Genomic DNA, 144179 nt, shown 5'->3' with positions numbered 1-144179 from the left:
CATTGCAACATTTCCAGTGTGTGTTGATGTCCTTGACTGACAGACGCTGAGGAGAGTGAACACGCAAGTGACGCTTCCACATGCAGGGAAAGATGACATTGTGCTTGTGTAAACATCTTAAAGGTCAAATCCCTGGAATTTGGTAAGTGTGGCTGTGCTGAGAGTAGTCCTATAAGTAGATCTTTTAGTATAATGTGTTATATTTCAAGATATATTTTTAAATACTGTGAGAGACTCCAAGGGCTCCAGCTTCACGTGGTAGATGTGGTTTCTTACATGGCTGTTCTCTAGAGCCCAGAGGAGACGGAATATGGGCACAGTGACAGCCTTTGTTCTTGCACTTAAGCTTCAGACAAGAGTATAGCTTTTTGTTGTTTTTAAAATAGTGTTAAATAAAAACTCAATAATAAAAAATATGATGTGGTGACATGAGCATCATATTTGTTTCTGAGTTTCCTTAACGGAGAATTTTACTTTGGGAATGTCAGTTCTTTCTTATCCAACTTTCTCAGCTCTGCATGGTGAATTTAGATTTACCCAAGCCCATTTTACCCTCTACTTCCCTTCACAGTAAGAGCAACGCAGCGTACTGTGAGACTACCCATCCTCACACTTTGTCCTTTCATTTCTCAAGGTCATTTCAGCACATCATGTATCTATAACCCTGTCATATTATAACCATCCTGACAGAAGCGAATGTATTCTAAAGAGAAGTTTATGCATCTCCCTTTGGCTACCATAATATTGAAATAATGCATCCTAAGAAATTGGAATATCTTCAGGAGCATCATGATTCCATAACTGGTGAGTTTGTCTCCTGAACCTGCTTTCACATAGTTCTGATTAATTAATCACCTCAGAAGAGGAAAATGATGATGGGTGGGAGGATAACTTGATTGGAACTGCTTATCTAACTTTGCACCTCTTGCTTTCTATTTAATCCTGAACTTCCTATTTAGGATCATGAGAGTGAACTTGGGGTCACTGTACTTTGCTTCTCTTCCCAATTGGACTGCTGAGAACAAGAAGTGAGGCTGGCATATTTGGGGATTTACAGGATCCCGTAACAGACCCTAGTTTCAGTAATGTTGTCATTTTCTTTTTAAATCACTTGAAGTAAACCAATAGAATCAAGGCTGTCACAGAAACAAACACATAGTACATCTAGACTGCTTCAGGTACCACCTCCTAGCCCACAAATGTGCCAGTATTAAATATATTGCCTCTTAATAAGGTAGCAAGCCGATTCTGTCACAGTTGATAATTCGAGGGAGCACAGTAGTAGGACTGATGATTAAAATAGACAAAAATAAACACAAAGGACAGAAGAGAGGCTAGTTACTGCCTAGCACTGTGATGGAGTCTAAGATCTTTAATAAGCAACCACTGTCCAAGAGTGTGATATAGAAACATTAGTATAATAACAACAAAACAAACCCTCTAACCCAAAAGAGTATGAGAGAGGTTATTCTGGAGTTAAATATTAACAGTCATGGCTTAGGAACATAGATTCAGAATACCTCAAGTGACATGTCAGAATGTGGTTATAGTTTCATGAAATTTTTATAGTAAGAGAACAAAGAAATTTGCTCTTTGAATACATTTGTGAAAACACGAGACAGACAGGCTATGAGAGCAGGAAACCTCTGCTGTGGTCTTGGGTGCTGTCTGATGACATGCTTAGCCTCTGTGTTGGTAGAAGCTTGAATTCTGTTTGTGTCTTCTCAAATGATTTTGACAGATAACTACATAATTGTCAAAGACCACTTGGAGGAAGGCAGCAAATGGCTTCTTAGGCAGTGGCTAAAGATAAAAATGATTTATGTGAATTTCATGCTCTTTAATTTCACCACCAAAGAGCAAACATGTCTCTAATAGGTTCAGAGTGGAAAGCCTTCTCCACCAATGGTTAAATTCAGGGATGTGCCTAGCATTAGGTGGCGCTGAGGAGGTGAAGTGAGGTGGGGGAGCTACCAAATGGGTTGCAAGAACAGATTTAAAAACCTCCTGATCAGCTCTGCAAATCTGGGATTGTCTGAGCTCAGTTTACCAATTTCTCAAGTTCTGCCTCCCTGCTCTTTCCATTTAGTCTCTCTGCTCTCCCCACCCTGTCTCTCTGCCCTCCCCACCCTTGTCCTTCTCTCCACAATCTTGTCTCTCTGCTTTCCCCAGTCCTGTCTCTCTGCTTTCCCCAGTCCTGTCTCTCTGCTTTCCCTATCCATTCTCTCTGCTCTCTCAACCCTGTCTCTCTGCTCTCCCTAAGCCTGTCCCTCTGGTTTCTCTATACGTTGTCTCTTTGCTTTCCCTATCCTGTTCCTCTTCTTTCTCTATACCTTCTCTCTGATCTCCCCACCCCATCTCTCTGTTCTCCCTACCCCTTCTCTGAGTTCTTCATCCATGTCTCTCTGTCCTCTTCATCCATGACTCTCTGCTTGCCTCATCCCTGTCTTTCTGCTCTTCTGACCCCTGCCTCTCTTCTTTCCCCACCCCTGTCTTTCTTTCCGTAGAGAGTAAAACATGGCTTATGAAGTTCTTTCAAATGAATCCATCAGTGAGTGATATCTTCACACACCTGTTTCTGTCTGATTTACATGACTTCCTTTTGCCTATAATGCAGTCTCTGCTGTGAAGCTCTGTCTAATCTCTGCATTTGGTTGTTTGCTTTGTGGAAAGTTAGAATTGTAGAATTATTATTCATAAAGGATGTTAATCAATGATTGATCAAAGATGACTGATATTTATTTCACAGTACTCTCTACAAGTGTAGAATGGTTAGACGTCACATATTAAATATTTATTATCAAAGTTGACATCACTTATGCTTTGAATATGATCAGGATGTGTTATAGATGATGATACATGTATATCAGAGCTGTACCTGAACCTATGAAGGGTTCTGATGGGGGCGGACCACTGATTACTGATTATGTTAGACTCTCAGATCCAGTGCATATAGACTGTGCTCCTTAGCTTTTTCATTGCTAATACTCAGAAGTCTTAGTGCTTGAATTTGTAGTTTGGATCCTATAAAAGCATCCTTCTTTTAACCAGATTCAGATAATAAGAAAGCAGGACAGAAAATAGGAAATTAGCTAGCTCACATTTTCCTTGCCAAGAAACATTAAACCAAATTATCGTAAAGCATTAGTGAGTGCTAAACATGTATCATCTTCATGTTTCAGAGCATTGTTTTAAAATATAGAAAATTATTCTTAACAAAGATTCCATTGTCTAACACAAGAATATTTAAAATATTTTAGCAACAATATTTAAAAATATGAACAAAACATACATATAACAACTACATTTTAACTTTCAGACTTTAAGAAATGTTTAATTGGTTGGCAGCAGCCCTGCTCTTGGCAGGTTTGAGAACAAAATGCTTTAAAAGCTAAATATTTTGGTAGAACTCTCCTTATTCCTTCCTGACTGTGCAAATGTCCATTTCAGTCTGTCTTAGAGACCAGTTCCAGAAAGGATGCTATAACCAGGATGCACTGTTGACCTCTGTTAAGAGACCCTCATCGTGACTCCATCCTGCTGACATCCCTGCTAGACCAGTAACCACCCAGAACCTAGTACTTCTGGTTTATATCTCCTTCATCTGTGTGAAATGCTTTCTGCTGCTTGTCTGGCAGCTTTTCTGCAACCCTTCCACTACTAAGATGGTTTTGACAACCTCCTCCCTATCTTATTGTGTTGTCTAGTTCCTCTCTTGCCTGTTCAACTCAAACAGAAATCTATTTGGCTTAGCATAGTACTGTTTGGCACAATACAACTATAGTCTTCTAAGAGAAAAGTCACAGCTTACTCCTCTGTGTGCATTGTTGTTCTTGTTTTTCCTAATTTTTTTCTTGGAAGTTAATTCCATCACCTGCTACCTCATCATGATGATAAACATTACTTACTATTGTTTTATGTCCTAATATTATTTGTATTTTCTCTCTCTCCCTCATGTTCTTTTTCCTTCCACCTACCCTCTTGTTCTCTCAAGTGTCTCTGTGTACCCTGTGTGTGTGTTTGTGTGTGTGTGTTTATCTGAGAACATACCTAACATTGGCAATATGAGCTCAATTCTAACAGTCTTCATTTCCCCCCCTCCATGAGCTTAGAACAATACACTTGCTTAATAATTATTCACGGTTACAATTTATAACTATATGTACTCATAGGTAGGGCTCATAAATTCTACTATTATTAACCTTGTAGCTTCATTCCCAAGACCTTGTTATTTCATGTATTACTCTTCCTATTTCCAAAACCCCCAAGGGAAACTGACAAATTAGAAAAGAATTTCTGTGAAGTTATAATACCAACCATGCTTACGTGTCTTCTTAATAGTTTCATAAATTGAGTTTTCTCTTGAATTTGAATGTGCATTTTAAAGAAGAATGTCAGAGTCAGTCTTCACAGGGTTCTACAGTCCTCATTTTCCCGTCTATTCAAACTTCTGTACTGACAATGATTATACAGTGTATGTTATCATCAATTTACATGTCTATTTTTATATTACCATCAATATATGTAATAGTACAATTTACATGTCTATTTTGCATTATCATCAATGTATGTAACAGTACAATTTTTACTGAGTTTGTTTTTATTTTAACTCAGAGACATTTTTTCCAATACTGGAGCTTGAACCTGGGGTATTATGTATGCAGGCCAGGGCTCTAAACTGGGGTACATCACCAAATCTCTTCATACTCTCTGTGACGAAGTTTCTTTAGAAACCTTCCAGTAGAAACTTGAGCCTAAGTGTGTTGTTCTGGCTTAATAATTCACTCTATAAACAAAGTTAACCTTAAACTGTGAATCCTTCTGCTTTAGCCTATTGACTAGCTGGGATTATATTATACATCGACATCACCAAGTACAGACTATTTATTAATAAGTAAAATATTTTCAAATTTATTACTGGAATCCACTTAAACATGTAGCTAAAATAATCTTGTTCTGCTATTTGACTTTATGTTATTATTATTGTTGTTACAATTATTGGCATGTGTATGTGATATGTATTTGTGCATGCAAGAGTCCTAGGGCCATACTGTATGTGTTAAAGTCACAGGAAAATTTGAGGGAATCAAGTTTTTTTTCTACCATAGGTTATAGAGTTGGAACAGGCTTTCACAGGCCCTCTCTGCTCTTCTTCTTCCAAAATCTTTAGACAAATAATCCAAATATAAAATCTCTTTATCTCTGCTTCACTTGTCTTTAAACTCTTTCAATTCCATATAAGCTGCCTGTCTGAAGATTTATTAAATTCAGCACAAAGCAGTGGACCCTCTATGTTTCTAACTCAAACAACATCATCTGGAACCTCAGTTGCTATTGTTGATTCGTGACTGGTACTATAATTTTAATCTTCCATTCACCTGAGTGTTATTCAAACAGTGACCATTGTGATTGTTTTTCATTTGTCAAATAAAGCTGCAAAATCCTTCAAAAGTTTCTCATCTCACACACAATAAAATTCAACTTCTTCACCACTACACTAGTGTCTTATTACACACTTCTCAAAAGACAGACCAGCTAAACAGCAAAGGTCCCAGTCTACAAAAATATAAGGAACTGCTAACATTTTATTGCTGCTGTGTTCTGGACTTGCTGTGTGTGCACATATCTGCTGACAGGGCTGCAGACCAGTATTTGTGTGGTATAGACTTCACCTCTGCCAGAGAGGCAGTGACGGCCGTCTTTGTATGATAAGAGGATTCATTCCCTGATGTCATATAAACAACATATCCTGCTGTGGGACAATGGTCTGTATCCTGTCACTTGTATTTTAAATAAATTCTGATTAGCCAGTAGCTAGGCAGGAAGTATAGGCAGGATGGCCAGGCAGGGAGTAGAGGTGGGGCCACAAGAATTCTGGGAAGAAGGAAGTTTCAGTCTGCAGTTGTCACCCAGACAGAGAGGAAGCCATACACAGAGCAAGCAAGATGTGGCTGCCTTGCCGAAAAAGGTACCAAGCCACGTGACTAACACAGACAAGAATTATGCGCTAATATAGAGTTAATAAGAAGCCTGAGCTAATAGACCAATCAGTTTATAACTAATGTAGGCCTCTGTGTGTTTATTTGGGACTAAATGGATGTGGGACCTGATGGGACAGAAAACTTGGTCAACAATATCCACTTTTTATAAGGTCTCATCTGCAAACTGTAGTTCCACCACAGTTCATTCAGGGGAAATAATGGATTTATTAGGTTTTCTTACGGAGCTTTGGCGAGAAGTTATGACAGGTCTACAGGTGACCATAAAGGAACCACATGAGGAAGTCTCCATGATCCATGAAGACAGATCATTCATAGATCAATAAACAGAACTTTATTCAATAAAAACAAGGGGAAAATTGAGAAAGCTTTAATTATAGTTGCATCTCAGATGGGCTTTTAATAATACTTTTGTTAAGTATCTAAAGCAAAGATTTGCCATAAATTTATATTATTTAAAACAGAGATTCACTATAAATTTAACAACAATGGTTGTAGGGTATAGTGTAAGCCATACAGATTTTTCATTATATTAGTATTTCAGCAATATATTAATCATGTAGAAAAGTAGCCGTGTAAGGGTATCATTCTTTATATTTGAAAATTTCCTTTTGTGCTATAATTCTTTTTTAAAAATATTGTTGAAGATAGCCATGCAGAGAGAAAAGAAGGCAGACATAGAGAATAATGACTGTCAAGCACCTGTTATTGTCATCATTTGCTTCAGGAAAATTCTGGATATTTCCTTTATAAAGGTGCAAATGGTGTTTGTTTATTTTTATACATATTGAAAAAAATGTTAGAAAGACTCAGCCTCAAAGGTATAAGGATTTGTGGTCAATCTCCCTTAAACATACAGTGTGTACTCTTCATCGATGCATTGCTGTCTTTCCTAACAATTCTGATATTTTTAAATCACAGGTCAGACATGTTGAGAACCTCACATGGTACATCACGTATGACATTTTCTTCTGTCTGTTAGTAACCAGAGATGCTTTGTGTTTCTTCGCTACCCTACCAGTCATTATTTGCTTTTCTTCATTATCCTTTGGGTGATTGTTTAACCCAGAAGCAGGAACCTTTTTCATTGTATCAAAGGTGAAAGCCACTCAGCAGAGGTCAAATAGTCTTATTTGAAAGTACTAAACCTATGTTATCAATTAAACAATGAGTTTTGAAGCATGTGGATCTTTTTCAAATGTATGACCTAACTCTCTTTATGTGATGTTTCATTAAAGGGAAACTCTATAATGTCTGGTTTGGTTTCTAATACAGCATTGTGCATCTTATCTTCTGGCTTCTGCTTTACCCTCATGTGTCTTCATGCTCTTTGGAACTCAAAACTAGCATGCAAGCTGATCAATGCTAAAGTGAAAATACAGAGCACCAGCGCACAGACAGTTCCGGCCGGCGGAGGCACCGGCAGGCAGGCCTAGGCGGCGGAAGCAACGGCGCGCAGGCAGGCCCGGGCAGCGGAGGCACCAGCACGCAGGCAAGTCCTGGTGGCAGAGGCACCGGCGTGCAGGCAGGCCCGGGTGGCGGAGCCACCTGCAGTCAGGCCCGGCAGGCAGGCCTAGGCAGCGGAAGCACCGGCGCACAGACAGGCCCGGGCGGCGGAGGCACCAGCACGCAGGCAAGTCCGGGCGGCAGAGGCACCGGCGTGCAGGCAGGCCCGGGTGGCGGAGGCACCGACAGTCAGGCCCGGCAGGCAGGCCTAGGCGGCGGAAGCACCGGCGCACAGACAGTTCCGGGTGGCGGAGGCACCAGCAGGCAGGCCTAGGCGGCGGAAGCACCGGCGCGCAGGCAGGCCCGGGCGGCGGAGGCACCAGCAGGCAGGCAAGTCTGGGCGGCAGAGGCATCAGCGTGCAGGCAGGCCCGGGTGGCGGAGGCACCGGCAGTCAGGCCCGGCAGGCAGGCCTAGGCAGCGGAAGCACCGGCGCACAGACAGGCCCGGGCGGCGGAGGCACCAGCACGCAGGCAAGTCCGGGCGGCAGAGGCACCGGCGTGCAGGCAGGCCCGGGTGGCGGAGGCACCGACAGTCAGGCCCGGCAGGCAGGCCTAGGCGGCGGAAGCACTGCCGCGCAGGCAGGCCCAGGTGGCGGAGGCACCGGCAGGCAGGCCTAGGAGGCGGAAGCACCGGCGCACAGACAGTTCCGTGCGGCGGAGGCACCGGCAGGCAGGCCCGGGCGGCGGAGGCACTGGATACAGGATAGTGCGGGCAAGAAACAGTGAAGCCTGCACTGAGAACAGATTGCCCCGCTACAATTAAATCAAACCCAATAGATAGCATCGGTAAGAGGAGATGGGCAGACGCCAAGGCAAGAATTCACCCAACAATCTGAAAAACAACATGAAAACACCAGAACCCAATGATCTTACAACACAAGGACTTGAACACCCTATCACAGGAGAAGAGGAAAAAACTGACTTTTTGAAAGCAATAGAGTCCCTTAAACAACATGTAAAAAACGCCCTCATAGAAATGGATGAGAAGTATAACAAAAAGTTTGAAGAAATGAGTAAATACGTAAATGATACCCTGGGAAGCCAAGAAAAAACAATCAAACAGGTAATGGAAACAGTCCAAGAATTGAAAACTGAAATGGAAGCAAGGAAGAAAACACAAACTGAGGACCAGCTGGATATGGCAAATATAGGTCAACGAGCAGAGACTACAGAAACAAGCATAATCAATAGAATACAAGAGATAGAAGAAAGAATCTCAGATTCTGAAGACAACATAGAGAAAATAAACGGACTGATCAAAGAAAACACCAAAACCAACAAATTCTCATCACAAAACATTCAGGAAATATGGGACACAATAAAAAGACCAAACCTAAGAATAATAGGGATAGAAGAAGGAGAAGAGGCACAGCTCAAAGGTCCAGAAAACATTTTTAACAAAATTATGGAAGAAAACTTCCCCAACATAAAGAAAGATATTCCTTTGAATATTCAAGAAGCATACAGAACACCAAACAGACTGGATCAAAAAAAAACGTCCCCTCGCCATATAATAATCAAAACACAAAATATACAGATTAAAGAAAGAATATTAAGAGCTGCAAAGGAAAAAGGCCAAGTAACTTATAAAGGTAAACCGATCAGACTTACACCTGACTTCTCGATGGAAACCATGAAAGCCAGAAGGTCCTGGATAGAGGTACTACAGAAACTAAGAGACCATGGATGCAAACCCAAACTACTATACCCAGCCAAGCTATCGTTCACTATCAATGGAGAAAACAAGACATTCCAGGATAAGAACAAATTTAAACAATACGTTGCCACAAATCCAGCCCTACAGAAAGTAATAGAAGGAAAATCACAACCCAAGGAATCCAACATTGCCAACACTGCCTACAATATCCCAGGCATCTAGTGACCCTTCAACAGCACAACTCAAAGAAGGGAGACACACAAACTCTTCTACCAAAAGCAGTAAGAATAACCGGAGTTAACAACCACTGGTCATTAATATCACTTAATATTAATGGTCTCAATTCACCAATAAAAAGGCACAGGCTAAGAGATTGGATACGAAAACAGGATCCAACAGTCTGCTGTTTGCAAGAAACTCATCTCAACCACAAAGACAGGCATCTACTCAGAGTAAAGGGTTGGGAAAAGGTTTTTCAAGCAAATGGTCCTAAGAAAAAAGCAGGTGTGGCCATACTAATTTCTAACAAAACTGACTTCAAACTAAAATCAATCAGAAGAGATCGACAGGGACACTTTATACTCATAACAGGAACGATTCATCAGGATGAAGTCTCAATCCTGAATATCTATGCCCCTAATATAAAAGCACCCACTTATGTAAAAGAAATATTGCTAAAACTCAAGGCAGACATCAAATCACACACACTAGTAGTAGGAGACTTCAACACACCTCTCTCACCAATGGACAGGTCAATCAGACAGAAAACTAATAGAGAATTAAGAGAATTGTTGGAGGTAATGAATCAAATGGACTTAACAGACATCTATAGAACACTCCACCCAAATAGGAAAGAATACACCTTCTTCTCTGCAGCTCATGGAACCTTCTCGAAAATTGACCACATACTTGGAAACAAAGGAAACCTCCACAGATACAAAAACATATCAGTGTCCACCTGTGTCTTATCAGATCACCACGGATTAAAGTTAGAAGCCACCAACAAAGCTACCCCCAGAAAGCTGACAAACTCATGGAAACTGAACAGTCAACTACTGAACCACACCTGGGTCAAGGAAGAAATTAAGAAAGAAATTAAAGTCTTCCTTGAATTTAATGAAAACAAAGAGACAACGTACTCAAACCTATGGGACACGATGAAAGCAGTGCTAAGAGGAAAGTTCATAGCACTAAGTGCCCACTTAAAGAAAACGGAGAAAGCATACATTGGGGACTTAACAGCACACCTGAAAGCTCTAGAAAAAAAAGAAGCAGACGCGCCCAGGAGGAGTAGAAGACTGGAAATAATCAAACTGAGGGCAGAAATCAACAAAATAGAAACACAGAAAACAGTCCAAAGAATCAATGAAACAAAAAGTTGGTTCTTGGAGAAAATCAACAAGATTGACAAACCCCTATCCAAACTAATTAAACGACAGAGAGAGAACACGCAAATAAATAAGATCAGAAATGAAAAGGGGGACATAACCACAGACACAGAGGAAATTCAGAGAATCATTAGATCTTACTACAAAAGCCTGTATGCCACAAAACTGGAAAATGCAAAAGAAATGGACACTTTTTTAGATAAGTACCATATACCAAACCTAAACCAAGACCAGGTGAACGATCTAAATAGACCTGTTAGTCGCGAAGAATTAGAAACAGTTATCAAAAATCTCCCTTCCAAAAAAAACCCAGGGCCAGATGGTTTCAATGCAGAATTCTACCAGAACTTCCAAGAAGAGCTAATACCTATACTTCTTAATGTATTTCACAATATAGAAACAGAAGAGTCATTGCCAAATTCCTTTTATGAAGCTACAGTTACCCTGATACCAAAACCACACAAAGACCCAACCAAGAAAGAGAATTACAGGCCTATCTCACTCATGAACATCGACGCAAAAATTCTCAATAAAATACTGGCAAACCGAATCCAAGAACACATTAGAAAAGTTATCCATTATGATCAAGTAGGCTTCATTCCAGAGATGCAGGGCTGGTTCAACATACGCAAATCTATCAATGTAATCAACCATATAAATAAACTGAAAGAAAAAAACCATATGATCATTTCATTAGATGCTGAAAAAGCATTCGACAAAATTCAACACTCCTTTATGATAAAGGTCTTGGAGAGATTAGGGATACAAGGGGCATACCTAAATATAATAAAAGCTATTTACAGCAAGCCGACAGCTAACATTAAATTAAATGGAGAAAAACTCAAAGCCATCCCACTAAAATCAGGAACACGACAAGGATGTCCACTCTCTCCATACCTCTTCAATATAGTGCTTGAAGTTCTAGCAATAGCAATAAGACAACATAAGGGGATCAAGGGGATCCATATTGGAAAGGAAGAAGTTAAGCTTTCATTATTTGCAGATGATATGATAGTATACATAAGCGACCCCAAAAACTCTACCAAAGAACTCCTACAGCTGATAAACACCTTTGGTAATGTGGCAGGATACAAAATCAACTCCAAAAAATCAGTTGCCTTCCTATACACTAAGGATAAGGAAGCAGAGAGGGAAATCAGAGAAGCATCACCTTTCACGATAGCCACAAATAGCATAAAATACCTTGGGGTAACTGACCAAGGAAGTGAAAGATCTATTTGGCAAGAACTTTAAGTCTTTGAAGAAAGAAATTGAAGAGGACACCAGAAAATGGAAGGACCTCCCTTGCTCTTGGATTGGGAGGATCAACATAGTAAAAATGGCAATTCTACCAAAAGCAATCTATAAATTCAACGCAATCCCCATCAAAATCCCATCAAAATTCTTCACAAATCTGGAGAAGACAATAATCAACTTTATATGGAAAAACAAAAAACCCAGGATAGCCAAAACAATCTTATACAATAAAGGATTGTCTGGAGGCATTACCATCCCTGACTTCAAACTCTATTACAGAGCTACAGTACTGAAAACGGCTTGGTACTGGCATAAAAACAGAGAAGTCGACCAATGGAATAGAATAGAAGACCCTGACTTTAGCCCACAAACCTATGAACACCTGATTTTCGATAAAGGAGCTAAAAGTATACAATGGAAAAAAGAGAGCACCTTCAACAAATTGTGCTGGCAAAACTGGAAGTCAATCTGTAGAAGAATGAAAATAGATCCATATATATCACCATGCACAAAACTCAAGTCCAAATGGATTAAAGACCTCAATATCAGTCCAAACACACTGAACCTGATAGAAGAGAAAGTGGGAAGTACTCTACAACACATGGGCACAGGAGAACACTTCCTACGTATAACCCCAGCAGCACAAACACTAAGGACATCATTGAATAAATGGGACCTCCTGAGACTGAGAAGCTTCTGTAAAGCAAAGGACACTGTCACTAAGACAGAAAGGCAACCCACTGACTGGGAGAAGATCTTCACCAACCCCGCAACTGACAAAGGTCTGATATCCAAAATATACAAAGAACTCAAGAAATTAGACCGTAAAAGGTTAATCAATCCAATTATAAAATGGGGCACTGAGCTGAACAGAGACTTTTCAACAGAAGAAGTTCAAATGGCCAAAAGTCACTTAAGATCATGCTCAACTTCCTTAGCAATCAGGGAAATGCAAATCAAGACAACATTAAGATACCATCTTACACCGGTCAGAATGGCTAAAATCAAAAACACCAATGATAGCCTTTGCTGGAGAGGTTGTGGAGAAAGGGGCACTCTCATCCATTGCTGGTGGGAATGCAAACTTGTGCAACCACTTTGGAAAGCAGTGTGGCGGTTTCTCAGGAAAGTCGGGTTCAACCTACCTCTTGACCCAGCAATACCACTATTGGGAATATACCCAAGAGATGCCCAAACATACAACAAAAGTATATGCTCAACTATGTTCATAGCAGCATTGTTTGTAATTGCCAGAACCTGGAAACAACCTAGATGTCCTTCAATGGAAGAATGGATGAAGAAAGTATGGAATATATACATATTAGAGTACTACTCAGCAGTAAAGAACAATGACTTCTTGAATTTTGCATACAAATGGACGGAAATTGAAAACACTATCCTGAGTGAGGTAAGCCAGACCCAAAAAGAGGAACATGGGATGTACTCACTCATATTTGGTTTCTAGCCATAAATAAAGGACATTGAGACTATAATTCGTGACTCTAGAGAAGCTAAATAAGAAGGTGAACCCAAAGAAAAACATATAAGCATCCCCCTGAATATTAACCTTCATCAGGCGATGAAAGAAGACAGAGACAGAGACCAACATTGGAGCACTGGACTGAAGTCTCACGATCCAAAGGAGGAGCAGAAGGAGAGTGAGCACGAGCAAGGAACTCAGGACGGCGAGGGGTGCACCCACACACTGAGGCAATGGGGATGATCTATCGGGAACTCACCAAGGCCAGCTGGCCGGGGACTGAAAAAGCATGGGACAAAACCGGTCTCGCTGAACATAATGGACAATGAGGACTACTGAGAACTGAAGAACAATGGCAATGGGTTCTTGATCCTATTGCATGTAATGGCTTTGTGGGAGCCCAGGTAGTTTGGATGCTCACCTTAATAGACCTAGATGGAGGTGGGTGGTCCTTGGACCTCCCACAGGGCAGAGAAACCTGCTTGCTCTTTGGGCTGAGGAGGAAGAAAGACTTGATTGGGGGAGGGGGAGGGAATGGGAGGTGGTGGCGGGGAAGAGGCAGAAATCTTTAATAATTAAATTAATTAATAAAAAAAAGACTGAAAAAAAAATAAAGTGAAAATACAAAAATCTGAAATGCTCTAAAATCTAGAATATTCTGATTGATTTATTTAAAGATATGTACCTATGCAAAGCAATGATGTAGGTTATTACTGGGTAACACAGGATGGCCTTGGATTCAGAGAAATTTTCTTGACTTAACATTTAAATGCTAAGATTATAGATGTGTGTTGTTACATTAAATTCCAAACTATTTTTTGTGTAAAACGCGGAAAGTTCATACTATGAAAGGTTGTCTCATGTGAACAATCATTAAGATATAATATTCTTTATCAACAATAGAGGAAACACAAATCTGCAGCACCCACATGTAAATCTAATACTGATGGAGGAGGGTCATATGTCTATTGGTTAATAAAGAAACTGCCTTGGCCTTTAATAGGACAGAAAATTAGGTAGGCAGAGTAGACAGACAGAATGCTGGGAGAAAGAAGCCGAGTCACTCAGTTGCCATGATTCTCCCACTTGACACAGACGCAGGTTAAGAGCTTTCCTGGTAAGCCATACCTCGTGGGGCTACACAGATTATTAAAAATGGGTTAATCAAGATGTGAGAGCCAATAAGAGGCTGGAACTAATGGGCCATGCAGTGTTCAAAAGAATACAGTTTCCGTGCAATTATTTCGGGGCATAAGCTAGCCAGGTGGCCAGCAGCTGGGCAGGAATGCAACCCATTGCTCCTCATTCTACATAATACTAAATATTTTAGCAAGATATTTTATTATATGTATAAATACCTTGGTCCTACCACTTCAAACCTGCAGTAACTTTATAAGGATTTTCTCAGAAGTTCAAGAGAATCTTTAAAGCATTCTTTAAATTGAAAAATGTCATAGATCTGTTACAATGGGATATTCCATTTTAAGAGGCAGTATTTTCTCTGCTTGACTGGAGTTCTATTATTATAAAGTTTTACAGAACTGTGTGTGATCATACTGATCTTTACTTACAGGATCTGGGCAAAAGCATCTCCACGGGTAGACACTTAATTCCCGCTAACAGTTTCCCATCAAACTGTGGTAAAACACTTTTATCCGTCTCGTAAAGGCATACAGCAGCAGGAATACCAAATTTACAGTTAAACTTTGCATATTATGTTTAGTCCTCTAGTATAAACTTGTAAGCTTGGCCATCCTCAGCCTGTTATCATTACTAAAACTGGTCAAGAACACAAGCTTGCCGTTGCATTTTGAACATGCTATAGGCAGCAGAAATAAAGGCCTTGCATGGTAGCCACTCAGGATCACTTGTGGCTTTCATTGTCTTTAGTAATATTAAGATTCATTTATGGTACCTTAAGTATACAAACTGAATTTCTGAGTATTTCATGGGAATAATCTGTGCCTTCTCATGTTTTCTTATATTAATAACCACAAGAGCATTCTAAAAGTGCATGGTTGTATATTAATAGAAATATAATTTATTACTAGTTATAAATTAGAATGGTTTATGACTGATTTCTCAGTTCTACAAAAGATAGTTACCAAGAAACACATTTCTTGAGTCAAACCAGCCAAGCTTTCAAGACAAGAAAATTCCTGAACAGCTATATTTGATGACCAATAACTCTATGGATCAATGGGCTGTGAACTATGCTTCCTACTTGTCTGTTCGCTTCATTCCTCAGCCGAGTAAGTCACCAGAGAGAGCTGATCTGTTGCTGCAGTTAGGATGTGTTCTCCAACACTGTCTACTTCAAATGCCACACTCCACACATTCCCTCAACACCATCGATAGTTACTCAGATATACTTTAGATTTATTGTTCTAATCTTGTCTAAGCAGTAAGGGAGCAGTGAATTTTTTTATCCATTATTAATCCCCAGTAAAGACCTGAGTATTCCATTTATATCCACTAAATGAGTATGTAAAATGAAAATGATGAACTTCTTGTGTGCCCATATTTTCTGTCTCATTCAGTACAGGTGGAGATCGAGCTCATTTCCACCAATAAGAAAACAAGGAGAGCAGATGAAAATCCTCTGCTCGACCTGAGATAACAGGGATCACCTCAGTTTCATTTCCTTGCTCTCTGTGTCTCTAGCTGACTTGACAGTAGTAAAGTCATCACGCTGGTCAATTCCTTGTACAAAGGAATTCTTAACATGCATTTGCGGCTTTGGAATCAAACCAGTGTTTCATTTATGCAGTACCAGGGTTGTTCCATCAAGCTGCTTTCTGAGCTTCAGAGGAAAATTTTATTAACCAAATAGTTCCATTTCCCGTGGCATGAATAATAAAAGCCCAAAGATATATATTTGGGTTCAAGCAGAAGATCAAAGCAAAGTAGTCAACCACCAGAGAGACCTTTTTTTGTTTTTGTTTTTTTGTTTATTGCTTTTTGAGACAGAGTTTTTCTGTAGCTTTTGAGCCTGTCCTGGAACTAACTCTTTTGGATCAGGTTGGTCCCAAACTCACAGAGATCTGCCTGCTTCTGCGTCCCAAGTGCTGGAATTAAAGGTGTGTGCCACCACCACCCAGTGTAGAGAGACCTTTTACTTTAACCAAATCTTCAGACTGAAAGGGTGAGATCCTGTCTCCACTAATCCTCAAATTCCACACTTCAGTGAGTTCCTGTCCCTTTCCTTTTATTTTCCTTTCTTCACATAACTATAATGCTTCTGTCTCTACCTCAAAAGTGCTGAGATTAATGGCATGTAATCCCAAACTCTGGGATCACCTTTGTGTGAACTGTTTCTCTTTTAGACAGATTCAATCTTGTGTAGCCCAGAGTGGCATTGAACTCATAGAGATCTGTCTCCTGAGTCTTGGGATTAACGGTGTGTGCCACAACTCCCTGGCCTCTAGTTGTTTAGCTTTGCATTCTGATCTTTAGGCAAACTTTATTTATTAAAATACTAATAAAGATTCATTACAATTTCCTATTACGTTTATTTTGTAATTCAAATATTAATAAAAAGTTTTACTGTGAGGAATGGACAGTGACAGGAAATGCAGGCAGTGTTGGTGGTAGAATCCAAACTGGCTTTTAACAGAATTGTGTCAGCTGATGGCAGCAGCTTGTGTTACTTTATAAACACCCTGGAGATAAAGCGCTCTGATTCACTCTGTGGTCTGCAATCTCCAACAATCCATATTTTCTACTCTACCTTTAAAAAATGATATTGTTGTATATCTAACCTTTATGCATGAGCAAGAATGAGGAGCTGTAAAGATGTTTCAGTGGTAAACAGTACTTGCTCCTTTTGCACAGAACCAGGTTCTGGTTCCTAGAACGTTCATGTGGAGTCTGCAACCACATAAAACTCTAACTACATGGGGTCTAAAACATTCTTCTGTGGTTACTGACACAAGTACACACACACACACACACACACACACACACACAAGCTGTGGAGGGAGACAGAGAGACAGAGGCAGAGTGCCAGGCAAATTTAACAAGCCTGGGTTGACACTAAAATTTCAAAAAATCTAAACTCCAAGGATCTTACTTACCCTATACCTGCACACTGTATAGATCTTATTACTTATTGATGTATAAACTGAAAATGCCCTCAATAATCAGTAATTTGTACTCAGTGGTAAAGGAAAACTTCTTGGTTTAAAATTCTCATTCAAACTCAGTAGAAAAAAATAATGAAAATCCTTCAAGAAGAAATTGATAGTCCAAGCAAGCTAACCATATCTATCTGTCTTCCCAACTCACTTGTCCCTTTTTATTCATTACTGTTTGCTTATCTTTAAACTATCTGTCTATCTTCTAAACAATATAAATAAGTAAAATTTTTATGAAAAAATTTCCAGGACCAGATAAACTTGCCAAGTAACCAATTTTGAAAAAAAAAATGTTATACAAATTCCTAAGTACACAGGTGTGAATAATTTCCAAATTACTTTTGAGACTATATTTATTTTAAAGTGCAAACCAGAGAAAACTATCACAACAAAGAAAAGTTATAGACCCATGCCAAATCAAAACATAGGTACAAAACTATAAAAATTGCTAGAACAAGAATTTCAACCATATATAAGTGAATAATGCATTACAACAAATTTAAATATATCCATAGAAGTGATTGCTGAGGTGATATGTCCAATTTTATACCTTTTCAAAGTTCTTTAGAAAATTCTTGATGTTAAGTGTAAGATTGATGCTCTCAAAACTCTATGTTTGCATTATAAAATAATGAATTTAGAAATATCATGAATTCATCTATAAAATTTATGATACTGAAAGTTACATCTTTTTTTAAAAAACAGTGTTGAGTTTAGTGCATGCATAAAAGTGGATCCTAAGAGAGACATATTTGGATCTAATCTACATGGAAAGTAGGAAAAAACAAGATCTCCTGAGTAAATTGGGAGCATGGGGACCTTGGGGGAGTGTAGAAAGGGAGGGGTGGGGAGGAAGGGGAGCAGAAAAAATGTATAGCTCAATAAATATGTAGAAAACAAAAATAAAACAAATCAAAAAGTGGATCAATAGAATATATGGTAACCAGGAGCTCTTCTGTACAGTACTGTATATGCAAAGTAAATACTGACTGGTGTGTTATTATTCTGTTTTCCCTTTCACATTACTGTTTAGACCAATTTCCTTCCTTTTCTCTAACCTGTGCTTGCCCCTGCAACTTGATATCTTTTATCATGGCATTAAGAAAGAAACAAAACAGTCTTCCCCCTTCTTGCTGTGCTTCATAACTGGGCTACTTTTCGGCAAGTACCACTGTGATGATGTTAAGCAGCTTGGCATTCTATTTCCCGACTTTTCCTGTCATCCCTGAGGGCTGTGCTGCAAATAACAGTGTTAGCAGACTCATAAAGCGAACATCCAGGCCTAGGTGCTATGTGCAGAGAGGCATAACCATGGGGGTTCTGCCTTTAGTGGCCTAAGAGGGGCGGTAAGATAGTAATCAAATAATTCCACACAAACATGTACAATGATAATAGTAACAATTTTTAAAAAAAATGTTTCTGGTATAAGATCAAAGATATACTACTGCGAGCAAAGGCAAGGAAGGTTTCACTGAACAGGCAAAGACAATTAGATGTGTGAGGATGGGTTGGAAAATTCACAAAGTCTACATTCCTTTCTCATGACAGAGAAGCCTAGTCTAGATACATGAAAACCATACGCTTGCCTTTGTTTGGTTCTCTGTCTGGTTTATATTTTTACTGTTATTATCACATTTCTATAAAGCATGAACTAGTGACTTGGGTATGTTCTTTAGGGATATATGAAATGGATATAAGATAATTTAAAGACACATGTTTTGTACAGCCAGAAAAATACAGTTCAGATTATTTCTGGGGCTTTATGTTTATGCTTCATTAATGTTCTTGAAAATTTCCCACATGGAAAAGATCTCTCTCTCTCTCTTTCTACACACACACACAAACACATGCACACACATATAGATACACACACAGACTCACACACACACAGGCACACATACGGAGACACACAGACGCACACAGACACTCACAGAGACGTTCATACACATAGACAAATACACAGACACACACAGAGAGACACACAAACACAGACACACAGAGGCACAAACAGACACACACACAGACACACACACAGGCACACATACAGAGACACACAGTCGCACACAGACACTCACAGAGACATACACACACAATCACACACACAAAGACACACACACAGAGACACACACAAACATACACACAGAGACTCCCACACACACAGTCACACACAGACACATACACACACACAAACACAAACCCAGTCACCTCTTTTTTGAGTAAAACATGAGGAAAACTCCAGTATTCTAATAGAGGTGGAGCACCAGCACTTTCTCTCCTCTTTCTCTAAGATGTAGATCCCTAGTAATCCAGTCTTCAGGTCTTAACATGATTGCTTCAAAGGTAAGTTAATGATTGTTTTTATTTTTTTAAAAATTCATTTATTCCCTCCTCTTTTTGAAATAAGGTCACTGTGTATCTGTAGATTGCCTGAATCTCACTAAATCTGTAAGGTTGGCTTAAAACTCACAGAAACCTGCTTGCTTTTACCTTCAAAAAATTGTGATTAAAGTCATTCTCCTCCATGTCTGAGTAAAAACATTTATTTTCTTAACTTTATGAGTATGTATGTTTGTCCAAGCTTATACACACACACACACATTAAATTATTTGATATATAGCAAGAAAGAGGAGAAAATTTATTTTGCATAATGAAATAAACAAATACCAACCCAATAATTAAACACCTTAGATATTTCATCATTTTAAATCAAATGTTATACATTATTTATATCAGAGAGCCAGTTTATTTTCCCTATGCTAAAATAGGAAAAAAATCTTCCAGTCATAATTTCATTATTTGGAAATGCCCATATTATACATTTTTATTTGACATGGTAGCTTGTAGTAACTTGGAAAATATAAGTTACATTTAAAAATGTCAAGTTGAGTTCCCAGAAATAACAACTTGTAATCCCTATGCTGAGATTCATAAACACAAGAAGTCTTTTCTTGCCCTTGAGCTCATGTTTTTTTTTCAATGTTAAGAAGTTATGGGTTTTTGATCCTACTGCATGTACTGGCTTTGTGGGAGCCTAGGCAGTTTGGATGCTCACCTTACTAGACCTGGATGTAGCTGGGTGGTCCTTGGACTTCCCACAGGGCAGGGAACCGGGATTACTCTTAGGGATGATGAGGGAGGGGGACTTGATGGGGAAGGGGGAGGGAAATGGGAGGTGGTGGTGGGGAGAAGGCAGAAATCTTTAATAAATAAATAAATAAATAAAAAGAAAAAAAAAGAAGTTAACACCATCTGAACTTAAAGATCGTAAAGATCTTTGTAAAGATTTTGTAAAGATATGGCATGATTGAGTGAAAGCTCTGTGGAAAGTCACACACTCCCTCTTAATGGGTAGGAAAGTGTGTGTTTTTTTATAAGAGATTCAGTAAAAATTTGCATAAAGTAAACACGGTCTATTTAAATGTGATATTGCGGAGCTAACAGACATTTTTAGAAATATCATTGCTCAAATCCACTTAATGATTGATTTTGCACTGTGGCTTTTATTTTATAAGTAGCTGCTGGGCTCCCTCTTACCCCTGAGGAACTAAAATGCCATTCTCATAGTGCAGTGCATTAACAAGATGGACAACAACCATTATTATTGCAATCCCTGTTTTTACAACTTCCCTTGTATTTCACCCAATGGGCAAATTGCTACATGCTGGATAACCCAAAACAAGGAATAAAGTCTTCAGTGGTAGAGGAAGGTCATCATTTCTCACTCAAATATCTTCTGCAGGCCAATCATCATACCAAGATGTTCTGAGATCTCAGTTCATCACCAATGCTATGGATTGAATCTTCTTTGTCTCCTGAAACTGTTTGAAATTTGCTTTCCATTACAGTGTTGCTCAAAGGCAGGGCCTTCAATGATAAATTATATTTTTATAAAGGACACATGACTTTTCATTTCCAGAAGAGGATTGATTTTCACTGCAGTTGGTTCATTTTTATAAGGGGTTGTCAATATGAAATTAGTCCAGCCTTTGGTTCCTCTCCTCATTTCAAAATTCTTCGGCCATGACAGCCTGATCAATGATGTGATGCTCTTGCTTTTTTGATGTCCTTGGGCTTCACAGCCTCCAGAACACAGAGAACTACACCTCTACTCTGAATTAGATTTCAGAAAACAGGCTAAAATACAAATCTTGTGCCAAACTCAAGTGAATTCAAGTTTCAACTGCTTTTCTTAATGACATCAAAACCAGAAACACCTATGTGTTCAGCTGACAGGGTGTAATTTTGGAACCACATCTTTGCTCCTCATTGAGATGCCATTTCTTTATTTTCTCATTGTTTAGAAAAAGAAAAGTTGAGTTACTTTATAAAGCCACATACTGAGATTCATTTCTTCATTTAAGGAAAGGTGTTTTAAGGAGATGGTGTAGGTGAAGGACACGCACTGTCCTCTCATTTCTCATGGTCAATTTTAAGCATTTTTCTACAGAGTTATTTGTCTTCACCCTGGCCTTAGAGTCTTGTCAATGCATTGCAATAATTGCTTTCAGTTTCTGTTCTGAGCTGAGCTCTGTGAGGGTAAGGTATGGTATTCTTCTAAAGCAGGAATGAAAACCTCTGAGACCAGGCCAGCTCATGGTCTTCTAGCCCCAGAATGGTGAGAAGATAGAGTGGCATTGTTCCTTCTCCAGATTACTCTTGGGTTTCTAGTTTTTAATGTCATCCTTGGCACATTGAGGAAGCACAGCACAGCTGTCTTCCTGAAGAAGTCATTTTGTAACTTTGAACAAAGCTCCTTGTATGAAGAGTGCCTCAAAGCCAGGTTCAGAATTTTTACCTTACTGTAATGTCTAGCTCTGAACACTCTGGAGATTAAACATATGTAAAGATATCGTGCTCATTTATAAAACAGGTACCCATAAAGTCACATATTTATATAGTCTGTGTATATAGCTTAAAGTGTTTTTAAGTCATCAACATTAGCCATCAACAGGTTGATTGCTAAAGACCCACCAAGTCAATTCTACAAAGAAATTGCTAAGAGTTCATTTTCAGTGGGAGATATTCAGTGAGGTAAGCAGAATTTGCTCTCAGAAAGCTTAATTTGCAAAGTTAATTTCTAAATATGCAGATGATCTACATGAGGGAGGGAATAATTGAAGATGGTTTGAACTTTTGATTCTTAGGAAAAGCTCTGATGAACAAGTTCTCTCAAACAAGTTTCCCTGAATGCACATGCAGAACTCTCCAGCTGGATCTTGCTGTTTTGGAAAAGCAAATGAGTATCAACAAATACACACTTGTAACTATACTCACAAACAACAGTCTGTTCTAAATACAATACACATTCTGGTTAGCTTTAACTTTAGATGAAGCCTAAAGTTATCTGAGAAGGCCGTCTCGTTAGGTGAGAACGACTTTGATTTCTAATTGATGTATAATGTATCATCCTACTGTGGCTGGCTCCATCCCCTGAAAACGTGGACCTGAGGTTTACAAAATGGTATCAAGGCCTGAGCCGGAAAGATCGAAAGCACCATGAAGTCATGATTTCTGCTGTAATCCCTAGAGTGAGCTTGTTGGCCAGAGGTAATACGTGTGGAAGAAACAGCAAGTAGGTCTGGCTGCAAGTTCTTGCCCTGCCTTCCCTCAATGGCGGACTATAGTCTGTAAGCTGAAATAAATCTTTTCCTTTCCTAAATTGTTTTTGGAAAGAGTGTTTTATCTCAGCAATGGAAATAGAATGATAGGCTTTGAAAATGGACAGCACATGCCAACTTAAGAAAAACTGGGCACAGTGTGGGCTTTAAACAGTTGCTGCTGCTGAATATCTTCTGAAGCATTCAGATGTGTTCCATATACCAATATCATCCAATACACTAACGTCTTCCTACAGCAGTTATTCTGACATATTTGGTTCCACAAAGGAAGAATTCTTTTGCTGAATGGTGTTGAAAATTAGTTCATTTCAGTGATAATAAAAGTGATGGTCTGTAAGATTTAAAATATAGGAATAAAGGATAAATTATTCTTTCTATGTCTTTTTGAATATCACTGAACAAATAGAGCATAATTTGTGACATTTTGAAATACAAAATGTACTATATTAGCAAGGGCTGTGGTCATTCAATTTTGCTTTTCCTTTCAAATTTATTATCTTTTCTGAAATCTAACTTCATACGGTATGATTCTTGTCCCCTTTTAGTGCACCAGGAAATAATAAGTTACAAGTGTTTTTATATTTTTGTATCTCAGAAACTAAAAAGGGAGTAGTCCTGGTAGAGTCTTTTGGATTCAGTGCAATGACTCACACAAGTATTTTAAGAAGAGAGAAGAGAGAAAAGGTGAATGACAGTGAAGTACCAGGGGATTTATGAGCTCAGACACATTGGACATTTCATCATCTCCTGGAATATTATCCTGATAAAGGCACTGCAAGAAACAGGTTTCAAGTACATTTATTTCTCAAAAAGAGAAACTTTTAAAAATAGATTGTCATAGTAACTGTATTGCTACAAAAATGTATTTTAAAAGAGTAACATTTTAGTTAAAACCTGGTACAATTGCACTGCTATTGTAAATTTTAAAAATATTTCCAGTATATTAATATTTTGATTTTTCACCAAATTTCTGTACTGTCTTTGAAAGTAAAATAATTTAAGCATTTTACTCAGTTTTGTGAGCTAACAAAAGTGCTCCTAATAGATGGAAGATTTATTTCTTATTAATAATTCAATGTATTTATATGATATGTAAAAATCATTAAACTAAAAGGTTCATATGCTTTATTGAATTGAAAGTAATTATTCAGTGTATAAGTCTTTATTTTTTATTGTTTTCTAAGATTCACTGATTAAAGTTAATACACATGAGAATTTCTACCAACATGAAAATTTCATATAAATTTTACGGGAAACAGACTACTTAAAGGAAAGTTAAAGTTGTAAAAATAAAAAAAAAAACATATTATATGCTGTAACATGAAGGGGCCGGCTTGTTGGGGTTTCTGTCCTGCCCAGTTCCCCACAGCCGGCAAGCCCTAAAGAAAATCACACAGAGATCTCCATAAGATTATAAACTGGCCCATTAGCTCAGGTTACTTATTAGCTCTTGTAGCTTATATTAACCCATTGTTCTTATCCGTGTTAGCCAGATGGCTCGGGACCTTTCTCAGAGGGACAGCTCACATTCTGCTTCTTCAGTGGTCTGGGCAGGAGTGCGGGAAAAGCTCATTTCTCCCATGTAAACAATATTATCCTCGGATGTGAAAAATGAAGTATAGTGAGGACTCTGAAGGAGCTGAAGGCAGAAAGTGGGATGAATATTATCAAATACACTGTGTGTAACATATGAGGTTCACGTATGAGTAAAATATTCTATTAAAATGGGGAGCAATAATAAAAAGCCTGAAAAGCACTCAGAGAAGGACTAAATCAGGGAAATTCTTTTTATGTGTGTGTTTTCCTTGTTTTAGAACATTTGTGCAACTCACATATGCATTAGTATATTTCTGTAAAGAAGTTAATTTTTGATATATTGTAAAGTAGTGATATTTATATACCATATAAATTAAAAATGTTATTCTAATACCTAATATGATATCTATAAAACTTTATCTACTTAATTATTAATTTAAATATGTAAAATAATGAATTTTAGAGTGATGCCTCCATGTATGCTTGCTATGAATAATTTTTGAATGTATGTTACCTCTACAATCATAAGAAAAATATAAATAACAGAATAACAGAAAAAAAGGCATCATATGATGTCTCTATCTCTAAATAGAAACTGTCAACCACGGCCAAATCATGTTTCCTGACTACAGAGAAAGAAGTCAGTATAACTCCTATATCTATTCTCCTGCTTAGCTTTACTTTTCCACTCAACACAGCCCACAGCTACCTTATAAAGATCAATCAACAGAGGTATTGCTTAGATCAGGTTGGCCTACTTAATTATTAATTGAGGTCTGAGAGTCCAGGCCACTATTGATGACACCATTTCCCATGGAGATGGTTCTAGGCTGCATGAGAAAATCAAATAAGCATGAGGACATGAATGAGCCACCAAGCAGCACCATGGTTCTGATGTCTCTTAGCTATGGATAGGTTTCCTGGTTTAAGGTATTTCTGCATGGGATAGCAAGAACACCAGTCTTTAAGTCCCTGTACTGACTTCCCTAGGTGATCGCAGTGTAAGCCGAAGTGCTTTTCAACAGTGTTTTATCACATCAATAAGCATGAGACCATGCATTTATAATTCATGTAATCCTTTTTTAGAAAATGTCAATTAAGTAAATTTTACATTATAATATTTGACTCAACATTGAAAGTCTTTGAAACTAGTATTACAACGTTGTTATGAGCAGCAGGATAAGGGAGGAAGAAGAATCTTGAGACTAAAAGGGTAAATTTTACTTATCTGAGTGTCAGTGAATAAGCAACACTAATGTAAATGCCTGTTCAGAGCATCCAACTAGCCAGAGTCTTCACTCAGATGTCCAGGCTAAGCACTATGTGTTTCGTGGTGTTAAGAAGATGTGAACTATATTGGTTTGAGTAATTCTGCATGATGTACTAATGCAAGTTATACCTTTAGATTGGATTTGTGACTATTGATTTACAGAGCAGATTATCAGTGGATGTGTCATTTCATAAAATTTAATCTGATGCACGGTATATATCTCAACTTCAGTGCTGAGTAATTGCTTTTTCTGTATAACAGAACTTAAATTAGTAGAATTATTGCTTACCTAATAGAAAGGTTGCTTCAGTTTGTGCTACACTCAACGTGAAGTACATATTTCATATACAAGAAGTACATTGTTGGGGCTGGAGAGATGGCTCAGAGGTTAAGATCCCTGACTTCTCTTCTGAAGGTTCTGAGTTCAACTCCCAGCAATTGCATGGTGGCTCACAACCATCTGTAATGAGATCTGATGCCCTCTTCTGGCCTGCAGGTGTACATGCAGGCAGAATACTGCATACATAATAAATAATAAAGAAAACAAACAAAAAAAGAAGTGCATTGTTTACACCTGAGATGTTACAAACACAATAATTTAGATATAGGTAATGTTATTCTTTTCTCTGGAAAAAATCAAAATTATATTAAAATTTTATATAACGATCTGCAGAAAACTCAGGAAGAGAGCAGATAATAAAAGTACATTGGATCGCTGAGGCAGCAAATAAACTAGAAGTGAAGATGCTTTTCTACCACATCTCCTTTCTTCCTTCCCTTCTGGTGGTGGAGACTTAATGTACTTGTTTGTTCTTTCATTACATTGTTCACAGTATGGAAGCAAACATAGAACCTACCTCATTATGAATACTATGCACATAAAATGGGAGCAGGGAAGAAGATATCTTAATTAAGGGAGCCATTTTTAGGGTTGGCAAGAGACTTGATTCTAGAGGGGTTCCCAGGTATCAACGAAGATATCCCCAGCTAGTTCCTTGGGCAGCTGAAGAGAGGGAGCCTGAAATGGCCCTATCCTATAGCCATACTGATGAATACCTTGCATATCACCATAGAAGCTTCATCTGACGATGGATGGAGATAGAGACAAAGACCCACATTGGAGCACTGAACTGAGCTCCCAAGGCCCAAATGAGGAGCTGAAGGAGGGAGAACATGAGCAAGGAAGTCAGGACTGCGAGGGGTGTGCTCACCCACTGAGACAGTGGAGCTGATCTATTGGGAGCTCACCAAGGCCAGCTCTACTGGAACTGAAAAAGCATGAGATCAAATCGGACTCTGAACATGGCGGACAATGAGGGCTGACTGAGAAGCCAAGGACAATGGCACTGGGTTTTGATCCTACTGCATGTATTGGCTTTGAGGGAGCCTAGTCTGTTTGGATGCGCACCTTCCTGGACCTGGATGGAGGGAGGAGAACCTTGGACTTCCCACAGGGCAGGGAACCCTGACTGCTCTTTGGACTGGAGAGGGAAGGGGAGGGAAGTGGGGGAAGTGGGGGGGAAATGGGAGGTGGGGAGAAGGCGGAAATTTATACAAAGACCCACATTGGAGCACCAGACTGAAATCTCAAGGTCCAAATCAGGAGCAGAAGGAGAGAGAGCACGAGCAAGGAACTCAGGACCACAAGGGGGGCACCCACACACTGAGACAATGGGGATGTTCTATCGGGAACTCACCAAGGCCAGCTGGCCTGGGTCAGAAAAAGCATGGGATAAAACCGGACTCGCTGAACATAGCGGACAATGAGGACTACTGAGAACTCAAGAACAATGGCAATGGGTTTTTGATCCTACTGCACGTACTGGCTTTGTGGGAGCCTAGGCAGTTTGGATACTCCTCTTACTAGACCGGGATGGAGGTGGATGGTCTTTGGACTTCCCACAGGGCAGGGAACCCTGATTGCTCTTAGGGCTGAAGAGGGAGGGGGTCTTTATTGGGGGAGGGAAATGGGAGGTGGTGGTCGGGAGGAGGCAGAAATCTTTAATAAATAAATAAATAAAAGAAAATTGATTAACAAAAAAAAAGAAAAGAAAAGAAAAAAATAAATTCATCAAAAAGTCTACAAAGAACTTGGAATCAATAACTCACAAGTAAACTTACTTAGTAAAATTATTTCATGATAAATCATCAGATACATAGGAACCTATCAAACTCAAAGATGGGAAACATAGAAATTTAGTTGAGAAAAAATTATATCAATACAAACATATATCTCTAATCATAAGTAATTAGAGAAAGGAAAAATAATTTAATAGAAATTTATTAGCTGAATCATAATTTCCAATAAAATACTATAAATTTAGCATGTTTTTAGGAAGAGTTTATGCTGCAAAAAGGATACCTGTTTAAATCAGGAAAAAGTGATATATGATTGAAAATAAATGTTAAGCATTCTAATATTTTTATGTAGATCAAGGTCAATACAATCACATAACGTTTCATTTACTATGGCACAAATGTCATTATATGCTTTGCAATCCCTGATAAGACTTCTGCTCAATAGAAAGAGAACAGACACTTAGTGTAAGTAGAAGGTGACGTTTTGACAAATTATGTATTTTTTTAAGCAACTTAATAGAACATGAGGAAAGTTTTTTATTTTCTTTTCCTTACTCCTGCTCCTGATCTTTCTGTGGTAAAATGCTGCTAGAAACATTATTGTCAATGTTTTCATTTTGTAATTAAAATATAAAGCAAAGTAAAAAATATTTCCTTAAATAAAATTACTTATGAAAGTTTCTCCGGTGAAGTCCTTAAGACTTCACTGTATAAGAAATACTAACTTTCAGCATTTGTTACACCATCTTTAAGAAAGACTGCTGTTCTACCACACAACACATTTATAACCTTTTATTTCCCACTGGATTATTATGTGAAATTTTGAGAGGATGGCCCATCAGAAGCTGTACTCTGGATAGTAGCTCACTTCAAAGTCATAAGGCCTAGACTTTAATCTTCCATCAGAAATACTGAAAGATTTGAGTAAAGTCTTAAATACTGCTCAACATTATAACATCAGTCATCCTATTTTCCTTTTAATCAATCATCTTGAAAGGATTAAGTCATGTCCACCATCACCAGCATACATGAATACTCACACACTTACATGAAAGGTAGGAGTACCAGAGCAAAGTCATTACGATGTGATGGGGACCTTGTAGGCTTCCCTAGCCACACTGAGAATAGAGCAGCTTGGCTTTGCATCGCAGTGCTCTGTAGATTCTTACAGTAGGCTAGAATGGGAGTTGCAAATATCCACTTTAGATCCTTGCACACTGTTTATGAAGGATTAGATGATGTCCATTGATGTGGGGAAATTACAATATTGGAGGGAGGAAAAAACATGAGAAATAGGAATTTTACTGTTAGTCTCTGTCTGACTCTCTCTCTCTCTCTTTCTCTCCCTCTCTCTCTATCTGTCTCCATCTCTTTCCCTTCCTCCTTCCCTCCCTCCCTTGCTCTTAACATAGTTTATTCTTTTTTTTCTTCCTTTTTTTTTATTCTTTTTTAATTAAAATTTCCAACTGCTCCCCGTTTCCCATTTCCCTCCCCCTCCTCCCACACATTGCCCCCTCCCCCCACTCCCCTCCCCCATTCCCACTCCTCTTCTCCTCCCCCCAGTCCATTCCCCCTCCCTCTCGATACTGAAGAGCAGTCCAAATTCCCTGCCCTACAGGAAGACCAAGGTCCTCCCACTTCCCTCCAGGCCCAGGAAGGTGAGCATCAAAACAGGCTAAGCTCCCACAAAGCCAGTTCATGTATTAGAATCGAAACCTAGTGCCATTGTCCTTGGCTTCTCATCAGCCTTCATTGTCCGCCATGTCAGAGAATCCAGTTTCAACACATGCTTATTCAGTCCCAGTCCAGCTGGCCTTGGAGAGCTCCCACTAGATCAGTTCCACTGTCACAGTGGGTGGGTGCACGCCTCGTGGTCCTGATTTCCTTGCTCATGTTCTCCCTCCTTCTGCTCCTCATTTGGACCTTAAGAGCTCAGACCGTTGCTCCAATTTGGGTCTCTGTCTCTCTCTCGATCTATCGCGAGATGAAAGTTCCTGTGCCATTCTCCTTGGCCTCTCGTCAGCTCTCATTGTCCGCCACATTCAGAGAGTCCGATTTTATCCAATGTTTTTTCAGTAGCAGTCCAGCTGGCCTTGGTGAGCACCCAATAGATCGGCCCCACTGTCTCAGTGGTTGGGTGCACCCCTCATGATCCTGACTTCCTTGTTCATGTTCTCTCTCCTTCTGCTCCTCATTATAACCTTGGGAGCTCAGTCCGGTGCTCCAGTGTGGGTCTCTGGCTCTATCTCCATCCATCGCTAGATGAAGGTTCTATGGCGATATGCAAGATATTCATCAGTATGATTATAGGATAGGTTCATTTCAGGTTCCCTATCCTCAGGTGCCCCAGTGAACTAACTGGGGACATTGCTCTGGGCATCTGGTAGCCATTCCAAGTTCAAGTCTCTTGCCAACCCTTAGGTGGCTCCCTTACCTAAGGTATGAGTTTCCCTGCTCCCCTATCCAACCTTCCTTTATCCCCAATCACCCCGACTCCCCCAGTTCCCCTCATCCTCTCCTACACACTCTTCTCTCCCCATCACCCCTCATCCCCATCCCACCCCACCCCCAAGATTCCAATTTTTTGCCCATCAGTCATGTCTATTTCCCATAGCTGGGAGGATATCTATATGTTTTTCCTAGGGTTTACCCTCTTGTTTAGCTTCTTTAGGATCACAAATTGTAGACTCAGTGGCCCCTATCCATGGCTAGAAACCAATTATGAGTGAGTACATCCCATGTTCTTCTTTTTGGGTCTGGGTTACCTCACTCAGGATCGTATTTTCTATTTCCATCCATTTGCATGCAAAATTCGAGAAGTCATTGTTTTTTACCGCAGAGTAGTACTCTAATGTGTATATATTCCACACTTTCTTCATCCATTCTTCCATTGAAGGGCATCTAGGTTGCTTCCAGGTTGTGGCTATTACAAATAATGCTGCTATGAACATAGTTGGACAAATGCTTTTGTCATATGATAGGGCATCTCTTGGGTATATTCCCAAGAGTGCTATTGCTGGGTCCAGGGGTAGGTTGATCCAAATTTTTCTGAGAAACCGCCACACTGATTTCCAAAGTGGTTGCACAAGTTTGCAGTCCCACCAGCAATGGATGAGGGTACCCCTTTGTCCACAACCTCTTCAGCAAAGGCTATCCTTGGTGTTTTTGATTTTAGCCATTCTGACAGGTGTAAGATGATATCTCAAAGTTGTTTTGATTTGCATTTCTCTGATCGCTAAGGAGGTTGAGCATGACCTTAAGTATCTTTTGGCCATTTTAACTTCTTCAGTTGAGAATTCTCTATTCAGTTCAGTGCCCCATTTTTTAATTGGGTTAATTATCCTTTTAAAGCCTAGTTTCTTGAGTTCTTTATATATTTTGGAGATCAGACCTTTGTCTGTTGCGGGGTTGGTGAAGATCTTCTCCCAGTCAGTAGGCTGCCTTTTTGTCTTAATGACAGTGTCCTTTGCTTTACAGAAGCTTCTCAGTTTCAGGAGGTCCCATTTATTCAATGTTGCCCTTAATGTCTGTGCTGCTGGGGTTATACATAGGAAGCGATCTCCTGTGCCCATATGTTGTAGGGTACTTCCCATTTTCTCTTCTATCAGGTTCAGTGTGTTCAGATTGATATTGAGGTCTTTGATCCATTTGGACTTGAGTTTTGTGCATGGTGATAGATATGGGTCTATTTTCATTCTTCTACAGGTTGACATCCAATTGTGCCAGCACCATTTGTTGAAGATGCTTTCTTTCTTCCATTGTATACTTTTAGCTCCTTTATCGAAAATCAGTTGTTCATAGGTTTGTGGGTTAAAATCCGGGTCTTCTATACGATTCCATTGGTCGACTTCTCTGTTTTTATGCCAGTACCACGCTGTTTTCATTACTGTAGCTCTGTAATAGAGTTTGCAGTCAGGGATGGTAATGCCTCCAGAAGTTCCTTTATTGTATAAGATTATTTTGGCTATCCTGGGTTTTTTGTTTCTCCATATAAAGTTGATTATTGTCCTTTCAAGATCTGTGAAGAATTTTGATGGGATTTTAATGGGGATTGCATTGAATCTATAAATTGCCCTTGGTAGAATTGCCATTTTTACTATGTTGATTCTCCCAATCCAAGAGCAAGGGAGATCCTTCCATTTTCTGGTATCCTCTTCAATTTCTTTCTTCAATGCCTTAAAGTTTTTGTCAAATAGATCTTTCACTTCCTTGGTTAGAGTTACCCCAAGATATTTTATGCTGTTTGTGGCTATCGTGAAAGGTGATGATTCTCTTATTTCTCTCTCTGCTTCCATATCCTTTATGTATAAGAGGGCGACTGATTTTTTGGAGTTGATCTTGTATCCTGCCACATTACTAAAGGCGTTTATCAGCTGTAGGAGTTCTTTGGAGGAGTTTTTGGGGTCGCTCATGTACACTATCATATCATCTGCAAATAATGCAAGTTTAACTTCTTCCTTTCCTATTTGAATCCCCTTTATCCCCTTATGTTGTCTTATTGCTATTGCTAAAACTTCAAGAACTATATTGAAGAGGTATGGAGAGAGTGGACAGCCTTGGCGTGTTCCTGATTTTAGTGGGATGGCTTTAAGTTTCTCTCCATTTAATTTGATATTAGCTGTCGGCTTGCTGTATATAGCTTTAATTATATTTAGGTATGAGCCTTGTATCCCTAATCTCTCCAAGACTTTTATCATAAAGGGATGTTGAATTTTGTCAAATGCTTTTTCAGCATCTAATGAAACGATCATATGGTTTTTTTTTTTTCAGTGTATTTATATGATGGATTACATTGATAGATTTGCGTATGTTAAACCAGCCCTGCATCTCTGGTAAGAAGCCTACTTGATCATAATGGATAATTTTTCTAATGTGTTCTTGGATTCGGTTTGCCAGAATTTTGTTGAGGACTTTTGCGTCGATGTTCATGAGTGAGATTGGCCTGTAATTCTCTTTCTTGGTTGGGTCTTTGTGTGGTTTTGGTATCAGAGTTACTGTAGCTTCATAAAAGGAATTTGGCAATGACTCTTCTGTTTCTATATTGTGAAATACATTAAGGAGAATAGGTATTAGGTCTTCTTGGAAGTTCTGGTAGAATTCCGCATTGAAACCATCTGGTCCTGGACTTTTTTTGGAAGGGAGGTTTTTGATAACAGCTTCTAATTCTTCACGACTAATAGGTCTATTTAGGTTGTTCACCTGGTCCTGGTTTAACTTTGGAATATGGTATTTATCTAAAAAAGCGTCCATTTCTTTTACATTTTCCAGTTTTGTGGCATACAGGCTTTTGTAGTAAGATCTAATGATTCTCTGAATTTCCTCTGTGTCTGTGGTTATGTCCCCCTTTTCATTTCTGATCTTATTAATTTGCAAATTCTCTCTCTGCCGTTTGATTAGTTTGGATAGGGGTTTATCAATCTTGTTGATTTTCTCCAGGAACCAGCTTTTTGATTCATTGATTCTTTCAATTGTTTTCTGTGTTTCTATTTTGTTGATTTCAGCCCTCAGTTTGATTATTTCCAGTCTTATACCCCTTCTAGGTGAGTCTGCTTCTTTTTTTTCTAGAGCTTTCATGTGGGCTGTTAAGTCTCCAATGTGTGCTTTCTCTGTTTTCTTTAAGTGGGCAGTTAGTGCTATGAAATTTCCTCTCAGGACTGCTTTCATAGTGTCCCATAGGTTTGAGTATGTTGTTTCTTTATTTTCATTGTCTTCAAGGAAGAGTTTAATTTCTTTCTTTATTTCTTCCTTAATCCAGGTATGGTTCAGTAGTTGACTATTCAGTTTCCATGAGTTTGTAGGCTTTCTGGGGGTAGCATTGTTGCTGAATTTTAGCTTTAATCCATGGTGATCTGATAAGATACAGGTGGTTATTAATATTTTTTTGTAACTGTGGATGTTTGCTTTGTTACCGAGTATGTGGTCGATTTTTGAGAAGGTTCCATGAGCTGCAGAGAAGAAGGTATATTCTTTCCTATTTGGGTGGAATATTCTATAGATGTCTGTTAAGTCCATTTGATTCATTACCTCCATTAATTCTCTTATTTCTCTGTTAGGTTTCTGTCTAATTGACCTGTCCATTGGTGAGAGAGGAGTATTAAAGTCTCCTACTATTAATGTGTGCGGTTTGATGGCTGCCTTGAGTTTTAACAATGTTTCTTTTACGTATGTGGGTGCTTTTATATTAGGGGCATAGATATTCAGGATTGAGACTACATCCTGATGAATTGTTCCTGTTATGAGTAGAAAATGTCCCTCTCCATCTCTCCTGATTGATTTAAGTTTGAAGTCAACTTTGTTAGAAATTAGTATGGCCTCCCCTGCTTGTTTCTTAGGTCCATTTACTTGATAACCCTTATCCCAACCCTTTACTCTGAGTAGGTGTCTGTCTTTGTGGTTGAGGTGTGTTTCTTGTAAACAGCAGAATGTTGGATCCTGTTTTCGTATCCAATCTCTTAGTCTGTGCCTTTTTATAGGAGAGTTGAGTCCATTGACATTAAGTGATATTAATGACCAGTGGTTGTTAACTCCGGTCATTTTTTAAGTTGTAAATTTTGTGTGTTCCCCTTCTTTGTGTTGCACTGGTGAAGGGTCTCTAGTTGTCTGAGATATTGTGGTCATTGTTGGATTACTTGGTTAGTGATTTTCCTTCTATTACTTTCTGTAGGGCTGGATTTGTGGCTACGTATTGTTTAAATTTGTTTTTATCCTGGAAAATTTTGTTTTCTCCATTTATAGTGAACGAAAGCTTGGCTGGGTATAGTAGTCTGGGCTTGCATCCATGGTCTCTTAGTTTCTGCAGTACATCTATCCAGGACCTTCTGGCTTTCATGGTTTCCATAGAGAAGTCAGGTGTAAGTCTGATAGGTTTACCTTTATAAGTAACTTGGCCTTTTTCCTTTGCTGCTCTTAGTATTCTTTCTTTATTCTGTATGCTTTGTGTTTTGATTATTATATGGCGAGAGGATTTTTTTTTTTTGATCCAGCCTATTCGGTGTTCTGTATGCTTCTTGAACCTTCATAGGTATATCTTTCTTTAGGTTGGGAAAGTTTTCTTCTATAATTTTATTAAATATATTTTCTGGACCGTTGAGCTGCGCTTCTTCTCCTTCTTCTATTCCTATTATTCTTAGGTTTGGTCTTTTTATTGTGACCCATATTTCCTGAACGTTTTGTGATGAGAATTTGTTGGCCTTGCTGTTTTCTTTGGTCAGCGTGTTTATTTTATCTATGGTATCTTCAGAATCTGAGATTCTTTCTTCTATCTCTTTTATTCTGTTGGTTATGCTTGCTTCTGTAGTCTCTATTCATTTACCTAGAATTTCCCTGTCCAGCTGGCCTTCTGTTTGTGTTTTCTTCTTTGCCTCCATTTCAGTTTTTAAGTCTTGAACTGTTTCCATTATCTGTTTGATTGTTTTTCCTTGGTTTCCTAGGGTATCATTCACTGATTTACTCAATTCTTCAAACTTTCTGTTATACTTCTCATCCATTTCTATAAGGGCATTTTTTACATGCTGTTTAAGGGCGTCAATCACTTTCATAAAGTCAATTTTATCTACTTCTTCATGATTAAGGTGTTCATGTCCTCCTGTTGGGAGGTCGCTGGGTTCTGGTGGTTTCATATAGTTTTTCAGATTGTTAGGTGAATTCTTGCATTGGCGCCTGCCCATCTCTTTCTCTGAATGCTCCCCTATGGATCTTCTTTTACCGAATCAGGTCTCCTTGCCTACTGATGTACCTTCCCAGTGATGGCTCTCTGCAGTGGTAGCTCTCCTGGTGCTCTAGTGATGTCTCTCCTTGCTTGTTGCAGGCAGGCCAGTGAAACAAAGGAAGTCTCACCTGCCTACTTGCCCTGAGGATTTGCCCCCAGCACCAGACAGACTGAGCTGGATGGTGTTATGTGCCCAAAGAGCAACATATTTTATTCTTTACTAACTCTAGTGCTAGGAAAGTATATTGCTATGCTCAAGCCTGACTTAACCTTCCAATGCCAAAGGAATCTATAACAGATTCTTGCAGCTCTATTTCTGAAATAGAGATGCAATATAGAGTCTCTATGTCCAGTAAGGCCTGATGTTTTATGTAGGAAGAAAAGAAAAACTAGAATCAAAGGTCCTGAAAGTAATCAGACTAGTCCGGGAGCAAGATAAAACCACAGTTCAGCCCTCATCAGAAAAGCTTCTTCCTGTAGTAGATGTGAATTAAACATAGAGACTCATAACTAAACAATGGAGAGAGAGAGAGAGAGAGAGAGAGAGAGAGAGAGAGAGAGAGAGAGAGAGAGAGAAAAGGAGAGAGAGATTTTGAAGCGCCCAGTCCTAAATGGAAAGTTGTCATCAAACCCCTCTCTTCAGGACTCAAGAATATATGTGGAAGAGGATGCAGAAAGATTGTAAGAGCCACAGGTGATAGATGACTCCAAGGAAACTGTATTCCAGATACAGCAGCACTGATTCCCAAATGAACTCACAGAGACTTGGTAGCATTCAGAAGACCTATAAAATTTCTAGCCAAACAGGTTCTTAGTACTGATAAAGAGAAGTAGACACGATATTCTACCTCTAACAAAATTTTACTAGTAATTTATATCGATCAGGAAAGGGAACATTAGTTTTCTTCAAAAGAGTGTATTTTTTGTGTATTGTTCTGTTTGAATTATTTTTTCTTGTTGATTTTTTTCTTTTTTTTCAGATGGCTCATCTGTTTTGATTTTTTATGCTATATAATAGTTTTTTTTTCCCTTGGAAAAGTTGGTAAAGAGTGAGAAAGAAGATGAAGTATGTAGAAGGGGATGATCTGGGTGGAGTTGAGAAGTAGAAATAAAATTATCAAAATATATTGAATGAAATAGATTTTAGTAGATAATTTTAAGAGCAACCAGCCACAGCCTGGTCTATAAGAGTAGTTCTAGGTCAGGCTCCAAAGCTACAGAAAAACCCTGTCTCGAAAAAAAAAAAAAGAGAGAAAGAAACCAGCCATCTTTGTTGTAAAAATGAGAATGATTATAAGTTGGGCATTGGAAAGAGACCACATTGAAAAAAGTAACATTTCAATTTCGCTAATAGAAAAAGTAATGCTGTGGAGGAGAAGCTTGATAAGCATACTTCTTTTAAAACAGAGCTAGAGAGTCCCTGCTGCATGGAGCAGGCCCAGAAGAGGCAAGCATAGTGAAGGTTTGGAGACAGAGCTATAGACCCAGTAAGTAATGCATTCTGAGAAACAGAGTAACTGTGTGCTCTGTTTTACCATGGACACAAATTATTTGTGTCTACTTTACTTTTGTATTTATTAATAATGTCACGTGTTAGCCTTTCAGTTTTCTAACATGGAGAAAAATAGTGCAGATGCTTAATGTGTGGGTTTTATAAGATATGGGACATGTATTTGCTACTTAAAGTATCAACGTAACTTTTAAACAAGTTGTTCTAGGTCTTTTGTGTTTGATATTTGTTTTATTTTTATTGGTTTTGTTTTTGTGTGCATGTGTGTTTTCTTTATTTGATTATATTTATTTAAAAACAAAAGAAAACAAACTATAAATTTTTATTTTACATACCAATTCCAGTTCTCGTTCCATCCCCTCCTCTCATCCCCTCTAACTTTCCCCCAGCCCACTCTCCCATCTACTCCACATTGCTTTGAGGAAAGACCAAGGCCCTCTCTATTAATTTGGAGAAAGAGCCTCACAGAGGTCCAGGCTAGTCTTCTCCATGCATTCTATGTAGATTAAGACATGGATAATGCAATAAGAAAAAGGAGGTATTTATTGACCTTGTGAAGGAAGATGGTAACCTAGTCTAGAAAAAACAAGCGGTAAACTTAGAAGATAAATAAAACCTTTGAATTTCTAGAAACTGAATATAGGAAGTGAGACACCAAAGGCTTATTGCTAGTGTGTCTAGTGCAACCTTTAGGAATAGATATTTCCCTGTTAGGTCATGCAGATGTGTACTTGATGAATCCTGAAGTCTTAACCTCTGCATCCTGCACAGAGCACAGGGACGTACCAGCCACATGCTGTATAGGTCTTTAGTTGGGTGCTGAAGAATCAGCTTACTCCTAGTCTCTAGGGCAGGACACTAGAGACAAATACAAATGTAAGGAACATGGTGGCTGGAGAGATGGCTCAGAGGAATAGAGCACTGGCTGCTCTTCCAGAGATCCTGAGTTCAATTCCCAGCAACCACATGGTGGCTCACAACCATCTGTAATAAGATCTGGTGTCCTCTTCTGTACTGCAGGATACATGAAGGAAGAAACCTATGTACATAATAAATAAAAATCTTTTAAAAAAACAAAAAACAAATGTAAGGAACATTTATTGAACCGAAGGACACTACATTTCTTCCACAACAGAACAAGCAAAACATTTTAATTAAGACATCCATTCCACTCTGCACGCCTTGCCTTCCCAATCATCAGAGAAGCTCACCTATGCTACTTTCTCTACCAGCAATATTTTTGCACAAAGAGAAAGACAGCCATTCATATCTTAGTGGTATAAATGTTGGTGAATTCTCTACCCAGGGTATATATTTTATTTTTCCGTGCCCCAGACCCATTGTTCTTGTGTTGGGTTGGGTAAATCTTGGTGGAGTTTACCTGCTGCAGCATCTTTCTGTGTATCACTTCATATTTTATGAATCACTTTTTATTCATACTGCACATGCAAGAGAAACCTTTTGCTGAGCTGAATACTGAAGCTTTGTGCTCCATAAATATGAAAACCTTAATTTTCAAACAATGACAAATCACTAGTAATCAATTCAGAAGTCATTTATTTTTCAAAGCAGAAATGTTTAAGTTCTTTTGGGAGAAAATATTCATGCTCTTACCTTAGAGACCTTTTGAACATAGTGTGCTATATGGCTATTGTGACAGAAATTTCCACAGTGGATTTGGCAGTTTCCTGAGAATGTGCAGATGCTTATTGATGTCCACAGGTGATCCAGCAGTGAGCCTGATGCAGCTGAATGCCAAGTAGATCGAGCAGCAAGGAGGATTGGCACATAAGGTACAAACTGCTTCGTCCTCTGGACCTGCTTCACTGCACATTTAGAAAAAACAAGGATTTTAGTTCTTCATTACTCCTAAAGCAAAACGGATTCTTCAAGTAGTAATTCTGGTCAAGGCTTTGTTAATGTCTCACTCAGAATTAGGATAGACAAGAGAGTACCTTCAGTACAAGTTGGCCCAAGCATCAGCGAGTTCAGAGCACTTCAAGTAGAGCTGAGGTCTATAGTCAGCAGAGACTGTCACAACTCCTCTGTCTCTGAACATTGCCTGGGTGCCCCCTTGGAAGACAAAGATAACAGGGTGGATCAGATACCAAGGAGTTCTCACACATAAATCACAGTGATATTTTATTTCCTCATATAAAGCATTAATAATTTGTCACACTTTGATCTCATAATCCATAATTCTATCATAATTCTATTAAAGTACTTTTAGAAAGCTGCCTTTCCACCACATATCCTTATAGAAAAAATTCTAACACTAGGGAAATGAGCCAAATGTGTCATTATTTAAGAATACAAGCAGCCTGTCTGAAGAAACCTTAACCCAATCAAATAAAACAAAAACAAAACAGAAATACAAGACAAAAGGAGTAAGAAATTAAAAAATAATGCAATTTAAATATTCCTTTCATTGGGAATTAATTATTTCTGTGCTTCTTTTCATTATTTTATTTTGTGTTACTGTATGTGTGTCTGTGTGTACATGATGTATGTGGTATGGTGGCACAGGACAAGTATGTGGAGTTTTTTCTTCCCCTTGAAGTGGGTTCTGGGTTTAAACTCAGGTCCCCAAGCATGTTTCCCGAGAGTCTGTGGACACTGACTTTCACCTTGTTACCCTGAAAAGTGTGAAATGGCTGTGCTCCTTCTTTTTCCTGTTTTTTTTTTCCTTATTGCACGTTTTATTTCAGAATTCCCTACCTTGCTTTTGCTATTATCCATGGAAATGTTATTAAAATACTGCCTCCTCAGTTTTCTTTGAAATAAAAAGGACAATTGTATAATCCCATTTTCAGTATTAAATAAATTGTCTTCAAAATGGGTTTATTCACATTTAAATGAAATACTTCTTTTGTGAGAGAATGTTTCAAGAGGACTACACGGATTCAGAGAGGAAATGATGTTATCACATTGGGTGACAAGGAAAGTGGGGAACAGGACAATCTATGAGAAGAATTCTGTGATTCACCGTAAAAGATTATGGGCTTGATATACACAACGGAATCTTTTCTATGTGGAAAGAAAGTCATTTAAACCATGGAAACAGATGTCCTGATTAAGCCATGTGGGCTACACAACAAATCTCAGTGTCACAAATCTGAGAAGGGGAGGACTTGAGGGTTGCCTTATAGTTGTGGGAGGAAGAGAAGAAAGGATGAGAGAAGTGAGTACACAGACAAATTATACACATGTATAAAATTGTCAAAGAAATACACATTTTTAAGGGAGGAGGGATCAAGTAAAAGCTCTATTCACATCCAGGACAGCATTCCTCTAGGCACTGCCAGAAGATATGTCTTCCCAACTGTTTCATTAAAGAAGTAACTCCTACTATCTTATACTGGGATACAGTGGGGAAAAGGGTCTTCACTGTATCAATTAAATGAAAATGAAGTCGATACTGTGGCTCTAATCAAGTATGGGTGCTGAGGTTATAAGGTGAGCTGATGTGGTCAACAAACAATCAGAGAAAAGGTGAGAGGAAGACCCAGGGAAAAGACAGCTGTGTCCTTAAATCATGGAATTCAGACTCTCGTAGGAACCAAACAACTCTGTATCCTAGAATTGTAGGAACATAGATGTTTTATTGTTTAAGCACAAAGTTTATGGAAATTTGTTGGGATATAAAGTAATTCAAAGATATTAACAGAAGATTTCAAGTGGTACTGGATGATGTATTCCATTTAATATTTACTATTTTGATTAAATATATATCAGGAAATTTGATGGGCCATTGTTCCAAGCACCAAAAGACCATTTCTTTAGCACTGTTGCTGTGGTAGGCAAAGACCTGAAATACAAACAGATAAGAAATGGATTAACTATGATCATTGTAAATACAAACATTAGGAAAATAATAAGGGAGGTGAGACAAAAATGTGATACACAGGCACGGTGATGGGAGTGTGAAGAAGCACTGGTCTGTAGCTGGAAGTTTCTTTCCTGCTTACCAGGTCCCAAAGGCTTAGAATTAATTACAAATTGTTTGGCCTATCAGCTCTAGATTATCATTAACTAGCTCTTACAACTTAAATCAACTCATTTCTATTAATGCACATATCACCACATGGCCCAGGGCTTACTGGGGGTGCTCTGGAATGTTGCACCTTGGGTGACTACTGGAATCTCCCTGGACTCCACCTTCTTTCTCCCTATATCTCTGCTTGTATTTTTGCCTGGTTGTGTCCTGCCTGCCTATTGACCAAATCAGCTTCTTTATTAACCAGTGGTAATAAAACACATTCACAGCATATAGAGGGACATCCCCCATCACTGATCAGAAAAGAGGAAGCAAAGAGAGAGAGATGGAAGTTGGGAAATCTCCTGGATTCCCCCCTTCTCTATTTTTATTCAGTCTGAACTTAAGCATGTGGGACGTCTTTGATCTTCACAGTGGATCCTCTCTTCCCAGGTACATCTGAAGATGTCCTTACAGCCAGGCTGAGAAGTGTGTGTTCTGGGTGAGTCCCTACCTAGTTACACTGACAGTGATGAAACATCAAATTGTCTGTACTGGACTTATTATCATATTTAAACATTCCTATGAGGGAATCAGGAAACACTTAGATGAATATATACATTTTATATAATTAGACAATGTCAAAAGATCTAAACATTGGGAGTCATTCCACCATAAGTTATTTTTTTGCACATTTTATTGCATAGAGTATTGCATGACAATTTTCTTATTTGGGTAAGTGAATGGAAGAATTGTCTTTAAATATTACAAAATTGTACTTTTGATTTATTAAAAAATCAAAGTGTGTGGTGAGTGTAATTTATTAGGAACTTAAAATTTGGTGTAAGCTCTGTGGATTCTATTTGTGTTTTAAAAAAATAGAGGAGTTTCTTTAAGTAAAGGAAATATACATTTTTGGGGTAAAGAAAATCTGGTGTAATATGTAACAAATATTATAGGGAATGAAGCTCATTCAGATGACTGGGACAGCAGGGGTCAGACTGAGGTGAAACAATGAACATTAACTTGTGAGTGGGGCATTGCTGGTTGACCTCAGAGTATGGCTTATGCCTCCTTTGTCTTGGAGAATAAATGAGAAAACTGCAGGAGAAATCCTTTTGATGAATATAGCCCATAGGAAGCGACTAAGAAAGAAATTTATTTAAGGAATAAAAAAGTAGACAGTTCCCATGTTGTTTGACAAATTCTTTTGTCTATATCTCTTTCCAAAGGTATCTGACAGAGAAGAAAAACCTGGTTTGTTCTCTTTCAACAGATTTGCTGGAGAAAATTGTGTAATCTCAGGGACTCTGTGTTAAGTGACTGAACACTATGAAAAAAAAGTCCATCAGGATAAGTGTGATCATGTTGTCCCTTTTCTTGAGTTCTAGAAGGCACAGAACATGTACAGCAGACAGCTAGCTTCAATCCTCAGTTGTATGAGTATGATTCTAGACAATACTGTGCCAGCTCTTCAAACTCTCTTTGAAAAGGCAAAGCATATGTCCAATGCTCATTAAATAGATTATTAACAATCTCTCAAAAGTATCACAGAGATATGGTGGCAGATGCTCATCAGAATTGGAACTCCTATTTATCTTATGATACTAATAAGCAATGATAGTCTGAAAAAATCTCTGCATGACTCATTTTTTGCCTCATTTAATTATCATTGGAAATTACTAAAGATATTGCCACTGTAATGTTATTTGGTAGAAAAATGCCTTGGGGGATAGATACAAACATACTAAGGTAACATAGCTAATCTGTGACTAAGAGTATTGACATCCTTGCATGATTCCTGTCTCTTCACAGTAATAAAACACTACGTAACATAGCAATTGATTTAATTGACTACAAAATTGTTAGTTGATGGGTAATTTTGGCTCACATGCAATTTTTGAACCTTAAAATATACAAGTATGGCTTGGTAGCAGTATGATAAGAATAGACTTAGTAGGTAGAATCCCAATCTCCTCTGAATGTCCACAGTACTACTCATAGGATGATTTCAGTGATATAGGTAGGTCATAACTTCATTTCCCTAGGAACACTATGCCAGAGGTAGAAGGAATCAATAGCTCAGAGTCTCAGAGATGCTGGGTATAATCACATTAAGGGGAAAAAAACGTTTATTTTGGATCCTGGTTACAAAGATTTACATTCCTGGTTTGCTGACATCATTATTTTGGATCTGAGGTGAGGCTCATCATGGGTGGCTGCTCAATGGTGGCAGAAGACAGAAGAGAAAGAGAAAGTGTGGGCTGGAAAAGTAGATAGAGAGGGTTGGGAGATGGGGGTAGAGAAGGCTGGTAGATGTGAGTAAAAGGACTGGGAGATGGGGGTACAGAAGGCTGGTAGATGTGAGTAAGAGGACTGGGTGATGGGGGTACAGAAGGCTGGTAGATGTGAGTAAGAGGACTGGGAGATGGGGGTACAGAAGGGCTGGTAGATGTGAGTAAGAGGGTTGGGAGATGGAGATAGAGAAGGCTGGTAGATGTGAATAAAAGGACTGGGAGATGGGGGTAGAGAAGGCTGGTAGATGTGAGTAAGAGGACTGGGAGATGGGGGTACAGAAGGGCTGGTAGATGAGAGTAAGAGGACTGGGAGATGGGGGTAGAGAAGGCTGGTAGATGTGAGTAAGAGGACTGGGAGATGGGGGTACAGAAGGGCTGGTAGATGAGAGTAAGAGGACTGGGAGATGGGGGTACAGAAGGGCTGGTAGATGAGAGTAAGAGGACTGGGAGATGGGGGTACAGAAGGCTGGTAGATGAGAGTAAGAGGACTGGGAGATGGGGGTAGAGGTGGGAGATGGAGACAGAGAGGACTCGGAGAAAGGGATAGATGGGGTGGAGAGATGGCTATAGTGGGATTGTGAAAATAAAGATACAGGAAGTGGGGAAATAAAGATAAAGAAGGTAGATGATTAAGACTGGTTAGGTTACAGAAATGGGGCTTTCAGGAGCAAACTAAACTTTACAGAATCTGTAATTTTATAGAAAAATTTTCAACATTGAAGAAACCTACATAGTACTGGCACTACACAGTAGTGGCACTAGTGTATTTGTGATGTAGTTATGGGGGTGTTAATATTTAATCACATTTATGGTTTTGAACAGAGTAGAATTAGACATTACCATCATGTGAGGGACAAAGTAAGACAAGATGCTTGTCTGATGGAGTGAAGATGAGGAAGTGGAGGTGTGTGCATGGGATTAAGGCAAACCTTTGGAACCTGTGCAGTGGTGTACTCAGAGTAACAAGGATAGAGAAAAGTATTAAGATTAGTGCTTGGGAATTCTTATTAGAAGCCTGTTAAATACAGTGACACTTACTGGAAAGATGAAAAAGATAATAGGCGTATAAATTAAAGTTGACTTTAACCCACCTCCTGTAATTAAATGCAGATATAATTAAATGGCATATCAGCCTTGAACTTTGATAATAAAAGATGCACAATTTTTGCCGGGCGGTGGTGGCGCACGCCTGGTCTACAGAGCTAGTTCCAGGACAGGCTCCAAAACCACAGAGAAACCCTGTCTCGAAAAACCAAAAAAAAAAGATGCACAATTTTAATAAACCTGAGTGATTTTGTGAAATCTTCTACACTTTATAGCACGCACTAAACTCGAATGAGATTCAACAAAAATAAGTAAGAGAAATAGTGAGCGCATTCCCATCAAAATAATCTTGAAAACTACAAAAACACTGAGAAGACACCAGCTGTTAAAAAATACCTTAAAAGGATAGTATACATTAACAAATGAGTAATAACAATGTGCAAAATGGAATATCAAAATCTCTCCAAAGTAATTATAAATAAATTAAATATATTACATAATAAAACTAAACTATTATCAAGCACGTGTATTAAATAATTCATGAAACATGAAAGATCATGTCGAAAATCATAGTTAAAATAATGAATGACCTAAAAAATATTCAGCAGCAAAGTATCAGGAAATGTTCAACAGTAAATATCTATGAATTGATCCCAAGAGCAAATTAACTACTGTACAGCATAAAACTCAAGTTCCAAGAACACTGAGGTTTGAAGATAATGATGAAGTAAAGCTTTCATTTTCTGTATAGATGCAGAAGAATGCTTGATGATACAGAGTGAGTAATAATACTTCACAAAATTAAAAATCCTTAATTAAAATTCAGGACAAACAATAAACTTGAGCTTACAGATAGTTACTTAACAAGTAGCTACTTGATAACAAATGAACCTGTTCTGAAAGGCAGAACTTTATTTAAATGAGAAACATCAAAGTGCTTCACTCCCAGCTCAGAAGGGAGACAACTAAGCCTACCATTCCCTCAGATTTCTGCTGTTGTGTTTGAACTTCTCTAGTACTAAAACACCTAGGCCAGATAGCAAATAGTGTGTGTTTTCACGCATGCGCACATGCATGCGCATATGCGTGTGTGCGCGCGCACACACACATACCACGAGAGACAGAGAGAGAGAGAGAGAGAGAAGCACACACATAAAGTATCAAATGAATTAGCTGCAAACCTAACAAATCAATGCATGAATCTCTATGCCTGTGGTGTTGCATATAAATCATCCCAGGACTCTGGAGTTTGTAATGGAGGATCATGAATTCAAAGTCAGTCTGAGAAACACAGAATTATTCTGCCTCAAAACATCAAGAAATGTAATATTCACAATGAAATAATTTGGTAATATAAAAAGAGAAAATTAACACAAAGGTAAAACTCAGAAAAAATAATCATAGATAACTTTTGATTTATCATTCAAAAGAAACTAGTACTCATATGGATAATTAATCAAGACATGTTCGAAGCACACTTATTAAAATCACACTGAACACCCTGGACACGATAAATGATTCTCATCAAACCCACATCTGACAGAGGATCCCCAGGCTCTCTCAGAAAAAAGAAAAAAAAAGCACAGTAACTAAAAATGTATCAAGTCCATAAACAGAAAAATGATACTTAACAGATTTGATCACTACACTGAGACTCAGCTGTAACAACAGAGATAAACATAATAAAACACTGATGGAAATTTCAAAAACTGATCCATACAATCCACCCCTAATTGTCTTGGAAACCTAGGAAAGGACAAAAGTTGGAAAACCAGAGAAGTTAGTATATAAAGTTCCTTATATTAGGGATTGCTACTGTGTAAAAGGAGCTTAAGTGGGCAGCATTCCCACTACCCAGCTAGCTTTACACATGAAATAATTACATAAAAACTATATTCATTTAAACACTGGCTGGTCCATTAGTTCCAGCCTCTTATTGGCTAATTCTCACATCTTGATTATCCCATTTCTAATAATCTGTGTAGCACCACAAAGTGGTGGCTTACTGGGAAGATTCTAACCTATATCCATCTCAGGCTGTCGCTTCATGGTGTCTGCCTGACTCTGCTTTTTATATCACAGAATTCTGTCTGTCTACTCCACCCACCTAAAGGCTGGCCTATAAAAAGGCCAAGGCAGTTTCTTTATTAATCAATGAAAGTAACAGATGGATAGAAGACCCTCCTACATCACTACTGTTTTAACGTAAATTGTTAGAAAAGTAATCTTACACAAATTCAAAATGAGAATAGATTGATAGAAACATAACATATATATATATATATATAGTATAAAATAATGATGCTATAGAAACCTAGGAGCAATAAAGAGGACTTATTTAATGAATGAATTTAGAACAAATAGAGAACCTTGTGGAAGGTAGATAAATAATGGAAACTATTCTTTAAACTGTGTGAAACAGATAAAAATGAATGCCTCTTAATTATATAGAAAGGCAGTCTAGGCTCCATCATTGAACATCATGTTACATTCCAGATAGTGAGCCTGTGATTTGCAGTGCTCCAGAAACATGGAGATTGCTCATGTCCATGATTTAGTCAGGTAAGATATAAAGTTTACATTCCTATCCTTCAGAGTTATTTAAGTTATTCTGGATATGCAAAAAAGTGAGAGAATTCTATATTAATGGAATTAATTTTGGTTTATCATAATTGAGGAACACTAATGGGAACTAATTAACATTCAATATTACTTTTCTATCTAGATAAACAACTCTGCTGCACAAATATTACTTTTGATGTCACCAAAAGCTTAAAGGACTTTCATGCTTTTCTGGGGTTTTTTAGACTGTGCCCCAGACTTCCAGGAGGGGCATCTCCACTCCCCTCTCCTGTCAGCAATCCTTCAAAGGGAGATACACAAGCAGCTGCCTGGAGGTCCTAGTCCCTTCCTTCATCTCGTCCTCTCTTCTGTTCCATTTCCAAATGGACCCTTGGGAAGACGAAGAAAGGGAGGCTACAGAAACTTCCTAAGATGCTTAGCTGAAAGGGTGGTCAGTGGAAGGAAAGGGTTGTGAGGGACAGATAGAAGAGATGAGGGAAAAAAGGAAAACAGACTACAAAATATTACCTCAGTTGTGATTTTATTTTAGCAAGTTATCTATGGATAGAAAATCAGAGTTAATTATGGATTTATTTAGTTTTATGCAACTACATATTAATGGTATATTTAAGACTTCTAAGGGGCTTTTTATTTATTTATTTACTTTTGCTCACCCTTTGGCTTCTAATTTTCTATGTGCCAGAGACTGATTTCAGGTTCTCACATATATCAGACAAGAACTCACCATGAGATGTATTCCCCTTTCTTTTACACTTTTATGTTTTGTTAGAGGATCCATTTTTTCTTAGTTGCACATACTAGTATTGAGCCCACTGTATTCTAAACTGACCTTGAACATGAAAGTCTCCTGCCTTAGTCTCCCTAGAGGAAGGGATTCTAGACCTTATGAGTTTGTCTTCTGTGACCTCTTAAAGTACACTCTCCATGTGCCCTATTGACACTTGGAGAGAAAATACTCATATAATTGGAATTCCCACTGTAAGTGTCACAGAGTGAAGAGGGTGAGATGTTTATGTTCATCTGTTTTGTAGATACGTAGCTACTTGTCTTGGTACTGTAACAATACTTGACAAAGAAACCTAGTGGTGAAGAAGTGTTCACACTGGCTAAAAGTTTGAAAATCCAGCCCATTTGGATTTGGAAGTCATAACAGCAGAACTTTAGGGTGGCTGATCACATTGCATCTATATTCAGGAGGCAGATAGTGGTGGATTCTGGTGTTCTGCTAGGTTTCTTTGGTTTGTACCACTCAGTATCCAAGCACAGAGAATGAGGAGGAACAGTTTTAGGATAGGTGTTCTCACATCAATGAACATAATCATTGTCCCTTATAGGCAAGAAAACAGGCTAAATCAATCTAGACAAGCATCATGGAGGCTTCATTCTAAGTCATTCCAGATCCAGACAAATTGTCAATCATTATCAACCTTAACAATATATCTCTTCATCCAGTTTCCCTTTCCAATGAACGTGGCTGCTCTCATCGACTCTCACTTGATTCATTGATTAGTGGGGGAGAGAGATGGAACACAGTGAAGCTCTGAGGGAGTGGTCAAGGAAGCCTGTGTTTGTTATGTTGCATGGATAGGAGGAACTTGGAAGAAAAAAGGTACTTTTAGTGCATTTACTTGGCTCCTTTGTGAGCTTGGATGAGGATTTCATCTATAAAGTTTGCATCCAATGTGAATACTGACATTTCACAAGGCTGTGCACCTACATTGTGAATGCATTGTGAATTAGAATGGTGATAAACTCACATTTCACAGTTATTCTGGAGACTGAGTTTTATGTTGACTAATTTACCCAGTTAAATTCACACTGCCATTATGTTAATTATTTTTTACAAACACATTATTTATGCAAACGTCCTTTCACAAATTTCTTAACACACTAAGCATATATGTTCCCTTTATTTCCATTAGAAAAATGGATTACTATTATTTCTCTAACTCTTAAAAAGTTAAAAGTAGTAAAGGGACTTTTGTTAGGAACCTCATAATTAAATACGTGTGATTGAAAGGTAGATATATAGTTACACTGGGAAGATTATCGAATGTTTGACTGATTTCACAAAAGGAATTTTGCCGTATTAGTTGTTGTTTCTCCAAATATTTCTAGGAACAACTTCGCAGTAAGTTTAATCTTTCTATTTTGATTATATAGTAATTATTAATAAACTAAATCAAACATGGCTTAAAGACAGTAGATCTGAAGTTATACACAGCTCTTAAAACTAGTTTATTATTTCCAACTATTCAGTCAGCACAAACATGTGTAATAACCCATCATGTTTTTGGCATTTTATTTTGTTTTAACTTGTACTTAAAGAAATACTTAATGGAAACCTACTTGCCCTCTGTAGTAAGGAGACCATTAGTTTGTTTCCTGGCCGACAAGCAGCTCAGACCCCAAATGATCACTCAGAAACCATATTATTTAAATCACTGCTTGGCCCATTAGCACTAGCTTCTTACTGGCTAACTCCTATATCTTAATTTAATTGATCTCCATTAATCTGTGCATCACCACAAGGCCATGGCCTACCAGCAAAGTTTCAGTGCATCTGTCTCTGACGGCAGCTCTAAGGCTTCTCTCTCATTTTGCCTTCTTCCTCCCAGCATTTAGTTTAATTTTGCCTGCCTAGCTAAGTTCTGCCCTGCTATAGGTCCAAGGTAATTTTCTTATTCTTTAATGATAATCACAGCATAAAGAGGGGAATCCTATATCATCTCCCCTTTTCTGTTTAAATAAAAAAGATATTTTTAACTTTAACATAGTAAAGTTACATATAACAAACCAGGTATCAGGAAAGAATTACAGTTATAACATTTATATATACTTTATTGTTTATCATAATTAAGGAAAACTATAAACTTTAACTCCATCAAAGACTCCAGAAGGATATAATATTAGCTAAGTAATCAGAAAGTGAATTGTAAGCAACTTTCAAAACTCTAGAATTGGCAGAGACATCTCACTGCCTGGACAGTCACCCAAAGTTCTTCTGTATCTTTGGGGCATACATCTTCAGCCTACAGGTTCATAGTATCCTGCAGACATTTTCATGAAGCAGGAAATTTCAAAGACTGTTTTTCCTATAATATGTGTGTGTGTGTGTGTGTATTAAGTTTGTCAGTTACTTTCTTCTGTGTCCTGCAGAATGTCTTGCAGACTCTTTTATGAAGCAGGAACCCTTTAGGCAAGTTCAACAGTCATTTCTCTGTGGGTACTGCACGTTCAGTTCACACAGCACACCATGAAGCAGGCCAGGAAAGAGCAGTTTCTTGTCCAAAAGGCTAACAAACTCTATGAGGATTCTCTTCGATGCCTATCTTCATCTTGAAATAATTGTTACTGTCAGGAGCAGATGAGTCTCACTGTCATGAAAAGTCCTAAGTTCTTAAACTTTTTAAATGTCATATTCTGTAGTCTTTGAAAAATATGAAGAATATCTATATAACTAAAATATATCTCAATATACTTAGAAAACCTAATTAACATGAGAAGCTTGACAATTATAGATTATTATCTATTAGCCTATATTTTTAATTATATATTACATTTTTAAATGAACCACACAAACACAATATCTTAATCAATAGCAAATATATACTTATAACAAAATTGACCTAAAATTTGTATCAATAGAGCAAGATTCATACCAAAGCAAATTATTCATATCTATAGCACATCCCCTTTTAAATGCAAATAAGCATTTACAAACAATATTTGGGAATATTAGCATAGTTCTCTCCAAATTGTTTTCTGCTTTTTGTGGGGTGAAGTATTTTTTGGGGGGGTGTTCACAGTGACCTTTCAGGGGTTTTTGTGCATCAAATCATGTTAGTCTGGAAGTATTCCACAGGTTGTCATCCTTTGTGGAAACAAAAGAAGAACATCTTTTCCAAAGCAACATATCCTTAGTCATAAATTTCGCAAACAAAATACCTTTAAAGTATATATCTTGGTTTAGCTTAGCAATCTGTGCAATGAAATATCCCTCTATACTTAGCTCTTTCTTAGTCAAAAAATTCAAAAACCCACAATAATACACATAATCCAGACTCTCTGTGTATATTCCATCTTACATGGTTTCATTTTTACTTCTTATAATCTATGACTCTCTGTACTCTGTCTCTTTAAAAATTTTACCTTTTTTAAAACCATTTACTTCTTTTTGTAACTCTCTATCCTCTTTTTCTTCTCTCTCCCAAACCTATGTATATATTTTTAAAGACCCCGTGTATTGTTTAGAGGTCTTTTAAAAAAAATCTGAATCTGTCTTTATTTTGTATCAATGTATGGTCAAAAAATTAATTTTTTGACCAGAAGTGATTAAAACATTAAGCCCTTCTTATGAACTTAAGTGGACCCTTGCTAGGGGAAATATGGCACTGACTGCTTGCCCCACCCAGTCCAGCATGGCAGAGCTGTTTGCTGCCTTTGGGAGCCATGCTCACAGCCCCATTTTTAGCTACACAGCTGGTCTATGTTGCCATTAAGCAAGTTGTAGCACTCTGCTCACAAAACCCCATTTAAATGCTTCATGGTCAGACCTCATGAATGAGACAGAGTTTTTGCTTGCTACATGGGCCAGGAAACCATAGTTTTAAAACCTTGTGACTTTTTACTGCTACTGCTATATCAGGAAAACCTCTCTTAAAGGAGCCATGGCATTAAACCATGCTTAACTCTGCTATTTTTTTTTGGGGGGGGGGCAAATTTTGTTTTTGTTTTGTTTGTTTGTTTTTGTTTTTTTTTCCCAAATGGCTAACAAATTCCATGAGGGCCCTCTTCAATGCCTATCATCCTCTTGAAGTAGATTGGTGCTGCCAGGGGCAGATGTGTCTCATTGTCATGAAAACTTCTAAGTTCTTAAAATGTTTTAAATGTTATATTCTGTTAGTCTTTGAAAGGTTTGCAGAATACCTACACATTTGAGAAATTTCTTTGCACATCTAAAAAAACCTAACAAACATGATCATTAGCTTGACTATTATAGATGACTATAAATTAACCTATATTTTAATTATTGATTAAATTTTTAAATGAGCTACAAAAGCATAATACCTTTATCAAGAGCATAAATATACATATAACAAAATTGACCTTAAATTTGTATCAATAGACCAAGATCCATACCAGTGCAATGTATTTATCTCTATATCATATCTCTTTTTAAATGAAAACAAACATTTATAAACAATATTCGGAAATTTGGGCATAGTTCTCTCCAAACTGCTTTCTGATTTTTATTGGATGAAATACTTTTGGGGGTTTTCAGAGACCTTTTGGAGGTTTTTGGTTCATCAAATCACATTAATCTGGAAGGAATCCCCAGGTTCTAATCCTCTGTGGAAACAAAAGCAGAACTTCTTTTCCAAAGAAACATATCCTTATATCTAAATTTTGAAGTCAAGATATACCTTTAAAATATATACATTGATTAACTTAGCAGTCCCCAGAATCAAATATCTCTCTGTAGTCAAACAATTCAAAGAAAACACAATAATATACACAATCAAGACTCTATGTTTGTATTATATCTTTACGTGGTTTAATTTTTTACTCTATTACCTTTTTCACCAGTTTATTTTTTCTTTTTTCTTTACCCCTTTAATGACTATGACTGTCTATATTTTTTCATATTATAAATGTCTATACTCTTTTTCCTCTCTCTCCCAAAAAGTCTACGTATCCAACACCACAATCCATTTATAGGTCTTCTTTTTTCTGAGTCTGTTTTTATCTGTGTGTGTATCTGTAATTACTTTTTGACCAGGAGCATTTATTTTATTTAAATGCTAAGACAGCATGGCTAGGACCATCACAGCCACCCTGCCTGTTGGCTCCACCCAGTCCAACATGGCAGAGGTATTTTCACTGCCTTTGAGAGCCACGCACACAACTCAAGCTCAGGAGTCACAGTAGGTCTATGTCACCATTAAGCAATTTGTAACATGCTGCTCACAGACCTTAGTAAAGTTCTTGGCCTCCTGAAGGAGCCAGAGCTGTTTGTGCAATTAGCATGAACCAGGAAGCCCTCTCCTAAAGAAGCTTTGCAGCCTTTGCTGCCAATGCTAAGTCAGGAAGATTTCTCTTAGAGGAGCCTTGGCAACCCTGCTTGCTTCAAGCAAACAGAGCCTATCTGAAAAAAATAATGTGGCTACCGAGAAATTGCACTAAACTTTGTCTTTTTTGTGTCTAGAATTTCTTTTTACACTTTCTCGGGTCTTATGTGGATGTTGTTGTCCCACTTTTCATGCCATTCTTTAGGCTGAGGCTCCCTGTTCATTTCCCAGTTGCCCAGATCCAAATGACACAGAGCTATATTATTTACAACACTGCTTGACCAATAGCTTACTCTTCTTTTGAGCTAATCCTTACATCTTAAATTAACCCATTTCTATTATTCTGTGTATTGCCACAAAGCTTATGCTTTACCAGTAAGGTTTCATCCAGGGTGTCTGTTTCCTTTGGCAGCTACATAGCATCTCCTTGATCCCACCTCCTTTTCTCTTCTATCACTGTTTGAAATTTCTGCTTTGTTATATTCTGCCCTACATATGCTCAAAGCTGCCTTTTTATTAACTAATGGTACTGAAACATATTCACAGCATATAGAGGGAAATCCCACATCAAGGCACATCAGTGTAATGGTGAGGAAGTCAGAGTGTTTCAAATAATGTGTATTCTCTCTTTAAATTAAAAATTACAAACAATTGCTTTCTGTCTCTCTGCTTCTTATTCTCTCTGTGTTTTTTCTCTTTTTTCCATTTACTTATTCTTTAAGAAAGTATTACTTTTACAATTAGTTTTTAACAATTAATTATTCACAACATGAAATCTGATATGTCAAGAGTGAGATGATAGCAATTTAGAAAAGATTATGTCTGTGGTATCAGATTAATGAGTATACAAGAAAGCAAGTGTAATAAAAGTAAAGATATTGACTAGTGTGTGAAAACATAATGTTCATGGAATGATTCTGCTGGGAATCAAATCCCAAATCTCCCCACGACAGCCAGCAGTGCAATAGTAAATACATAAATGTTGGTTGGCTTCTTAGGTGACTGCTTCCAGATTCTTCCATTCTTATTTAAGGAATTAAAGGCTAACACAGATATGAAAAGAAACAATGAAACTTTATTCAAAAGCAAAGCAGTGGTAGGGCTCAGAATGGAATACTGTCAAAATGTCAATGTCACATGAATGATGACACTCAAGCACCCAGATTCTTCCTGTCAGAACCCAAGGGAAGGAGAAGCTTGGTTGCTGTGTAGACATCTTGCATGAATTTCTATTTTGGGTGATGTATTTAAATTATACAAGCTTTTCATATTTTAAATGTTGATGTGGCCTTTGCTTTTAATCTTTTAGCATACTCAATTAAGCATAGACATACAAAGACAAACAAATGATTCTTATTTAAAGATCACAGTTTGGTTCATTGTAAATGTACTCACAACAAATTCAGGATAGATTTTCCTCTCTTCTGTTATACTAAGCTATAACTAGAATAATGTTGAATTGAAACTATGCTTGGTAATTGTTGGTGGTAGAAGAAACTTCTTCCATTATTTAGAGTAGTAATGTGTACACACATTGACAAGAAGACGGGCATCCATGATTGCCAACAAATTGCTAAGTGATCTGTTAGAAGACGGTATTTGTGCATAGTTCATGAAGGTACAGGGTCCTACACTGGCAAGTGCATTATTAGAAGATGGGTATGTGCATAGCCCAAGTCAAGTGGAGTCCCACATTGTTGAGATATTCCCCAAGATTTACTGCCTTAAAGAAAACATGTTGCCTCCCAATCAATACTGTACTTAATGAAGTGTATTATTAAAAGTGAAATAAATTCATTGTAATAATTTATTTTCCAGTACCAAAGTTTAAAGTGCCTATTTAGTAACCCCAAGTGCAGTATAACTTAGTTCAGCATGGGTTTCACTGTGTGTAAAGTATGTAAAAACAACACTAACAAAACAAACAAAAACTAGCTTCTATTTTGAAACATCTACTAGCTGTTCTGTTTACTTAATTATCATTAAATAGTTTTCAAAAACTAAACAAAATAAATTAAACAGAAAAAAATAATTTCTGACACATTTTTCATTTGCATTTAAGGATTGATTCTAAGCTAACTTTCAATTTACTATTATCAAAATATCTCAAACTGAATAGTATATTCATACTACACTGTAAATGTAATTCTCCCCTTATATTTAGAGGTAATAGAAAGACAGATGAGGAATAGATAGATGAATTGATACACAAATTTACATATAGAAGGATGATCTATTACATACAGATGATAGATGAACAACTTGATTGATAATTGATAGTTAATAGTTAATTGCTGGATAATAGATTATAGAGATATGGATTTATATGTACAAAAGAGAAATATGGAAGAGCAGCCTAAAAGGAAAAGAGGATAAAGGGAAACAGACTAGAGAAGGCAACGAACAGGAGAGGATAATAATGTAAAGTTAAAGAAGAGCATATCACAGAAAGTGTCATTTATGTATTTATTCCTGTTAAGACTCTGCTTGCAGTTTGCAATTGTTAGGGACGGATGAAAGTCTGGGTGTCCAGATAAGCTATACGATGTTAGTAGACTAGTAACCAGGACAAAGCAACCTTTCTTCTTTTTTGATGACTGTTCTCTATTCTTGGAAAACAAATCAACAATAATTTTGTTTCACTATTATTCTACCAGATCGAATTTTAGTTTTGGTTTTTGTTAGTCATTCAAAATGCTGTGGTTATGGCCGAATTTGCTCAAGTCTTTGAGTCAGATTAACTCTAATTATATGAAAAAGAATTGTTTTAATTTATATCAACACCTTTTAAAAGGCATGTCTAATAAATCTCAGAATTGAACTCCTGATCCCCCTGCATTGCTTTTTTTTTTGAGTCTATTTTCGTTTTATTTATTTATTTATTTATTTATTTATTTATTTTTATTATTTTTTTGTTGTTGTTGTTGTTGTTGAAAAAATTTCTGCCTCCTCCCCGCCTCCCATTTCCCTCCCCCTTCTCTCACTCCTCTCCCCCTCCCCCCACTCCTCTCCCCCTCCCCCCACTCCTCTCCTCCTCCCCTCACTCCATTCCCTCTCCCTCTCGAGTCTGAAGAGCAGTCCGGATTCCCTGCCCTGTGTGAAGTCCAAGGTCCTCCCCATCCATCCAGGTCCAGGAAGGTGAGCATACAAACAGGCTAGGTTCCCACAATGCCAGTTCATGCAGTAGGATCGAAACCTAGTGCTATTGTCCTTGGCTTCTCATCAGCCCTCATTGTCCACCATGTTCAGAGAGTCCAGTTTCATCCCATGCTTATTCAGTCCCAGTCCAGCTGGCCTGGGTGAGCTCCCAATAGATCAGCCCCACTTTCTTAAGTGATAAGATAAATTGTATCATTGGCCACTACATGGTGTTTTATAGCTAATTCAGAGCCTTCTAACAACTGAGGTATATTTCCAGTCCTTGTTTAATATTTTTTAAAGTGAGAAAATTTGGGGCTAAAAGTTAAATTTCTCCTAAGGAAAGTATTGCACAGACTGCAGCTTCACCGTACATTTCTTGGCAAGTTTATTATGACAACATAGGTTGCTTGGTTTTAAGTTTCCAACTCTGTTTCTATTATTCTAACACCATAATTAATTAATCTGAAATTTTGGCAGAAAATATATGGGGACATAATTGAAATTTTCATTCATCAAAACTATGTGTGGTTGTAATTTCATCAAAAATCAAATAACTCTTTATACATATGTACAACATGAAGAGAGCTAATCTGTAGAATATAAGCAGATTCAATGTTACCATTTACATTGAAGCTTCTTGTCTTATGGTTTTATAAAAGGGCCAATAAAACAAATAAGCAGAAAGAAATATGCCAGGTATAGCAAACTGATCGATACAGCCTACCTACCTATAAAAAATAAATTGCACAAAAAGAAAATAACACAAAAAAGTTTACCTGGATGGTGGTTTGCACACCTTTAATCCCAGAAATGGTAGGCAGAGGTAAGAGTATCACTGTGATTTTGAGGCTAGCCTGGTCTACAGAGCAAGTTCCAGGACAACCAAGGTTGTACAGATAATATATCTCTTAGAAAACCAACAAACAAATGAATAAAGTACAACACTTTTCTTCATAGAAAAAAATTGGAAAAGCCATGAAAACATACTTGACACAGAATTCAATTTTTTACCATAAAGGGATTTTTAGCTTGACTTTCAAATTGAGACTTACATAGCATTAGGAAGTCAGGCAACCCTTGAAATTGTGTATGAAAAAGTCCACATGCTAGTGTGAGCATAGTGTTATCTATAGCTAATATTGACAATGAGGTTTCATGAAATGTTATAGTCAATATGCAAACATGTACATTGTACCAGAAAGGGAAAGGTTCTTAGTGAGGTCAAAGATTTATAAAATAGAAATCCAATGTCTACATTTTTTGAGTTTGATGTAAAGATAGCCTTGTATGAAGCTATACTTTGTTTTCAGAAATAAAATTACTAGTTCTTTGTTCATGGGAGTTCCTCCCCTGTAGAGCCAATGTCAGTGCTTTCAGAGAGGGATAAGAATTAGGCTCAATAAATTAGCCTTGTCAGAACTTGAAGAATGGCTCAGGGATCTTTGTTATGTGACTAAATTAATTCAGCTTTCTCACTTGTCCAAGTTCTTTCAACATTGCTCTAAACCCATTGCTTCTTTGTACAGAAGAATTGCTAAAAGGATCTACTCTACCATTTGAAAACAGAATGCGGGAGAGGGGACTGGATTTCTGTTATATTACAGATATACCAATAGACAAATGCCTTGAATTACTTCTTGTCATCTATAATTAGTTTTTCTTTTTCTCAAAATGCATATGAAATTTCTTGTTTTAAAATTTCATCATCTCAATTTATCAGTTGAAAATTTCAGTTTTCAAACATTCTTATGAATATCTATGATTTACCTATGAGGAAGTTCTAGAAATATTGCTAGTGGTGAAGTTTGTATCTAGGCCCCAATCCATCCTCACCACTCCAAAATAAACAAAAGAAAAAAATGTTTGCTATCTTTAGGCTAGAAATAATAGCTTAGTATTCAAAGATGATTATCATAAAGCCTGATAATCAGTCTGGGATCCTGACAACATTCATGGGCCCAGGAAAATAACCACATTATCCAAGGTATTTTGACAGAACAAAAAAAATTACTTCTGCAAAACAGTACATATACAAGTTTAATAAATCAAGAAAGCACATGCAGTGGAGAGTCTGTTGAGTTTTTATTTCCTCACCCAAAAGGGCAAAGGAATATTATGCTTCAACATGTGTGGTCAACATTCATAATCACATAATGTGTATCAGGTTCCCAGCTGCAGTATCTGTATATTCTGAACATTCTGGTTTCTTTAAAGGACGGTGCAGTAGTCTGAAAGAAAATGGTCCCCAAAGGCAGTGACAATATTAGAACATGTGGCTTTGTTTGGGGGTAGGTGTGGGCTTGTTGGAAGAATTATATCACTGTGGGGGGTACGATTTGAAGTCATCTTTGCTAAAGCTTTACTTAGTGTGACACTCAGACAGCTTCAGATATCCATAAACCAAAATGTAGAATGAAGACAGATGCTAAAAAGAAATCCCACACTAGCTCAGAATTGAGTATAATAAAAGGTTATTTATTTAGGGGTAGACTCACAGATCATAGTCCTCTGCTCAAATTTGGTAGGAACAGCAACCAAATCCAGCAGCTGGAAAAGAGAGCAACCGTGCTTTACATTGGCATTTATAGTATAAGAGGCCATGCCCAAGTGGAGGTAGAAATTCCTATAGCACCAGGGCACTCAGCTTCTTCTCCAGCACCATGTCTGCTGGCATACCATCATGATATATCCTGATAATGGACTAAACCTCTGCAAATGTAGGCTACCCAATTAGATGTTTTCAATGAATGAGTTGCCATGGTCATGGTTGTCTCTTCACAGCAATAGAAACCCTAACTAGAGAGAGAGTGATATTTATTAGACCTCTTCTCGTTTCTGTGTGTTTGACTCCATGGTGGTGGGAATATGGGACACTTAGCAGTTACAGAGAATGTTTAATTTAGAAAAATAATTCATGATCCCAATAATGACAGAGATAAAAGGAATGAATGTAACAGCGTAAAATAATGACTGAATTTCTGTCTCACCTCAGCTGATTTCACCTAAAGCTTTAACAGGTCAAGCTGTCTGTAGCTCCACTCTCAGGTCCTTTGTGGAGAGAGCAGTGTTTACACAACCAAGAAATTGTAGATACAATTGTCACTCATATACAGAAAACAAACAATAATCCTGGCTAGTATCACACTACAATTCAATATGGCGGCTATGAACATCTGCTTTTCAGAGTGCAATTTAGGATAGATTAGAGAATTCTGTTGTTTTAGTTTTAACTACAAAGAAGAAAACCAAAATGCTGTCATTTCACCTGAAGATTCACTCCTTTCTTTTTGTGGTAGATGCATATGTGTCTAGGGATTAAAAACTGGGGTTTGCTGTTGGAGTTCACCAGTATTAAGCAGCAAACATACAGCTGACAGATCTATTAGACAAATCTATTAGAGTATGGACACACCACATGGAGAACCTGATTACAGAGCTTCGGGAACACATGTCTTTAGATAGTAGTTGTCAATTCTATAGAAGTCTTGTAAAATCATAATGTTCCTCCCTTTCCATAATATCCCAGCAGTGTATAAATAATTCATTGAGATAATCTGACTTTTCTTGTACTGGCAACTGGATACTTTTTTCCACATCATGAAGCCCTGGTGCAAAAGCATTCACTCAGCCAAACCTTTGTTCTTGGAGTCCAATCTGCATAAAATTCGTCCTCCACAACTATCTTTATTTACAGGACTCCTTGACAAGAAAGATGTCCCAGGCAAAAGGCATTGAACAAAGAGACAATAACTCTGCTCTAGCTGCAGACTCAGGAAGGTGTAGTCTACTGATCTTTTGCTCTAATCTAACAAGCTACTAATATTCTCTATTTACCCTTCACCTTGGTTTCAATTAACATAAGACTGTAGCTCAGGAAATTAACTGTTTATGTCCTTAACCCTAGAAATACAGGAAAAAGGCTTGGGCTGCTAAACTAGCTCTAGATAAAGAAATTCCTTTTGACCGGCTGTCAGCGGGAACCGCACTGGATTTGCAAAGAAGTTCAGTAGGTAGATACTGATATAAATGAAGCATTTAACCCGAGGGTTCCTATGGTTATCCATGCTGTGTCCCCAGCTGCTGGGGAGGAAGCAAAAGTGTTCAGAAAGTACAACATTGCTGTTGCATTTTTCTACAATTATCAATCACAAACTTCTAGCTCAGTTGTTACACTTAAGAAATGTAGACCCTAAGAGAGACATGCATGGAACTAATCTACGTGGGAAATAGAAGAAGACAAGATCTCCTGAGTAAATTGGGAGCATGGGGACCATGACTGAGGGTTGAAAGGGAGAGGAAGGGAGGGGAGCAGAGATAAATGTGGATCTCTATAAAATCAATAAAAATAATTTAAAAAGAAAAAGAACTGTAGTCAGGCTGCACAGTGGCACAAGCCTCCTCTGAGACGCAAGGTACTTCCTTGCCAGATCCACGAGCTTCTGTGATTCTGTGAAATGCATACTAGTTAACTGTCTGTATATGGAAAGCCTGTGGGATGGGGAGAATGATGAGAGAACAACATGTAACATCCAGAGAACATTAGAGAGGGCACAGGAAGAATGAACAAACATGATAAAAAGGACTTAGGTGATTTAATTTATTTTATTTACCTTCAGACCTAATTAGCCAGTTTTTGCCTACTGTAGTGTTCCTTTTAAACTCTGAGAAATTAGTGACTTTATCCCCAACATGTACCTTGATAGTCTGCAAAATCATAGTATGTGTTGAAGATAATGCTTTCTATTTTGTTTTGTAACCTCATCGTGGCTGGTAGTTGCATGGCTTGTGTTTCTTGAAAGAGGAAATTGCATACACTAAGTACTTTTTTCTGTGTGTCATTGAGTCTTATAACATTAGAGATCTTATCATGAAGCATTATCCTCTGAGTGTTAGCAGTCAATGATTTATTTTTTATTATATAGCCACAGATCTTTATATATTTGTAAGTTAACTTTATAACCTGTATGCATGCATACCTATCTATAATTACTTGTTTGCAATGTATATCTTGATTTCTTTCATAAGATACAATTATAAAAAGTACATGCTAATTTTATAATTCAAGTAAGAGTCTTAATAATGGTAAGATGGTGACATAAAAAAAGTCATACAAAACAGTATCAAACACAGCTTTTCCAAGTGTTCTGTGAGCAAAATACAAAGTATGTCAGCTTTAGGCATTAGATAAAATAAAGCATATATGAGCAGTTCAGGGTAGATGAGGTTAATTCAGTCTCATCCATTCTCAACAGCAGGATAAAGGGATACAGCTCCATCTCATGCACCTTTGATTGCCTTTGTTCGGTGTATCATGATACTAAAGTTGATCAAGGTTTGCTTTATAATTATTTCACATTATGGATTTCTCCTCATTCCTTAAGGTGATATACTGGGAAAACACTCTGAAATCCCTTTCACTATCACCTACTTTTCTTCAGTACTCTGCTATTCTGAGTTCTCATCTCTACAGTATCTTAACCTGCCCTACCTGTGGAGTACTTGGTGTGAATACATCTTCCTTAATAATGATGTCATGTCATCCATCCTGCACCATCAAGCCTTCTGTAGACACATATCAAGAGCTTACCACATTCAGATACTCTTCTGTCTTCTGCTTGTTTTCTCCTTCCTCATTTCCTTTTGACACACAATCAATGAGAGCATGTGAAAGCCATATGGAGCAAAACCTACTACAAGGCAAGGCGAGAAGAAAATTTACATTGCTATTTTGGAATTATTTTACATAGAAGGTAAAAGCAGGAAAAAAATGTAGGAAGTGATGATAGTGGATCTCACAGTCAGTCATTCCCTTTGCTAGAGAGGGTAACTTCATTGTTACAGAAGTTGAAGCTAAAATCTATTAGTACTCACATTGAATTAGAAAGCTCACTTGAATTCAACATTTCAAATATGTACTTTTCATAACTCTTTTTGCTGAAATGGCTCAAATTGATGTAGGAAGTTTTTCTTTCCATATGTTTCTTTCATTGGTTGAATAAGGAAACTGCCTTGGCCTTTGATAGGACAGCCCTTAGGTGGGTGGAGTAGACAGAACAGAATTCTGGGATGAAGGGCAGAATGGCAGACACCATGAATCTCTGGCCTGAGAAGGACGTAGGTTAGAATCTTGTAGGTAAGTTACAGTCACATGATGATACACAGGTTATTAGAAATGGGTTGAATCAAGATGTGAGAGTCAGCCAATAAGAGGCTAGAGCTTATGGGCCAGGCAGTAATTTAATTAATACAATTTCTATGTGGTTATTTGGGGGGTTAAGCTAGCCGGATGGTGGGATGCAGCCCGCTCCTCAGCCCGCTCCTCCTACAACACAAAATTGATGTTATTTGCATTGTATCAACACCCCAACCGAGTCACATTCTTAGTTCTCCTAATGTAGAGGGGGAATACATGGTCAAGGGTTGGATTTTAGGTTTTCTTCTTCCAACCATTCTATGGTAGAGGATCCCAAGTCTGCATGTTCAAATTCAGTTTTTCTTTGGTAAGCTCTTCAAAAGTGAAGTTTTGTCAATGATTTTTATGCCTCTAATTCCCTTCTTTTCATGTTTCTTCTGCTAAGAGATGCTACAGGTTTTGAGTTTTACTTTATCAAAAATCATGTTACTCAGTTAACAAACAGAATTTCTTTTATCTAAGCTTCCTAGTCCATAGCTTAGTGTAGATAATATTTCATTACAGCAATCTCAAAGGACTTTCACCTAGGCACATATGAGGTAGAAGACTGGGGCATTTTTTCCTAGACCACACTTGGGTATGATAACAGTTTATCAGAAAAAATAAACAAGTAAATAGTAATCTTGCAGGGTTATGAAAAATACTTGGAGTTGAACAGTTTTTTGAGACCTGAAGAAAGCAAATTCACACAGTTGTGGTGGAATACACATGCACTGTTGTCCTAGTTTTCAGGAGGATGAACTTCTTGAGCCCAGATGTTTAAGGCCATCCTGAGAGACAGAGAAATGCTTTCTCATCTGTCAAATGAAGACGACAGGAATTGGTGAGTAAGTTAGTGGAAAGTTGGGAAGGGAGGAAAAGGAGGAGGATAATGACAAAAAAGGAGGACAGAAAGAAATGTCTGCCCTCAGCTAATGTGTGTGTAGAGCATAGATTTCCTCAATCCTGAGCATGCTATTTTATATTTATTCTCAGTTCACTACGTTGGGTGGTAGAGGAAACTCAGATCTTCAATAATCTCTTAAGTTACTCAACTGATACCCTTGTCCATACTCTCTGTTCCAATCCTCTGCAAAAGTATGTGTGTGTGTTTGTATGTGTGTATGTGTGAGTGTGTGTGTGTGTGAGAGAGAGAGAGAGAGAGAGAACTTCATACAGAGCTTTAAAGAGTTTTCTAGATACATGAAATTTTTCTTTGATCTAGGATATACAGACTGATTTCTGTGTTTTATAAATGTTCTCTATAATAGCATAAACCCTTCCTCCATAGGCTTGAGCAAAGGCAAGGACATTTGTCAGTCAGACATCATTCTAGAAAACAGCTTGCTCTCGATTTTGAACTTAAGAGATTTTCAATATAACTTCATTTTCCTCCCTCTGGTGCCTGGCAGGAAACTACATATAACACCAGAGAATGAAACAGATAAATCAGCCATGATAAGGAAATAACATTCTATAAAAACTAACAAGAAATCTAATTATACTCATTTATCTTCATGTCAGATTCAGTATCGCAGCAAAGATCATCTGTGTGTAAAAGAGATCAAAGTGTCCATGTGAACAAAGAGTCCATGGTCCACATTATTGCTTAAGGATGAAAAATATGAATTTATTTTTTGCTAAAAAGATTCTGAAAATTATCCAAGCAAATGCACTACCCTCCTTGTTGCTATAGCAAAACTAAATGTATTCATCTTATCTGTTATGTATTTAAGTGAACTCCATGAGTAATTTCATCATTGTGTGGACCATTTCTATTTAAGGATTATTTAAACACTTATTATTAAATATGGCATTTCAGGAGAATTTAATGAATATGTCAGAATCAAGAATAAACTGTAATTCATAGACTTCATTTTATACCAGTTTCACATAAATTGGTGTGGGAGAATTGTCTGTATTCTGTCAATAATGTTTTAAATAAACACTGATTGGCCAGGCAGGAAGTATAGGTGGGTCAACCAGACAGGAAGTAGAGCTGGGGCGATGAGAACAGGAGAATGCTAGGAAGGAGGAAGCCCATTCCTCCCAGTCCTGCCCAGACCACCAAAGAAGCAGGATGTAATCTGCCTGGTTGGAAAAGGTACTGAGCCATGTGGCTAACATAGTTAAGGATAATGGGTTAATATAAGTTACAAGAGCTAATAAGTAGCCTGAGCTAATGGGCTCAGTTTTATAACTTATGGAGATCTCTGTGTGATTTTCTTTGGGACTTACTAGCTGTGGGGTACCAGATGAGACATTAACCCCAACAAGCCAGCCCTTCATGTTACATAAATTTTTAGGATTTTTTTCTATTTAGAGAACATTTCCCTAAAGATCAAATCATGATATTTTGGCAAATGAAATATTCTTTAATTTTTACATGGCTTATTGAATAAGAAATAATAAGTGACATTACAAATTATTGTATCTGTCATGAATCAAGATTGACACATGACAAAGATAAGATTTAAAGGAGCCTGATAATGCCCAATGCCAAGGACCTGATAACTATACACTTCAGGAACAAACAGAACATCTGAGTGCTTGCCAAAGAGCTGATGTCATATTGGAAAAGAATATGGGATAGACTGTTTAAAGAAAACACTAATGAAAAAAATCTAATGATGAAAATAATGATGAAAGCAATGAATAGCAGAGGTACATTTCCCCTATCTTGTCTAAAACAAAAAATGGTAAAATTAATGTAAGAAAAACTATATAAAGTAAGGACAATGACCATATACAATATATACATGCAATAAATACATCAACAATGTCTAGGCTATTTGCATTTGACAAATTCAGAGAAAATATTCCTTATCTATTCTATCTTGGTGAGTCCAAATTCTTTTTTTTTTTAATTTTATTTTTTTTATTCTTTTTTAATTAAAATTTCCCCCTGCTCCCCGTTTCCCATTTCCCTCCCCTCCTCCCAAATATTGCCCCATCCCCCCAGTCCCCTCCCCCTATCACCACTCCTCTTCTCCTCCCACCACACCGTTCCCCCTCCCTCTCGATACTGGAGAGCAGTCCAAATTCTCTGCCCTGCGGGAAGAACGAAGGTCTTCTATCTATGTCCAGGAAGGTGAGCGTCTAAACAGGCTAAGCACCCACAAAGCCAGTTCATGTATTAGGATCGAAACCTAATGCCATTGTCCTTGGCTTCTCATCAGCCTTCATTGTCTGCCATGCTCAGAGAGTCCAGTTTCAACCCATGCTTATTCAGTCCCAGACCAGCTGGCCTTGGTGGGCTCACAATAAATCAGTTCTACTGTCACAGTGGGTGGGTGCATCCCTCGTGGTCCTGATTTCCTTGCTCATGTTCTCCCTCCTTCTGCTCCTCATTTGGACCTTAAGAGCTCAGACCGTTGCTCCAAATTGAGTCTCTGTCTCTACCTCGATCCATCGCCAGATGAAGGTTCTAAGGTGATATGTAAGATATTTATCAGTATAGGATAGGGTCATTTCAGGTTCCCTCCCCTCAGTTGCCCAAGGTACCAGCTGGGGACATCTCCCTGGACACCTGCGAACCCCTCTAGAGTCAAGTTTCTTTCCAACCCTAAGATGGGTCCCTTAGTTAGGATATATACTTCGCTGCTCCCGTATCCTCCCTTCCTATATCCCAACCATCCCAATCCCCCGAGCTCCTCCCATCCTCCCCTTCTCATGTTTCTCATCCCATTTCCCCTTTGCCCCTTGCCACCTCACCCGCAAGTTCCCAGTTATTGCCCTGCAATCTTGTCTACTTCCCCTCTCCAGGCGGATGACTATATGATTTTCTTTGGGTTCACTTTCTTATTTAGCTTCTCTAGGATCACAAATTATAAGCTCAATGTCCTTTATTTATGGCTAGAAACCGATTATGAGTGAGTACATCCCATGTTCCTCTTTTTGGGTCTGGGATACCTCACTCAGGATAGTGTTTTCTATTTCCATCCATTTGCACGCAAAATTCGAGAAGTCATTGTTTTTTACCGCTGAGTAGTACTCTAATATGTATATATTCCCCACTTTCTTCATCCATTCCTCCATTGAAGGGCATCTAGGTTGTTTCCAGGTTTTGGCTATTACAAACAATGCTGCTATGAACATAGTTGAACAAATGGTGCTGGCAGAACTGGTTGTCAACGTGTAGAAGAATGAAAATAGATCCATATCTATCACCATGCACAAAACTCAAGTCCAAATGGATTAAAGACCTCAATATTAGTCTGAACACACTGAACCTGATAGAAGAAAAAGTGGGAAGTACTCTACAACATATGGGTACAGGAGATCACTTCCTACGTTTATCCCCAGCAGCACAGACATTAAGGACAACATTGAATAAATGGGACCTCCTGAAACTGAGTAGCTTCTGTAAAGCAAAGGACACTGTCACTAAGACCAAAAGGCAACCCACTGACTGGGAGAAGATCTTCACCAACCCTGCAACAGACAAAGGTCTGATCTCCAAAATATATAAAGAACTCAAGAAACTAGACTTTAAAATGCTAATGAACCCAATAAAAAAATGGAGCACTGAACTGAACAGAGAATTCTCAACAGAAGAAATTCAAATGGCCAAAAGACACTTAAGGTCATGCTCAACCTCCTTAGCGATAAGGGAAATGCAAATTAAAACAACTTTGAGATACCATCTTACACCTGTCAGAATGGCTAAAATCAAAAACACCAATGATAGCCTTTGCTGGAGAGGTTGTGGAGAAAGGGGCACATTCATTCATTGCTGGTGGGAATGCAAACTTGTGCAACCACTTTGGAAATCAGTGTGGCGATTTCTCAGGAAATTTGCGATCAACCTACCCCAAGATCCAGTAATACCACTATTGGGAATATACCCAAGAGATACCCCATCAAATGACAAAAGTATCTGTTCAACTATGTTCATAGCAGCATTGTTTGTAATAGAGTCCAAATTCTTGTACCTAATTTACTTTCTAGCATAACTTGTCTTTGGGGTATATACACAATAGCAGTATTGCTGAGTCTTGAGGTAGATTGTTTTCCAATTTTCTGAGAAATCGCCATACTGATATCCAAAGAAGCTCTACGAGTTTACACTCCCAAAATCAATGGAGGACCGTTCCCTTTAGTCCACATCCTCTCCAGCATAAGATGTCAATATTGTTTTTGATTTTGGCCATTATTACAGGTGTAAAACGGAATCTCAGAGTTTTTTTTTTGACTTGCATTTCTCTGATGGCTAAGGATGTTGAGTATTTCCTTAAGTGTCTTTCAGCCCTTTGAAGTTTGTCTGTTGAAAGTTCTCTGTTTAGGACTGTATCACATTTTTGTTGGATTATTTGTTCTTTTGATGTGAAGTTTCTTGAGTTCTTTGTATATTTTGGAGATTAGCACTCTGTCCAATGTGGTGAAGATCTTTTGTAGTTGTAAAGGCTACCATTTTGTCTTGGTGACCGTGTCCTTTGTTTTATAGAAGCTTCTCAGTTTCAGGAGGTCTGATTTATTAATTGTTGCTCTCAGTGTCTGGCCTTCTGGGTTCTATTTAAGTGTTCTCCTATGCAAATGTGTTCAAGTAAGTTTCATCCCAGAGATGCAGGGATGGTTCAACATACAAAAATCTGTCAACGTAATCCACCATATAAACAAACTGAAAAAAAAATGATCATCTCATTGGATGCTGAAGAAGCCTTCGACAAAATACAGCATTCCTTCATGATAAAGGTCTTGGAGATAGCAGGGATACAAGGTACATACCTAAATATAATAAAGGCAATATACAGCAAGCCCACAGCCAACATCAAACAAAATGGAGAGAAACTCAAAGTGATTCCACTGAAATTAGGAACAAAACAGTTGCCCATTCTCTTCATAGCTATTCAATATAGTCCTTAAGGTTCTAGCTAGAGCAATAAGACAACAAAAGGAGATCAAAGGAATACAAATTGGAAAAAAGAAGTGAAACTCTATTTTCTGATGATATGATAGTTTACATAAGCAACTCTAAAAATTCTACCAATGAACTTCTACAACTCATAAATACCTTCAGTAGTGTAGCAGAATAGAAGAGTAACTTAAAATATTAGTAGCCCTCCTTTACACAGATGATAAATGGACTGAGAAAGAAATCAGAGAAACATCACCCTTCACAATAGCCACAAATAACATAAAATGTCTCAGAGTTACTCTAACTAAACAAATGGAAGACCTGTATGACAAGAACTTTAAATCTTTGAAGAAAGAAATTGAAGAAGACACCAGAAAATAGAAAGATCTCCCATGCTTTTAGGTAGCTAGAATTAACATCGTAAAAATGGCAATCTTACTACAAAAGCAATCCAGATTCAATGCCATGCCCATCAAAATCCCAGCAAAATTCTTTACAAACCTCAAAAGAATAACACTAAACTTCATATGGAAAATCAAAAATCCAGGATAACCCAAACAATCCTGTACAACAAAAGAACATCTAGAGACATCAGAATCCCTGACTTCAAAGTCTACTACAGAACTACAGTACTGAAAATAGCTTGGGATTCGCATAAAAACAGACAGGAGGACCAATGGAACCAAATCAAAGACCCAGATATCAATCCACACACCTACAAACCTGACTTTTGACAAAGAAGCAAAAAATATAAAATTTAAAAAGAAAGCACATTCAACAGATGCTGGTATAACTAGATATCAACATGTTGAAGAATGAAAATAGATCCATATTTATCACCATGGACAAAACTCAAGTTTTAATGGATCAAAGACCTCAAAAAAAAAGCCAGTCACACTGAACCTCATATAAGAGAAAGTGTGAAGTACACTTGAATGCTTTGGCAGAGGAGATCACTTCCTAAATTTAACTCCAGTAACACAGACACTGAGAGAAACAATTAATAAATGGGGCCTCCTGAAACTGAGAAGCTTCTATAAAGTAAAGAACATGATCAACAAGACAAAAAGGCAGTCTACACAATGGCAAAAGGTCTTTACCAGCCCAACATCCTATAGAAGGCTGATCTCCAAAATATACAAAGAACTCAAGAAATTGGTCATCAAAAGAATAAATAATCCAATAAAAATGGAGTATAGACCCAAATGGAATTCTCAACAGAGGAATCTAAAATGGTTAAAAGACACTTAAGGAAATTCTCAACATCCTTTGTCATCAGACAAATGCAAATCAAAAAAATCTGAGATTCCATTTTACACCTGCAATAATGACCAAGATCAATACAGTTATAATACATTAGTATTATAACTGATGACAACTTATGCTGAAGTGAATGTGGTGTAAAGGTAACATTTCTGCATTGCTGGTGGGAGTGCAAACTGGTACATTCCCCTTTGGATATCACTATAGTGATTTCTTAGAAAATGAGGAAACTATCTATTTCAAGACACAACAATACCACTTTGGGGTATATACTCCAAGGATGCTCAATCATACCACAAAGACATGTGCTCAACTATATTCATACCAGCATTTTTTTCATAGTTAGAACTTGGAAACAATCTAAATGCCCCTTGTGAAGAATGGATAAGGAAAATGTGGTATATTTACACAATGGAATACTACACAGAAGAAAAAAAAATAATGACATCTTGAAAGTTGGTGGCAAGTGGATGGATCTAGAAAACATCATAGTGAGTGTGGCAGCCCTGATCCATAATGAGAAACCTCATACATACTCCCTCATAAGTTGCTTTTAGACATATAAACACAAAAAAAATCACCCTACAATTCATAATTCCAGGGAACCTAGACAATAATGAGGACCCTAAAAGAGACATAAATGAATCTAATCTACATGGGATATAAAAAGACAAGATCTCCTGAGTAAATTGGGAGTATGGGAACCATGGGAGAGGGTAGAAGGGGAAGAAAGAAGGCGGGGGGGGGAGAGTGGAGAAAAATACATAGCTGAATAAAAATAAACAAACAAACAAACAAACAAAAAACAAGTAGGAATTTTCCTTATAATTTCCATGGCTTGTTGTCACATGATATTATTGCTTAGCTCTCCCCCCAAAAAATTAGTACAAGTTCTTTGCCAGGTTTTATTTTCTTTCCATAATTTGTCAATTTCATCATTATCAAAATATACTATAATTTTTTTTATTTTCATTTTTTTATTCTTTTTTAATTAAAATTTCCAACTGCTCCCCATTTCCCATTTCCCTCCCCCTCCTCCCACATATTGCCCACTCCCCCCACTCCCCTCCCCCTATCCCCACTCCTCTTCTCCTCCCCCCAGTCCATTCCCCCTCCCTCTCGATACTGAAGAGCAGTCCAAATTCCCTGCCCTACAAGAAGACCAAGGTCCTCCCACTTCTATCTAGGTCCAGGAAGGTGAGCATCCAAACAGGCTAAGCTCCCACAAAGCCAGTTCATGTATTAGGATCGAAACCTAGTGCCATTGTCCTTGGCTTCTCATCAGCCTTCATTGTCCGCCATGTTCAGAGAGTCCAGGTTCAACCCATGCTTATTCGGTCCCAGTCCAGCTGGCCTTGGAGAGCTCCCAATAGATCAGTTCCACTGTCACAGTGGGTGGGTGCACGCCTCGTGGTCCTGATTTCCTTGCTCACGTTCTCCCTCCTTCTGCTCCTCATTTGGACCTTAAGAGCTCAGACCGTTGCTCCAAATTGGGTCTCTGTCTCTCTCTCAATCCATCGCCAGATGAAAGTTCTCGTGCCATTCTCCTTGGCCTCTCATCAGCTCTCATTGTCCGCCACATTCAGAGAGTCCGGTTTTATCCCATGTTTTTTTCAGTAGCAGTCCAGCTGGCCTTGGTGAGCTCCCAATAGATCGGCCCCCCTGTCTCAGTGGTTGGGTGCACCCCTCATGGTCCTGACTTTCTTGTTCATGTTCTCTCTCCTTCTGCTCCTCATTATAACCTTGGGAGCTCAGTCCGGTGCTCCAGTGTGGGTCTCTGTCTCTATCTCCATCCATCGCTAGATGAAGGTTCTATGGCGATATGCAAGATATTCATCAGTATGATTATAGGATAGGTTCATTTCAGGTTCCCTATCCTCAGGTGCCCCAATGAACTAACTGGGGACATTGCCCTGGGCATCTGGTAGCCATTTCAAGTTCAAGTCTCTTGCCAACCCTTAGGTGGCTCCCTTAACTAAGGTATGAGTTTCCCTGCTCCCCTATCCAACCTTCCTTTATCCCCAATCACCCCGATTCCCCCAGTTCCCCTCCTCCTCTCCTTCACACTTTTCTCTCCCCATCACCCCTCATCCCCATCCCACCCCACCCCCAAGATTCCAATTTTTTGCCCATCAATCATGTCTATTTCCCATAGCTGGGAGGATATCTATATGTTTTTTCTTGGGTTTACCCTCTTATTTAGCTTCTTTAGGATCACAAATTATAGACTCAGTGGCCCCTATCCATGGCTAGAAACCAATTATGAGTGAGTACATCCCATGATCTTCTTTTTGGGTCTGGGTTACCTCACTCAGGATAGTATTTTCTATTTCCGTCCATTTGCATGCAAAATTCGAGAAGTCATTGTTTTTTACCGCAGAGTAGTATTCTCTTGTGTATATATTCCACACTTTCTTCATCCATTCTTCCATTGAAGGGCATCTAGGTTGCTTCCAGGTTGTGGCTATTACAAATAATGCTGCTATGAACATAGTTGGACAAATGCTTTTGTCATATGATAGGGCATCTCTTGGGTATATTCCCAAGAGTGCTATTGCTGGGTCCAGGGGTAGGTTGATCCCAATTTTTTTGAGAAACCGCCACACTAAATGAAAAGGGAGACATAACCACAGACACAGAGGAAATTCAGAGAATCATTAGATCTTACTACAAAAGCCTGTATGCCACAAAACTGGAAAATGTAAAAGAAATGGACACTTTTTTAGATAAATACCATATACCAAAGTTAAACCATGACCAGGTGAACAACCTAAATAGACCTGTTAGTCGTGAAGAATTAGAAGCGGTTATCAAAAACCTCCCTTCCAAAAAAAGTCCAGGACCAGATGGTTTCAATGCGGAATTCTACCAGAACTTCCAAGAAGACCTAATACCTATACTCCTTAATGTATTTCACAATATAGAAACAGAAGAGTCATTGCCAAATTCCTTTTATGAAGCTACAGTAACTCTGATACCAAAACCACACAAGGACCCAACCAAGAAAGAGAATTACAGGCCAATCTCACTCATGAACATCGACGAAAAAATCCTAAACAAAATTCTGGCAAACTGAATCCAAGAACACATTAGAAAAATTATCCATTATGATCAAGTAGGCTTCATCCCAGAGATGGAGGGCTGGTTTAACATACGCAAATCTATCAATGTAATCCATCATATAAATAAACTGAAAGAAAAAAACCATATGATCGTTTCATTAGATGCTGAAAAAGCATTTGACAAAATTCAACATCCCTTTATGATAAAAGTCTTGGAGAGATTAGGGATACAGGGGTCATACCTAAATTTAATTAAAGCTATATACAGCAAGCCAACAGCTAATATCAAATTAAATGGAGAAAAACTTAAAGCCATCCCACTAAAATCAGGAACACGCCAAGGCTGTCCACTCTCTCCATACCTCTTCAATATAGTTCTCGAAGTTTTAGCAATAGCAATAAGACAACATAAGGGGATAAAAGGGATTCAAATTGGAAAGGAAGAAGTTAAACTTGCATTATTTGCAGATGATATGATAGTGTACATGAGCGACCCCAAAAACTCCACCAAAGAACTCCTACAGCTGATAAACGCCTTTAGTAATGTGGCAGGATACAAGATCAACTCCAAAAAATCAGTCGCCCTCTTATACACAAAGGATATGGAAGCAGAGAGGGAAATAAGAGAATCATCACCTTTCACGATAGCCACAAAAAGCATAAAATATCTTGGGGTAACTCTAACCAAGGAAGTGAAAGATCTATTTGACAAGAACTTTAAGGCATTGAAGAAAGAAATTGAAGAGGATACCAGAAAATGGAAGGATCTCCCTTGCTCTTGGATTGGGAGGATCAACATAGTAAAAATGGCAATTCTACCAAGGGCAATTTATAGATTCAATGCAATCCCCATTAAAATCCCATCAAAATTCTTCACAGATCTTGAAAGGACAATAATCAACTTTATATGGAGAAACAAAAAACCCAGGATAGCCAAAACAATCTTATACAATAAAGGAACTTCTGGAGGCATTACCATCCCTGACTTCAAACTCTAATACAGAGCTACAGTAATGAAAACAGCGTGGTACTGGCATAAAAATATACTATAATTTTTTGCTGGGTCTATTCCTGCTATTTGATGAAGTCTCAATCTTCCTTTTAGAATCAACTCAGAGACCTTTGCCACATAAGTTTTAATGTTTTTTTCAATTTATATGGTAAAAAAAATCCATTCTAAGATAATATCTCTCTCTGCATAAAATTCCGGTAGGGGAATGTTTGGAGAATAATATGAAGAGAATGCAGTTAAGAGTCAGATACACATGATCCACATGTGCTTTCTATCATTTCTTTTAGATCAAAATCAATTATTTTTCATTTTCAGCTGATAATTCTGTGAGTCTATTTAAGTCCTTGTCTTAAACTAAGGATTTTTTAAATTAATCAGGTAATCAGGACCTATCCCAATAGAGCACCATAGATGGGAAATGTCTCCTAGCAATCTTTGGAAGTCATTAAGAGTCTGCAATAGATCTCCACTAATTTGTACCTTTTGGGAACTAATGAGTTAATAGAATCTCCTCTTTGTACTTTTACAGGAACAACTTTAATCCTAAGCAAGTCAAAATATTCTTTATTTATGCAAACATTCTTACTAAAGTAACTACATTTGTATCAGAAAGCAAAATCTCTTCCATGTAATAGTAAACTACAGATGCAGGAAATTGCTTATGTATCATTTCCAATGGCTGGCTTATAAAATATTGGCACAGGGTGGCCATAAATCCTATATAAATAAAATATCCTCTCATTTTATTATTCCATTCTCACTGAAATCCCTCCATTGTGTGGTATTCCCAATTTTTAATGAGAGGGAAAGATCTCTTTTTAAAACTAATTCCCCCCTTTAAGAATTCACAATTGTCGCCGGGCAGTGGTGGCACACGCCTTTAATCCCAGCACTCGGGAGGCAGAGGCAGGCGAATCTCTGTGAGTTCGAGGCCAGTCCGGTCTACAAGAGCTAGTTCCAGGACAGGAACCAAAAAAAGCTACGGAGAAACCCTGTCTCGAAAATCCAAAAAAAAAAAAAAAAAAAAAAATCCCAATTGTCATACCAAATACTGATGAACTGATGATGTTGGATATGTGATGTTTGTTACTGATGAATAGAACAGTAAAAGTCTGACTGGATTTTAAGGCTGCAGCCTGAAAACAAGGTTGAGGGCCATCGAAACCCACAATGGAGAGAAAGAGAAACAGAGAGAGGAGAGAGAGAGAGAGAGAGAGAGAGAGAGAGAGAGAGAGAGAGAGGGTCAGTCAACGGTCTGAAAAAGACATAGCAGATTGTTCAGAGAAGCACATGAGTTGGGGATTGCCTGAAGGCTACAACAGAAAAATCCCAAACTTTTTCAGAGGCTCATAGCAAAAAGAAAAGATGGCCTAGCCTGGTGGGGCTATAGCCCCACGTGTAGCTCCAGAGGGAGCCTCATATGCGCATTTGGTCTGTGTCTGTGGTGTTTATGTTAATTCGTACACCAAACTTTGGGTGCCAAATGTATCATGAATAATAGAAACTTAGAGATAGATATTGGGGTTCAACCTGAAGGTCAGAAAAACAAAGCACCCAGTCACTGACTCTTACCTCTACCTCAGAAGAAAATGGCAATACTGCCTCCATGAATTTTCTGAATGAGAGTGAGCTGAGACCTGTTTCCTCAAATCCTATATTCCTCTCCAGTGCTGGGATTAAAGGCATGCACCATTACTACCTGACCTCTATGGCTAACCAGTGGGACTCCTGGCATTAAAGGTGTGTGGCACCGCTACCTGGTCTGTATGGATGACCAGTGTGGCTGTTTTACTCTCTGTATTTCAGGCAAGCTTTATCTATTAAAATACAAATGATATATCACTACAACAGCTAATCGCCACTTGAATTCAATGTCCTTGGAAGATGGTCCATGTTAACTTGATTTTACACTGAGGATTTTTACCAATAGATCTTTGTTTCACTATTCTTGCCTCTGTAAGGGAAAAAGCCTTTCTCCATTACAAATGAAAAACTAATCTCATTATTTAAGGGTCCTTAGAGATTCATGCTGTGCACTCAGATTGATTCATTTCTAATTTGATTTAATACTGTACTTGTTTAGAGGCCAAAGAGCTAAGTCAGATATATGTCCACTTCCTGGACTGTGTGACATATATCTCTGCATATTAATTAAGGTGGAACAAAGTCACTTACCACATCACTAACCATTTGAAAATTGGTTCTATTGCTGAAGAGAAAGCCTACTCTAGCAGATTAACTATCAACCTTGACACCTTGGCAATTTGGCATCCAAACTCAGTACCTTAATCCATACCATTTAATGCCATTCTGTTATAGGATCATGGCCACACCAAAATACAAAATGCCCACAACCAGAAATTAGGAAGTCTTACAGATAAAAATAATTCAAGACTCATGTAAGAATCAACGCCACCTGTTAGCTGAAGACCTCTATAAAATCAAAAGACAGATCATCCACTTCCAGCAATTAATAATATAAATATTCTGGTTCTAAACATGAGGAGCAGAGGACCTGGAAAAGAGAACCTTAACACCAAAGCCTGGTTGGGTGCTGCCACAGAGGACTTTGCAATCCTCTACCATTTCTGCTGCCTGTGGCACTTGGTACCTCTCCCTTGGGCTAGCTCCTCGGGTACCCATAGCCTTCTGAGGAGAGCATGCTATGTTTTAGGTATCCTCAGTTTCTTGTATACTCACTGCAATGTATGCTTCATTTGCACAGCTTTGAGCACAGCCCACTCAGGAGCTGTATGTGGGAATCCACCCTTGCCATACATTGCATGGCCTCAGCACCTTTCTAGAACTTTAGAGTAAGCCTCTGTGAGCCCTCACTTAGTGTTTTTCTTTCTTAAGAACTGTAACAATGTAGATGAAACCAACTGTTGCTGCTAACTTCAGAGACAGTGTTCTCTCATAGCACTTCTGGGTGAACTGGAAAAACAATTCCTGCAGCATCCTCTCTCCAGGACAGTGTCCTAGATCTCCTGTTTTATTCTCACAGGAAATGACTTGAAATATCAGTGTACTGTGGAGTGTAAATCGGTGACATTTTAGCCACATGGTACCTATCTTATTGTCTTGGTACTGTGCCTTTGGTTTTTTAAGTGACAGTTTAATTAATTAAACTTTCACATTTATAGTCTGATCTGTCCCGACAAGAAGTTTAACCCCAGTCATGATTCTTTTCTTACGAAACCACATGTTTTTCACATCTAATACCTCACTTTTTATTTTGAGCCACTGCTAGAAACCTCACTAAGCATGGACAGAAGTTACTGTACTGAGCTTGGATGATATGCTGACTTGAATTCAGCAGACTTAGAAGAGAGGGATAAATGCAAGCTCTTTACCCACTTTCTTCTTTTATCATAACCAAGATTCCACTTCGTGGGATTTAAATAACCACACTCAGGTGGCCTTTGTCTTTTGTTTAATCATCTCTGAAATTCTGTCCTGTGAGTATCCAGGTTTGCCTCAGTCTCCATAGCGATTCTAACTCTAATGCTCAATACTGCATTGTGAGGCTCAAATGTTGTGTCTTGATGAGGATTGCTTTGAAAGAAAAGGCACAGCAAAGGGATGTGAATCCAGGGCTGGTTCTTTCTGTAGCTTAACCTTCCTTGCCATGAGATGCTCTGCCCTGTAGAAGATGCTATGAAAAATCTAACTGATCTTGGGTCCATACACTAGGCTATTTTCCAATTCTGTGAGATAGTTTAAACATCATCCAAGCAAGTCTCTGAAAATAGTCTCTTCTACAGTAATCCTGGTTTGTACTCAAAGACTGCCAGAACACGTTCACTATATGGAGGAGTCTTTTATCACCCACACCTCCCAAGATTACATACTAAATTTGTTTTGAAGTATTCTTCATCATCATTCTCTTCACCTTTGTCCTGTGTGTGTGTGTGTGTGTGTGTGTGTGGACAGCATTCTCTTCACCTTTGCATGTGTAAGTGTCTAGGAAGGATTAGCACATGTGGTCTTGCTGGAGGAGGTATGTCACAGGAAAAAGCTTTTGGTTTTCAAAGCCCACACCATTCCCGATAAACTTTTTCTGACTTCTGGCTGTGTTAGAAGACATGAGCTCTCAGATTCTGCTCCATCATCATGTCTTTCTGCTGTCATGCTCCCCACCATTATTGTAATGAAAATATTAATTGTCCTCCCCCAATCCCTGCTTCTATATGTTGCCTTGGCCATGGTGGTCAGGGAAATAAAAAAGAAACTAAGTCGTTGTGTTTTACTTTTTGATGTAGAGGTGTATTATATAGTCCAACTTACCCTCAAAATTGTGATTTGGTACTCTGGAAAAATAATTCAACGGTTTGACCCGCTTGGCTGTGCTTGTAGAGCACCCCAGTTGAGCTCCCAGAAACGAAACTGGATAGTTCATAACCACATTTAATTCCAGATTCAGGAAATCCAACATCTTTTCTGGTCTCCATGTGTACCTGCATTCTCTCTCTCTCTCTCTCTCTCTCTCTCTCTCTCTCTCTCTCTCTCTCTCTCCCACATACACACACACACACACACACACACCACACAAAGAGAGAGAGGGGGGAGAGAGAGGCCTAAAAGAAATTCCACTCCTCTGTGCCTTAGCACAGAGTACTGAGATTATAGAGATACACCCTGACAGTCCCTTACTTTTCAAATAGCATTGCGCTCAACTAATTCTTTCTTCAAGAACCACATTTTTGTGCTTTGCTACCCACAGCTGAACTGTACTCTGAGGGAATGTGTAGCATTTATGCTTGTTCTTTGCTAAACTTTTAACTCAAGCCATGAAATGACAATGAGCGATTTCCCCATGGTAGACAAATTCCTGCCATTTCTTGGAACCAGATGATGTCTAAATTTGTTGAGTTTCAATGCAGGATTACAAACATGCTTTTCCATGAGGAGCTGTTTAACAGCTGAGGTGATCATGTAGATTTTGACATGCTCTTTTCCTTTGTTAGGTAATTCATGCCTCAGAGACTTAGTTGTTATTTTGCAGTCTCTGACACTTCTTCAGTGAGGCATAGTTCATTTATCTTTATGTAAGTGTGATGTTACCAAATCTTAGCTAGTTTTCCTATTCAAAACTGATTGAATCTTTTTAAGTGTCTCATGAGCCCTGCCGTTCTGTCACTTGTTAAAGGACAACTGCCACCATACTTCTTTTTACTATTATTTTCACATTTAAAACACGTTTTTCCTAAAATTTTGAGCTCCTCACCTAAAATTTTATAGATAAGCCCAGAATCTCACTTGTCTCCTCAAACTTAATTATCCCAAAATATTAATGGAATTTATATAAGATGTAAAGAACTGATACTTACCACTGAGTTCCCCTTTATCTCTAAACTTCATCTTTACACTTGGTCTTAAAGTTTCATTCTTCTTTCTGGTGTCAAGTTAGTTTGTGAGTCTCTTTCTTCTTCCTTGGTCACAGGTCCCTGATGGGGAATGGAGTAGAAGTGGGAAACAGGTTTCAGATGGTTGTGGGCAGGAAGGACATGACTTCAGTGAGACAACCCAACTGTATTCTGGAGTAGATGGAATATACATATATATGGCAACATTAGCTGAGAAATCATCTAATTTGCATTCAACAGCATGCTGCTATCATAAAGCTGTTTTAGTGGGACCACGGCCCTATGAACATAGCTAAAGCACATTACTTAATTACCATGTGGTCACCAGGGGAAGAGAATTTGCAGGGCACTATGTCAACGATCATCCTTGAGATAAGTTAGGCATCCTTGCTTAGAAACTTGATCCAGATAAGGCCAGGTAGAGAGAATAGAGAGCAGAAAGCCTCACTGGGGAGAGAGTCCTTCATGTTGTCAAGCTTGCTACCAGGCCATGATAGACTGTAACCTCTGGCCAGGAGGGCTTCCTAATATTGGTTCATCTGCTATTCTATCCAAGCCATTAAGGTTTCCTTTGTCCTGGCTTTCTCCTCATAACTCTTTTACTAGAAGATGCAAGGATAATCTCTGTCTGTTAAAGTCCTTTGTGACTGATCTTCAAGGCTAAGACAATTTTCTTCCTATAGGCTACTTTCAGCACTTACATCACATGTCAATTACTCCTCATGACTGCTGCAGGGTCTCGTTCTCATGACCACCATATTCATTGTTCAGAGGTAGCCCATCTTTCCATAAAATACATTACATGTTTCCTTAATCTTCTTATTTTATATTTTTTATTTTATGTATTTTATATTTTAATTATAATTAAATTACTATATTACTATAAATCAATTATAAGTAAAATAATATCCTATGAAATATGTATATTTGTATTGTAATTATATATAATTATACTTATAAATATAATTGTAAGTATACAGCATATATATTGTAAGTGTATATCTAAATATATATATATATATTGCAAAAGGTATTATATTAATTTGCCCAAAGTCAGCTTTATCAGATGAATGCTTAAGAAAATAGTAATATTTTATTAGTTATAAGGATTATTATTTAAAAATAAAATAAGAGCGAGGGGTACGTCCACCCATGGAGACGGTGGGACTGATCTAATGGGAGCTCACCAAGGCCAGCTGGACTAGGACTGAATTAACATGTGATCAAACCGGACTCTCTGAATGTGGCTGACAATGAAGGCAGACAGAGAAGCCAATGATAATGACACCGGGTTTTGATTCTACTGCATGTACTGGCTTTTGGGAGCCTAGTCTGTTTGGATACACACCTTCCTAGACAATGATGGAGGTGGGAGGGCCTTGGACTTCCCACAGGGCAGGACACCTTGACTTCTCTTAGGATTGGAGAGCAAGGGGTAGGGGGACGGAAGAGGGGGAGGGAAATGGGAGGATGGGAGGAGGTGGAAACTTTTAATAAATAAATTTTAAAAAATAAATAAAATAAAATAAGAGTGAGAAATTAAATATGCCAGGCTGAGATAGGATTACAGAACTCATTACAGTGTCACTGTGGCTTAGAAACTAGTGCCTACTCTGCATTTGCTGGAAAAAGAATGTATCTGTGCATTCACTGTTCTATTGTCAAATTTATTGGCAACAACAAACCTCATCATTATTGCCTCAAAATTGCTTGGAGAGCTTCCTCCAGGGGCATAGAGAAGGAAAGTCTCAACTCGTGGTTTCAAATAACAGGCATGGGATCACTTGCCCTTCTGAGCCAGGCTACTAGGCAGAAATTTCCCTGGATCCTCTTGCTCTTTCTACTGAGAGTTGTTATTGTGGTTCCTGTGTCTGCCTCACATCCCATCAGTTTGAGATTATTTAATTGTTCTGTATGCTGGGAGTGTTTATTTATTCCCCCATCAGACACCTGAACCTCTTTGAAGCTGTCCTTTTTATTCTGTTACAAATAGAAAGGGACATCACAGTGAGAGTGAAACACAAATCTGTCCAGTGAAAATGTTTAGCTTTCCCAGTAGACAACACATTGTTTTAATGTCACAGTCCACTGCAAACATTAGCTCATTAGCAATCTAATTAAGAAAGAGGAGAGCAGGGTGATCTGGGGTAGTGAGCAGTGTTTATTCTGTCTGCAGGCAGAAGCTGTCCACAGAGCTTAAACTGCTGATGTCTTCAGTTCTGCCTCTCTCCCTCACAAGCCTGACTTTTTAGGTATGTGATTCCCTTTTTCTCCATGTCAAGGGATATAAAACAGGATCCCTAATTACAGATGATGTGGTAATTTTATATTTCAGGCTAGTTTTGTATAATGAAAATTGAAGAGAATATACAGAAAAAATATTCATGTTCTAACTTTTGCTCTAAATCATTATACATTTTGCTATGATTCCCTGTGGGTGCTTGACAAAGGTAAGACATGACCTCTGGGTAGTTTCATCTTGAAGTCATACTTTTCAAGAAATAATTTAGAGGGTCTTTGCAAAGGCAAAATCATGCACACTACAAGAAATGAGAAAATGAAAGATACTCGAGGAAAGTACCCCATTAAAAATGAATATTGAAGTTAGATTGTTAATTATATGTTTAAATACATAGCACCTGATGTGGGAAGGCCTTCTGTATATGCATTGCTTAATGAATAAAGAAACTGCTTTGGCCTGTGATAGGACAGAGTAGAGATAGGCAGGAAAACTAAACTGAATGCTGGGAGAAAGAAGGTAGAGTCAGTGAGAAGCCATGTAGCCACTACTGGACACAGATGCTAAAGACCTTGCCAGTAAGCCACAGCCACGTGGTGATATACAGAAGAATAGTAATGGGTGAATTTAAGATGTATAAGCTTTCTAGGAATACACAAGAGTTATTGGCCAAGTAATGTTGTAATTAATGCAGTTTCTGTATGAATATTTTAGGTCAGGGTAACTGGGAACAAACAAATAGCCTCCACTAAGCACCTGAATTTATACATTCATCTGTTCTGTAATTACAACCCAGTGAGGAGGAGGAAGAAATAATTCAGTAGAAGAAATCTAAGTTCCCAATTTCTACTTTTAATAGAACTATACATTGCACCTCACATAAAATGACATATTTATTTTTAACAACCCCAAGAAAAATGCAGCTTCTAAGAGAATAATATATAAAACATTGTTGAGTAATAAATAAAAGAATCAGATTCTATTTTAGGTAATCTGATTCTTATGCCTTAACTTTAATCCCTGCCAAGGGAAATAAGCATACACTTTGCAGAAAGAGAGGAAGAAATTTGGGGGATATATTCAACATCTACTCAGACATAACCACAGTAATTTGCATAAAGAGATTTTAAATATTATCATTTTGAACATTATGTAGAACAAAACACCAGACTCTAGAAGAAAGCATATTAAGAAGACAGTTTCCACCACAACAAGCTTAGTGAACCCAACTCAGCAGAGAGATTGTTGTAACATGAGGGCTTGTTTTTTGGGGTTTATGTCCTGTCCAGTTCCCATTGCCAGTAAGCCACCAAAGAAAATCACACAGAGATCACCTTAAGTTATAAAACTGATTGGCCCATTAGCTCAGGCTTTGTATTAACTCTTATAACTTATATTGGCCCATTATTCTAGTGTATGTTAGCCACATGGCTTGGTACCTTTTTCAATGGGGTAGGTAACATCTTGCTTCTAGGCAGGACTGTGGGAAGAGCTTCTTTCTTCCCAGAATACTCCTGTTCTTATTGTTCCACCTCTACTTCCTGTCTAGTTTTCCTGCCTATATGTCTTCCCTGGCTATCAGCCACTCAGCATTTATTTAAAATATGATTGACAGAATACAGATAATTCTCTGCACCAGATTGTTTCTGATGCCCAGTGTTTCTGAGATGCTTTGGGTAGGGAATAAAATAACCACATAAATAACAAAGGAATGTCACAAAGTGCAGGCTTTAAGGCTGACAGGAAATGAAGAAACAACAGCCACACAGACAGAAAATCTGAGATCTGGTAGGCCATGAGCTCTGATGGAGGCTCAGCAGCAACCTAGAAACTCAGTATGTCTATTATATAGAGTTGGAGGAGGAAATGGGTTCATTAAATAGAGTTGAACAAGGAGATGAGTTATTTCATCTCTGTAGACTTTTAGGGGAATGGTCTCAAGATGCAATCAAACAGGACAAGAAAGCTACATTTGGTACTTTGTGCACATTCTACCATCATCTATGCTTGGACCTTTGGGAGGTCATGTCATTCTACCTAGCCTGACCTGGGCAAGATTTCCCTATTTCCATGGGTTCAAGATTACTATTATACCTTGACGTGCCATGTTCATGACAACAATACACATTCACTTAAATGTCATCTGCTTTGCTATTGTTATAAGCCGCATTTATCAGGAGGGAGATACACTTGGTGCCTCGGAAAACTCTGGCTAGTGTTACACACTGTGCGAACTTTGAAAGTCCCTAGTTGGAAAGCCTAAAAAAGGCTCTCAGGCCAGTTAACTCTTTTGACATTGCAACTCTACGTTATCCCATACAATTGAGTTATAAAACAAAATCACAAATTTAAAACAATAATGTTTTAAATAAGTTTAAAATTTTGTGTAAGACCTTGTTCATTGAAGTCTTTGGGTACATGGAGCCTGCTGACTTCTGGGGGAATGCACTTTTAGTATCCTTATTTTCTTTCTTTTTTTTTTTTTTTTTTTTTTTTGGTTTTTTGAGACAGGGTTTCTCTGTGGTTTTGGAGCCTGTCCTGGAACTAGCTCTTGTAGACCAGGCTGGTCTCGAACTCACAGAGATCCACCTGCCTCTGCCTCCCAAGTGCTGGGATTAAAGGCGTGCGCCACCACCGCCCGGCTAGTATCCTTATTTTCATTTGTTGTAAGAGGCCACTTGTTTGTTAACAACTGCTCAGCCTAAAATAACCACACAGAAATTGTATTAATTAAATCACTGATTGGCCTATTAGCTCTAGCTTCTTATTGGCTAGCTCTTAAATCTTAATTTAAACCATTTCAGTAATCTGTGTTTTGCTAGATAAAGATCTATCTGGTGTCTGTCTCCAGCAGGGCTACATAGCTTCTCTGACTCTGCCTTCTTTTCTCCCAGCATTCAGTTTAGTTTTCCCCTGCCTAGCTCTGTTCTGTCCTGTTGTAGGCTCAAAGCAGTTTCTTTATTCATTAACCAACAAAAGCAACACATAGACAGAAGGACTTCCCACATCATTCAGTGGTCTTACATGATTTTAGTGTTGTCCCCCCTTGTAATCAGATGTTTTTGGGGACATGTTTATCTGCTATTTATATATCATAAAACTTTGGCTGGTTTATAACTAAGAGATAATGAACTGATACTTGATAGAGAAAAAATAAATGCAACAACAATCAAAAAATTATAAACTCAAATTATGCAAAATGAGTATTACTCATCTACATTACTTTAAATAAAAAATACTATAAAATTAATGAAATATAACATTATTTAGGATTCCCCTAATGTCTATGGAGCATGTTGGCACATTTACACTATTAAATGAACATGTCATGTATCATTTTACACAAATGTGTTTATGTGACTTAAGAGTGATGTAAATACATACCATATACTTTCTATTGAACAGTGGGGTGAGAGAGACATGTCTGCCATTTCACCTTATCTTTCAATCTATCATAATTGTTCATCATATTCTGATTAATAAATTCAATGGCATCAATTCTCTCAGGCAATGTCTTAGCACCCTCTATCACTGACTGGGGTTTTTCCACCAAATTGGTCGCGTTCTTCTCCAGAGTGCTGATTTTCCCTTTAGCTGGTCATTATCAGTCTGTAAAGACTGTATCATTTCCAAGATGATATATATGGCTCTATTATTAAACCATTTGTTTGAGAAAATGTGAAAGGCAAAGCTAATTCCTAGAAACAAATATAGGGATATAGAAGGGAAATCACATAAACCTTGCATAATACCATCCATGGTATAAGCAAAAAAAAAGCTGTTGAACTCCTGAGTTGTTAAATTATCTGTCATCTTGACATTTTAAATCATAAATCTGACCTTATAAATCTCACCTGTAATGAGTTGGAGTGGGTGCAATAACTATTACTGACCACTAGGTGTCACAGTTGTAGCCACATGCCCAGCTTGACCAGTTCAAATTGGTTTTAGTGCTTTAGATACTGAAAAATATGCTTAAATTAAAAGCTGTTATTCAGTGCAAATTAAAGACTGTTTGTTCTGCGGAGATCCCTGACGGTCGGCAGCAGTGCAGGGACAGTGAGGCAGCAATGCTAACAGAGACACCGGGAAATTCAGCGCCCTGCCTTAGCTTCTGTGGTGTGCAGGGGAAGCTGGACCCAAAAGACAGCCTGTCACAGCCAGTTGTGCAGTCTGCCAGTGATGCAGGTGTCTGGGGACCCTGAGCGGCTCTGAAATGCTACCAATGCCAGATGATGCTGCAGAGTGGCTACCCAGGGCCACCACACGAGTATGGTCAATGCCCAAATACTCATACCCAAATGTACCACATACAGCCTGGTGGTGGCTGGCTGGAGCCATAGGGGAACCAAATCCCCAAGCCCCATGTTGGGTACCCACTGCTGAATGATGCCATTCGAGAATACTGGGAAAACTCCAAGATAAACCAGTTATATTTTTCTTTATTATAAGGGTCAAACTCACAAAACAGGAACAAGAAGTCCAAGCTCAACTGTGCAGCGTGGGAACCACAGAGAGACAGAGAGAACTCTGGGTGGCCCAGCGTTTTTCTCCAGGTACCCAGAAGGTCACACCGTTACCTGGTCCCACTTCTTAAAGATCGTTGTCTCACAGAGATTTCCCATTACCCTCTCTGATATACAGCCTCAATCCTCAAATCACAAGCTTGTCCAACATATTATGATGGTTTTCAAAGTCTGCAAGATTTTATTAGTAACCTTAGTTATTAATCTTTTTAATGTAAAAGAAAATATGTAATTTGTTAGTCTTAAAATTAGGTTACTTTACTTGGGGTCATGTAAAGAATATGTTATTACATTTAAGCATTTTTAATACCCCTTTATCTTTCACAATTCAAATTATTATCATTGAAGAGAAGAGTTTTATTAACAGACCTAGTAAGATAAAAAATGTTCTTGTGAGGCTATTTCATCATTGTTCTATATTATTCCTTATCTATTTCATAATGAGAAATATTTTTTTTATTTTTCACTCCCCACCCCTTTTAGAAATGTATTTTCAATAAAAATGAAGATTCTTAATGCCCAGTCATTTATAATTCCAGTCAGGAACTTTATTTTGCTTAATGGTTCTTGGAGTAAATTATAAAATATTTTCGTATATGGCCAGTAAAAATTTCTGATTAAAATTATCAAGCAAGAGTTGAATTATATAAAAACCATTTGTTATTTGAGAATATTGTATTTTCTATATGCTCATTCATTTTATGACTTAGAATTTTTCTTCTCACATTCATGTCTTATCAGGATTGAAATAACTTCTGCATTTGGAGATTTTAGTTTAAGGAAATGGTTAGGAATATCATTGAAGAGACTATAATTTGATTTTTTAAAATGAAGGCATGACAGCAACTTGATTCTCACTATCAAATTCATAGCCTGTTGACCTGATGAAAAAAAAATAGCTGTTGTAATTAAAACTGAAAACTTTCACTGAAAGCTATCCCATATAACCAACAATTTGAAGGAGCTGAGTGTTCCAACAGTGTTATGGATATTGATTGCAGACTCTTCCTATTAAGTCACAAAATGTATAATGACAGGACTTCTAATTTCATTAAATACAAAACTTATGGCACTTTTCAAATAAAAGTTAATATTCTTACAAGTAGTTTTTATTTGACTTGAGCTTGGTATATATAATAGGATTTACTTTTTCTCTCTCTTCTGAATTTGGTGATAATTTATTGCAGCTTAATATAATTGTTTCCTACAAAAATCTTTAAACATATTTATTTTCTAATTGAACCATTAGCTATCTAGAGATGTTTAACGGGTAGCTCACCATGGGCAGAGAAATTTAAAACTGTACAATACAAATTTATTGTTTAGAGAAAGCATAATAGAGACTATGTTAGTGGTTCATTGAGTAAGTGCTTGCTACAGAAACATGAGGAACTAAGTTCAGAACCTCAGTTCCCACCTACATAAAGGCTGGCCTAGTACAAGTGCCTGTCATTCCCATGCTGTTAGGGAGGCAGAGACAGGTGTATCCCTGGGTTACACTATCCATGCAGTCTATCATATTGGCAAGCTCTGTGCCTTACAGTTTCTGTTGCTGGGTTAAAATATCACCATCAAAACAACCTGGGGAGAAAGCATTTTGCCAACTGAGCTTAATTCTGGGTGCCCAGTTTCTTATTTCCAACGGTGTTATTGTCATGTGATGTATTAGAGGCATGTCTGTCTTTCTCTCCCACTAATCCAACTACTCAGGGTCCCCTAACTGGTGTAAGAAAGGAAGAGAGTCTCAAAGTTTTGGTTGGCATCTGTTTTCAGAAGCTAACCATTGCTCTAACATGAAATGGTGCAGGACTATGTAGTGAAGTCACAATGTACAAGGAGGTCTTTCAACAAGAAAAGTAAGCCAGTACCTTCAGAATGCATCCATTCTACTAAGAATGGATGGATCACCTCCATCAGGTACAAAGCAGCTGTTAAAGCTCTCTTGACAACGGACCAATGGCAATGTTCTCAGGAAGAACTGCATGTTGGAGGCTCAGGGTTAGTCTCCTTTGTTAATTCCTCAATGTGAGAAGAAACTGTATCTTAACTATTTGTGAGAGGGATTCTATGTAGCTAAACTTTTGTATACCTTCAACATGCACACCATGTGTACTGAGATAATCAACTCACTGTATAGTTAAGTAGAAGAAAAGTCAAATTCTTAACCAACATGTTCTGTTAAACTATTACTGTCTGAGTAAATTGGGAGCATGGGAGCCTTGGGAGAGGGTTGAAGGGGAGAGGAAAGATAGAGAGGGGAGCAGAGTAAATGTAGAACTCAATAAAAATCAATAAAATAAAACTATTTACTACCAACTGCACAATCATATACCAGTGCTTTCTTCCTCGTCCCAAAGCTCTACTCAAGGGAGAAGGTCCACATTCCGTCCCTTTCACTATTGTAGAAGAATATTTATAGTTACTCTCATATTGAAATAATCTATTTCCCTACCGTTTCTTGCAGCTGGAGATAAAAAGTATTTATATTAATTTTCAAATATCAGTGGAAGGATGAATATTTCTCCAATAGCAGCATATAATACTAGAATTGGGTCTGAATTGCCTCCTAGCTACAATGTGGATGAACTAATTCCAGCAGTAGTCCTGTGAAGGGGATCATCATGGTCGGAAGAAAGCTCATTTATGTTTATGTTTGGCAAATAATGTTTGAAATACATTAGAACTTGGTCTCTACAAAATTAATTTTACATTTTTATTGATATATTCCTACTATTTAGATAACAATATCATTATAAATAGATCAAGTCCACTTGTTTGAATTTAACATAAGCATGTACCTAACTATCCCTGTGAATAGCATGTCTAGAAATTTTGGCTCTAGCCTACTAGTTCAATACTAAGTACTTTCATTTATACCAAATTGTTCTAATAAATTATGACAAGATATTTGAGAGCTATTCAGACCTCTGTGTGGATAAATGTCCCTACCACTCACATAAGTACAGAGGATTTTTGCGCCTGGTGATATTCAGTAAAGATACATGCTATCATTTTTGACAAGCATTTCCGACTGAAGCTCAGCCTGGAGCTTAGACTTCAGCAGACCTTGAGCCCCATGAGACTGAATTCATTTCACACAGCCTTTAGTCTGTCCAGTGTTAAAGTTCCCCTGACATAGGAGCTGCCTTGCTCAATGCAAGTGTCAATACAGGCTTTGGGCTGAAAGAGAGAAAGAAGTCTCAACAGGCAGGCTGCTGTCAGCATGTAATTAGATTCCTGTTTTCTGAGCAGACTCTGTTGTTGATGTGCTGCTGCACATATTTCTGTCAGATTTCAAAATGCACAACTCAGACTTTCACATTACAGTGCCTATTCAGAATTGTGACTAAAAATAGCTTGATTAATGACGAAATGAAGAGTGCAATACAAGTGGAGTGAAGAATAGAAATGACAGGGTAGATAAATAGTATTGTACAGAACTCAAGGCCCATGTGACCAAGGTTTAGAACAGTGAAGATATAGCAGATCATACTACCAATTATAAAACAAACTCATAATCTTGATTTGTGTTTTATATACCAATGTAGACATGTATTATTGGTTTTACCACTCGCCAGAAATCATGCAGTAGAAAATCACCAGTTAATATTCCATTTAGGAAAAAGGAAATGCAGTTCATGACATTAAGAAAGTAAAAAGATAAGGTGGTAAAATCAAATATTTGAGCACATATGCTTTGTGTTTACATTAATTATAGTAAAACACTTAAAGATCTTTACTTTCTCATAAACAAACGAGCAAAGTTTTATCATATCTTTGAAGAACGTAAAAATAGAAGTACTCAATAAAATATTAACAACCATAATTCAATAGTACATAATATTGGATTATACACTATGTTCAAAGGGATTTATGCCTGATACATAATGCAATATCCTACTTGGACAGAATAAAAGATGATGTATAAAATATAATCAATAGAGGTAGAAGTTGGGAATGTTTGACACCCACATGGTAATTTTATAAGATCACCATGGCTTAAAATTTCTAAGAAAAGCACAAGCAAATAATTTAAGTTTAGAGTTCAAGACATATGGTATCATACATACCTGAGAAGATCACTATTTGTAGATACCAAGTGTTCAAGTCTGTGAAATGTTAGGTAAGACATTTAAATCTATGGCCTTCATTTTCTTCGTAAACAAATTAGTGATGGTTTGAGTCCTATGAATTGACATGCTTTTTCATATGTTATTATCTCAAAAGTAAAGAAAATATGAAGTTTATTAACTATTAGTTATTTCAGATTGAAGTCACTGCCACGTGCAATCTCTTGAGGCCAGATTTGAAGGGAAGAACATTCCCTTGGTGTCTACAGACTATTAATTTTGTAAAAGTTCTGTTTATTTTCTTATGCTTAGTATTTTAATGTGGGAAGCAATAAATCATCTGAAATCCTAGGTAGAAAGAACTGACTTGTACTGTAATTATTTCCTATTTCATTTAAGTCATGTCATTTGGAAGAAAGAAAAATAGAATAATCAGAGGAACACTACAGTCCCTGACATATTTGCTCTCTGCTTATCTGTTGAGGTCTGTTGCAGCTGGGTGTAGTACCAGAATTAGAAATAATGTAGTTTTCTAGGTGTTGAATTTAATGACAAACTTTAAGCTCAATGTTAAGTTTAAAAATGTTCTAAGTTGCATAAAGTTTAATGTTGAGATCAAATTGAACACAGTGCTGAAGAAATAATATAGAATAAGTATGTGCAATAATTTTTCAAAAAGTTTCTCATTCATGACACTAATAATCCTATAAAACATTGTTAACTGTTCTTTACAACAGAGGACTGTGAAATTCAGTTTGCAATTGACCCTGATATTTGATACAAACTCGATACATTGTTGCATGAAGATGAAGGTCTATCAGACTGCATATGTTTATGATTTTGAGCACTAATGATATAAATTTCTGGACTGGGTAAAAGAGATTATAAAGGGTGACAGCAAGGAGCTGAAATGTAGCTCTGTGTACAGCAGTGATACTAGGTTTCGTTCTCAATACTAAAGTTACAGGATGGGGAGGCAGAATTGTGGATTGGATATGTAAGATGTCAATATAACCCCAAAATTTTGACTTTTGGAAATTTAAATTTTTGACAACTAGACTACACCTAAAATGTCCTGGAGCCTTTCCTTTTTATGTTCTATGATATTTATGGTAAATAACAAGAGCTACACAAATTATTATAAGTAATTCCACTCAACTTAAATGAAGAAATCCCAACAAAAAACTACTTTTTATTTGTTTTTGTCTTTTGTATTTGTATTGTTGGAGATCAAAGCCAGAGCTTTCACATTCTAGGCAAGTGATCTACCATGGAGATACAGTCACCTTTGTAGGGTCTTTATTTATAACCACCTTGTCTTTAATTCTTAGCCATACATGAATTAATGAAAACAACAGTTTGAACGTTTTCTTCATTTCCTCCTGTACTGCTAATGTTAGTTAAAAAGGAGGTGCATTGTGTTATGTTCCTACAAGAAATATTGGTTCATTTATGTTTCTCTTTTCTTATTAGATGCAGAATTACATACACCCATTTTCAGCAATGGATCATGGGAGTTTTACTCATTTATATATGTAACATGATGGTTATGCCTATGGAGCTGATTTCTTCCAACAACATATCACAGCATTAATATTCTAATAATATGCCTGCATTTGTCTACTTTCCTACAAAGATATTTGAGCTTAATATCATGAATCATCTAAATGGAAAAATAATGTTCAATGCAATAACAGACTGCAGCAAGGCAACTGATTCATTAACAGTGTAGTGACTTTTCTTGCCATCAATACATATTTATTTCTAAATAAATCCCTTCAAGTTCATTGCTTAGTCATATAACTAAAATTGCTTCCCTTGATACAAACAACTTCTCACAGGTTTCAGGTCAAAACCACAAAAGGCAGTATTCACTTTCCTTAGGTTTGTAAATTATATTTTCTTTTCTGAGAGAGTTTTTTGAAGATGATGAATGTTTACCACATATGGTTTGTAGATATTTACATTGTCCCCTACTCATTCAAGATGTGCATAGAACCAATTTGACCAATTCTTACTCAATAATGTAGTATCATGATATGAAGCTTAATAATGAAACAAGAGATAACGGTAAAAGCTAGTATGCGTTATGTATTTTCTTATCGGTAAACGGTTTTCATCCTTACCATACCCAGAAGAGCTAACATATAGTTGACATTATATTGTTACTGTTACAGAAGCATGTCTTGCTCAGGGTTCTGGTCAAGTCACAAAGTATATCCCAGTGGCAGAGTAGAAAACACAAAAGGCCCTAGAGTGTGTCACTCTGAAGTGCACTCTATTCTAGAAAGTGGCACTTGCTATTTGTAAAGCAGTTTTGAAAATCATTTGTGAAAGCACTCATCTGTGTTGTAAAGAGCTCCTCTCCTGGGTATTCAACAACACTTCATCACATTTTCCAGCAAAGACTGAGTGTTAAGGGGATTATGAGAAATTCATAAATGTGTTGTTGGAACTGAGAAGTGAGCTCTTGTTTTATGCTTAACTGTGTCTTTCAAATACAAATGTGCATAGAAATGCAAGAGAAGGTCCCTGGCTCATTGGGGCTACCAGGAGTCCCTGTGTAGGTGCTGAGAAGTTCCATCTGGATGGGTGAGTGTGTGCTATCCTGGGGCGGACTGTACCTGTAGAGAGCACGAACGCCCCTCCCCCAGCTCCTGCTGCAGCTCTGCCTGCGCCCTACTTCCCTTGGTCCCTGGCTCATTGGGGCTACCAGGAGTCCTTATGTAGGTGCTGAGAAGTTCCATCTCGACGGGTGAGTGTGTGCTATCCTGGGGCGGACTGTCCTGGTAGAGAGCACAAACACCCCTCCCCTAGCTCCTGCTGCAGGGCTTTCTTACCTACACATGCGCCCCCACCCCCACCCCCAAGCCTGCCTTGTCTGCAAGGTCCTTAGCTGTGGAACAGCTTCCTGCCCTTTCACTAAGGCTACCAACCCAGAGGAGTGAGTGCCTGACTAGAGGGCAGGCCTCAAGGTCCCCGCCAGGGAACGCGGGGCCCCTGCTGCTGGGGCTGCAGTGTCTGCTGTACTCTCCAGGACCCGCTCTGCCTGCCCCCTACTTCCCTTGGTCCCTGGCTCATTGGGGCTACCAGGAGTTCCTGTGTAGGTGCTGAGAAGTTCCATCTGGACGGGTGAGTGTGTGCTATCCTGGGGCAGACTGTCCCGGTAGAGAGCACAAACCCCCCTACACTAAGGCTACCCAACCAGAGCAGTGAGTGCCTGCCTAGCGGGCAGGCCTCAGCAACCCCCGAAAGGGAGCACAGGCACCTCCAGCTTGTACTGCAGTGTCGCTTGTGTTCTACTCGACCCCGCCCTACCCCATGCATTTGCCCTTCTTTCCGAAGGTCATTGGAATACCAGGCATCCCTGTTTTGGTGTTGAGGAGTTCATCTGGTAGGGAACGGTTCCTGCCCCTACACTGAGGAGATACACCCAGAGAGTTAGTCACAGCAAAGACTGGTCAAAGACACCAGGCCTCTCCTGGCTCCATTTGAAGGAAAAGATGGACAGGCGCCAATGCAAGAATTCCCCCAACAACTTGAAAGGCAACGTGACATCACCAGAATCCAGGAATCCCGAAATAAGAAGTGTACACCCTAATCCAGAAGAATTAGAAGAATTCGACTCAAAAGTGAATTATATGAAAATAATAGAGGACCTTAAACAGGAGGTGAAAAACTGACATAATCAATAAGAGATTACAAACAAAAAGGTAGAGGAAATGAATAAATCTCTCAAGGATACCCAAGAAAACCAGGAGAAACAAGAAAAATTAATCAAACAGGTAAGGGAAACGGTTCAAGACCTGAAGAATGAAGTGGAAGTAATAAAGAAAACACAAACCGAGGGAAGGATGGAGATGGAAAATTTGGATAAACGAACAGGAACTACAGAGACAAGTACCACCAACAGATTACAAGAGATAGAAGAAAGAATCTCAGATTCTGAAGATACCATAGAGAAAATAAACACTCTGATCAAAGAAAACAGCATAACCAACAAATTCTCATCACAAAACATTCAGGAAATCTGGGACACAATAAAAAGACCAAACCTAAGAATAATAGGGATAGAAGAAGGAGAAGAAGTACAGCTCAATGGTCCAGAAAATATATTTAATAAAATTATAGAAGAAAACTTTCCCAACCTTAAGAAAGATATTCCTTTGAGGGTCCAAGAAGCATACAGAACACCGAATCGACTGGATCAAAAAAAAACCATCTCCTCATCATATAATAATCAAAACACAAAACATACAGAATAAAGAAAGAATATTAAGAGCTGCAAAGGAAAAAGGACAAGTTACCTATAAAGGCAAACCTATCAGACTTACACCTGATTTCTCTATGGAAACCATGAAAGCCAGAAGGTCCTGGATAGATGTACTGCAGAAAATAATAGACCATGGATGCAAGCCCAGACTACTATACCCAGCCAAGCTTTCGTTCACTATAAACTGAGAAAACAAAATTTTCCAGGATAAAAACAAATTTAAACAATACGTAGCCACAAATCCAGCCTTACAGAAAGTAATAGAAGGAAAATCACAAACCAAGGAGTCCAACAATGCCCACAATAACTCAGACATCTAATGACCCTTCACCAGCACAACTTGAAGAAGGGAAACACACAAACTCTACTACCAAAGAAAGAAAGAAAGAAAGAAAGAAAGAAAGAAAGAAAGAAAGAAAGAAAGAAAGAAAGAAAGAAAGAAAGAAAGAAAGGAAAAATGACCGGAGTTAACAACCACTGGTCATTAATATCACTTAATAATAATGGACTCAACTCACCTATAAAGAGGCACAGGCTAAGAGATTGGATACGAAAACATGATCCAACATTCTGCTGCTTACAAGAAACACACCTCAACCAGAAAGACAGACATCTACTCAGAGTAAAGGGCTGGGAAAAGGTTTATCAAGCAAACGGACCTAAGAAAAAAACAGGTGTGGCCATACTAATTTCTAAGAAAGTTGACTTCAAACTAAAATCAATCAAAAGAGATGGAGAGGGACATTTTTTACTCATAACAGGAACAATTCACCAGGATGAAATGTGGCGGATCAAATGAATGCAGACAGATTATATGGATATATACAGCTTTAATAAGGAAATAGACTTACAGGACCACAGGTTCCCGCGGAGCACTGGAAAAGTGGAGCAAAAGAAAAAGGGGCTGCTGGGCTCACGCCCAGCAGCTTTATCCGTAAACATTAGCCCGAGGCGAACACGCCCCCAATGGGTGGGGCTATGTCCCTACATCTCCCCCTTTTGTCTAAATAAGATAGAACCAAACCAAATACGACTATATACAATAATAACAAATAATAAATATAACAAACAATATTGAGAACAAAACTTTTGCTAAACATTCTATCTCAAGGAGTCTAAATAACATAGAGAGTAACTACAATTATATAATCTTCAACTCCGTCAAAGATCTGAGAAGGAAATAAATATTACTTAACAAACGAGAGATATCCAAAATGTGCAACAATTGACAGAGACAACTGACTACCTGGGCAATCACCCAAAGTCCCGTTTGCAATGTTGAGTCAACCAACTTTGGCTAAGGCCTAACATAACTGGCATACCATTATTAAAGGCAAGGCACTTTCTTAGGACTATCCTACCCTGTCTTGGCAAGATAAGACAATCCTGTTTCATGCACTTAGGGATATTCTGTATCTTTGTCAGAAGTTGAGGTATGGGCTTTTTTTAACCCAAAGGCCAGTTCTGCCAAGAAGACAAGCTCCCAGTGGAGTGTCTTTGGTGCTCAACGTTCTCTCGGGAGTAGAGTGGTGTTGCCAGGAGTAATTGTGTCTCTTTGGCACAGAAATTTTAGGTTAGATTAAAGGCCATTTTCTACAGCTCTTTGAAGAGGCTGAAGATCATACTATCTATACTAAATATAATCTCTATGTAACTAAAAGACCTGATTAACTTAAAAATAAATATGACAAACATATAATTCTCAATACCTATCTAACTTTGAAGACTAAAAGAATAAACAACTGTGCAATATATGAAGACAATGATCTTCAACTGTAAACAATGTCATAGTATCAGAGGTAGAAATGTACAATGTAATATGGTAGATGTATCAATACAATATAGACAAAGTTATAAGCATACTCATACAAAAATAGAGGTAGGAACACTCACATTCAATATTCAACATATCAATATACAAGAAACAGTACCAGTACAATTTTCTATAAACAGTAATTCACAAATACCAATCATCCCAAAAAACCAGTTACCCCCTTCTTCTTCCTCTTCTTCTTCTTTTTTTTTTTTTCAAAAAAAATATCACCCCATCCCCTCAACCCTAAACCAACCACTAAAAGATGTCCCCAACCCTGAGGGCAAACTCTGTTGGGAGAGGGGATGTCGTCCTCTAAGATTGCTTCTAGCTGATGTGGGGGCGACGTTTTTCTTAGGGGGTCCTGTGAAAGCAAATGATGGTAAAATTCCCAAATTAACCTTTGACCTAAGAAAATTGTAACTAGTCTCAGAGCGTTTTGAGAAGGTCCGACCAGAGTGTTGTCAAAAATGTGCACCATTCGAAATTGTCTCTTGTAGTTGGTACCAAAAAAACAGGTCTAATATTAGTGCTTTAAAAAAAAAAATTCATGACGTCATAAAAACCAGATGGAGTTGATGTTGTGGGGCCCCATCTTCATCCTGGAAACTTCAAATATTACTGTAGGAAAATTTGTTGCTTGTTATGGGAAATTTAAACATTAACAACAAGGACATATACTGACATATAAAGAAAGACACAGATATGAGGAAAAGCAAAGAAAGTTTAAGACATATATATATATATATATATATATATATATATATAAATTAATACTTACAGAACAAGTCCCTCCATCAGTAATTAAATATTAGGGGTACCTTAAATTCTTTGAAGATGGGTATTTTCCTGTGGAGATAAGAAGAGAACCCTGCCCCCAACCTATCTGTATTACTTACCATCAGTATGATTGCCATCCATGTGATTGAATTGTTATTTATCTTTCCCAACTGGCTTCTCTTCATCAAAACGAACCTTTATCAATTTTGATGGAATCCACAATTTTTCCTCACCTGTGGAGACAAGAGCAAATCCCCTTCCCCAACGCAGCACATCTCCTGGCTTCCATTGTGAGGTCAGCACATCCTTGAAATAAACTGGTTGATTTAGTTCAGTAGACTTTTCCATTATCCAATGTCTTTCTGCAGCCGATGTTCCCTTCTCATTAGCGTTGAAGAAATTCAAGGTTAACAAAGCATTATGTAACCTATTTCTGGGGGTGTTTTCCACCCCTTTCTGTTTGTTCAACATATCCTTTATAGTTCAATTTGATCTTTCTATGACTGCTTGACCTGTAGGATTGTATGGTATACCTGTAACATGCTTGATATTGTAATAATCAAAAAACCGTTTCATTTTCCTAGAGACATAAGCAGGACCATTATCTGTCTTTATTTGTGTAGGTATAACCATGATAGCCATGACTTCTAATAAATGAGTGATAACTGAATCAGCCTTTTCTGAACTTAAAGCCGTTGCCCACTGAAAGCCTGAATACGTGTCAATGGTGTGATGAACATATTTTAATTTGCCAAATTCTGCAAAGTGGAACACATCCATCTGCCAGATTTCATTCCTTTGGGTGCCCTTTGGATTAGTCCCTGCAGGCAGTGGCGTTTGGTTATAGAAAGAGCAAGTAGGGCATTTCTTTACAATTTCCCTAGCTTGTTGCCATGTAATAGAAAACTCTTTCTTCAAACCTTTGCTATTAACATGATGTTTTTTATGAAATTCAGAGGCTTGTAGCACACTAACAATTAATAATTGATCAATTTCTGCATTACCTTGTGCTAGAGGACCTGGCAGACCCGTATGGGATCGGATGTGTGTTATGTACATAGGGCAAAGCCTGTTCCTAATCAAATCTTGCACCTGGATAAACAAAGAGGTTAGTTCTGTATCATCAGGTATAAATTCAGCAGTTTCAATATGTAAAATAACTCTTTCTGCATATTGTGAATCAGTAACTATATTAATAGGTTCTTTAAAATCCCTTAGCACCATAAGAATGGCATATAATTCTGCCTTCTGGACAGAATCATAAGGACTTTGTTCCACCTTACCCAAATCTTCTGATTTGTAACCTGCCTTCCCTGATTTATTGGCATCAGTATAGAACGTACGGGCTCCAGTTATTGGAGTATCACGGACGATTCGAGGAAGGATCCAAGAAGTTCTCTTTATGAAGTTAAGCCTCTTGCTTTTTGGATAGTTGTTATTAATGTCTCCCAAGAAATTAGCACAAGCTCTTTGCCATGGTTCATTATCTTCCCATAATTTCCTTAGTTCATCAGCAGTGAAAGGCACTATAATTTCTGCTGGGTCTATGCCTGCTAGTTGACGAAGTCTCAACTTGCCTTTTATAATTAACTCAGAGACTTTTTCCACATAAGTTTTCAGTTTCTTACTTGGTTTATGTGGTAAAAAGATCCATTCCAAGATAATATCATCTCTCTGCATTAAAATTCCTGTAGGGGAAATTTTTGATGGTAGTATGACGAGAATACAATCGAGCTCTGGATTTACCCTATCCACATGTGCCTGTTGTAATTTTTCCTCAATCATCGTCAGTTCCTTTTCTGCTTCAGCTGTTAATTCTCTGGGACTGTTTAAATCTTTGTCACCATCCAAGGTTTTGTTCAAATGAATTATTAGATCAGGTGTTATCCCAATAGCTGGCCGTAGACTGGAAATGTCCCCTAATAGTCTTTGAAAGTCTTTAAGAGTCCGTAGGCGATCTCTCCGAATTTGTGCCTTTTGTGTCTTAATTTTTTGTAAACCTATTTTATAACCTAAATAATTAACAGAATCTCCCTTCTGAATCTTTTCAGGAGCAATTTGCAATCCCCATTTTGGTGAAAGTATTTTTATTTCTTCAAACAGTCTGTTCAAGGTATCCATGTTGAATCAGATAACAAAATGTCGTCCATGTAATGATATACTATCGATTTGGGAAATTTCTTGCGTATTATTTGCAATGGTTGATTCACAAAATATTGGCACAGGGAGGGGCTATTTAACATACCCTGGGGGAGGACGGCCCAGTGGTACCTCCTCGAAGGTTGAGAATTATTATAAGTAGGCACTGTGAAGGCAAATTTTTCTCTATCTTCTTTTTGTAAAGGTATAGTGAAAAAACAATCCTTTAAATCAATAACTATGAGAGGCCATCCTTTTGCCAATAAAGAGGGCAAAGGAATTCCAGATTGCAGAGGGCCCATAGGTTGAATAACCTTGTTGATAGCCCTGAGATCTGTCACCATTCTCCATTTACCTGATTTTTTCTTAACCACAAATACAGGAGAATTCCAAGGGCTGGTAGATTCTTCTATATGTCCAGCATCTAATTGCTCTTGTACCAACTGTTCTAAAGCCTGTAACTTTTCCTCAGCTAAAGGCCATTGCTTTGTCCATATTGGTTTCTCAGTCAACCATTTTAAAGGCAAGGCTGTTGGTATCTCTGAAGGGACATCAATTGCTTGTTCTTGTACAGCCCGAATGGCCAGTTTTATCCATTTGTAATATCTTTTAATATTATCCCCAGAAATATAGGCTCTAGAAGTAGCAGGAATGTTAATTTGGGTATTCCATTGTTGTAATAGGTCACGACCCCATAAATTCATTGCAATATTGGCTACATATGGCCTTAATTTTCCTATTTGTCCCTCTGGTCCTATACATTCAACCCATCTCGTGCTCTGCCTTACTCGAGATAGGGTTCCAATTCCCAGGAGCTGAACATTTACATTCTGAAGAGGCCAATATGGATGCCAAGATTCTGGGGTAATGATACTTACATCCGCACCTGTGTCCAGCAGGCCAGTAATAAAAATGCCATTTACACACACTCTCAGCTTTGGTCTTTGGTCATTTATAGAAGTTTGCCAAAACACACGGAACTCATCTTTCTGATCATTATTGCTTGTAACAGTAGGCATGGGGCTTTCTAATTGTCCTGACGAGTCACGTTCTCTGTAGTAACTGGAAATGACTGAACCATGTTTGCCATGGGGGCCTGTGAGGCCCCCCCCTCACGTTTCCCATTTGTATCAGGTTGCCTTGTCTATCTCTTGTAGACCTGCACTCATTCGTCCAGTGTCTGCCCTTTCCACATCTTCTACATAAACCTGAAGGCTGAGTCCTCCTATTTCTGTTATTTCTAGAAGATGCATTATTATTATTTCTGAAAATCCGTTGTCTACAATTCCTTTTCATATGACCCATTTTGCCACAATTAAAACATTTGGTATTCTGATGTCTCCTTTTACCATTGGAAATTGCTTCTTCTACCCATGCTTCAGTGCCATAGTCAAATGTATCAACATCTAGTGTATGCAAGACCCATTCTTCTAATGGCGCTGATCTGAGCTTTAAAGGTCCCAAAATCCTTTTGCATTCCACATTTGCATTTTCATAAGCCAAAGTCTTGATCATTATACGTCTTGCTTCTGGGTCAGATATCCCTATTTGTACAGCTTTAGTTATTCTTTGTAAAAAGTCAGTAAAGGGTTCTCTCTGACCCTGTTTAACTCTGACAAATGATTCCATCCTCTGTCCTGGGTCTTGCACCCTGTCCCAAGCCCTTAAGGCTGCTGTAGTACACACGGAGAGTGTGTTTTCATCCAAATTAGCTTGTTCCTGAGGGTCAGAAAATAGCCCCTCTCCCAAAATTTGATCTATGGAAATCTCAATTCCCTTTGCTCTTTCTTGCTGTTCTAAAAGTCTAGCCTCTTGCCTGAATAAGCATTTCCATTTCAATTGTGTTCCACTCTCAAGGACAGCAGAGCTCAGTTGAAACCAGTCAGAGGGCGTGACCTTATTCGTTGTGGCCCAAGATCTTAGCATCTCTTTAACAAAAGAGGCATTCATTCCAAAAGTCATTACAGCCTGTTTAATTTCTTTGAGATCATTCATACGGACAGGTTCCCATGTATCTTCCTTGATGACCCTAGGGTTTCTGGAACCAACTACTTTCTCGGTTGTTACAACTGGAAAGGCAGGTAGAACTGTAGGTAGAGCTTTGTGGGAAATGTCCCGGAGGGATTTACCCACAGATTTAGTTAAAATTTGCCTTTCTACCTCTTGCTCTTCTTCCTCAGAATTTAGAAATTCCTCAATCTTTTCAATTCTATTCACCATTGCCTTCTTTAATGTCTGAATCTCCTGTCCAGAATTATGTTCTAAAGCCTTCATTGAGGATTCTAAAGTATGAAGTTTGTCCATTAGAGATAACGTCTCATCTTTGGACATAATTTTTATAGCATATACCGTGCCTTCTTGTATAGATAATCTTTCTGTCAATCTGTCATAAGCTTTAGACAAAATCCGATTGTCACATTCAGCAGTTTTGATTCTCTCAGTTAATGTTTCAGTTCCTACTGAAAGGGACTGAAGCTTACAATCCAAATCAGCTGTTCCTTCTTCCATAGTAATGAATTTCTCCTTAATATCAGCCGTTAATATTTCAGTTCCTACTGAAAGGGACTGAAGCTTATGACTCAAATCAGCTGTTCCCTCTTCCATAGTAATGAATTTCTCCTTAATATCAGCCGTTAATGTTTCAGTTCCTACTGAAAGGGACTGAAGCTTATGATCCAAATCAGCTGTTCCTTCTTCCATAGTAATGAATTTCTCCTTAACATCAGCCTGTACCTCTTCTAAATTTTTTTCAGTTTGTCGAGTTGTGTTAAACAAAGATCTGTTTTCTGCCTGGAGAACTTCAAACTGATTTTTGAGAAGATTGTTGTCATTCTCAATTGTTTTTAAGCGTTCAACCTCGTCTCGTAAAGACTTTATCATATTTCTATTATCAAACCATACAGTACCAAGGAAAACTACAAATCCCAGAAAGATCCATATCTGTGGGCTGACAGACACTTCTTGTAAAATCTCCCACATGGTACAACTGAAAAGGCTGTTAAAGTCTTGAATGGTAATGTTTTCAGACATTTTTCTTATTTATAAAAGAAAATTATGTACCTGTAATGAAGTTTTCCTGCCAGTGGTGGCTAAAGAAATGCACCTGAGTCCACGTGGTCTAAGCCAGAGCCGGTCGGAAACAATTAACTCAAAACAAATATTATTGTACTGCCTGTTAAGGGAAGGGGTTGGCGGCTTTTGCTTCAAAACCGCAGGTGCTTCCCTTAAATCAGGCAGTGAGGGTTTGGAAGAAGCAGGGAGCTATTAACTGCTCTGTGTGGGGTCGCTGCTCTGCGACTGTAGTGGCCTGGAGTGGGGGAAGGGAAAGCGAGCAGGGAGCGCGCTGTAAATCGCCTTCCTGAGCTCAGGTAACTAGCCGGGAAAGGTGGAGCTTGCGCCCCCCCTGTGCCGGGTCGGGGGCAATATAGCCCGATGTTGGGACGCCAAAATGTGGCAGAGCAAATGAATGCAGACAGATTATATAGATATATACAGCTTTAATAAGGAAATAGACTTACAGGACCACAGGTTCCCGCGGAGCACTGGAAAAGCGGAGCAAAAGAAAAAGGGGCTGCTGGGCTCACTCCCGGCAGCTTTATCCGTAAACATTAGCCCGAGGCGAACACGCCCCCAATGGGTGGGGCTATGTCCCTACAATGAAATCTCAATCCTGAATATATATGCCCTTAATATAAAAGCACCCACTTATGTAAAAGAAACGTTACTAAAACTCAAGGCAGTCATCAAACCACACACACTAATAGTAGGAGATTTCAACACTCCTCTCTCACCAATGGACAGGTCAATCAGACAGAAACCTAACAGAGAAATAAGAGGATTAAGGGAGGTAATGAATCAAATGGACTTAACAGACATCGATAGAACATTCCACTCAAATAAGAAAGAATATACCTTCTTCTCTGCAGCTCATGGAACCTTCTCGAAAATAGACCACATACTCGGTAACAAAGCAAACTTACACAGTTACAAAAAAATATCGGTAACCACCTGTGTCTTATCAGATCACCATGGATTAAAGTTAGAATTCAACAACAATGCTATCCCCAGAAACCCTATGAACTCATGGAAACTGGACAGTCAACTACTGAACCACACCTGGATAAAGGAAGAAATGAAAAAAGAAAGTAAAGTCTTTCTTGAATTCAATGAAAACGAAGACTCAACATACTCAAACCTATGGGACACTATGAAAGCAGTGCTTAGAGGAAAGTTCATAGCATTAAGTGCCCACTTAAAGAAAACGGAGAAAGCACACATTGGAGACTTAATAGCCCACCTGAAAGCTTTAGAAAATAAAGAAGCAGACTCACCTAGGAGAAGTAGAAGACTGGAAATAATCAAATTGAGGGCTGAAATCAACAAAATAGAAACACAGAAAACAATCCAAAGAATCAATGAAACAAAAAGCTGGTTCTTGGAGAAAATCTAAGATTGATAAACCCCTATCCAAACTAATCAAACGGCGGAGAGAGAATACGCAAATTAACAAAATCAGAAACGAAAAGGGAGACATAACCACAGACTCAGAAGAAATTCAGAGAATCATTAGATCTTACTACAAAAATCTGTATGCCATAAAATTGGAAAATGTTATAGAAATGGACACTTTTTTAGATAAGTACCATATACCAAAGTTAAACCAGGACCAGGTGAACAATCTAAATAGACCTGTTAGTCGCGAAGAATTAGAAGTTGTTATAAAAAACCTCCCCACCAAAAAACCCAGATCCAGACGGCTTCAATGCAGAATTCTACCAGAACTTCCAAGAAGACCTAATACCTATACTCCTTAATGTATTTCACAATATAGAAACAGAGAAGTCATTGCCAAATTCTTTTTATGAAGCTGCAGTTACTCTGATACCAAAACCACACAAAGACACAACCAAGAAAGAGAACTATAGGCCAATCTCACTCATGAACATCGACACAAAAATACTGAATAAAATACTGGCAAACCGAATCCAAGAACACATTAGAAAAATTATCCATTATGATCAAGTAGGCTTCATCCCAGAGATGCAGGGCTGGTTCAGCATACGAAAATCTATCAATGCAATCCATCATATAAATAAACTGAAAGAAAAAAACCATATGATCATTTCATTAGATGCTGAAAAAGCATTTGACAAAATTCAACATCCATTTATGATAAAGGTCTTAGAGAGATTAGGAATACAAGGGTCGCACCTAAGTATAATAAAAGCTATTTATAGCAAGCCGTCAACTAACATCAAATTAAATGGAGAGAAACTCAAAGCTATTCCACTAAAATCAGGAACACGACAAGGTTGTCCACTCTCTCCATACCTCTTTAATATAATGCTTGAAATTCTAGCAATAGCAATAAGACAACATGAGGGGATCAAAGGGATTCAAATTGGAAAGGAAGAAGTTAAACTTTCATTATTTGCAGACGATATGATAGTGTACATAAGCGACCCCAAAAACTCCAGCAAAGAACTCCTTCAGCTGATAAACACCTTTAGTAGCGTTGCAGGATACAAGATCAATTCCAAAAAATCAGTTGCCCTCCTATACACAAAGGATAAGGAAGCAGAGATGAAAATCAGAGAAGCATCACCCTTCATGATAGCCACAAATAGCATAAAATATCTTGGGGTAACTCTAACCAAGGAAGTGAAGGATCTATTTGACAAGAACTTTAAGTCTATGAAGAAAGAAATTGAGGAGGATACCAGAAAATGGAAGGATCTCCCTTGCTCTTGGATTGGGAGGATCAACATAGTAAAAATGGCAATTGTACCAAGGGCAATTTATAGATTCAATGCAATCCCCATTAAAATCCCATCAAAATTCTTCACAGATCTTGAGAGGACATTAATCAACTTTATATGGAGAAACAAAAAACCCAGGATTGCCAAAACAATCTTATATAATAAAGGATCGTCTGGAGGCATTACCATCTCTGACCTCAAACTCTATTACAGAGCCTCAGTATTGAAAACAGCTTGGTATTGGCATAAAAACAGAGAAGTCGATCAATGGAATTGAGTAAAAGACCCTGAGTTTAACCCACAAACCTATGAACACCTGATTTTTGATAAAGGAGCTAAAAATATTCAATGGAAGAAAGAAAGCATCTTCAACAAATGGTGCTGGCAGAACTGGTTGTCAACCTATAGAAGAATGAAAATAGATCCATATCTATTGTCATGCACAAAACTCAAGTCCAAATGGATTAAAGACCTCAATATTAGTCTGAACACACTGAACCTGATAGAAGAAAAAGTGGGAAGTACTCTACAACATATGGGTACAGGAGATCACTTCCTACGTATAACCCCAGCAGCATGGTTTGCTTTGCTTGTTTTTAAATAGACCCCAACTGAGGGTGGCACAATCAACAATGAGAGGGACCCACCACCATTAATCACAAATTGAGAATATTTTCTATAGGTTTGATAACAGCCCAACCTTAGAGACATTTTCTCAATTAGGGCTCCTTCCCCTCCAGTGACTCCAGCTTGTATAAAGTTGACACAAAACTAGCCAACTCCTACATCTACCATGAGTGTACAGTCTCTGGGTCTATTCTAGCTTATTCCAGCCAAGGACCATGAAAAGAGGATACAGTGGATGCTCTGTGAGTGTAGTTCAAGGCCAATCAATGCTACTACAATGCAAAGCTGAACAGAAAGGAAGAGAAAACATGCTACTGTTCTTGTTCATTTTACTTCATCTTATTTCCAAGTTGTGGAAACATGAGTGCAGAAAAGTAAAATGATTCTATCAGCAACATTTTTCTCTTTGCATTAGGTATGGAAACTAGTATTAAAAGTATGCAGTATTGGAACCTTTTGTATAAAAGTAAAGTAAGTATTTAAGAATTATTATAAACAACTGGAAGATGAGTGAAGACATGTTTTCAACAGACCATGCATGGTCACATGGATCTACATTTTTCCTGAAAGGTCAAACTTGTCAAGGTTTTAGACTGAACGTTCTGTGATTTAGCATCTGAAAACATGACCTTTACACTGCATTATTAAAATGAGTAGATTCCTGAACACAAATTTATTATCTGATAAATTTCAAAGTACAGTTACTTGGAGATGCCTAGTACATATATCCTTTGAGGAAATAAGGTGACTTAGGGTATTTTCTGTAGACCATGTGCAAAAATTCATATCTGGCCACTCAAAAGGCCAGTAAAACTTAATAAAATCCTCTTTTGAATCTCTATGCTTGAGATCTATACATTAAAGCAATTATCAAGTAACTACGACAGGTGTGAACTGCATTGATAATATGCCTGCTTAACACTTGACAATATATTTGTTGTTTGTTTATACTGTCAGCATTTCTTTTGTATACATTTTAAAATTATTTTTAAAATGATACCATATCACTTTTCTTGCCTTTCATCCATTCAAAGCCCCATATTACTCACCCCCTTTGCTCTCTATCATAGAAAATTTTTTCATTGTTGTTACACATATATATTTTATACACAACCTGTTCAGTATACCATTATTTCTTTATATATTTTCACACTGCTCATTTAGTGTTGAATAGCCTATTCATGTGCACATCCTTTAGAGTAGACCATTTCTCCCACTCTTAGCATCACATGGTTGCCTGTGGTTCTTTGTGTAAAGGTGCATGTCTAATGATCTCTGCAAGTAGAAATCTTTGAAAGAATTACTCTTTCTGATTAAAATACAAAAATGTATTTCCATGAAACAAGAAACAGAAGTGCTGTAGAAATAAATAAAACACAAGTTCTCAATTATGAGAAATATGCATTGTGTATTTGATAACCAACTTTACAAATATGGGAGTTAAACTGTAAACAAGTACATTAGGAGAGACTAGAATTAGCATATGATTGGAAAAGTAATTATTGAAAGAACAGTCCAGAATTCTCTAGACCCTAGCTCCCTGGGACATATCCGGCTATCCCCACCAAGTGAAGACCTGGGAACAACCACCACACCTACAACCATACCCCACTGCATCTACAACCTCTGGAGTCGTGGCCCTGATTCCACCTGAAAAAGAGCCCCCAGAGCTGCAACAGTCACGACCAGAGGCATAGCTCTGCCTGCACCAGGAGGAAAAGTGGTCACCTAAGACACAGTCCCCATCTGCTCCAATTGAGGAAGAGAAATCCCAAAGCACAGGCCCCACCTAAATCCCTTGAAAGAAGAGATGGGTAGGTACCAAGAACACATTCAACAATGGAAAAGGCAATAAGCCAACACCTGAACCTAGTGGTCTTACAAATGGAAGACCTGAAAATTCTAACCCAGAAGAAGCAGAAGAAAATATCCTTAAATATAACCTTATTAAAAATATAGAGACACTTAAAAAGAAAAGGAAAAATTACCTTTAAAATGGTAAAAAAGACAAAAATGGAAGAGAACAATAAATCTCTTGAAGAAAGCTAAGAAAACCAAGAAAGAAAAACAATCAAACAGGTGAAGCAAACAGTTCAAGACTTAAAAATTGAAACAGAGACAATAAAGAAAACAGAAACAGTGGGAATTCTGGAAATGAAAAATCTGAGTAAATGAATAGGAACTTCAGAGGCAACCGTAACCAACAGATTACAAGAGGTGGAAGAGAGAATCTTGGATGTTGAAGATACGGTAGAGGAAATAGATTCACTGGTCAAAGAAAATGTTAAATCTTACAAATCCTTATCACAAAATATCCAGGAAATTGGGGACACCATGTAAAGAAAAAAACCTAAGAATAATAGGGTTAGAAGAAAGAGAAGAATACCAGCTCAAAGGCACAGAGAATATATTCAACAAAATCAAAGAAGAAAACTTTCTCAATCTAAAGAAAGATATGCCTATGAAGGTAAAGAAGCTTATAGAACACCAAATAGCCTGGAATAAAAAAAGTCCATTCAGTATATGATAATCAAAACACTAAACATACAGAATAAAGAAAGACTATTGACAGCCACAAATGAAAAACTTCAAGTAACATAAAAAGGCAGACCTATAAAAATTACACTCAATTTTACATCGGAACACTGGACTGAGTTCCCAAGATCCAGTTGAAGAGGGAAAGGACTGAGAGTATGAGCAAGGAATTCAAGATCATGAGGGGAACTGAGACAGTTTGCTTGAGATAATGCGAGCTCACCAACTTCAACTGGACTGGGAGAAAATGAGCATGGGAACAACCAAGCCCCTCTGAAGTGGGTTGACAGCTGGGACAGACTGAGGGGCCACTGATAGTGACACTGGGATGTGTCTCTACTGCATGTACTGGCTTCATGGGATCCTATTCTCTTTGGATGTAAACCTTACTTAACCTGTAGTAGGAAGGACCTTGGACTTTCCACAGGGCAGGGTGTATGGCACTCCCTTAGAGTTGGAGGAGTGGGGGAAGGATCTGTGGAGGGAGAGGGAGGGGACTAGGAGGAGGGGAGGGAATAGGAATTTGGATTGGTACTTTTTAATGTAATAATAAAAAAGAAAGAAAAAATTCTCAGTGGGAATCCTGAAATCCAAAAGGCCTTGGACACATATGCCTCAGACACTAAAGACCATAGGTGCAAGCATAGACTACTATATCCAGCAAAACTTTCAATAATCATAGACACAGAAAAAAAGATATTCCAAAACAAAACCAGATTTAAAGAATACCAAATCAAACCTTACAGAAAGTCTAGAAGGAAAACTCCAACTAAGGAAGTAAACTGTACCCCAAAAAGCACAGGTAATAGATAACCTCACACCTAACCCCAACACACCCCACAGAAGGGAAACACACAAACACTACCACCAAAACATAATGGGAATTAACAATCATTAATTAACACAAATGCACACGTAAGCACACATACACATGCACACATATCCAAATACTTGCATATAAACACATACATATAAATACTAAATGCACACAAACATTCATACATAATGTATGCATAAACATGCACACATATCAATGCACACACATCAATGCACACATATACAAGTGTGACACACAGAGATTCTCCCACATATATAATACATGCATATATGTAAATGGAGACTCTGTGTTGGTTTCCTGGCCTCCCTGACCTGAACAATCACACAGAAACTATATTAATTACAACACTGGTTTATGGCTCAGGTGTAATTCTAGTTAGCTCTGACATCTTAAATTAACCCATTTCTATTAATCTATGTATCACCATGAGGCTGTGGCCTACTGGTAAGATTCTGGCATCTTTCTCCTTCTACAGCTATATGGCATCTCTCTTACTTTGCCTTCTTTCTGCCTCTATTTCTGCTTGGATTAGGAAATCTAAGCCTTGTTATATTCTGCCCTGCCACAATCCAAAGCAGTTTCCTTGTTAACCAATGATAATAAAACATATTTACAGCATATACTAGGTGAATCCCACAACACATATACATGCACATATATAAGCACACATACACATGTACTCACAGAATGAGCTAGCTACTGAAGCAAGGCTGCTGACCATACCTCTCTCTTAACTGACTTTGGTACTTTACGTTTGCAATAGTTTATTTTCTTTTCTCACTGAACTGTGAGTTTTTTAAATTTTATCTTCAGGGATGGTATCTTCATGTGATTTCAGAGGAAGATGGTTTTAGGTTGTGTAAAATTTTATGATCATCACTCCATTTTCTGATCTTCGAGTTCATAATGATCTTTCTCAAGAGTAGCAGAAAGTATCATTTCATCATTAGTTTTTAGGTCCTCTTCCACAAGAATACTAAGTATTTATGTCATTCCATCTTCGAGAGGGACTCACAGCCTAAGAACATGTGAAGGGAGCTTTTATCCCTTATACCCTCAATGGCAGAATTATTAAAATGAGCTTTCTTTCTCTTTGATGGAATGTGTGTAAATGCTCACGAGAGATAATCCTTACTGATAAGCTTGGATGTTTTTCAGGGCACTTTTAGCCCAAAGACTGTTAAGAGTATAAAAGCTCTCTAGGCATAAAGAGAACAGATGCTGAGGCTCATTTGCATGAAGATGAGAGGATTCTGAGTAAAGAGAAAAGGTAACAAGGTCTGTGGAAAGGAATCAGCACAGTGATGGTGCCTCATTGCTTAGGCTTGAACCTGCTGAGCTCCTGGGCAATTGTCAGTGTATCTGTTTTCTTTCATGGGAACTTCTGGGTTTTCACAGTCTTTGGCTATCTGTAGAAAATAGGTAACATTTTCAGCTCTTAGTGATTGAGGCTGTTCTCTGAACAGTAGGCAGATATATTCATTCAGTAGTTGCTCTTAGCAAATACTTATTTAAATACTTAAGGCTGTAGTTCTCAACCTCTTTGCCAAAGCTCTATCTCCAAACAAAAAGTATTTATATTTCATGACTCACAGCATTAACAAAATTTCAGTAATGAAGTTACAGTGAAATAATTTTATGTTTGGAGATCACCACAATGTAAGGAACTTGAGTCACAGTGTTAGGAAGGTTGGAAACTCCTGACTTACAGGGCTACGGAAAGTGAAACCTTCCTTAGATGAGTAGAAAGGAGCCTATGCCAAAGTCTAGCTGATCTATCATATTTCTTCTGTTTTGTCTTTCAAAGAATCAAGGTGGGAAAAGAGAAGAGTTGCCTTGCAATTTATTAAATAATTTGGGAAAGAATTCTTATGTGACAAAAGCTGAAGTTGGGTATCAAATGTTACATTAGGAAGAAATCAAAATTATAATTTCAAAAAGATATTTGACGGATATTGAGGTCTTTAATCCATTCGGACTTGAGTTTTGAGCATGGTGATAGATATGGATCTATTTTCATTCTTCTACAGGCTGACATCCAGTTTTGCCAGCACCATTTGTTAAAGATGCTCTCTTTTTTGAATACCACAGTTCCCATAGCCCACTAAAGAACAGTTAAAGAGTTTCGATTTCACACAAGTAAATTATAAAATATCTTTAATTTTCAGAATCAGAAATTCACATTTACCGTATGTGTGAACAGTAATTCTACCAGTAACATATATTTACACTAAATTGTGAATGAAGCACCTCTTCCCTTTACACATTGTAGTCAGAAATGAAAAAAGATTTGGGAGTGCTTTGATGGATGCTCTTTCATTTCATATGCCCAGTGTAAAACTTACTGGGATTATGAGGAAAGAAAAGGAGAATTAAAGAGAATGTGGCAGTCTCTCCGGTCTGCAGACACCTAGAGAAGCAGTCTCATCAGTCATGGCTGAGCATCTTCTGTGATCTGACAGAGGATTGAGTTGTTCGTTATTTCATATTCAGTCAGTCATAGCTGCCAGGAAATCACACTGTAAGTGACAATTTTTAAAGTTCTTTAGAAACTTTTTTATATAACTTTTTTTATAATGAAGTAGCAGGTGTTTCTTTAAGCTCTTTTTTGTTAATCACCATAAAAACAAAATATGGAAGGCAGAGACATACAAACATTTAAATTATTAATTTAATGGAGGTTCACTTTAGAAAATTAGAAAAAGAAATTGCCTTTTAATGTGGGACAACGGTCTGTATCCTGTCACTTGTATTTTAAATAAATTCTGATTGGCCAGTAGCCAGACAAGAAGTATAGGTGAGGTGACCAGGCAGGAAGTAGAGGTGGGGCAAGGAGAATTCTAGGAAGAGGGAAGTTTCATTCATCACGCAGAAAGAGAGAAAGCCAGACACAAAGCAAGCAAGATGTGACTACTTCACCGAAAAAGGCACTAAGCCACGTGGCTAAAACAGACAAGAATTATGGGCTACTATAAGTTATAAGTGTTAATAAAAAGCCTGAACTACTAGGTCAATCAGTTTATAATTAATGTATACCTCTGTGTGATTTCTTTGGGACTTAACTGCGGGAACTGGGCAGGACATAAACCTCAGTCAACATCCTTTTGTTCTCTGGAGTGAATAAAGAGTGTCTTAGCTCTTGGGGAAACAGGGTATTCTCTGAGAAGCAGAACAGCAGAGAGACACATTCTTCAACTTCTTATAGTGAAACACAATGGACACAGAACACCCACTAAATCAATGAATGTTTGACAGACATTGACTATGTCAGAAATGAAGTTAGATGCTAAGTATTAAAATGATTTTTGAAGTTATCAATTGGTGTTTTGGTATAATTCAAAAATTGTATTATATAAAATATTTCTCATTCAGTAAATCTCATCAGATGTTGGATATTAGAGTTTCAGAAACTCTGAACATGTCTGAGATCTGACATAGAATATACTGAATCTCCCTCCTATCACTAGAATAGCAAGTTGCAATGGAAAACCCCTTTAATGCCAGCATTTGGGAAGCAGAGGCAGGTGAATCTCCATGAATTCTAGACCAGCCTGTACTCTATATGAAGAAGTTCACTTGAATAGGTGGTATGATCAGAAATAGATAACACATTACCTCATTCATAGAACCACCAACTTCCTCCCTGTTGAAAATGAAGACATTTTAACCCATTCTCTCCCTCATTGTATATGTGTGACTCTGTTTACCTCTCCAACACTGTCTCTCTGTCCCTCTATCTCTGTCTCTCTCTCGCTCTGTTTCTCTCTGTGTATTTGGGGGTAGAGTTAAGGCCTATCAGGCAAAGAGGAGCCAACCAAGAGTCTGCCTGGACTGTCAGAACCTCTTACCCTGCATAGCCAATGAGGGGTGACCACATGATGTCAGTGGCTCAGAATGCTTGGGTGCTGGAAGGGTGTATAAGTTTTTTTCTGTTGTTAAATAAATGAGTCTACTGTATCCCTTTCACCAGACTTCTTGTGTCTGTGCTCATCGACACCGCACTTTCTCACCCCCTCCCTGAGGAAGATGTCAGGGTCCAGCTACATCTGCCACCCGGAACAGGGACTTCTAGCATAGGTTTTGAGCTCACATGGTCAGAGTTGCTTTTTCAATGCGGCTGTAATTTTTGGGTTTTGCCTGAAACAGGTTCTAGTCGTTTCTCTCTTCTCACTTGTGGAGTTGGACTGCATCCCCAGTACAGTTTATTTTTGGTGAGAAGGCCTCTCGATGTGTGTTCTCAGTCCCCATCCTTTCCTTCTTTTGTGTTGTCTGTCACGCTTGTCTGCCTGTTCAGTTAAGGAAGGCACATTTTTTTTTCTCTTTTGGTTTGCCTGAGGTCTCCACATAAGGGCTGTTCCATTAGGATGTGGAACCAAGGCTTGGCTCCTGAACAGTGCTCCTCATCTGAAAACTGTATGAGCATACATTCGTTCTCTAAATAAAACAGGGAAATACCCCACTAAGCATACAGCATGAAGGTCCAACAAAATTTTCCACCCCTGTGGACTACCGTCGTCTCTCTGACTGTTGGTTGTCTGCTATCACCCTCTACAAAATGGGTAATCTCTCCTTCACCTCCACCCCTTCCGTGTCTGATCTCTACATCATCCAATTATGAGGAGACAGACGGTTCTAGCCCTGTGAGGAGAGAGCAGTCACAGTTAAGACCACACGTGCCACTTCTCTGTCAGCTCCACTCCCACTGTGGGAGGCGACACCTCTGGTGCGGTCCTCTTGGAGTAAAGTGCTGCAAGATCTGCCTGCCCCCAAAGGCAGAAATTCCTTTATACTGTGATATGACCCCCCAGTCACTGCATCCCCCGCCACTCCCATCTCAGACTCCAAAGACCAGCAGAAGCCTTTCTGGTCAACCTGGGACAAAATGCCATTAATCATCCCTGGATTCCTACCCCCAAAGCTGAACTCTCTTGTATCTGAAAGGTGGCTAATGAGTTGGGCTCTTGGTCATCTTGCTTTGAAAATGTCCTCACTCAATGGACAATGGAACCACAAATGTGCTTTGATTGGTAGGTACAGTCTGCTCAAAGCTGCACTGAAGCCGGCTGCCTTTCTTAGCTGGAAACCAGTTTGTGAGGATCAAACAGAAGATCAAGCATGAAAGAACCTCTTCATTAATGTTCCAGTGATTCTTGGCATGCTCACTGGATGAGATAATTTTGTTCATCCAATCCATTAGGCACAGATTGGCCATCAAGCCTATTGCTCACAGGTTTCTAACCTGGCCTTCAATGCTGTTAAGGTATGCGCCCTGTGGGACCCTTCAGCTTGCTTTCACAATCTTATTCAACAGCCAGGGGAACCTTTTACTAATTTTCTTGTGCATCTCAATAAGGTAGGAGAGTGGAGAGTAGGCCCAAGCCCCACTAGAGAAATGTTAATCAAACAATTGGTTTGTGAAGTGCTTAATACCCTCACCTGCAATGTGGTTATAGCAGTCTGCTATGAGGACATTCAAAAGTGGGAATTGGTCATAAGAGATCTTGACCCATAATGGTCCCATCAATGCCCTCACTTCTCCCTGGATGTCCTCCTGGCAGATATGCAGTATGCCAACAATATACACAAGGGCCCTCAAGTAGATAGTTCTTGCTGGGGATGCAGCCAACCAGATCATCTGTGGCATGACTGCCACCAGGTAGCACCAAAAGTAGCCTTTAATTGTATCATTGTACCAACACTGTCAATCCTAAAGGAATTAGTTGCAGAACAGATAAAGACAAAGCACATATAATTGACTGCAAGTAAAACTAGTGTCCCTATATTTGTTATTCCCAAGAGATCAGGATGCTACTACCTCCCGCAGTATCTCCATGCAGTTCATGATCAAATGGAAAAAAATGAGATCCAAGCACCCAGGCTTATCCTACCCTAGTGCTATCCTCCACTTTATTATATTTTAGCTTTAAATATGAAGGGTTTTATTTACAAATTTCCCCAGTATCGCAGGATGGAGACCACTTTACTTTTACATTATGAAAGCCTAACCTGCATAAGTTAGTCAAGCAAACTCAATGGACTGTATTTCCTCAGGGAATGAAGAATGGCGTCCACAATCAGTTACATGTTTCTCAGGTCTTGGAAAATATTCCAAAGAACATCCTTTTAATCCATTAAATGGATGATCTCCTTCTGGCATATCAGGAAGCAGATTAACTGCAAAGGACTGCCAAAAAGGTGTTAAGAGATCTCACATCATTACATCTGGTAGTGGTGCCGGATAAGATTTAAGCTGTACCCCTTTTTGCCTTTTAGGCTTCTTTTTGTGCTAAGCAGGTTCACCCCTTTTCCTTTAAATTGAAAATGAAGGAATTCTACTCATTCTCATAATTTAAACAATTATTTGGCAGAGTTAATTGGCTTAAACACTTTCTACACCATACCAAATCAAGAGATTAGACCACTCTTTTCATTGTTGTAGGGACTCACCTACCTGTCCATCAAGGTTATGCTTACTTATGAGGCTGGAGATCTACTACAAAAGGTTATGGTCATTCTAGCTATCTTCAGCCTGCAAAATCATGACCATCAGAAGGCCCTGTTGGCAATGATCCCTTGGTCACCCAGGAGGGTTTGGGGAGCATTATAGCAATTTGGACCCCTATTATGGATACATCAAGCACAATGTGATCTGTTAAAAGTCACCTGCTAGTTTGATCAGTCCTTTCAACTTGGACTTAAGGAACAAAGGCTGGCACAGAGAACATGTGGACAAGAGCCAGATGAACTTGTCTTCCACTTTTTCTTTAAAGACTACCCAGTACCTCGGTGTGGGCTTGATGAGGGAGGCTACATTTTTGTTCCCCAGCTACACAGACTCCCAAAGCAATCTCACAGAAATCTGTATCAATTGCCAATACTGTTTGGCCAAAAGCTTGAGCATATTTCTGGCTAACTCTTATATCTAAAACTAACCTATCTCCATTAATCTGTGTATTGCCATGTGGCAGTGACTTACAAGGGAAAGTTCTGTCTCTGGCAACTGCTCTGGCAGGGCTACATAGCATCTCTCTGACTACTCTCTCTCTACATCTCTTTCAGGTTGGTTTTACCCTGTTAAGCCACTGACCAAAAGCCACTTCTTTATTAACCAATAGCAATAAAATATATTCACAGAATATATCACCTCCCCTTTTCTGTCTAAATAAAATGAAAGGTTTTAACTGTAACATATCAAGATTACACATAACAAAACAGGTATCAAGTAAGCATTACAGTTACAATATTTATATCTATTTTACTTTTATTATAACTAAGGAAAATTTTAACTATTTTTCAATCCATTAAAGACTTCAGAACGATATAACATTACCTAAATAAACAGGAAGTGCATTGTAAACAACTTCCAAAACTCTAGAATTGACAGAGACATCTCTTTGCCTGAACAGTCACCTAAAGTTCTTCTGTAATGTTGGGGCATCCAGTCTTTATCCTATAGCTCTGTAGTATCCAGCAGACTTTTTCATAAAGCAAGAAATTTGAAGAACTTTTCTGCCCCATAATGACAAAGTCCATCAGTTATTTTCTTTCTTTCTTTCTTTCTTTCTTTCTTTCTTTCTTTCTTTCTTTCTTTCTTCCTTCCTTCCTTCCTTCCTTCCTTCCTTCCTTCCTTCCTTTCTTTCTTTTTCTTTCTTTCTTTCTTTTTTTTTTTGGTTTTTCAAGACAGGGTTTCTCTGTAGCTTTGGTGCCTGTCCCAGAACTACCTCTTGTAGACCAGGCTGGCCTCGAACTCCCAGAGATCCGCCTGCTTCTGCCTCCCGAGTGCTGGGATTAAAGGCATCCGCCACCACCACCTGGCTCATCAGTTGTTTTCTTCTGTGCCCTGCAGAATATATAGCAGATTCCCCATGAAGCATCAACCCTGAAGGACCATCTTACCTTTAGGCCAGTTCAGCAGTCATTTTTCTGTCGGTCCTGCATGTTCAATTCATACAACATAGCATCAAGTAGTCCAGGCAAGAGGAGTTTCTTGCCCAAATGGCTAGCAAACTCCATAAGGAGCCTCTTTGATGACCATCATCCTCTTGAAGTAGATTGGTGTTGCCAGCAGCAGATGTGTCTCATTGTCATGGAAAGTTCTAACTTCTAAACATACTTTAAGTGCCATATTCCATAGGTCTTTGAAATGTTTGAAGATTATCTATCTAACTGAAATATATCTCTATCTATCTTGAAAACCTAAATAGCATGTCTACAGACTACATTATTATAGATGACTACTAACCTGTATTTTAAAAGGAGATTAACGGCACAATTCTTTAATCAAGAGCAGAAATATACATATTTAGTGGAGTGCCAGACTGAACCCATTAATGTTTTTTTCTGAGAGCCAGTACACTGTACAGGCAGTTCATGTGCTAGCCTTTTCTTGAATCAAAGACTCACTCACCTCTATTACCAGCCCTGTGCTGCTCATACAAGATATTTTAAATCAGAGGACTATGCCGTGATTACTGTCACATACTAGATCTCACTCTAAATGACCCAACATATTAACTCTAGGAAATGAGGTTACAGACACCGTCTTATTAACAGCAGTATGGGTCTCCTAGATCAAGTTAGGGTGCTTCACTACCAGTTTCTTCTATCTCTACAGAATTTTAATGGATTTCTTCCAAAATTGAGTGTTTCCCAATGTAAACATTTGTTCTGGGCATGCGCCATTTGTGTCCCTCTTGTTCCCTTAGAACCACTGCAATGTGGAGGGATCAGTCCCTGGGGCTTGTTACCTAACACCATCTGGCAGATGGAAATTATGCATTGTGCCCCATTTGGCAATTCTAAATATGTTCATGAAATGATAGATACCTGTTTTTCCTTTGTTTATGCCTTTGTCTTCTCTGTGGAATAATCAATGCTATCAAGGCCCTTAAGTCACCCTTGGTAGGTTTGGGAGTACCTTGGGCATTTACAACTGATAATGGCCCTAGCAAGGCATCTCAACAATTCAACAACTTTCTGGGATAATGGAAGATCTTTTCATACCACTGGCATCCCTTGCAACATGTAGGGACAAGCTATTGTAGAGAGAACCAACAGAATACTTAAGGAGCTGTTGGCCAGTACTATCTCACCAGAGGTGAGGAGAGATTTTCATCTGGCCTTAACTGAGGCCCCTTCACATATGAACTTTCTCAGTTTTGATTACAAGGAGCTCAACCCAGCCTACAAGCACTGGGTGTCTCTTGCAAAGAACACACCCCTCCCCCTGGTGAGATGGAGAGTTCCTATCTTCCTCCAATGGCATCCCCCAGCTACCCTGATAACCAAAGGGACAGGATGTGCTTGTGTTTTTCCTCAGACTGACATGAAACCTGTACTGGTGCTGGTAAGAGATGTGTACCTGGTCATGGATCAGCCTACTTCCACCAAGGAGGGAATAACCCACTATGGAATAAATATATATATATATATATATATATATATATATTCACTTTTCTTGCTCTTATTGCCCTGCCTCCCCTCCAAAAATACCAAAATAAATAGTAGGGGCATAAGTTATAGCATTGACAATTCATTTTTTTCAAAAAATTGCATAATATAAAAAGGCTATTTTATCCCTCCTGGATGCTCATCTATTCATTAATTATGAAGGTTGTATTCTTAATTCTTATCCTCTTTAAATGTCTTCTACAGCAGATCTGACAGCAGCAGACAACAACTAAGGTGACTTTTCAGGTGTTAATGGTTCTTAGGCATCCTTCTTGCAGTTCTCTCCAGGAAGTTATACATGTGTGATTATCTGTAATTCAAACAGGCTACTACCTAGTTCCTCCCACCCCTGGAAACTTTCCAGGAATGAGTATTCTTTGGAGTCTATATGAATAATAGATTGCTCGGCAGGCCAACCTAAGACAGGCAGAATTTAGTTTCTGAGCCTTCTGAAGCAGGGCAAGAAGGCCAGAGAAAAGGACTCTGGTTCCTGCCGAAGGCCCATGTAATAAAAGCGTGGATATGTAGGAAATCAAGGCCTACAGAACAAGAAGAGTCAACCAGGAGTCTGCTTGGCATTGTCAGAGGTCCTGATCTTGGCTAGCTTATGAGGGGTTACCATGTGATGCTGCCTAAAGGCCTAGCAACAGGTGATGTCAGAGGTCCTGATCATGCCTAGCCAATGAGGGGCGATCACTCGATATCAACAGATTGGAAAGCCTGGGTGCTAGAAGGGTATGCAAGTTTTTCTCTGTTGTTAAATAAATAAATGAGTACTGCATCCCTTTCCCTGGATTTATGGAGTCTGTGTCCATTGATGTCATGTCTTCCCTTCTCACCCTATGCATTTCTCTTTAATGCATTAACCAAATTCCTGAAAGTTGTCATGAACCTTTACAGAGAACCACACAGAATCTTTAAGAAAAGCCTGCACTCTGTGATTCAAAAGCAATCTATGCTGGCTCCTTGCTGTGCCTCTATCATGGACAGAAGTCTGGCTATGACACATTCCAACCAGAGTAGACACCAATCAACAAAGCCATGTGGGCTGTGAGCTGATCATGCAGACATTGCATTTTGTCTACTGTGATCCAGAATGCCCAGAATGGAATCTGGTTTAGCAACAGAAGTGCAATGAGACTTGACCTCAGCAGGTATTCATAACCAGGTACCAAAGAGTTTTGATGTGGATAATAGTTCATTTAACATACAGCTCATTTTATGGATGGCTTGTTTCTTCTCTCTCTGCCTAAAGTCTCTTAGACTCATGATTCCAACTTACACTAAAAAAGTTGCTGAAATCTTACCTTGGCAGTCGAAAAATCTTCACACCTTTGTCAATTAGTTAATATGAAGAAATCACATCCAATGATAATTACAAAATATGTACTAATTAGCATTAAAAATATATAAAGTTTTCTCATAATATTTAAGAAAAATCACTTTTGATAAGAAAAATGACATAGACAACCATGACTGAAAAGCACAGCAGATGAATTTAAAATGTGATAACCATACCATTGTTTCCTAAATTTCATTTTCTCTTTGCTATGTATTTTAAATTTTAATGATTCTTGTAAGTTACTTCTGCTACTAAAAAGTGAAAAAAATACATCATTTAATTTCCCTTCAATAAGATTTTAGGTGATTTTTAAAGCATTGTGTTTATATGTCTATATTCTTTTAAACAAATATTGTTGCTCTGGCAAAACAGTTTAAATCACTTAGCTCTTTTTTTAAAAGTCTATATAACATTTTTACACTCACCAAAAATCTTCCCTCTGAAGTACACAGATGTTAGAGTTTAAACATCAATTTCACTGAGAAAAAATCATAGAGATTCTTGCATAAAGCTAATAAAGTACTATTATTTCATATATGAAAGTTTTACTTTAGATAATTCTTGCATTCTTATTACAAAATTCCAGATAGAACCAACTTGAAGGCCTATGGATTTGCTTTGTACCTGGTTTTATTAAGTCAGTTCCCCCATGGTTTCACAAATATGTGCAGAGTATGTTTGTTAGAGCATCTCATTAATTCCTCTATTTTCCAAAATTTTATGTATGTTATTTCTTTTAGGACTTATATTCAAAAACTCCCAAAATGAGTTGGTCAGGGAGTAAGCAGAGATGCTGGATCCATTGCATACTTGATATCAGAAACCTATACTGACTGTCAGGATTCCTATCCTGTCAACAAGGTACTAAAAATGGAGTGATAGTTGTCCCTTTCCAAATATAAAGGCCCTTACAATTTCATCTTCAACTATTATTACAGTTAATAACATGGAACCACTTTCAAGCACAAAATTATTTCCTAGCATTCCACAGTTCAGTTTACTTGTACTATTCTTTATCTAATTCTGTCAAGCTCCGCTGCTACTAGGACTTCGACATGGCCCACTTGCTTAGTTACATTTTTATCAGCTCTCTGTTTTTCCACACTGCCAAAGCTTGGCTGACCTTGAATTGGTTTGGTAGACCAGACTGGCCTCAAGCTCAGAGATCTACCAATTCCTCCCTTCCCCAAGTGCTGGGATTAAAGGTGTATTCTACCACACGTGGCTCTAAGGTTTTCATTAATTCCTTTTCCCAGATCGAAAACTTACCTGGGTGGGAGGTGGGATCTTTCTTTGAGGTCACCACAACCTTTATTCCATTTCTCAATTTCTTTATTTAATTAAACATAAAATTTCACTCCATTCTACTTCCTGTTGCTCTTTTCTCCTCAAAATTTACATTTTATAATTTACTCTACTCAGTTTTCTCCTTTTTACCATAAATCTTCATTAGGATTTCCAGGTTCTGGCTATTACAAATAGTGTTGCTATGAACATAGTTGAACAAATGCTTTTATAGTATATTGAGCATCTTTTGGGTATATTCCCAAGAGTGGTATTGCTAGATCCTGAGGTATGTTGATTCCCAATTTTCTGAGAAATCGCCACACTGATTTCTAAAGTGGATGCACAAATTTGTATTCCCACCATCAATGTATGAGTGTTCTACTTACTCTGCATCCTCTCCAGCATAAGCTATCATCAGTATTTTTGATTTTAGCCATTCTAACAGGTGTAAGATGGTATCCCAAAGTTGTTTTTATTTGCATTTCCCTGACTGCTAAGGGAGTTGAACATGTCCTTAAGTATCTTTTGACCATTTGAAATTCTTCTGTTGATAATTCTCTGTTCAGTTCAGTACCCCATTTTTTAATTTGGTTATTTATAATTTTAATGTCTATTTTCTTGAGTTGTTTATATATTTGGGAGATCAGGCCTTTGTCTGATGTGGGGTTGGTTAATATCTTCTCCCATTCAGTAGGTTGCTTTTTTGTCTTAATGACTGTGTCCTTTGTTTACAGAAGCTTCTCAGTTTCAGGAGGTTCCATTTATTAATTGTTGCTCTTATTGTCTCTGCTACTGGGGTTATGCATAGAAAGTGGTCTCTTCTGCCCCCAACTTCCCCTCTTCCTCTCTATCCAGTCCAAACAGCAGTCAGGGTTCCCTACTCTATGAAGGTTCTATGATGATAATTCAAGATCAGTGTGGCTATAGGATAAGGCCAGTTCAGGCACCCTCTCCTCTGCTGCCCAAGGATTTGTAATAGCCAGAACCTGGAAACAACCTAGGTTCCCCTCAATAGAAGAATGGATAAAGAAGGTGTGACACATATACACTTTAGAGTTCTACTCGGTGGGAAAAAAAAAAGACATCTTGAATTTTGCATGCAAATGGATGGAAATAGAAAACACTATCCTGAGTAAGGTTACCCAGACCCAAAAAGATGAATATGGTATGTACTCCCTCATAAGTGGATTCTAGCCATAAATAAAGGACATTGAGCCTATAATTTGTGATCCTAGAGAAGTTAAATAAGAAGGTGAACCCAAAGAAAAACATCTAATTATCCTCCTGGATATTGGAAGTGGACAAGATTGCCGGACAGGAGTTGGGAGCATGGGGGTGGGGGTGGGGTGGGGATAAGGAGAGATGGGGAGAAAGAAGGGAGAAGGGGAGGATAGGGAGAGCTTGAGGGAATGGGATGGTTGGGATGGAGGAGGAGTGGATGTGGGAGCAGGGAAGTAGATATTTTAATTAAGGGGACCATTTTAGGGTTGGCAAGAGACTTGACTCTGGAGGGGTTCCCAGGTGTTCAAGGAGATTTTCCCAGCAAGAGCTGATTTTTTGAGAAAATAAACAAGATAGACAACCCCTTATCCAAACTAATCAAGAGGCAGAGAGACCATCTGAATTAAGAACATCAGAAATAAAAAGGGGGACATAACAATAGACACTGAGGAAATTCAGAGAATCATTAGGTTATACTACAAAACCTGGTACTCCACAAAATTGGAAAATGTAAAAGAAATGGACAATTTTCTAGATAGATACCATATACCAAAATTAAATTAAGACCAGGTGAGCAATTTAAATAGAAGTATAAACTGAAAGGAAATACAAGCTGCCATCAAAAACTCCCCCGTCCCCCCCCAAAAAAAGCACCAGGGCTAGATTGTTTTAGTGCAGAATTCTACCAGAACTTCCAAGAAGAACTAATACCTATATTTTTCAAAGTGTTTTAAATAATAGGAACAGAAGAAACCTTGCCATGAAGCTACAGTTACTCTTATATTAAAAGCACACAAAGATTCAACCAAAAAAGAAAATTACAGACCAATCCCACTTATGAACATGGGTGCAAAAATACTCAAAAAAATATTGGCAAACCAAATCAAAGAACACATAAAAAAAAAATTACCCACCATGATCAAGTCAGCCTCATCCCAGAGATTCAGGGATGGTTCAACATACAAAAATCTATTAATGTAATCCATCACATTATAAACTTATAGAAAAATACTATATGATCACTTAATTAGATGCTAAAAAAGCATTTGACAAAATCCAACATTCCTTCATGATAAAGGTCTTGGAGAGATCAGTGATACAAGGAACATATCTAAATATAATAAAAAGCAATATACAGCAAGTCAACAGCTACCATCGAATTAAATGGAGAGAAACTCAAAATGATTTCAGTAAAATCAGTAACAATACAAGACTGTCCACTATCTCTTTATTTCTTCAACATAGTTCTTGAAGTTTTCACTATAGCAATAAGACAACAAAAGGAGAACAAGGGGTTTCACACTGTAAAGGAGGAAGTCAAAATTGCATTATTTGCAGATCATATCATAGTATATGTAAACGATCCCCAAAACTCTTCCAGAGAACTCTTCCAACTGATAAATACCTTCAGTGATGTGGCAGAATATAAGATCAACTCAAAAAATCAGTACCCCTTCAATATACAAATAATAAAGAGGCTTAGAGAGAAATCAGAGAAACATGACATTTTACAATAGCCACAAATAATATAAAATATCTTAAGGTAACACTAACCAATGAAGTAAAAGACCTATTTGACAAGAACTTTAAGTCTTTGAAGAAAGAAATTGAAGAAGATACCAGAAAATGGAAAGATCTCCCATGCTGTTGGATACGTAGAATGAACACAGTAAAAATGGCAATCCTACCAAAAGCAATCTATAGATTCAATACAATTCCCATCAAAATACCAACACAATTCTTCACAGACATTGAAAGAACAATAATCATTATCATATGGAAAAGCAAAAAACCCTAGGATAATCAAAACAATCCTTTACAATAAAGGAAATTCCAGAGGCACCACCATCCCTGACATCAAGCTGTATTACAGAGCTACAGTAATCAAAACAGATGAGTACTGGCATAAAAACAGAGAAGTTAACTAATGGAATTAAATCAAAGACTCAGATATTAATCCACATGCATATTAACACCTAATTTTTTTTAAATATTTATTTATTTATTTATTATGTATACAATATTCTCTGTGTATGCCTGAAGGCCAGAAGAGGGCGCCAGACCTCTTTATAGATGGTTGTGAGCCACCATGTGGTTGCTGGGAATTGAACTCAGGACCTTTGGAAGAGCAGACAATGCTCTTAACCACTGAGCCATCTCTCCAGCCCAACACCTAATTTTTTGACAAAGAATCTAAATTTATACAATGAAAAATTTAAAGCATCTTTTTTTTTTTTTATTTTTTTATTAATTAATTTATTTAATTATTAAAGATTTCTCCCTCTTCCCCGCCACCACCTCCCATTCCCTCCCCCTCCCCCAATCAAGTCTTCCTTCCTCCTCAGCCCAAAGAGCAAGCAGGTTTCTCTGCCCTGTGGGAGGTCCAAGGACCACCCACCTCCATCCAGGTCTATTAAGGTGAGCATCCAAACTACCTGGGCTCCCACAAAGCCATTACGTGCAATAGGATCAAGAACCCATTGCCATTGTTCTTCAGTTCTCAGTAGTCCTCATTGTCCATTATGTTCAGCGAGACCGGTTTTGTCCCATGCTTTTTCAGACCCCGGCCAGCTGGCCTTGGTGAGTTCCCGATAGAACATCCCCATTGCCTCAGTGTGTGGGTGCACCCCTCGCAGTCAATGATAGCCTCTGCTGGAGAGGTTGTGGAGAAATGGGCACTCTCATCCATTGCTGGTGGGAATGCAAACTTGTGCAACCACTTTGGAAAGCAGTGTGGCGGTTTCTCAGGAAAGTCGGGTTCAACCTACCTCTCCACCCAGCAATACCACTATTGGGAATATACCCAAGAGATGCCCAAACATACAACAAAAGTATATGCTCAACTATGTTCATAGCAACATTGTTTGTAATAGCCAGAACCTGGAAACAACCTAGATGTCCTTCAATGGAAGAATGGATGAAGAAAGTATGGAATATATACATATTAGAGTACTACTCAGCAGTAAAAAACAATGACTTCTTGAATTTTGCATACAAATGGACGGAAATTGAAAACACTATCCTGAGTGAGGTAAGCCAGACCCAAAAAGAGGAACATGGGATGTACTCACTCATATTTGGTTTCTAGCCATAAATAAAGGACATTGAGACTATAATTCGTGACTCTAGAGAAGCTAAATAAGAAGGTGAACCCAAAGAAAAACATATAAGCATCCCCCTGAATATTAACCTTCATCAGGCGATGAAAGAAGACAGAGACAGAGACCAACATTGGAGCACTGGACTGAAGTCTCACGATCCAAAGGAGGAGCAGAAGGAGAGTGAGCACGAGCAAGGAATTTAAAGCATCTTCACCAAATGGTGCTGGCATACTTGGATATCAACCAGTAGAAGAATGCAAATAGATCCATATCTATTCCTATGCACAAAACTCAAGTACAAATGAATTAAATACCTCATTATAAATCTGACCACACTGAACCTGATAAAAAGTGGAAAATATTCTTCAATGCACAGACACTGGAGCAACAATAAATAAATGGGACCTTCTGAAACTGAGAAGCTTCTGTAAAGCAAAGGGCACAGTCAATATGACAAAGGGCTTTCTAATCAATGGGAAAAGATCTCCACAAACCCCACATCAGACAAATGACTGACCTCCAAAATATATAACAAACTCAATGTATTAGACATCAAAATTCTAAATAACCCATTTAAAAAATGAAATATAGAACTAAATAGAAAATTTTCAACAGAAGAATCTCAAATGGCAAAAGATACTTAAGGAAATGTTCAACATCTTTAGCCATCAAGTAAATTTCAATCAAACAACTCTGAGATACCATCTTACACCTGTCATAATGACTAAGATCAAAAACACCATTGGCAGCTTCTGCTGGAGAGGATGTGGAGTAAGGGGAAAATTCATCAATTACTGGGGGGGGGATGCAAACTTGTACAATAACTTTGGAAATTAGTTTTGCAGTTTCTTAGAAAATTGGATATCAACCTACCTCAGGATCCAGCAATACCACTCTTGGGCATATACCTAAAAGATTCTCAATCATACTATAAAGGCATTTGTTCAACTATCTTCATAGCAGCATTATTTGTAATAGTTAGAATGCATAAACAGCCTAGATAGATGCTCCTCAACCAAAGAATGGGTAAACAAAAGGTGGCCCATTTACACATTAGAGTACTACTCAATGGAAAAAAAAAAAGGCGTCTTGAATTTTGCATGCAGATTAACGGAATTAGAAAATACTATCCTTAGTTAGTTAAATCAGACCCAAAAAGATGAATATGGTATTATGGTATGTACTCACTCATAACTGGATACTAGCTATAAAGAAAGGATATTGAGCCTATAGTTCATGATCCTAGAAAAGCTCAGTAGCAAGGTGATCCCTAAGAAAAACATATATAGATCCACCTGGAAAGTAGAAATAAGCAAGATTGCCTGACAAAATAGGGAGCATGTGGGTGGAGGCAGAGGGAGGGTAGAAGGGGAAGAGGAGGAGAGAAGAGGAAGGGTGAGGAGAAATTGGGGGAATGGAATAATCAAAATGGAGGAAGGACAGAGATGAGAATAAGGAAAGAGATATCTTGATTAAGGGAGCCATTATAGGGTTAGCAAGAAACCTGGCTCTAGAGGAATTCCAAGGAATCCACAAGGCTGACCCAGGCTAAGACCCTAAGCAATAGAGAAGAGGAGACCTAATCTTGACTTGCCCTGTACTCAGATGAAAATCTTAAATGTCATCCAACAAGTGATGGAAACAGAAGTGGAAACCTACATTGGAGCACTGGACTGAGCTCCAAAAATCCAGTTGAAGAGTGGAAAAAGTGAGAACATGAGCAAAGAGGTCCAGACCATGATGGGTACAAGCACTAAAACAGTCTACTTGAGCTAATAGGAGTTCAGCATCTTCAGCCAGACTAGGAAGGAACAAGCATAGGACCAACTACTCCCTCTGAATGTGGCTGACAGTTGTATGGCTGGGGCAGACTGAGGGGCCACTGTCAGAGGAACCTGAATTTATCTCTACTGCATGTACTGGCTTTTTGGGAACCTAATCTTTTTGAATGGATACCTTAGTCAAAGACTTACCAGAAATTTTCTGTGGCCCTAACACCTTCAGAACCTATTTTTTGTTTCTATTCTGTATCAATTTCTTTATTTTTATACCTTTAAGGTCTTTTGAATATAAACAAAAGAGTTCTCTGGAATGTAATACTTTTAAATAAACAGATAAGCTTTCATAATTGATAAAATCACCATATAAAATGAAAACAACGAAAGCAATGCACACTCCTGCCCGAGCTAGTGTGCTCATCATCTTTGCTGCCCTTCCCACTCCTTTTGTTAAAACATCAAGAAAAATGACAACATAGAGATTGCTGAGTATGTTCCCATTCTATGTCAAACTTCCACGGTGGACCTCAGAAAGAAGAAAGGAAAAGTGCAGGATTATATTATTCAAAAAAATGAAATGAATTGCAAACTAAGATGAGGCTGTGTAGAAAATGCAACAAGAGGCCTGATTCTGCAGGACTTCAGAATTCCTCAAACTTAGAGTAAGAAATAAAGCCACTTTTAGGATGTGGGAATTTTATTATTCATTGTACTAAATTATGTGAGCAATTATGCTAAATAAATTGTGAATTTAATTCATCTTGTGAACCTTAACACTACCAAAACATGCAGCCATGTAGAGCCTTCTGTGACTGTTCTGTTAATGCAGTTTTTTATGTAAATGCCTAAAATGAAATAAACTCTTGAACAAGATGAATCACTGCCCAACGATGGATAAGTGTTTAGAAACAAACTTAAGTACTATGAATGTGAGGTTCTGCTAACTACCAGTAATCATTTTTATAGTTTATTAGACTAAATTTTATATTTTAAGCACCTCTATTTTGTTATTTAAAAATGCCAAAACAGATTGCGATCCCACTTGAGACTATTTTCATGACATACTTCAATTGCATGGACAGCCTGTCTACAGGAAGACATTGTTTTTCTGTATGGCACAGGGCATCAGAAACCAAGATTAAAAATTATTAACAAGTATGAGGTTAACCACTGAAATTGCCATTTGGCTTAGACAATTTTTATAATAATAAATTATTATAATAATGTGATGTCAAATAGTTATTATTTTATATTCTGTGTATTAGTGGGTTTTTGTATATGGGTCTGTGTATCATAGGCTTGCTCTGGTGCACTCAGAGCTCATTAAAAGATGCCAAATCCCTGGGAACTAGAGTTATACATAGTTGTTATCCTTCAGGTGGGTGCTAGGTATCAAACACAAGTCCTTGGATGAAGCAGCGAGTGCTCTTAACTGGTTCCATCTCTTCAGCCCTAGTCTTTGATTTTTTTTAAAAGAATTTATTTTAAGCCCAGGCTTCTCTTCACAAACTGACAGCAAGAACCCATTACTGAAGACAACAGTCACACAACTCATTGACTATGAAGTGGTCCAGCTGGTGCTTACATAGAACTTTCACCCTCATGTTCTAGTGGCTTTGATATGGAAACATACTCTTTTGGCTGCCAAAAGAGAAATATAAATACAAATAAAACCACAAAACCTTCAATCTTCAACCTATTCCACCTGTAAAATATACCAGGGCAATATTGGCACAAATACTTTGGTAGTAACCAATCAATTTCTGATTTGACTTACTGCCCGTGCCATGAGAGGGGACCCATACATGACTCTGATTGGGTGACCAAGGACCAGGGACTAAATAGCCCAGAGACATATAGTAAAGCCAATTATTACTGGTCTTAAAAAAGCAACAGTTAAATAACTAAAATGACTCCTAATGATATTCTGCTATACGTATAGACTAGTGCCTTATTCAACCATCATGAGAAAGGCTTACTCCTGCAGCAAATGGGAAAAATGCAGAAACTCATAGTCAGACAGTAAGGGGAGAGAGAGAGAGAGAGAGAGAGAGAGAGAGGAGAGAGAGAGGAGGGAGGGAGAGAGAGGAGAGAGAGAGAGAGAGAGAGAGAGAGAGAGAGAGAGAGAGATATCTTGGAACACAAATCACTAAATGAGGTGTCTCTACCAAATCCCTCCTCCAAGATCACAGGGAACCCTACAGATGGAACTCTCACCACTAGGATAACAAGGCACTTTAGAACAACTAATGTGGTACAGTAGTGGTATTAGGATATCCTGACTTATTGGGAAGCCAAGATATACTTAGAGCCACCACAGAACAGCTCTAGAGGGGTAGAACCGCAATAGGACAGCTCTAAAGTGATCAGCTGCCATAGTGTAGCTCTGATAGGGGATGTCAAGCTGCAATAGGACAGCTTCAGAGGGTGGAACTGTAATAGAACATCTCAGGCCTGGAGGAAAGGTATCCTGACTACAGAAACGCCAGGGTACCTGAAGCTAGGGTGCAGATGGGGATGGGCTCCCCATAGGATATGGGGATTCTATTCTTCCCCTGGAGGGCTCGGACAGCTGAGTTCTGCTCTATTACCTTACAGGAGCATCTTAGAAGAGCTATCTTATCTGGCTCAAGATGTTTCCTCTGCTAACACCCTGCATAAATGTAGCCATCTCCTCCAGCTCCGGGGAAAAGTTAATCCCTCCCCATGGGCCTTGGCAGCCCCCTTAAGAAGCATCCTAGCAAGGTTCTTCTGTTCTGCTCAGCCTTGCAGAGGCCCCCTAGGAAGCATCTCAGAAAGGTTTATCAGTTCAGTCTCCTAAGGGATGTCCAGCCAGGTTCTTCTGTTCTGTGCCAGTGAATAAAAGTTGTCACCCAAGACTCTTTTGGGAAAGAGATTTATTTGGGAAGGAGTAGTCCAGGATAGTGACTGCCCCTGCCGGTGTGTGTGTGTGTGTGTGTGTGTGTGTGTGTAATAATGGTAGCTCTTAACTGAAGAGGTGGATTTTTCCCAGGGCAAAGGGAGATTGGTTAGTCTTTACCTGCTCAGGGATTGGTCAGTTTAGCTGGTCAGGAGCAAAGATGGCTCTGACTTCATGGCCAAACTGTATTTCTTTCAGTGGTCTTTTTTAGCTTTTTGACTCTAATCTTAGGACCAAGGCATATTTCATTCACTGGCTTTGATTCTAGGGACAAAGTGTGTTTCTTTGATACTAGTTTCAGAGCCAGGGCACATGTCTTTAGCTCTGAGTTCAGGGATAAAGATGTTTGTCTTCCTGTCCCAGGTCTCAAATCCAGGGTGTGTTTCTTTCTCTGACTCTGGGTCTGAAGTCAGAGTGCTCAGTGATTGGTTGGTTTCCTGCGCTAGTTGTCCCTTTTACCCTAAAATTCTATATTTATATTACATCGAATGAGAAAATTATCTATGTTGAATAAAAAAGAAACTAAATTTTAAAGAATAATAAAGAAAATAAGCTTATGAATTTGACTAGGAAGAGGGTGAGTGAAATTTGAGTGGGTTTGAAGGAAGAGAGGAAGAGGAATAAAGTACTGTAAATAATAAGCTATAAAAATTGGAAGAAGAAAAGCGATTTAAGTCTTCTAATTTATTTCTGAAGGAACCTATGTTGTCTATGAAAGTTTGTACATAGACGGTTGATGTTTATGAGTTTTACCTTTCAGACAAACCAGATATCTATCAGAATTTTACCATTCATAACTAATACCTTGTATTTGAAGGTAAATTTTCCACTGGAGAGCTGTGGTTCATTGTAGATGAACAGGATCAAACAAGGGAGATCAAAGCTTTCCCTTTTAAGCATATCAAAATGAGTACTTTCTGTGCCTCTTAGGGCTGGAGCTACATTGAGACAGTGTCTCTATGTAGTTTTGGCTTTCCTGGAGTTGATCATATAGACCAGCCTGGCCTCAAACTCACTGAGATTCTCCTGGCTCTTCCTCAAGAGTGCAGGCATTAATGGTGTATACCGAGACTGCACAATCTCTAGTTTAATGTTCTGTCTCTGTACTATTATAAACCATGTAAACAAGGTTGAAAAAGCAAGAAATGAGCACTTTCACTGATGGAGTGTGGATTGATTTTGAACAGAGTTTAGAATCAATGGCCTAGAGTTTGCTCTTGTGAACCATTTCCTAAACAACACGTATGTTTGTTTAGCCCACTCTAGACAAAGCATATCTGATTCTAGTCTCTAATTAATCATCCTTGTAGCACAACTTCCTGTTTCAAATCAATAACACATAAAGACAAAATGTTCTGCAAAGGATAAGAAGATACATGATTGTTCCCTAATAGCTATGCTGTCATGTTCATTCCCTGTTTAGCCATATATGTATATATTCAAAATTATAATCTCAATTTTTGTTTTAATGGGAAAATTCCATACACTAACAGAAAATACAAAAAACATATATATCATGTCATAAGAATAAACTGCATATAAATGTGTTGTATACTAAGAATAAATATTAAAATAATATATTTATATACATATAATTTATTTTTAAACTAAAAATAGACAAAAATTGCCAATTAAGCATCATCAAATTACCAAACTAAGGATTATGAATACTTTAGAAACAAAAAGTATGAAAAGTATGTTTAATATAACATTAATTATTCAATATTTTTCAACTTTACATGCTGAAGGTTGGAAATGATGAAACAAAGGACAGATGATATAAATAAGTAGAGACTTAGAAGAAATAAATCTAGAAGAAATGAAGTCAGTAGGATGGAATCCTTACAGACTACATCAATGCAGAAAATGAAATAAACTTAAAAGCCAGAAAGTGTAGGAGTGCATACAGGGGTCTAGTGGATGAGTGTTATACATGCATAGGGTCTGATTTGCATCCCTGTCTTTGATGTCCTTTTTGTTCTGCCTGGCACCCTCAACAGTGTTCACTTTTACTGTTTAGAATTCTCAGACTGTGGTGACAAAATCCTATATGCTAGATGACTTGAGAGCAAGCAACACTAATTTCTCCAGGTTCTGGAGGTTTTTGAAGTCTAAAATCAAGGTACCTGAAAATAAAGAGTCTGGTGAGCTCTGTTTCTTTATATGCTCATTTTTTATGCCCTCTCAGAAGCAGAGAGTGATAGACAAAGATAGAAAGACAGACAGAAAGAAACAGAGATAGAAAGAGACAGACAGACACATACATACACAAAGAGAGACAGAGACAAAGATAGAGATAGACAAAATAGAAACAGGTAGACCGTCAGACACACTCACACAATACACACACACACACACAGACAGAGAGAGAGAGAGTCAGAGAGAGAGAGACAGAGAGAGACAGAGAGAGGAGAGAGACAGAGAGAGCCAGAGATGCTGTTTTATTAGTAGACGGCTCTAACTTCCTGCCAAGTTTAACTCCTCAAGGGAATTAATTTCTAGTATTAGCATACTGTGAAATAAAATCTTGAGTCTATTCTTTGGGGATATTGAACAAATATGTTTTCCTTCCAAATCAAGCATCAGGGACATGCTCAAGCAACATTTCTAGGCAAGCCAACTTGGTGAGCCAGTGAGCGTCCTGAGGTTCCTTATAAGTAGATGGATTATAAACTATATTTACTTATGGGAACCTGGGTGAGGGGTACTTTATAGGAAAACAAAATGGTTGAAAAAAATGAGCACTTGACCAGAAATTCCACTCCAGTACTTGTGACAGCCTTGTGGGAGCTGCATCAATGGGATGAATGCCCAGTCAAGTCTCTACCTTCTCTATAGTCTAGCACCTGTCTCATGACCACTTTCATATAGTAGGATACATATGGAAGGGAGAGACTGGAAGTTCATGGTATTACTTTTTGTAAATGAGCATCGAGGTAGGCCTAGTCTTTGATGATGTCCTGTGGGTTAGCTGAACTATTCTCATTTCAAGATGTCAATAGACATAGCATGCCTAAAGAACAGAGTTCTGCCATATAAGCTGACATCAAAGGATGCATTGAAGGAGGCTGTGAGAAAGGAAAGCTTTTACAAATGGGTTGGGGACATTCTAAGTTCTATAAATGGTGTAGCTGTATTGAAGATGCCCAAGGGGCAGTAGTGCTGGTGTTTAATCAGAACTGCAGGGGTTTTATGGCCAATAAGAAGGTGAATTACTGCATCAAATAATTACCCAAAATTAAACACCTGGTAAAACAAACTCGAGAAGTTATTAGCAGATACCACTATAAGCAGTTGTGGTGTCTGCATGAAAAGTGCCCATCCGTTAAAGGAAAGAAGTTCTGTTAGAAGCCACATGTTGGAGTGACATCTGTCAAGCTCCAGCCTCAAGGAAATTTACATGTTCTAGGCTAGGAACATGAGGATTAGAATTACTAAATGAAAGGAACAGAGATATAAGAGAAATAAGAGACAGAAACACAGAACAGCACCAGGATGGACATTCAGTGAATACTGAACCACTCACATTTGTTTTTTACATGCTTATATACTTCACTCCAAATGGGGATGGGGGAGGCAACACACTTCATTGACAGATATAAGAGTAGACTTGAATGCTCTGACCTTGGTCCAGGTGGAACATTTCCACCTCTATGCTCAAAATGCTAATTAACCACACCCTAGGTAAAGATCTCTTGTTTGTGTCCGCACGTTTTGTCAACAAATTTGAAAGAGCAAAAATAAGTTCAAACTCTCTGACCTTTAGTTAAAAAGGAACAGGCTCACAGCTGTGGCTTCCCAAGCAGTTTGGATACAGGATAACAAGAATAAAACCTCAGGGTCGTAAAATCAGTCAGTCATAAAAACAGAATGCTTAGAGGGTGGAGTGAAAAGAGCCTCGTTTGTTCAGACAGAAATTAGAATGTACCAGAGCTGGTACACAGTGGATAGTGGAACTGTAATGTAATCTATGTCAAATTACAGTGTTATCCTTTATGATTAGAGTCTTGAAAGAAATGACCGTAACTCTCGGCATAACCATTTTACTGTCAGTGAATTACACTTATAAAACTGATACACTGTGTCAGTTGCGCACTTCATCACTGTCAGAAAAATGCTAAACTAAAAGCTAATTAAGGAAGGTGGGGATTATTTTGGTTTATAGAGGAAGGTCACAGCAGGGATGTCATGGTGACAGGAGAGCTTGAGGTAGGATTTGGTAACATTCCTTCACAATCAGGAAGCAGAAAGAGATGCTGTTGTTCAGCTCTGTGTCCATGTTTTATTTCCCAAAGATTTATGAACGGTGCTGTCCAAGGATCCTAGCCCATGAATGGTACTGCCTACATTGCAGGTGGGTCTTCCCATCTCTGTTAACCTAATAAGCCTTCCCAACCATGCTAGAGACTAACCTCCTTTATGTAAGCACTCACAAGCATGCTAGAGACTATCCTCCTTTATGTAAGCACTCACAAGCATGCTAGAGATTCACCTTCTTCAGATAACTTCTCCCAAGCATGCTAGAGACTAACATACTTTATGTAAGCCCTCAGAAGCATGCCCAGTGGCACATATTTTAAGGGAATCTAGAAATGATCAATTAGACAACCTTATTTACTATCACAGACTGTAAAATTCATGCTATTTATATTTTATTTAAATTAAATATTTTTGGATCTATGTATTTTATTTTTATGTTTGTGACCATTTACCTGAAGGTGTATATGTGCAGCACATGGATGCCTGGAGAATTCAGAAGCCAAAAGAGGCATCTGATTCTCTGAGATTAGAAAACCAACCTAAGTCTTCTACAAGAGAGGTAAATTATCTTGATGACTGAGTCATCTTGGCAGATCCATAATCTACTAAGATTAAATATATTTTAAATTAAATTTAATGAGTTTTATAGATAGACTATAGAAAACACATTTTCCATGAGAAGAATGTATTAACTTAGTCAAAGCATTTAGGTAAGAAATTATTTTAGAACTAACATAGAGCTAGACAGCTGATGAATGCATTGAGTGGGTAAGTCTTTTATAAGCATCCAGTAAAGACCAGGGGGAAACAAGTTATGGAATCAATGAACACAATTATTCAAAAAATAACTTCATTATGTCTACATTATGCATCAGAATGTTATAATCAGTAAAGCCTGCTGTTAGTCAGCAGGAAGAGGCCATTTTATGATTTCTGAGGCTGTAGTGAGGCAGGTGAGAACTACAAATCACAGTTGGTTGGAAACACCAGAGACACTAATGATGATAAACACTAATTCTGGATTCATGACTGGAGCTGGCAATTGTACATTTTCTTTTAATATAATTCTTTTACAAGACAGGTTTGCCAATACTGTTGGGATTACGCTGTTGAGTTTATTTCAATATTTGGCCCTTCGTTTCTAGTGTAACCTTCCTGTAGATTGTAACCTTGTAGATTGACAGTTATTGATTCAGTACATATTAACTGTAATTACATCAATGGAATTCTTCATGACTGACATAACATTGCACATTACCTCATTAAAAGACACCCATAGGGACCCTGGTTTCTCTTCTGGTCTTACTGGAAGTTTTCAAGACTTACTCATCCTCATTTGCTTGTGCTAGACATCAGTACTATCCCAAAAGAAAGCCAGAGATAGGTTGGTTGCAAAAAGAATCAAATGTTAGTCCTACTTTCCCAGCACAGTGAAACCCAGAGCTTCCCAAATGTTCACCAAATACCTCCAATCCCTCTTCATGTTCTTTTAGTATGAATGAAATCCTGTGGTCACCACAGCACATGCCGGGAACCCTAGCACCGAGGAGGCTAAGGAAGGAGATTTGTGAGTATAAGCAACCATGTGCTACAAAGGGAAGCATTGTTAAAGAAGTAAACAAGCAGAACAAACATACACAAAGAAACAAGTACAAAACTAGAAAAAACATCGGAACTCTGATGTATGTGCTTAGAAAAAGGCATCTTCCCATCATGTGTTTTATCCTCTATTTTTGTTTCTTGATTTGACTATACGTCAGACTTGTGGCTGCTCTAAACCTAATAGCTTCGACCCAACTCTGGTATCTAGATTACTCTCTGTTGTCATGACTCAATATCAGATGTAATTGATTGTGCTCTTGTTCCTTGCTTTCACAAACTCGTAATGCTCTTCAGTCCTTCCATATACACACAGATGAGTTGTCATCTCATTCCCAGATCTCTGTCTCCCCATCTTTCTGCACACTGCCTTCTAGCAGTCACCTCCGAGTCCATTCTTCCTAATCCTCTCTCAGGCTGATGTAACATGGCTATCCCTGGAGACTCATCTTCTGTCTTGGACTCCCTCTTTCAATATTTTGAGTGTGTGTCTCTTAAGTGCTTGTTCTACTATTGAGTAGGGAACCCGTTAGAGGGACAGGTGCTTGTGAAGAGAAATCAAATCCAAGTGTTTTTGTATGTAGTGCAGGATCTGTACCATTGTGCTATATCATTTGTTTTCTTGTATGTTATTGCTTTACACAGACAGTCCTGTGATGCTGCCCAGGCTGGCCTTATGGTTGTAATACTCCTGTAGCCTGGCTAGTGGCTGGGAATAGAGACATGGGCTAATGCACACAGCTCACTCGGGAAGGTTTTAATAAAAGATATTTAATATTCTTTCTTAAGCAATGTTTACTATACATGTTCTTTAATCTCTTGTTTACAGATCAAATATTATTATCAATAATTGCTCATCCTTTGCTAATTGATATATAAGTTGTTATATCAGAAATGTATGGTGATTAAAATGAAATGTGTTTTAGCCTTTCAGAACCAACAGCCATAAGTTGCAGTAGTTATGTTTCCATAGAATTATATTGATCCAAAGTTATTTAGAGGTGCATGATAATAGATTTAGAATCAACATAATAACTTCGCTTGAACAATCCACTCACTAGGAACAGCTATTGAAGCATGAAAAGAAATAAAAATTATGTTTGAGGACATTAGAAGGTAAGAGATTTACTTGGCATTTATTTCTAGGCAGACTTGAAATCACTCAAAATGATCAGGTGTGGAAACACTTTTCTTACTTTAGTATTTTTCCAACTAAGAATAAAAAGAAGCTCCTGAGAGACTGAGAAGCTAAGTAACAATCTTAAGCTAAATTGGAGAAAATGTCTGTTCCTTTATTACACCCCCAAGACAGAATAAAACTTAGAGTTACATTCCTTATTTTAAGTAGAATTGGCTATAAATGGTCAAGACTTTCTATTAGAGCCTAAAATAATCCACCTAAGAAGGAAAAGTCGTAGAAATATAATACTACTATTAAAGCTAACATGAAATTCAATGAATAGAAAACATTCCTAATCTGTTTCGTGACAGAAAAAGAATCCCAATTAGCAGGCGTCTATAGAGGTATGAAGATGTCAGATCTAGTTTTTAAATCTACAACCTACTACAAACTGTAAGAAGAAGCATGGAGCCTAAATGCCCTCAGCACCAGGTCTATTCAGGAAGCAGAGAAAAGCAGATAAAAGATGAAGAACACTGAAAGTTAAAATGATAGATTCTGAAACTGCTTCAAAAACAAAAACAATGCAAAATTAGTTTATAATAAGATATCTTTAGAATAATTTTATTATAGATGAACAAAAGAGTAGCTAAACAAAGTGTAACACATCACAGATTGGTTCATATTTTTTCAGATACCTGAAAAACATAATGAAAAAATAAAGTGGCTACATTGAAAAATCAAAAGTGAAAAAAGAATACAGAACAGATTAATGAGTGGTACAGCAAACCACTTAGGAATAATAAACTTAATTTTAAATTCAGGCCAATAGCCCTCAGTTGACCTTTACATAAATTATAAACTCAGATAAGGTCTTAAGAAAGCAGATTTCAAAGTAACTAAAAAGAAGAGTCATTTGTAGATAAAGTCAAAGAGCAGCATGTAGATAGCTTATCAAAGCCAAACAGTGTGCTGTCCCCTGGCAGTTACAAAGATCAGGTTGAGTGTAGTATATCCATGCTTTTGACACTATGATATGTCTGTTAGAACAAGAAATTTAAAATACCAGAAATCATGTCACTCACAGGAAATCTACCATTCACTATTCTAGGAGTATGTGTTGGTTTTGTGCAATGAAAAGGATTGTGTTTTGTGAAATCTGGATGAATTAGTTATTAATATAGGATAAACACTCACAAAATAACCCAAGAACAATTATATCTTGAATATATTATGAATTAGATCAGAAGTGATAAAATCCTCAAATGTGATTTTATGGATCAATGTGTAAGATAGACTCATCATGGGAGTGAGATCAATAAATAATGATACAGTGCCCACACACTTGCTTATGCGCTCAGTTAAGTCAACAAATGGCGGATAGGAACATGGGAAAAGGTTACTTCTGCAGTGAATTGTAAAGAGACAGAGGAACGTCCATGTGTACTTGAACAGTGATAGTTCCAGTAGGTTCTTCATCTCATTACTTTTCCTGCACACATTTCTGAGGGATCCATTACTGTCTTCCTCTCTCCACAACAGCAGAGATATTTTGGCAAAGAGTTTCATTCCAGCTCCACACATGTAAATTTCCTATGCCGATTTCCTGTGGAGTTTTGGACCCAAATTTTGTCCCCTTTCATTGCGAAGTGTCTGTTAATGAGAACACTCCAACCTCACAGAGCAGCAGTGGGTGAGATAGGCATTGATTCAGGGTAAGGTTTGTTTTTATTTTTTGTTTTTTGTTTTTTTATTTTTTAGTTTGTTGACTAACTTCATGATTGAGTTTTAAGACGGGATCTAACGTAGCCTGTGTTATTCTCAAACTGACTGTGTAGTCAAGGGTGAACTAGAACTTTGATCCTCTTGACTCCACGTCCCAAGTGGTTGGATAATGGGTGCGCACCATAACAGCTGGACCACGAGGCTGCATGCTGAGCAGTTAAGTCCACAGCCCCTGCAATGTACGGTGTGAGAGATTGAAATCCTGCCTCATTTCGTGTTGGGAGATGGACAGCCTAAGAAGAAAAAACATCTGCAGAGAAAGTCGACACAGACTGACTCTACTAGGGTATGAATTTGTGTTTTTCACAACAGACTCTGAATAATGTTTGATGTCAGAGCCTTGAGTCCAAAGACAAGGAGAGAGAACTTGTGCCTGGGAACTATTTCTCTTCACCTCTGCTAGGAGAGCTAGTCCTCTACAGTCTCCAGTGGAAGCTGTCAACTCATTTAGCTCCTGTTACCTCCGTTGCTATGGTAACCACTCAGCTCTCCCACTGTTAAGTTCACGTGGGAAAAGGTAACATTTTTAACCTTTTTTTGACACAAATTGGAGCTTATGGTTGTCTGGTTGTACGGTGTCAGTAGGAAGTCTGGTAAACCAGTAGGAATCATGTTGTAGGACAATTAAAATCACATATGCTTACTGAAAGTCCCTCATATAATATTCTGCCTTCAGGGATGTGTGCTGACAGCTCCCAGTGTGGAATGTGGGCTTCGCTGCAGTTCACTAGCAGGGTCCTAATCAATAAGCACTTGCGTGGGTATGGAAAAGTGAAATATATATTTTTCTCCCCTCCCCTCTGCCCTCTACTATGATCCCCATGCTCCTAATTTACTCAGGACGCCTTGTCTTTTTCTACTTCCAATGCAGATTAGATCCATGTATTTCTCTCTTAGAGTCCTCATTGTTGTCTAAGTTCTCTGAGATTGTAGGCTGGTTTTTCTTTGCTTTGTGTTCAAAAGTCACTTACTTATGAGTGAGTATATATGATATTTGTATTTCTGGGTCTGGGTTACCTCACTCAATATGATGTTTTGTAGTTCCATTCATTTGCTCCCAAATTTCAAGATGCCATTATTTTTTTCTGCTGTGTGGTACTCCATTGTGTAAATGTACCACATCTTCCTTATCCATTCAGTGGCTCCATCAGTTCAGTTCTCTGCTCCTCAGGGGAAGGGCTCTATCTCAATTGTAAGACTTCCCTGTCATTACAACTTCTCAAGATAATATCCTTCTTGATTAATCCAAATCATCAGGTTTGTGACCCTGCTAAGCATTTTTAGATACCTTCACTTTCGTCAAATAACATAAAAACACCAGAGCAATAGAGTCCCATTGTTTTGTTGGGTTCAGGTTGTCATTCAGAGGAGAAAATGCTGAAGGCCATTATCAACAGGGCAGGTGTCAGAGAAGCCACATAGAATTCTGCCTGCAGCAGAGCCAGGGAGGAGTTCCCATTGCTGCTGTGCTCATTGGTGCCTGAGGGGCAGAGGAACTCCAAAGACAAACGTAGAAAGGTGTTTTGGCTCATCTTTCACATCTTAGGCAATGTGTTTTACTGGATAAAAGAAATAGATTCATCAATAAGAGAAGAATATTCTTGTTTTTAATGGAGAAAATGGGCTGGCCAGAAAACAAACAACTTTATGTATTGCTAAGTATTTGGAATAAACACCTACCTGGGCATGTACTGATTTAAAAGCATGAGGGAGACTTGGAATCAAATTTATTAAAGTAAAACAAATAAAAATGACTAGCAAACTTTATGTTTTTGGAGGGGGGCTGGTAAGACATATTACACCATGGTGTTATTTATTGAACTGAAAAAAACTATAAGTAAACACTCACCTAGAATTAAATATGGATTATTGTTGTTTTCTTACTTGTACAGGATCAAAATGGTCAAAATCATTGTGAATTCTTTCTCATCTTTTTAAAGTAGCTTGCAGTTTGTTTTACAGAATGAGGCTGGTGGTTTTGTGATTATTCCATTTGCCATATGTGGTGTTTTCCATACGCCTGTTATGGGTTAGGATGTTCAAGTCCTCCTGTTGTGTGTTTGCTGGATTATGGTGTTATCATGTTGCTTTTCAAGATGTTGGAGGAATTCTTGTATTGGCACCTGCCCATCTCTTCGTCTCTGGATCTCCCCCAGCATGGGAGCAGGGTTTCTTGCCGGTTCCAAGGACCTGGCAGACAAAAAGGTGAGCTCTCCGGATCCCCTCAGCAGGGGAGCAGCCATACACCTGTTATTAACTTAAGTGATGTCAGCAGTTGAAACACTGAAAACTTGAACAACCATAAGTAATTTGATATTTTACGTGATTATTTTCAATGAGATAAATGAGAACACTTTGCATGACACAAAAGAGCTGGTAATTTGTAAGTGAAACCAAACTGGCAACTTTCATCTTTTATTAACATGAATTTGTACAGAATCTTAACCTTCAAGTACTGGTCTCTAATCTGATATGTGGGGTACAATGGATAATATTGCTCCTTTAAGTAATAACAATTAACTATGGCTTATTGGTGGAAAAGTAGGGTGGTGAGGAGGATCAGAGAGAGAGAGAGAGAGAGGGAGAGAGAGAGAGAGACTGAGTCAGAGAAAAAGATGATAAAGACAGAAACAGACTGAGGATGTGAGAAAGAATTGGATCAGTGAATATAAGTGAATCCTGTACCATGCATGTATATCGGAACTCAAACACTTACTGAAAAAAATCAGGACCTGTGTCATTCCATCCTCACCACTGGTGTAGACTGGAGGTTGAGCTATGAGTTAACAATAGTGATTGTGACTTTTGCTACCATACATAGGTATTGTTAATACTAACAGTTGAGAATAAGACCATTACTACAACTCAAAGACAAATTTGAAGCAATCTTTAGTTAAATACTGTCCATGATGATGGATTCTCTGGCTAGGTCCATCTAAGGGTTCCCAGGAAATGGCTGCAAGTCATAGATTGAGAAACTTAAGAAGCAAAATCCACAATTCACTGTGATTCCCATCAGACCCAATAAGGGACAAGCATACATCCTGTTGTATTTCCTGTCCATGAATCTCCCACCCACCTGTGATCAAGCACATTTTGCACAGTAGGGTCCAGAAACCTTTTTAGGGTGTGTGTGAAAACATGTGACGAGCTGTCTTCCATAAGCAATAACCTCCAGCATTTCAGGAATGATCTGTATTTGGACACAGGCCTTGCAGATCTGGCATTTTTGTTTCATGGATACTAGGAACAGTGTTTAAGACAAAATGTAACTTTGGTTATCACAGTAATCAAAAGCAGAAGTACTTGTTGAAAAACTGATATTTTCCCTAGTGTATGAGTTCTGATGAAAGCGTCTACTTAGACTCCCCCTGGTGTTCCTACTGAGCACTCCTCTCACATTATGTGGTAACACCAGTTGTCTTTCATTTGGGTCAATTAATTTTGAATTTGGGGCAATATTCTTTACTTATTTTTAGGAAGCTTTCTTGAGGAATCCAACATTATATCTTTGAAAATTTAAATAGTTCCTGGAGATTAAATACCTGAGCAGGTTTTTATAACAAGGGAGTTTTATCTGTAAGTATTTCCATTTGCCAGGATTATCTTTGTGCTTTATTCTTTATTTCTACTTCTTGTGAAAAATTTAAATGTAGAGCAAATTAATAAATACTGAAAGTGAAAATTAATATTGGCACTGTTTGGATATCATGAGGAAATCTGTAGGTTGGTTGAAGTGAATATAGCAAAGTATAAGGGTTTATATTTATGGGATGTCATGATAAAAACCTTGTTCTGATGCACTATATTTAAAAATCATGAAAATAAAATATTTTAAAATAATTTACTCATGCTCCAGTGGTTACTGTTCCACAAATGCCTATGTGAGGATCTCTGGTTCTCCCTAATGGGTTACGAAAAAAAAATTGAAAGTGGGTTTGGAACTGTAGGGCCTAAGAGTCCTGCTCCAGCTCCTACCCAGGGTTCCAAAGGTGAAATGGTTCTCAGGAGTGAAAGAGGTGGTTGTAAGTTTTCTATAGTAACTTCACACACATTCTGAAAGTCATGTTCTCTATTGTTCTGTTTTTGCCCTAATAGTCCTCTCCTACTTCTAATCCCTCCTAGTATTCTTCTATTCTAGTCTGAAAAGGTCTCTCTTGTCCTACTTGTAATCCCTCTTAGTTTCTTCCTCCAGCTTCTTCTTTTATTCTGGTCTCAAAAATTTCTCTCCTCCAGAGACTTGAAGCAAAAAAATAAAAGTGTTATAAGAATAGCTCTCATTGCTCAGAAGCACATTCCGAGTCTCAGCAATAAAGGCAGAGTCATTGCCATGGTAACATAAGGGTCCAAGGTTACAGAAGGGAGACTGAGAACAGAGGGCAGGGGGATACAGTGAGACATGGAGCTTTAGTTAACATACTTTTTTGACAAACAAAAAATAGGTATGCTTTAAGGTTATGGTGAGTATAGCTTGAGACAGCATTGTCCTATATGCTGGCAGAGTGAATCCAGTACATCTTGTTCTCTATCGCTCTGAGAGCTTAGGTTCAAAAGTTTCAAATACGCTGTAATTCTTTTCCTTGGGCATCTGTGAATGTCTCAATAGGGGTCTCTTTGCATAGACACTAATACTGAATAACAGCCTGCCAAGGAAGATCATTGCAGGAGGGCAGACTTCTCAGTTTATATAAGAACCTGGTTGAAAGAGTGAGGGTTTTGACTGTGATTACTTTCTTGTCAGAATCAAGCATTGCTGGGACAGTCATCCAGTATACTGAAAGACCCCAGCTTAGCTGCTGTAATGCCATTTTGCAAGGCTTTCATACAAACAAGTGTAAGTTCAAGGTAAAGTCAGTACTCCTAGGCTGCCAAACAGGATACATCAGGCCTAGGAGGGGAATGAACAGTTCTGGGAAAAAAACTACATGTGCCCTAGATAGGGCCAAGTCAGCTATTATCAGATCTTCATGTCCCCGAGGAACTCGTCCCCAGATGAACCCATCACCTCATTCGAACTGACCAATGGGATTCCTGTAACCATGCTTCTGCTTCTGTATGCCTGCTCCGCCTGCCCGTTTCCATATAAAAGACCCCCTGCCCAACCTAAGGGGTGCAAGTCCTCTGAAAGACTTTGCTGCCTGCAGGTACCTGTGTACACCCAATAAACCTCTTGCTATTTGCAGCCAGTGGTCTCGGACTGTTCCTTGGGTTCAGGGGTCTCCTCCTGAGGGAAGGTCCTCCCCGAGGGTCTTTCATATACCATTGGGGAAATTAACACACTGTAGAGCTGTGGAAAGACTCCCCAAGTTGTAATGTGAGGGAAAGACCTCTTCACACAAGAAGTCTGCAGTGAGGATGGCTAGCACATGCAGAAGGCAATATACCTATTGGTGTGGGACGATTGTATTCTGTCAATTATATTTTAAATAAATGCTAATTGGTCAGTAGCCAGGCACGAAGTATAGGCAGGACAACCAGACAGGAAATAGAGGCAGGCCAATTAGAACAGGAGTATTCTGGGAAGAAGGAACCCATTCCTCGGCAGTTTTGCCCAGCCACAGAATAAGCAAGATGTAACTACTTTGCTGAAAGAAGGTACTGAGCCATGTGGTTAACACAGATAAGAATAATGGGGAAATAATGGGCTATATAAGTTATAAGAGTTAATAAGAAGCCTGAGCTAATGGGACAGTTAGGTTAAAACTAATGTAGACCTCTGTGTGATTTC

Source organism: Chionomys nivalis, chromosome 23, assembly GCF_950005125.1.
Source record: "Chionomys nivalis chromosome 23, mChiNiv1.1, whole genome shotgun sequence".
Taxonomy (NCBI): domain Eukaryota; kingdom Metazoa; phylum Chordata; class Mammalia; order Rodentia; family Cricetidae; genus Chionomys; species Chionomys nivalis.
Note: the sequence above shows the minus strand (reverse complement) of the source record.